The sequence below is a fragment of the Coffea arabica genome, chromosome 5e (genome assembly GCF_036785885.1).
Source record: "Coffea arabica cultivar ET-39 chromosome 5e, Coffea Arabica ET-39 HiFi, whole genome shotgun sequence".
Taxonomy (NCBI): domain Eukaryota; kingdom Viridiplantae; phylum Streptophyta; class Magnoliopsida; order Gentianales; family Rubiaceae; genus Coffea; species Coffea arabica.
Genome location: NC_092318.1, coordinates 30,253,373 through 30,397,551, shown reverse-complemented (window position 1 = coordinate 30,397,551; position 144,179 = coordinate 30,253,373).

Below are 144,179 nucleotides of genomic sequence, written 5' to 3'. Positions count from 1 at the left end.
GAGCATTCGACCAAGGGTCAAGTGAGCACACCTGGTGATACGCATGATCATTCACCCATTAAACCACCCACTAGGAAGAAAAACATGATCATTAAGGCTAAGGATGTTAGAAAGGTTATAAATTCTGATCAGCCTATACTTCTCATGATTTGCAAGCATGTGCTCTTAGATGTTGCTGAGCTCGATAAGGCATTGCCTTCGAGCATGGTTGCTCTTTTGCAGGAATTCGAGGATGTATTCCCTGATGAGATCCCTGATGGTTTACCACCCATTCGAGGGATTGAGCATCAAATAGACTGATTCCGGGAGCACCCCTACCCAACAAACCGGTTTACCGCATGGGTCCTGAGGAGACAAAAGAGCTTCAAAGGCAAGTTGATGGCCTCTTAGATAAGGGTTGGGTAAAACAGAGTTTAAATCCTTGTGTTGTGCCTATGATCCTTGCCCCCAAAAAGGATGGTACTTGGCGCATGTGCACTGACTGTAGGGCTGTAAATGCTATCACTGTCAAATATCATCATCCCATTCCTAGACTTGATGATATGGTTGATGAACTCGATGGTGCTATCATTTTCACCAAAATCGATTTAAGGAGTGGCTATCATCAAATTAGGATGAAAGAAGGCGATGAGTGGAAAATGGCGTTCAAAACCAAACATGGTCTCTATGAGTGGCTAGTCATGCCTTTTGAATTGACTAATGCCCCTAGTACCTTCATGCGACTAATGAACCATGTTTGGAGAAATTTTATTGGCAAATTCGTCATTGTTTACTTTGATGACATTCTGATATACAGCTGCAGTGAACATGAGTATTTGGAGCATGTGAGACTAGTTCTTGAGACACTTCGACAGGCGCGTCTATACGCTAACCAGAAGAAGTGCACCTTTTGTACTAATGAGCTTGTGTTTTTGGGAAGTTCGCAGGGCATCAAAGTGGACGAGTCCAAGATTGAGGCCATCAAGCAATGGCCAACTCCTATATCCGTCCCTGAGGTGCGCAGCTTTCTTGGGTTAGCAGGATTCCATCAGCGTTTTGTCAAAGACTTTAGCACCATTGCCGCCCCATTAACCGCCGTGACCAAGAAGAACGACAAATTCCATTGAGGGGAAGCCCAAGAACAAGCATTTCTTACCCTCAAAAGCAAACTCACACACACACCTGTTTTAGCATTACCCAACTTCAACAAAACTTTTGAAATCGAATGTGATGCTTCTGGTGTAGGCATTGGCACCGTCCAGATGCAAGACAAAAGGCCTTGTGCCTTCTTTAGCGAGAAACTGGGAGGAGCTGCCTTAAACTATCCCACGTACGACAAGGAGTTGTGCGTACTGGTGAGGGCCTTGGAGACCTGGCAACACTATCTTCGCCCTCGGGAGTTCGTGATACACACCGATCACGAGTCGTTGAAGTATCTCAAAGGGCAACCTAAGTTAAGTAAGCGACATGCCAAATGGGTGAGCTTCATTGACACCTTCTCCTATGTCATTAAGTACAAGACTGGCAAAACAAATGTGGAAGCCGATGCCTTATCGCGTAGACATTCTTTGCTTGTCTTTCTTGATGCTAAGTTGTTAGGCTTCGAAATGATTAAGGAACTCTACACACATGATCATGACTGACGGATTTCGATTCTATATGGATAAGCTATGTGTGCCTAATTCTTCCGTTCGTGATCTTTTGGTTAGGGAGACACATAGTAGTGGTCTCATGGGACACTTTGGCATTGTTAAGACTCTAGCCATGCTACAAGAGCACTTTTACTGGCCTCATATGCGTAGAGATGTTGAACGCATGGTTGGTAGATGTGTCACTTGTCATAAGGCGAAGTCTAAAACAAATCCATACGGCCTGTATACCCCATTACCTATCCCTCACTATCCTTGGGCAGACTTGTCTATGGACTTTGCCTTAGGACTGCCTAGATCACCAAGGTGTAATGACTCCATCTTCGTCGTGGTTGATCGATTCTCTAAGATGGCTCATTTTATCCCCTGCCATAAAACTGACGATGCATCACATATTGCTAATTTATTCTTCAAAGAAATTGTCCGTCTGCATGGCATGCCTAAGACCATTGTTAGTGCTAGAGATGTAAAGTTCTTGAGTTACTTTTGGAAGACTTTGTGGGCAAAACTGGGCACTAGATTGTTATTTTCCACCACCAGTCATCCACAAAGCGATGGACAAACTGAAGTTGTCAATCGCACACTTGGTACTCTACTTCGACCCTTGATTAAAAAGAATCTCAAATCTTGGGAAGAGTGTTTGCCCCACGTTGAATTTGCCTACAATCGCGTTCATAGTGCTACACACTACTCACCTTTTGAGATTGTTTATGGCCGTAACCCCTTGACCCCTCTTGATTTGGTACCCTTACCTTCCTCTGAGCACACAAGCTTAGATGGGAAAAAGAAGGCTGATTTTGTGCGCAGGTTACATGAAGCCGTTTGAGTAAACATTGAGAAGCGTACTCAGCAATACCTCCAGCAAGCCAACAAGCACCGTCGTAAGATGATTTTTGCGCCTGGAGATTGGGTTTGGCTACACTTGAGGAAAGAGCGATTCCCCAAGCAGCGTTAGAGCAAATTATCCCCAAGAGGTGATGGACCCTTCCGAGTGCTCCAACGAGTCAATGACAACGCCTACAAATTGGAGCTACCTGGGGAATACAATGTCAGCGCGACCTTCAATGTCGTGGACCTGAGCCCATTTCTTGACGAGGAGGACGCTGATTTGAGGGCAAATCCTTCTCAAGAGGAGGGGACTGATGTGTGCACGGATTTCAGCCCACGTAATGACCCAGTCCGAGTTCCCTTGGGCCCAGTCACACGTGCACGGGCCAAGCTATTCAAAGAATCCCTCCAAGCCCTTGTTCGCATTGTTCAAGACCAACATGGAGTCCATAGAGATATTGAAGGCTTGGAAAGAGACAATCCAGTTACCTACACCCTGATCCAAGCCCATGAAGAATCAAGTGGGCCTCCAAGAGAGTCGGCCGAGTAGGGCCTTAGTCCTTAGTACTTGTTAGATTGGATTAATTTGTCTTAGTAGATCATTGGGCCGGCCCATCTTGACCTCAAAGATGGCCGACCTTCCTTTCCTTGTTCCCTTAGGGGACTGATGTGTGCTGTCCGAAGTATTCTGACCGTGGAGTCTCCTTTCATTGTGCCAAATTTCTGGCCGTTTCGCACCACGTTGTTGCTTCCAAACTCTATCCGCAATGGTGTCGGTTGTTTTGGAACAAATCTGTCCATGCATGCATCGTTTGTTGCTTGACAACCTGACCGTGTTGTGTCCAAAGTCGTGTATTGTTGTTGTCTACAACCTGTCCGTGTTCAACAAGGAAACAAGGGGAAGTTCTAGTAGCCGCGGCTAGGGTTTTCCAAGTTGCGGCTAGGGCTTTCCAATTTACGGCTAGGGTTTCTTCTTGTTGTCAAATCTGTCCAAGTGTTAATTGTTTTATCCAAGTTGTTTGCGTAGCTTTCTAAACTGATTTTGTGGTTAACTTGTTGGTAACTTGCGAACCTTGAACGAAACCCGCAAGAGATCTTGGGTTTCTTCAGTTCTTGAAATTAATCTTGCAACTCTTGAAGTTCTTGAAAATTATCTTGGAAGTTCTTGTAAGAACTTGTGATTCTTGATCGTGGGTTGAGGGAAGATAGTGGACTGACCAGAGTTTGGTCTTGATTCATTCAGCCAAGTGTTTGTGCCGTTTGCTAAGAGAAAAAAAAAAGGGGGAAAAAAAACAGAAACGGAAAAAAAAAGGGAAGAAGGGCATTCGGGGTGGCACAAGAAGGAGCAAAGGGGAGTCGAATTTTATTGCTTAAACCAGCCTTACATCGTCTCTTGTTACCCAAAACAGAAAATTGCACAAGAAAGAACTCAAAAATTCTGACCTACCTCTTCTTAAAGTTCTTGATCACCTTGAACCTTGATCACTTGTACCACCTTTTGAGGTTCTTGAAAGTCTTGACCATCTTGTTTCTTGAAAACTTGCACCTCCCTTCGAATAAAAAGTTTCTTGTACGTTCTTGCATCCATACGGGGCTTTCTTGGTTTAGGACTAAACTTCTTGGGAGCTTCTTGAGCAGCCCGTTGGGGGGATCCTTGAGTGACATTGCTCACATTATCTTGGGAGGCCATTGTCTTGAAACAAGAACCAAGGCTGCCTTGCCTTGCAGGGAGAGGGGGGAGGAGCCGAATTGCTTTGTTCCTTGAAGTGTGAAGGGGGCCGAATTTCTTGGAGAAAGTTGCGGCTGTGAGAGAGAGTTTTATATGGTAGTAGCCGACTTTGGGGAACGATTTAAGGAGAAAAGATTCTGGAAATTTTCGGTTGAGGGAGGAAAGAAACCAAATTTGTTTTGGAGAGGAATTTGGAGGTTTTTTTAAAGTTGTTCAAAGGAAGGTTTTCTAAGAAGTTTCCAAAACCAACTTGTTTTCCAAAGTCGTTTAGGGAACTAAGTACACACTTGGATAACTCGTTGTCCCACTTGGACACTCTCCTATAATAACTCCTTGGTTTTAGGAAACCACTCCTACTTTCACTCCTACACTTCAGGGAACCACTCCTACACTTTAGGAAACTAGGGTTCTCTTCTTCTTTGTTCACATTAGGCGTTTTACCCTTGCTGTCCGCCACCATAATTCGTCCCAAACTACCCTTTTCTACGCCATTTTTTCCCTCCATCTCGTGTTGTAATACGTGATTACTCTTGTGAATAAGTGGTGACGAATCGTGGGACTTGAGCAACATTTCTCAACTACCTAATCCAACAGGTAAAGGTACTTGGTAAGTCTAAAAGAGTGTTTTGAGTGCTATACACGAGCGTGAGAGATACACTAAGAGAGTGAAGTGAGGACACATTGCACTATTTCTTCTTGTTACTAACCTTTTGTAGGGCATCAAGAGAGGCATGGAGCAACAACAACCACCCACTGACTACTCTTTGATGTTCACCGCCATGAAGAACGAGCTCAGGCGAGTTAGTGATTAACAAATGGAGGAGTTGCACACTCGCTTTGATGAACTCTCCAAGAGTCTCACACGAAGCTCTCGTTCTAGATCTCACAATCGGAGGAACCGAGACAACGGGGGAGCACATAGTGAAGACTACTCAGGAAGTGAGGATGATGAACGTGCCGAGAAGCCTAGAAGGGACACATCTCCGAACGCACTAAAAGGACTTAAGATTCAAGTACCCGCGTTCAAAGGCAAGAGTGACCCGGAAGCTTACTTGGAATGGGAAGGCCGCATCGAGATGGTCTTCGACTGCTACGATTATAGTGAGGAACAAAAGGTGAAAGTTGCCACCGTTGAGTTCACCGACTACGCCCTAGTCTGGTGGGACCAAGTGAGGACCCAAAGGAGGAGAATGGGAGAACCACGAGTCCGAACTTGGCGAGAACTCAAGGCCTTGATGCGTAAGAGATTCGTTCCAAGCTATTACAACCGCGATCTCCACGTAAAACTTCAAACCCTCACTCAAGGTAACATGAGTATGGAGGATTACTACAAGGAGATCGAGATGGCCATGATGAGGGCGAACCTTCAAGAAGATAATGAAGCAACCATGGCTAGGTTTAATAGAGGGCTCAACCCAGACCTTCAAGAAGCCTTGGAGCTCTAACATTATTTGGACATGCACGACTGTGACAGCCCCACTTTCCCCTAAGGTACCAAAGGGGTCAGCGGACTGCCTGACCAGCTCTCGTCAGGACTAACGAGGCAGTTAAATACGTTCTAAAACATTCCGGAAGTTAATAGCGCGCTCAATCTATTCAAAATTGCAAAATAGCAACACGAAAATCAAAACCGTCAATGAATAGTGGGTGCCATGTCATATAACTCAGGAAAACATTTCCTAACCAAATAGGTTACATAAACAGGGTTAAACAGTGTTATACACATACGTTTGTAATTTACAAAACAAAAGGAAGAGAATTAGATCAAAATACATTTAGGGTTTTCCAACTATCGAGGAGCTTTACAAAAATATATTAAAACTAGCTCAACTCGTGCTTCAAAACATCATAGTCCCCAAAAGTGGTTCCCTGTAAGGAAAACAAAATTTAATGGAGTGAGCTTTCGCCCAATGAGGTACCATCACCCAAGTAACAAAGTTCACATAAGCACAAAGCTATTCAATCCAAACACATCCAATAAGTGAGTCAATTCGCATCACGTTTCAATAAAGATATTTAAAAGGATACGGTCGGCTCTCAAGAGCCCTTATCCCTGCTTGCCGTACTTGATCTCGCCCCGTTGACCCTCCGTCAAAGCTTAAGGAGTAACCAATACCGTAGACTCCACTTTTACCGATTCCTTCCACCTCACATACCCCTACCGGGCCCGAACTCCAATCAGTTCAGAAATGGTAATACTCGAGTATACCGGAATCAAGAGTCTCATACCCAAGGATTCCACATAAACAGTCCCCATGGCTTGTCAATTTTCTCGACCAAGCCCTTGCCAGCTCGATTCAATTGACCACCAATAGGGTTGAGCTCAGTGATAACAGTAATGGTCGTTGGAGACTCGTCCAAACGACCCCAGTTCAAGTATGTTCAGGTAGAATTCAATTAATTCAGTAAACAGTCACATCAGCCATAGAGCGCGAGAGTGATAAAGAACACCCTCGCCTCAAACAATTTCATCCATATACATAAGCATTCAAGTCATAAATTTCAAGTACAACCAAGTCATGTAGCAACAATCACGTGAGTAGTACACTCACCAAGCAAACACAGAGTGAAATCACAAATTTCTGCCCAACGAGCGCTCCGCGCCACCGGCACGTCCTAAAACATACAATAAAACACAATGAGACTCGAATACGAGTCATAAACCGAATCTACATACTACTAGAGTAAGACCAAATAGAACGTATAAGTGCAAAATCAAGGTAAGACATGTGCGGAAATGAAGTTTAGGTTGGAAAACAAAAGGCAGATTTGACGTTGCTTAGCGGAACGAACACAACTGAAGCTACACTTAGTGGATTGAGGTTCAATTTACACCGTTTCAAAGCTAAGATAAAGGGCTACAACTTTGCTGAGACCACTCAGTCTAGTTCGTAGTGTAGCTAGGTCAAAATTTCAATATACCAAACCAGAATCGCACAAACAGGTTAGCTAACCGCATTCTGGTTAAACGACCCTATCTCAGGCTACCGAAGTCCAATTGGGGAGTTTCTAGGGCCGTTAGAAAGTTAAGACACAACACTACAACTTTCCTTTTTTGGCCAAAATCAAACTCAGTACGCATCAGGGTGAACGGTAGCGGTCAGTTTGGGTGAACTGCCAACCCTGACCGCCGAACTCCTACCTAGGGCAGTCTGGGTATTTTCATCTTTTCACAGGCTACCGAGCTCAGATTGGTATGAAATTTTACAGGCAACTATAAAACATTATTTCCTATAACTTTCATGTTTTAACCTAAGGCTAATTCGCCCTTCTTCCTATCCAAACAGTACCAGGCAGAACAAGGTTAATTGAAACCCTAATCTGGAATTTTCCGCACAAAGTGGAAATTTTCCGTAATTAGCAACAATTTACGCACTATAGCTTCATTCTAGACTATCCCAAGCCATCATCCATGGCCACACAATATTAAACATATAAAAATAGAAAAATCAAGAATAAATATAAAAATTCACCAATCTCTACCAAAAGTCACAAAATCTTACACAAAATCAACTCTATGACTAACACAAGTCATTAATTTCACATTATCCAAACCAAAGAAGGAATTCCTTAACTACTCACCTTGCAACCTCAAGAAAAGGCCCAAATTAGCACCACTTTCTTCCAAACCACTTCACAACCAACCTCACTACCACTAAACTAAGGGTTTTTATGGAGGAATTCCAAGTTTAATCGGTTGATTTGTTAGATTTGTGCAAGAAATGGAAGAAACAAGTTGAGAGCTTTCTTTTCCTTTCTTCTAGTGAGGGCGGCCAAGAAGCTTGCAAATGAGGATAATTTTGGGTCAATTTTTGATTAATTGGTAAAGTGATGAATAGTAGTCAAAGTCAAGATTAATCACAAGGTGACACTTGTCACCCTTATTTAATGCAAAGCTATCCTTTTGTCTCTCCCACACTAATCCATTTGGTAACCTCTAATTATCTCTTAACACATAGTAAATCAAATCCTGTATACAAAACTTAACCTAACTGGCCGAATTTTACCGAACTTTCCGCACTAGCGGGTCCCACGCCCGGTATTCACTCCTAAAATTTCATGAACCAACTTATACTAGAAAAATAATTGAAAAACCATATTTACTCATAAAATGATATAGAAAATTTTCCTAATAAAGAAGATATGAAAAGCGTGCAATTCAATAAAATAAAACCTAGAAAATAAGAAAATTTACGGGCTCTCACAACGACCTTCTTGAACTCGCTATTAAGGCCAAAAGGGGAAAGAAATTAAGACGAGGAGCACGTACTTTCCAATCTTCCAACTCGCCTTCATGGAGGGGCAACCAACCACGAAGAACGATCCACGAAGCTGGAAATTCGGCCACACCAACTTCGTCTAGCCGAACTCAAGGTAATGCTCCTAATCGAAATTCCTATTCTAACCCTAACAAGGTTGTCGATGCATCCAGGTCCCCCTCGAAGGCACCGCATGAGACTCCTAAGACTAGGAGTAGGGATATCAAGTGCTTCAAGTGCCAAGGGTTTGGACATATCCAATCCCAATGTCCAAACCAACGAGTCATGTTAATCACTCACAACGGTGAAATCGTGTCCGATGACGATGAATGTGAGGGAATGCCCGAGTTGCACACGAGTGATTACATAGAGGAGGACCCGGGTGAGGAAGAATGCTCTCCTACACACGGAGAAATAGGGTGCTTGGTGGCACGGCGAGTGCTAACCGCCCGAGTTAAGGAGGATGAGCAACTACAACGGGATAACTTATTTTATACCCGTTGTAAAGTAAGTGATAAGATCTGCAGTCTCATCATTGACGGCGGGAGTTGCACGAATGTGGCGAGCTTGCTCATGGTTGAGAGTCTAGGCCTCCCTACCACTAGACATCCACACCCCGTACCGCCTCCAATGGCTAAGTGAAGTAGGTGAGGTACGTGTCTACAAACAGGTACGTATTCCTTTCTCTATTGGCAATTACATAGATGAGGTTGTGTGTGATGTTGTGCCTATGCATGCGACACATGTCATCCTAGGGAGACCTTGGCAATTTGACAAATCCGTCACGTTTGATGAACGAGCAAATAAATACACTCTCTTGCACAATGGAAAACGCCTGGTTCTCACACCACTCACACCTGCCCAAGTGTATGTGGACCAACTTAAGTTACAAAGAGAGTGTGAACAAGACCGCCAAAAGAGGAAACAAAAGGCGGCCGATCCTGGCAAATGCTCCACTTCTACAAGTGAGCATTCGACCAAGGGTCAAGTGAGCACACCTGGTGATACGCATGATCATTCACCCATTAAACCACCCACTAGGAAGAAAAACATGATCATTAAGGCTAAGGATGTTAGAAAGGTTATAAATTCTGATCAGCCTATACTTCTCATGATTTGCAAGCATGTGCTCTTAGATGTTGCTGAGCTCGATAAGGCATTGCCTTCGAGCATGGTTGCTCTTTTGCAGGAATTCGAGGATGTATTCCCTGATGAGATCCCTGATGGTTTACCACCCATTCGAGGGATTGAGCATCAAATAGACTGATTCCGGGAGCACCCCTACCCAACAAACCGGTTTACCGCATGGGTCCTGAGGAGACAAAAGAGCTTCAAAGGCAAGTTGATGGCCTCTTAGATAAGGGTTGGGTAAAACAGAGTTTAAATCCTTGTGTTGTGCCTATGATCCTTGCCCCCAAAAAGGATGGTACTTGGCGCATGTGCACTGACTGTAGGGCTGTAAATGCTATCACTGTCAAATATCATCATCCCATTCCTAGACTTGATGATATGGTTGATGAACTCGATGGTGCTATCATTTTCACCAAAATCGATTTAAGGAGTGGCTATCATCAAATTAGGATGAAAGAAGGCGATGAGTGGAAAATGGCGTTCAAAACCAAACATGGTCTCTATGAGTGGCTAGTCATGCCTTTTGAATTGACTAATGCCCCTAGTACCTTCATGCGACTAATGAACCATGTTTGGAGAAATTTTATTGGCAAATTCGTCATTGTTTACTTTGATGACATTCTGATATACAGCTGCAGTGAACATGAGTATTTGGAGCATGTGAGACTAGTTCTTGAGACACTTCGACAGGCGCGTCTATACGCTAACCAGAAGAAGTGCACCTTTTGTACTAATGAGCTTGTGTTTTTGGGAAGTTCGCAGGGCATCAAAGTGGACGAGTCCAAGATTGAGGCCATCAAGCAATGGCCAACTCCTATATCCGTCCCTGAGGTGCGCAGCTTTCTTGGGTTAGCAGGATTCCATCAGCGTTTTGTCAAAGACTTTAGCACCATTGCCGCCCCATTAACCGCCGTGACCAAGAAGAACGACAAATTCCATTGAGGGGAAGCCCAAGAACAAGCATTTCTTACCCTCAAAAGCAAACTCACACACACACCTGTTTTAGCATTACCCAACTTCAACAAAACTTTTGAAATCGAATGTGATGCTTCTGGTGTAGGCATTGGCACCGTCCAGATGCAAGACAAAAGGCCTTGTGCCTTCTTTAGCGAGAAACTGGGAGGAGCTGCCTTAAACTATCCCACGTACGACAAGGAGTTGTGCGTACTGGTGAGGGCCTTGGAGACCTGGCAACACTATCTTCGCCCTCGGGAGTTCGTGATACACACCGATCACGAGTCGTTGAAGTATCTCAAAGGGCAACCTAAGTTAAGTAAGCGACATGCCAAATGGGTGAGCTTCATTGACACCTTCTCCTATGTCATTAAGTACAAGACTGGCAAAACAAATGTGGAAGCCGATGCCTTATCGCGTAGACATTCTTTGCTTGTCTTTCTTGATGCTAAGTTGTTAGGCTTCGAAATGATTAAGGAACTCTACACACATGATCATGACTGACGGATTTCGATTCTATATGGATAAGCTATGTGTGCCTAATTCTTCCGTTCGTGATCTTTTGGTTAGGGAGACACATAGTAGTGGTCTCATGGGACACTTTGGCATTGTTAAGACTCTAGCCATGCTACAAGAGCACTTTTACTGGCCTCATATGCGTAGAGATGTTGAACGCATGGTTGGTAGATGTGTCACTTGTCATAAGGCGAAGTCTAAAACAAATCCATACGGCCTGTATACCCCATTACCTATCCCTCACTATCCTTGGGCAGACTTGTCTATGGACTTTGCCTTAGGACTGCCTAGATCACCAAGGTGTAATGACTCCATCTTCGTCGTGGTTGATCGATTCTCTAAGATGGCTCATTTTATCCCCTGCCATAAAACTGACGATGCATCACATATTGCTAATTTATTCTTCAAAGAAATTGTCCGTCTGCATGGCATGCCTAAGACCATTGTTAGTGCTAGAGATGTAAAGTTCTTGAGTTACTTTTGGAAGACTTTGTGGGCAAAACTGGGCACTAGATTGTTATTTTCCACCACCAGTCATCCACAAAGCGATGGACAAACTGAAGTTGTCAATCGCACACTTGGTACTCTACTTCGACCCTTGATTAAAAAGAATCTCAAATCTTGGGAAGAGTGTTTGCCCCACGTTGAATTTGCCTACAATCGCGTTCATAGTGCTACACACTACTCACCTTTTGAGATTGTTTATGGCCGTAACCCCTTGACCCCTCTTGATTTGGTACCCTTACCTTCCTCTGAGCACACAAGCTTAGATGGGAAAAAGAAGGCTGATTTTGTGCGCAGGTTACATGAAGCCGTTTGAGTAAACATTGAGAAGCGTACTCAGCAATACCTCCAGCAAGCCAACAAGCACCGTCGTAAGATGATTTTTGCGCCTGGAGATTGGGTTTGGCTACACTTGAGGAAAGAGCGATTCCCCAAGCAGCGTTAGAGCAAATTATCCCCAAGAGGTGATGGACCCTTCCGAGTGCTCCAACGAGTCAATGACAACGCCTACAAATTGGAGCTACCTGGGGAATACAATGTCAGCGCGACCTTCAATGTCGTGGACCTGAGCCCATTTCTTGACGAGGAGGACGCTGATTTGAGGGCAAATCCTTCTCAAGAGGAGGGGACTGATGTGTGCACGGATTTCAGCCCACGTAATGACCCAGTCCGAGTTCCCTTGGGCCCAGTCACACGTGCACGGGCCAAGCTATTCAAAGAATCCCTCCAAGCCCTTGTTCGCATTGTTCAAGACCAACATGGAGTCCATAGAGATATTGAAGGCTTGGAAAGAGACAATCCAGTTACCTACACCCTGATCCAAGCCCATGAAGAATCAAGTGGGCCTCCAAGAGAGTCGGCCGAGTAGGGCCTTAGTCCTTAGTACTTGTTAGATTGGATTAATTTGTCTTAGTAGATCATTGGGCCGGCCCATCTTGACCTCAAAGATGGCCGACCTTCCTTTCCTTGTTCCCTTAGGGGACTGATGTGTGCTGTCCGAAGTATTCTGACCGTGGAGTCTCCTTTCATTGTGCCAAATTTCTGGCCGTTTCGCACCACGTTGTTGCTTCCAAACTCTATCCGCAATGGTGTCGGTTGTTTTGGAACAAATCTGTCCATGCATGCATCGTTTGTTGCTTGACAACCTGACCGTGTTGTGTCCAAAGTCGTGTATTGTTGTTGTCTACAACCTGTCCGTGTTCAACAAGGAAACAAGGGGAAGTTCTAGTAGCCGCGGCTAGGGTTTTCCAAGTTGCGGCTAGGGCTTTCCAATTTACGGCTAGGGTTTCTTCTTGTTGTCAAATCTGTCCAAGTGTTAATTGTTTTATCCAAGTTGTTTGCGTAGCTTTCTAAACTGATTTTGTGGTTAACTTGTTGGTAACTTGCGAACCTTGAACGAAACCCGCAAGAGATCTTGGGTTTCTTCAGTTCTTGAAATTAATCTTGCAACTCTTGAAGTTCTTGAAAATTATCTTGGAAGTTCTTGTAAGAACTTGTGATTCTTGATCGTGGGTTGAGGGAAGATAGTGGACTGACCAGAGTTTGGTCTTGATTCATTCAGCCAAGTGTTTGTGCCGTTTGCTAAGAGAAAAAAAAAAGGGGGAAAAAAAACAGAAACGGAAAAAAAAAGGGAAGAAGGGCATTCGGGGTGGCACAAGAAGGAGCAAAGGGGAGTCGAATTTTATTGCTTAAACCAGCCTTACATCGTCTCTTGTTACCCAAAACAGAAAATTGCACAAGAAAGAACTCAAAAATTCTGACCTACCTCTTCTTAAAGTTCTTGATCACCTTGAACCTTGATCACTTGTACCACCTTTTGAGGTTCTTGAAAGTCTTGACCATCTTGTTTCTTGAAAACTTGCACCTCCCTTCGAATAAAAAGTTTCTTGTACGTTCTTGCATCCATACGGGGCTTTCTTGGTTTAGGACTAAACTTCTTGGGAGCTTCTTGAGCAGCCCGTTGGGGGGATCCTTGAGTGACATTGCTCACATTATCTTGGGAGGCCATTGTCTTGAAACAAGAACCAAGGCTGCCTTGCCTTGCAGGGAGAGGGGGGAGGAGCCGAATTGCTTTGTTCCTTGAAGTGTGAAGGGGGCCGAATTTCTTGGAGAAAGTTGCGGCTGTGAGAGAGAGTTTTATATGGTAGTAGCCGACTTTGGGGAACGATTTAAGGAGAAAAGATTCTGGAAATTTTCGGTTGAGGGAGGAAAGAAACCAAATTTGTTTTGGAGAGGAATTTGGAGGTTTTTTTAAAGTTGTTCAAAGGAAGGTTTTCTAAGAAGTTTCCAAAACCAACTTGTTTTCCAAAGTCGTTTAGGGAACTAAGTACACACTTGGATAACTCGTTGTCCCACTTGGACACTCTCCTATAATAACTCCTTGGTTTTAGGAAACCACTCCTACTTTCACTCCTACACTTCAGGGAACCACTCCTACACTTTAGGAAACTAGGGTTCTCTTCTTCTTTGTTCACATTAGGCGTTTTACCCTTGCTGTCCGCCACCATAATTCGTCCCAAACTACCCTTTTCTACGCCATTTTTTCCCTCCATCTCGTGTTGTAATACGTGATTACTCTTGTGAATAAGTGGTGACGAATCGTGGGACTTGAGCAACATTTCTCAACTACCTAATCCAACAGGTAAAGGTACTTGGTAAGTCTAAAAGAGTGTTTTGAGTGCTATACACGAGCGTGAGAGATACACTAAGAGAGTGAAGTGAGGACACATTGCACTATTTCTTCTTGTTACTAACCTTTTGTAGGGCATCAAGAGAGGCATGGAGCAACAACAACCACCCACTGACTACTCTTTGATGTTCACCGCCATGAAGAACGAGCTCAGGCGAGTTAGTGATTAACAAATGGAGGAGTTGCACACTCGCTTTGATGAACTCTCCAAGAGTCTCACACGAAGCTCTCGTTCTAGATCTCACAATCGGAGGAACCGAGACAACGGGGGAGAACATAGTGAAGACTACTCAGGAAGTGAGGATGATGAACGTGCCGAGAAGCCTAGAAGGGACACATCTCCGAACGCACTAAAAGGACTTAAGATTCAAGTACCCGCGTTCAAAGGCAAGAGTGACCCGGAAGCTTACTTGGAATGGGAAGGCCGCATCGAGATGGTCTTCGACTGCTACGATTATAGTGAGGAACAAAAGGTGAAAGTTGCCACCGTTGAGTTCACCGACTACGCCCTAGTCTGGTGGGACCAAGTGAGGACCCAAAGGAGGAGAATGGGAGAACCACGAGTCCGAACTTGGCGAGAACTCAAGGCCTTGATGCGTAAGAGATTCGTTCCAAGCTATTACAACCGCGATCTCCACGTAAAACTTCAAACCCTCACTCAAGGTAACATGAGTATGGAGGATTACTACAAGGAGATCGAGATGGCCATGATGAGGGCGAACCTTCAAGAAGATAATGAAGCAACCATGGCTAGGTTTAATAGAGGGCTCAACCCAGACCTTCAAGAAGCCTTGGAGCTCTAACATTATTTGGACATGCACGACTGTGACAGCCCCACTTTCCCCTAAGGTACCAAAGGGGTCAGCGGACTGCCTGACCAGCTCTCGTCAGGACTAACGAGGCAGTTAAATACGTTCTAAAACATTCCGGAAGTTAATAGCGCGCTCAATCTATTCAAAATTGCAAAATAGCAACACGAAAATCAAAACCGTCAATGAATAGTGGGTGCCATGTCATATAACTCAGGAAAACATTTCCTAACCAAATAGGTTACATAAACAGGGTTAAACAGTGTTATACACATACGTTTGTAATTTACAAAACAAAAGGAAGAGAATTAGATCAAAATACATTTAGGGTTTTCCAACTATCGAGGAGCTTTACAAAAATATATTAAAACTAGCTCAACTCGTGCTTCAAAACATCATAGTCCCCAAAAGTGGTTCCCTGTAAGGAAAACAAAATTTAATGGAGTGAGCTTTCGCCCAATGAGGTACCATCACCCAAGTAACAAAGTTCACATAAGCACAAAGCTATTCAATCCAAACACATCCAATAAGTGAGTCAATTCGCATCACGTTTCAATAAAGATATTTAAAAGGATACGGTCGGCTCTCAAGAGCCCTTATCCCTGCTTGCCGTACTTGATCTCGCCCCGTTGACCCTCCGTCAAAGCTTAAGGAGTAACCAATACCGTAGACTCCACTTTTACCGATTCCTTCCACCTCACATACCCCTACCGGGCCCGAACTCCAATCAGTTCAGAAATGGTAATACTCGAGTATACCGGAATCAAGAGTCTCATACCCAAGGATTCCACATAAACAGTCCCCATGGCTTGTCAATTTTCTCGACCAAGCCCTTGCCAGCTCGATTCAATTGACCACCAATAGGGTTGAGCTCAGTGATAACAGTAATGGTCGTTGGAGACTCGTCCAAACGACCCCAGTTCAAGTATGTTCAGGTAGAATTCAATTAATTCAGTAAACAGTCACATCAGCCATAGAGCGCGAGAGTGATAAAGAACACCCTCGCCTCAAACAATTTCATCCATATACATAAGCATTCAAGTCATAAATTTCAAGTACAACCAAGTCATGTAGCAACAATCACGTGAGTAGTACACTCACCAAGCAAACACAGAGTGAAATCACAAATTTCTGCCCAACGAGCGCTCCGCGCCACCGGCACGTCCTAAAACATACAATAAAACACAATGAGACTCGAATACGAGTCATAAACCGAATCTACATACTACTAGAGTAAGACCAAATAGAACGTATAAGTGCAAAATCAAGGTAAGACATGTGCGGAAATGAAGTTTAGGTTGGAAAACAAAAGGCAGATTTGACGTTGCTTAGCGGAACGAACACAACTGAAGCTACACTTAGTGGATTGAGGTTCAATTTACACCGTTTCAAAGCTAAGATAAAGGGCTACAACTTTGCTGAGACCACTCAGTCTAGTTCGTAGTGTAGCTAGGTCAAAATTTCAATATACCAAACCAGAATCGCACAAACAGGTTAGCTAACCGCATTCTGGTTAAACGACCCTATCTCAGGCTACCGAAGTCCAATTGGGGAGTTTCTAGGGCCGTTAGAAAGTTAAGACACAACACTACAACTTTCCTTTTTTGGCCAAAATCAAACTCAGTACGCATCAGGGTGAACGGTAGCGGTCAGTTTGGGTGAACTGCCAACCCTGACCGCCGAACTCCTACCTAGGGCAGTCTGGGTATTTTCATCTTTTCACAGGCTACCGAGCTCAGATTGGTATGAAATTTTACAGGCAACTATAAAACATTATTTCCTATAACTTTCATGTTTTAACCTAAGGCTAATTCGCCCTTCTTCCTATCCAAACAGTACCAGGCAGAACAAGGTTAATTGAAACCCTAATCTGGAATTTTCCGCACAAAGTGGAAATTTTCCGTAATTAGCAACAATTTACGCACTATAGCTTCATTCTAGACTATCCCAAGCCATCATCCATGGCCACACAATATTAAACATATAAAAATAGAAAAATCAAGAATAAATATAAAAATTCACCAATCTCTACCAAAAGTCACAAAATCTTACACAAAATCAACTCTATGACTAACACAAGTCATTAATTTCACATTATCCAAACCAAAGAAGGAATTCCTTAACTACTCACCTTGCAACCTCAAGAAAAGGCCCAAATTAGCACCACTTTCTTCCAAACCACTTCACAACCAACCTCACTACCACTAAACTAAGGGTTTTTATGGAGGAATTCCAAGTTTAATCGGTTGATTTGTTAGATTTGTGCAAGAAATGGAAGAAACAAGTTGAGAGCTTTCTTTTCCTTTCTTCTAGTGAGGGCGGCCAAGAAGCTTGCAAATGAGGATAATTTTGGGTCAATTTTTGATTAATTGGTAAAGTGATGAATAGTAGTCAAAGTCAAGATTAATCACAAGGTGACACTTGTCACCCTTATTTAATGCAAAGCTATCCTTTTGTCTCTCCCACACTAATCCATTTGGTAACCTCTAATTATCTCTTAACACATAGTAAATCAAATCCTGTATACAAAACTTAACCTAACTGGCCGAATTTTACCGAACTTTCCGCACTAGCGGGTCCCACGCCCGGTATTCACTCCTAAAATTTCATGAACCAACTTATACTAGAAAAATAATTGAAAAACCATATTTACTCATAAAATGATATAGAAAATTTTCCTAATAAAGAAGATATGAAAAGCGTGCAATTCAATAAAATAAAACCTAGAAAATAAGAAAATTTACGGGCTCTCACAACGACCTTCTTGAACTCGCTATTAAGGCCAAAAGGGGAAAGAAATTAAGACGAGGAGCACGTACTTTCCAATCTTCCAACTCGCCTTCATGGAGGGGCAACCAACCACGAAGAACGATCCACGAAGCTGGAAATTCGGCCACACCAACTTCGTCTAGCCGAACTCAAGGTAATGCTCCTAATCGAAATTCCTATTCTAACCCTAACAAGGTTGTCGATGCATCCAGGTCCCCCTCGAAGGCACCGCATGAGACTCCTAAGACTAGGAGTAGGGATATCAAGTGCTTCAAGTGCCAAGGGTTTGGACATATCCAATCCCAATGTCCAAACCAACGAGTCATGTTAATCACTCACAACGGTGAAATCGTGTCCGATGACGATGAATGTGAGGGAATGCCCGAGTTGCACACGAGTGATTACATAGAGGAGGACCCGGGTGAGGAAGAATGCTCTCCTACACACGGAGAAATAGGGTGCTTGGTGGCACGGCGAGTGCTAACCGCCCGAGTTAAGGAGGATGAGCAACTACAACGGGATAACTTATTTTATACCCGTTGTAAAGTAAGTGATAAGATCTGCAGTCTCATCATTGACGGCGGGAGTTGCACGAATGTGGCGAGCTTGCTCATGGTTGAGAGTCTAGGCCTCCCTACCACTAGACATCCACACCCCGTACCGCCTCCAATGGCTAAGTGAAGTAGGTGAGGTACGTGTCTACAAACAGGTACGTATTCCTTTCTCTATTGGCAATTACATAGATGAGGTTGTGTGTGATGTTGTGCCTATGCATGCGACACATGTCATCCTAGGGAGACCTTGGCAATTTGACAAATCCGTCACGTTTGATGAACGAGCAAATAAATACACTCTCTTGCACAATGGAAAACGCCTGGTTCTCACACCACTCACACCTGCCCAAGTGTATGTGGACCAACTTAAGTTACAAAGAGAGTGTGAACAAGACCGCCAAAAGAGGAAACAAAAGGCGGCCGATCCTGGCAAATGCTCCACTTCTACAAGTGAGCATTCGACCAAGGGTCAAGTGAGCACACCTGGTGATACGCATGATCATTCACCCATTAAACCACCCACTAGGAAGAAAAACATGATCATTAAGGCTAAGGATGTTAGAAAGGTTATAAATTCTGATCAGCCTATACTTCTCATGATTTGCAAGCATGTGCTCTTAGATGTTGCTGAGCTCGATAAGGCATTGCCTTCGAGCATGGTTGCTCTTTTGCAGGAATTCGAGGATGTATTCCCTGATGAGATCCCTGATGGTTTACCACCCATTCGAGGGATTGAGCATCAAATAGACTGATTCCGGGAGCACCCCTACCCAACAAACCGGTTTACCGCATGGGTCCTGAGGAGACAAAAGAGCTTCAAAGGCAAGTTGATGGCCTCTTAGATAAGGGTTGGGTAAAACAGAGTTTAAATCCTTGTGTTGTGCCTATGATCCTTGCCCCCAAAAAGGATGGTACTTGGCGCATGTGCACTGACTGTAGGGCTGTAAATGCTATCACTGTCAAATATCATCATCCCATTCCTAGACTTGATGATATGGTTGATGAACTCGATGGTGCTATCATTTTCACCAAAATCGATTTAAGGAGTGGCTATCATCAAATTAGGATGAAAGAAGGCGATGAGTGGAAAATGGCGTTCAAAACCAAACATGGTCTCTATGAGTGGCTAGTCATGCCTTTTGAATTGACTAATGCCCCTAGTACCTTCATGCGACTAATGAACCATGTTTGGAGAAATTTTATTGGCAAATTCGTCATTGTTTACTTTGATGACATTCTGATATACAGCTGCAGTGAACATGAGTATTTGGAGCATGTGAGACTAGTTCTTGAGACACTTCGACAGGCGCGTCTATACGCTAACCAGAAGAAGTGCACCTTTTGTACTAATGAGCTTGTGTTTTTGGGAAGTTCGCAGGGCATCAAAGTGGACGAGTCCAAGATTGAGGCCATCAAGCAATGGCCAACTCCTATATCCGTCCCTGAGGTGCGCAGCTTTCTTGGGTTAGCAGGATTCCATCAGCGTTTTGTCAAAGACTTTAGCACCATTGCCGCCCCATTAACCGCCGTGACCAAGAAGAACGACAAATTCCATTGAGGGGAAGCCCAAGAACAAGCATTTCTTACCCTCAAAAGCAAACTCACACACACACCTGTTTTAGCATTACCCAACTTCAACAAAACTTTTGAAATCGAATGTGATGCTTCTGGTGTAGGCATTGGCACCGTCCAGATGCAAGACAAAAGGCCTTGTGCCTTCTTTAGCGAGAAACTGGGAGGAGCTGCCTTAAACTATCCCACGTACGACAAGGAGTTGTGCGTACTGGTGAGGGCCTTGGAGACCTGGCAACACTATCTTCGCCCTCGGGAGTTCGTGATACACACCGATCACGAGTCGTTGAAGTATCTCAAAGGGCAACCTAAGTTAAGTAAGCGACATGCCAAATGGGTGAGCTTCATTGACACCTTCTCCTATGTCATTAAGTACAAGACTGGCAAAACAAATGTGGAAGCCGATGCCTTATCGCGTAGACATTCTTTGCTTGTCTTTCTTGATGCTAAGTTGTTAGGCTTCGAAATGATTAAGGAACTCTACACACATGATCATGACTGACGGATTTCGATTCTATATGGATAAGCTATGTGTGCCTAATTCTTCCGTTCGTGATCTTTTGGTTAGGGAGACACATAGTAGTGGTCTCATGGGACACTTTGGCATTGTTAAGACTCTAGCCATGCTACAAGAGCACTTTTACTGGCCTCATATGCGTAGAGATGTTGAACGCATGGTTGGTAGATGTGTCACTTGTCATAAGGCGAAGTCTAAAACAAATCCATACGGCCTGTATACCCCATTACCTATCCCTCACTATCCTTGGGCAGACTTGTCTATGGACTTTGCCTTAGGACTGCCTAGATCACCAAGGTGTAATGACTCCATCTTCGTCGTGGTTGATCGATTCTCTAAGATGGCTCATTTTATCCCCTGCCATAAAACTGACGATGCATCACATATTGCTAATTTATTCTTCAAAGAAATTGTCCGTCTGCATGGCATGCCTAAGACCATTGTTAGTGCTAGAGATGTAAAGTTCTTGAGTTACTTTTGGAAGACTTTGTGGGCAAAACTGGGCACTAGATTGTTATTTTCCACCACCAGTCATCCACAAAGCGATGGACAAACTGAAGTTGTCAATCGCACACTTGGTACTCTACTTCGACCCTTGATTAAAAAGAATCTCAAATCTTGGGAAGAGTGTTTGCCCCACGTTGAATTTGCCTACAATCGCGTTCATAGTGCTACACACTACTCACCTTTTGAGATTGTTTATGGCCGTAACCCCTTGACCCCTCTTGATTTGGTACCCTTACCTTCCTCTGAGCACACAAGCTTAGATGGGAAAAAGAAGGCTGATTTTGTGCGCAGGTTACATGAAGCCGTTTGAGTAAACATTGAGAAGCGTACTCAGCAATACCTCCAGCAAGCCAACAAGCACCGTCGTAAGATGATTTTTGCGCCTGGAGATTGGGTTTGGCTACACTTGAGGAAAGAGCGATTCCCCAAGCAGCGTTAGAGCAAATTATCCCCAAGAGGTGATGGACCCTTCCGAGTGCTCCAACGAGTCAATGACAACGCCTACAAATTGGAGCTACCTGGGGAATACAATGTCAGCGCGACCTTCAATGTCGTGGACCTGAGCCCATTTCTTGACGAGGAGGACGCTGATTTGAGGGCAAATCCTTCTCAAGAGGAGGGGACTGATGTGTGCACGGATTTCAGCCCACGTAATGACCCAGTCCGAGTTCCCTTGGGCCCAGTCACACGTGCACGGGCCAAGCTATTCAAAGAATCCCTCCAAGCCCTTGTTCGCATTGTTCAAGACCAACATGGAGTCCATAGAGATATTGAAGGCTTGGAAAGAGACAATCCAGTTACCTACACCCTGATCCAAGCCCATGAAGAATCAAGTGGGCCTCCAAGAGAGTCGGCCGAGTAGGGCCTTAGTCCTTAGTACTTGTTAGATTGGATTAATTTGTCTTAGTAGATCATTGGGCCGGCCCATCTTGACCTCAAAGATGGCCGACCTTCCTTTCCTTGTTCCCTTAGGGGACTGATGTGTGCTGTCCGAAGTATTCTGACCGTGGAGTCTCCTTTCATTGTGCCAAATTTCTGGCCGTTTCGCACCACGTTGTTGCTTCCAAACTCTATCCGCAATGGTGTCGGTTGTTTTGGAACAAATCTGTCCATGCATGCATCGTTTGTTGCTTGACAACCTGACCGTGTTGTGTCCAAAGTCGTGTATTGTTGTTGTCTACAACCTGTCCGTGTTCAACAAGGAAACAAGGGGAAGTTCTAGTAGCCGCGGCTAGGGTTTTCCAAGTTGCGGCTAGGGCTTTCCAATTTACGGCTAGGGTTTCTTCTTGTTGTCAAATCTGTCCAAGTGTTAATTGTTTTATCCAAGTTGTTTGCGTAGCTTTCTAAACTGATTTTGTGGTTAACTTGTTGGTAACTTGCGAACCTTGAACGAAACCCGCAAGAGATCTTGGGTTTCTTCAGTTCTTGAAATTAATCTTGCAACTCTTGAAGTTCTTGAAAATTATCTTGGAAGTTCTTGTAAGAACTTGTGATTCTTGATCGTGGGTTGAGGGAAGATAGTGGACTGACCAGAGTTTGGTCTTGATTCATTCAGCCAAGTGTTTGTGCCGTTTGCTAAGAGAAAAAAAAAAGGGGAAAAAAAACAGAAACGGAAAAAAAAAGGGAAGAAGGGCATTCGGGGTGGCACAAGAAGGAGCAAAGGGGAGTCGAATTTTATTGCTTAAACCAGCCTTACATCGTCTCTTGTTACCCAAAACAGAAAATTGCACAAGAAAGAACTCAAAAATTCTGACCTACCTCTTCTTAAAGTTCTTGATCACCTTGAACCTTGATCACTTGTACCACCTTTTGAGGTTCTTGAAAGTCTTGACCATCTTGTTTCTTGAAAACTTGCACCTCCCTTCGAATAAAAAGTTTCTTGTACGTTCTTGCATCCATACGGGGCTTTCTTGGTTTAGGACTAAACTTCTTGGGAGCTTCTTGAGCAGCCCGTTGGGGGGATCCTTGAGTGACATTGCTCACATTATCTTGGGAGGCCATTGTCTTGAAACAAGAACCAAGGCTGCCTTGCCTTGCAGGGAGAGGGGGGAGGAGCCGAATTGCTTTGTTCCTTGAAGTGTGAAGGGGGCCGAATTTCTTGGAGAAAGTTGCGGCTGTGAGAGAGAGTTTTATATGGTAGTAGCCGACTTTGGGGAACGATTTAAGGAGAAAAGATTCTGGAAATTTTCGGTTGAGGGAGGAAAGAAACCAAATTTGTTTTGGAGAGGAATTTGGAGGTTTTTTTAAAGTTGTTCAAAGGAAGGTTTTCTAAGAAGTTTCCAAAACCAACTTGTTTTCCAAAGTCGTTTAGGGAACTAAGTACACACTTGGATAACTCGTTGTCCCACTTGGACACTCTCCTATAATAACTCCTTGGTTTTAGGAAACCACTCCTACTTTCACTCCTACACTTCAGGGAACCACTCCTACACTTTAGGAAACTAGGGTTCTCTTCTTCTTTGTTCACATTAGGCGTTTTACCCTTGCTGTCCGCCACCATAATTCGTCCCAAACTACCCTTTTCTACGCCATTTTTTCCCTCCATCTCGTGTTGTAATACGTGATTACTCTTGTGAATAAGTGGTGACGAATCGTGGGACTTGAGCAACATTTCTCAACTACCTAATCCAACAGGTAAAGGTACTTGGTAAGTCTAAAAGAGTGTTTTGAGTGCTATACACGAGCGTGAGAGATACACTAAGAGAGTGAAGTGAGGACACATTGCACTATTTCTTCTTGTTACTAACCTTTTGTAGGGCATCAAGAGAGGCATGGAGCAACAACAACCACCCACTGACTACTCTTTGATGTTCACCGCCATGAAGAACGAGCTCAGGCGAGTTAGTGATTAACAAATGGAGGAGTTGCACACTCGCTTTGATGAACTCTCCAAGAGTCTCACACGAAGCTCTCGTTCTAGATCTCACAATCGGAGGAACCGAGACAACGGGGGAGCACATAGTGAAGACTACTCAGGAAGTGAGGATGATGAACGTGCCGAGAAGCCTAGAAGGGACACATCTCCGAACGCACTAAAAGGACTTAAGATTCAAGTACCCGCGTTCAAAGGCAAGAGTGACCCGGAAGCTTACTTGGAATGGGAAGGCCGCATCGAGATGGTCTTCGACTGCTACGATTATAGTGAGGAACAAAAGGTGAAAGTTGCCACCGTTGAGTTCACCGACTACGCCCTAGTCTGGTGGGACCAAGTGAGGACCCAAAGGAGGAGAATGGGAGAACCACGAGTCCGAACTTGGCGAGAACTCAAGGCCTTGATGCGTAAGAGATTCGTTCCAAGCTATTACAACCGCGATCTCCACGTAAAACTTCAAACCCTCACTCAAGGTAACATGAGTATGGAGGATTACTACAAGGAGATCGAGATGGCCATGATGAGGGCGAACCTTCAAGAAGATAATGAAGCAACCATGGCTAGGTTTAATAGAGGGCTCAACCCAGACCTTCAAGAAGCCTTGGAGCTCTAACATTATTTGGACATGCACGACTGTGACAGCCCCACTTTCCCCTAAGGTACCAAAGGGGTCAGCGGACTGCCTGACCAGCTCTCGTCAGGACTAACGAGGCAGTTAAATACGTTCTAAAACATTCCGGAAGTTAATAGCGCGCTCAATCTATTCAAAATTGCAAAATAGCAACACGAAAATCAAAACCGTCAATGAATAGTGGGTGCCATGTCATATAACTCAGGAAAACATTTCCTAACCAAATAGGTTACATAAACAGGGTTAAACAGTGTTATACACATACGTTTGTAATTTACAAAACAAAAGGAAGAGAATTAGATCAAAATACATTTAGGGTTTTCCAACTATCGAGGAGCTTTACAAAAATATATTAAAACTAGCTCAACTCGTGCTTCAAAACATCATAGTCCCCAAAAGTGGTTCCCTGTAAGGAAAACAAAATTTAATGGAGTGAGCTTTCGCCCAATGAGGTACCATCACCCAAGTAACAAAGTTCACATAAGCACAAAGCTATTCAATCCAAACACATCCAATAAGTGAGTCAATTCGCATCACGTTTCAATAAAGATATTTAAAAGGATACGGTCGGCTCTCAAGAGCCCTTATCCCTGCTTGCCGTACTTGATCTCGCCCCGTTGACCCTCCGTCAAAGCTTAAGGAGTAACCAATACCGTAGACTCCACTTTTACCGATTCCTTCCACCTCACATACCCCTACCGGGCCCGAACTCCAATCAGTTCAGAAATGGTAATACTCGAGTATACCGGAATCAAGAGTCTCATACCCAAGGATTCCACATAAACAGTCCCCATGGCTTGTCAATTTTCTCGACCAAGCCCTTGCCAGCTCGATTCAATTGACCACCAATAGGGTTGAGCTCAGTGATAACAGTAATGGTCGTTGGAGACTCGTCCAAACGACCCCAGTTCAAGTATGTTCAGGTAGAATTCAATTAATGCAGTAAACAGTCACATCAGCCATAGAGCGCGAGAGTGATAAAGAACACCCTCGCCTCAAACAATTTCATCCATATACATAAGCATTCAAGTCATAAATTTCAAGTACAACCAAGTCATGTAGCAACAATCACGTGAGTAGTACACTCACCAAGCAAACACAGAGTGAAATCACAAATTTCTGCCCAACGAGCGCTCCGCGCCACCGGCACGTCCTAAAACATACAATAAAACACAATGAGACTCGAATACGAGTCATAAACCGAATCTACATACTACTAGAGTAAGACCAAATAGAACGTATAAGTGCAAAATCAAGGTAAGACATGTGCGGAAATGAAGTTTAGGTTGGAAAACAAAAGGCAGATTTGACGTTGCTTAGCGGAACGAACACAACTGAAGCTACACTTAGTGGATTGAGGTTCAATTTACACCGTTTCAAAGCTAAGATAAAGGGTTACAACTTTGCTGAGACCACTCAGTCTAGTTCGTAGTGTAGCTAGGTCAAAATTTCAATATACCAAACCAGAATCGCACAAACAGGTTAGCTAACCGCATTCTGGTTAAACGACCCTATCTCAGGCTACCGAAGTCCAATTGGGGAGTTTCTAGGGCCGTTAGAAAGTTAAGACACAACACTACAACTTTCCTTTTTTTGGCCAAAATCAAACTCAGTACGCATCAGGGTGAACGGTAGCGGTCAGTTTGGGTGAACTGCCAACCCTGACCGCCGAACTCCTACCTAGGGCAGTCTGGGTATTTTCATCTTTTGAGGATAATTTTGGGTCAATTTTTGATTAATTGGTAAAGTGATGAATAGTAGTCAAAGTCAAGATTAATCACAAGGTGACACTTGTCACCCTTATTTAATGCAAAGCTATCCTTTTGTCTCTCCCACACTAATCCATTTGGTAACCTCTAATTATCTCTTAACACATAGTAAATCAAATCCTGTATACAAAACTTAACCTAACTGGCCGAATTTTACCGAACTTTCCGCACTAGCGGGTCCCACGCCCGGTATTCACTCCTAAAATTTCATGAACCAACTTATACTAGAAAAATAATTGAAAAACCATATTTACTCATAAAATGATATAGAAAATTTTCCTAATAAAGAAGATATGAAAAGCGTGCAATTCAATAAAATAAAACCTAGAAAATAAGAAAATTTACGGGCTCTCACAACGAACTTCTTGAACTCGCTATTAAGGCCAAAAGGGGAAAGAAATTAAGACGAGGAGCACGCACTTTCCAATCTTCCAACTCGCCTTCATGGAGGGGCAACCAACCACGAAGAACGATCCACGAAGCTGGAAATTCGGCCACACCAACTTCGTCTAGCCGAACTCAAGGTAATGCTCCTAATCGAAATTCCTATTCTAACCCTAACAAGGTTGTCGATGCATCCAGGTCCCCCTCGAAGGCACCGCATGAGACTCCTAAGACTAGGAGTAGGGATATCAAGTGCTTCAAGTGCCAAGGGTTTGGACATATCCAATCCCAATGTCCAAACCAACGAGTCATGTTAATCACTCACAACGGTGAAATCGTGTCCGATGACGATGAATGTGAGGGAATGCCCGAGTTGCACACGAGTGATTACATAGAGGAGGACCCGGGTGAGGAAGAATGCTCTCCTACACACGGAGAAATAGGGTGCTTGGTGGCACGGCGAGTGCTAACCGCCCGAGTTAAGGAGGATGAGCAACTACAACGGGATAACTTATTTTATACCCGTTGTAAAGTAAGTGATAAGATCTGCAGTCTCATCATTGACGGCGGGAGTTGCACGAATGTGGCGAGCTTGCTCATGGTTGAGAGTCTAGGCCTCCCTACCACTAGACATCCTGATACGCTCCTCGATCAACACGTTTCGAGACACATAGCACGTTTGCCCAAGGATCTAGCGAGGCGGTCCAACGCTTGGATTGCGGAACCTAGAATCAAGCGGACGACACGATTTGATTAAAGGCGGTAGAACGACGACTCCAATGAAGGTGATTACTCCACGGGATAGGTCGGAAGAACAACCTAGGACGGGACGCAAGATTGCTCAAAACCCTTGTCAAAGCAAGTAAAGTGCTCGAACTCTCTTCTTAGAAGAAGGAACGAAAAACAAGTAATTTTATTGATAAAACGTCTCCCTTAAACCTTACAAAGCAAGCCTTTATATAGGCAAATACTAATGAAACCCTAAACCCTAATATCGAAAAGCTAGATGGTCGGCCACTCCTTGGACAAGGTGGGCCGATCCATGGACTCAATAAAGAAAGGCCTAGTGGTTCGGCCATCCTTAGACAAAGGTGGGCCGAATCCATGGCTAACAAAAGGACTAATCTAAACTTAAGACTCCTAACACGAGTCGAGCTCGCTATTAATCGAGCTCGAGTCGAGCTCGAGCCGGCTCGAGTCAAACTCGAGCTCGAGCTCGAGCTCAGAATATTAAGCTCGTTAGCTCGCGAGCCGGCTCGCGAGCTTGGGTATATATATATATTTTTTATTTTTATTTTTATTTAATAATAAAATTACGTATATTATATATATTTTTTTTTATTTTTTTATTTTCATAGTAAAATTACGTATATATCCTTAATATTTTATAATTTATTAAGAAAAAAATATTATTTTATTTATTTTTTTAAAAATAAAATAATTATTTTTTATTTTTTTTCGAGCTCGAGCTCGAGCTCGAGCTCGGCTCGACTTGATTCGAGTCGAGCTCGAGCTCGAAATTTGCCAGCTCGTCGAGCTCGAGCTCGAGCTCGAGCTTGGTAAAATTTAGTCGAGGCTCGGCTCGATTAGCTCAAAGCTCGACTCGGCTCGGCTCGTTTGCAGCCCTAGTGTTAGATCAATACACAGCTGGTCATAAGTAAGTGATATTAGTCCAAGACGACGACCATTAAATAAGAAGGAATACTTATTAGTATGTCCATCATATTTAACTTCTCGCCTTGACATCCATGCTTTGCCCAGCAACACGTGTGTCACTTGAATTGGGACTACATCACACAACACCTCATCTACATATTTGCCGATTTGGATAGGTACAAATGTGTGCTTAGTAACCCAAACATCACCATGAGGGCTCGTCAACTTGTACGGTTGAAGATGATCAATGGTTGGAAGATTTAATTTCTCAACCATGATAGCACTTGCAAGATTGACTTCACAACTCTCATCAATGGCCAAGCTACAAATTTTATCTTTGACACCGCAACGAGTATAAAACCAACCAAGCAACTGAGATTTGACGATGTCCAATTGCTCATCTACACCACGTAATGCCACTTCTTTGACTCCCTTAGGATCAGGAAGACAATGTTGTGGGCTAGCTTTTATGCGTCTTGTATTCGCCATGACGTATGAGGGAACCTGCAAAAAGTTAGCAACGAAACCGAAGATATTGCGTTTCACGCTCCCTTACGTGTATCCACTCGCACTCGTGTATATGGATGTCACTCTAATGGACTTACCAAATACCTTTACCTGTTGGGTTAGGTAGTTGAGAAAGGCCGCTCAAGTCCAATAATTGTCGCCAACTTTTTCCACAAGAGTAACCAAGAAGGTAAGACACAAATATGGGTGCAAAATGAAGTGGAAATGGACGACTTTGAAAGGCCAATAATGGCGGACAGAAATGGAAGTGCGCCAATGGGGACACAAAAGAAAGAAACCCTAGCTTCCTAAAATGTAGGAGTGGGTTCCTAGAATGTAGGAGAGTATTCCTAAAATGTAGGAGAGAATGTAGAAGAGTGTTCCTAAAATGTAGGACAGAATGTAGGAGAGAATGTAGGAGAAAATGTAGGAGAGTGTTCCTAAAATGTAGGAGAGAATGTAGGAGAGTGTTCCTAAAATTTAGGAGAGAATGTATGAAAGTATTCCTAAAATATAGGAGAGAATGTAGGAGAGTGCCCCAAAATATAGGAGAGAATATAGGAGAAAATGTAGGAGAGTGTTCCTAAAATGTAGGAGAGAATGTAGGAGAAAATGTAGGAGAGTGTTCCTAAAATTTAGGAGAGAATGTATGAAAGTATTCCTAAAATATAGGAGAGGATGTAGGAGAGTATTCCTAAAATGTAGGAGAGAATGTAGGAGAGTGGTCCTAAAATGTAGGAGAGAATATAGGAGAGTGTCCAAGTGAAAACAAAGAAACCCTAACACAAATGAAACCCTAGCCACACAAATGAAATCCTAGCCGCACAAAGGGAACCCTAGCCGCCACAAAGAAACCCTGGCCGCACAAATGAAATCCTAGCCGCACAAAGGGAACCCTAGCCGCCACAAAGAAACCCTAGCCGCCACAAGGAACCCTAGCCGCCACAAAGAAACCCTGGCCGTCGCCCTCTTGTTTTCTTGTTGCTTCGGTGATGACTAACGACTTGGACAGAATTTGGTAGCAATGTTGGAACACCAAAGACCAGAAATTTCGATGCAACAAACGACTCAATACCACAAAACAACTTGCGGACAGATTGGTCACAACAACTACGGACGAATGGATAGAAATTGGACTCACGAAGACCAACAAAATTCCGGGCAGATTTGACACAACAAAGAAACATGCACGGCAGAATTGAAGATGCAAGACACAACACAAAGGAGAAAACACACCAACAGATTTTGTGTTCGGATGAACAGTAACGTGAACAGTAGCGGTGAACAGTGTCGGATGAACAGTGTCGGATGAACAGTACGATGAACAGGCACAAACGGACAGATTTGGACTTGACTTCAACAACAAACAATGACCAGAATTTTTTTTCTTTTTGAAACAAGTGCAGCGGAAATAAGGAAAACTAAGACAAAAACTACGGATATAACGGAAGATACCTCCACCAAAGCTCTGAAGCCAACTGATACGCTCCTCGATCAACACGTTTCGAGACACATAGCACGTTTGCCCAAGGATCTAGCGAGGCGGTCCAACGCTTGGATTGCGGAACCTAGAATCAAGCGGACGACACGATTTGATTAAAGGCGGTAGAACGACGACTCCAATGAAGGTGATTACTCCACGGGATAGGTCGGAAGAACAACCTAGGACGGGACGCAAGATTGCTCAAAACCCTTGTCAAAGCAAGTAAAGTGCTCGAACTCTCTTCTTAGAAGAAGGAACGAAAAACAAGTAATTTTATTGATAAAACGTCTCCCTTAAACCTTACAAAGCAAGCCTTTATATAGGCAAATACTAATGAAACCCTAAACCCTAATATCGAAAAGCTAGATGGTCGGCCACTCCTTGGACAAGGTGGGCCGATCCATGGACTCAATAAAGAAAGGCCTAGTGGTTCGGCCATCCTTAGACAAAGGTGGGCCGAATCCATGGCTAACAAAAGGACTAATCTAAACTTAAGACTCCCATCCACACCCCGTACCGCCTCCAATGGCTAAGTGAAGTAGGTGAGGTACGTGTCTACAAACAGGTACGTATTCCTTTCTCTATTGGCAATTACATAGATGAGGTTGTGTGTGATGTTGTGCCTATGCATGCGACACATGTCATCCTAGGGAGACCTTGGCAATTTGACAAATCCGTCACGTTTGATGAACGAGCAAATAAATACACTCTCTTGCACAATGGAAAACGCCTGGTTCTCACACCACTCACACCTGCCCAAGTGTATGTGGACCAACTTAAGTTACAAAGAGAGTGTGAACAAGACCGCCAAAAGAGGAAACAAAAAGCGGCCGATCCTGGCAAATGCTCCACTTCTACAAGTGAGCATTCGACCAAGGGTCAAGTGAGCACACCTGGTGATACGCATGATCATTCACCCATTAAACCACCCACTAGGAAGAAAAACATGATCATTAAGGCTAAGGATGTTAGAAAGGTTATAAATTCTGATCAGCCTATACTTCTCATGATTTGCAAGCATGTGCTCTTAGATGTTGCTGAGCTCGATAAGGCATTGCCTTCGAGCATGGTTGCTCTTTTGCAGGAATTCGAGGATGTATTCCCTGATGAGATCCCTGATGGTTTACCACCCATTCGAGGGATTGAGCATCAAATAGACTGATTCCGGGAGCACCCCTACCCAACAAACCGGTTTACCGCATGGGTCCTGAGGAGACAAAAGAGCTTCAATGGCAAGTTGATGGCCTCTTAGATAAGGGTTGGGTAAAACAGAGTTTAAATCCTTGTGTTGTGCCTATGATACTTGCCCCCAAAAAGGATGGTACTTGGCGCATGTGCACTGACTGTAGGGCTGTAAATGCTATCACTGTCAAATATCATCATCCCATTCCTAGACTTGATGATATGGTTGATGAACTCGATGGTGCTATCATTTTCACCAAAATCGATTTAAGGAGTGGCTATCATCAAATTAGGATGAAAGAAGGCGATGAGTGGAAAACGGCGTTCAAAACCAAACATGGTCTCTATGAGTGGCTAGTCATGCCTTTTGAATTGACTAATGCCCCTAGTACCTTCATGCGACTAATGAACCATGTTTGGAGAAATTTTATTGGCAAATTCGTCATTGTTTACTTTGATGACATTCTGATATACAGCTGCAGTGAACATGAGTATTTGGAGCATGTGAAACTAGTTCTTGAGACACTTCGACAGGCGCGTCTATACGCTAACCAGAAGAAGTGCACCTTTTGTACTAATGAGCTTGTGTTTTTGGGAAGTTCGCAGGGCATCAAAGTGGACGAGTCCAAGATTGAGGCCATCAAGCAATGGCCAACTCCTATATCCGTCCCTGAGGTGCGCAGCTTTCTTGGGTTAGCAGGATTCGATCAGCGTTTTGTCAAAGACTTTAGCACCATTGCCGCCCCATTAACCGCCGTGACCAAGAAGAACGACAAATTCCATTGAGGGGAAGCCCAAGAACAAGCATTTCTTACCCTCAAAAGCAAACTCACACACACACCTGTTTTAGCATTACCCAACTTCAACAAAACTTTTGAAATCGAATGTGATGCTTCTGGTGTAGGCATTGGCACCGTCCAGATGCAAGACAAAAGGCCTTGTGCCTTCTTTAGCGAGAAACTGGGAGGAGCTGCCTTAAACTGTCCCACGTACGACAAGGAGTTGTGCGTACTGGTGAGGGCCTTGGAGACCTGGCAACACTATCTTCGCCCTCGGGAGTTCGTGATACACACCGATCATGAGTCGTTGAAGTATCTCAAAGGGCAACCTAAGTTAAGTAAGCGACATGCCAAATGGGTGAGCTTCATTGACACCTTCTCCTATGTCATTAAGTACAAGACTGGCAAAACAAATGTGGAAGCCGATGCCTTATCGCGTAGACATTCTTTGCTTGTCTTTCTTGATGCTAAGTTGTTAGGCTTCGAAATGATTAAGGAACTCTACACACATGATCATGACTGACGGATTTCGATTCTATATGGATAAGCTATGTGTGCCTAATTCTTCCGTTCGTGATCTTTTGGTTAGGGAGACACATAGTAGTGGTCTCATGGGACACTTTGGCATTGTTAAGACTCTAGCCATGCTACAAGAGCACTTTTACTGGCCTCATATGCGTAGAGATGTTGAACGCATAGTTGGTAGATGTGTCACTTGTCATAAGGCGAAGTCTAAAACAAATCCATACGGCCTGTATACCCCATTACCTATCCCTCACTATCCTTGGGCAGACTTGTCTATGGACTTTGCCTTAGGACTGCCTAGATCACCAAGGTGTAATGACTCCATCTTCGTCGTGGTTGATCGATTCTCTAAGATGGCTCATTTTATCCCCTGCCATAAAACTGACGATGCATCACATATTGCTAATTTATTCTTCAAAGAAATTGTCCGTCTGCATGGCATGCCTAAGACCATTGTTAGTGCTAGAGATGTAAAGTTCTTGAGTTACTTTTGGAAGACTTTGTGGGCAAAACTGGGCACTAGATTGTTATTTTCCACCACCAGTCATCCACAAAGCGATGGACAAACTGAAGTTGTCAATCGCACACTTGGTACTCTACTTCGACCCTTGATTAAAAAGAATCTCAAATCTTGGGAAGAGTGTTTGCCCCACGTTGAATTTGCCTACAATCGCGTTCATAGTGCTACACACTACTCACCTTTTGAGATTGTTTATGGCCGTAACCCCTTGACCCCTCTTGATTTGGTACCCTTACCTTCCTCTGAGCACACAAGCTTAGATGGGAAAAAGAAGGCTGATTTTGTGCGCAGGTTACATGAAGCCGTTTGAGTAAACATTGAGAAGCGTACTCAGCAATACCTCCAGCAAGCCAACAAGCACCGTCGTAAGATGATTTTTGCGCCTGGAGATTGGGTTTGGCTACACTTGAGGAAAGAGCGATTCCCCAAGCAGCGTTAGAGCAAATTATCCCCAAGAGGTGATGGACCCTTCCGAGTGCTCCAACGAGTCAATGACAACGCCTACAAATTGGAGCTACCAGGGGAATACAATGTCAGCGCGACCTTCAATGTCGTGGACCTGAGCCCATTTCTTGACGAGGAGGACGCTGATTTGAGGGCAAATCCTTCTCAAGAGGAGGGGACTGATGTGTGCGCGGATTTCAGCCCACGTAATGACCCAGTCCGAGTTCCCTTGGGCCCAGTCACACGTGCACGGGCCAAGCTATTCAAAGAATCCCTCCAAGCCCTTGTTCGCATTGTTCAAGACCAACATGGAGTCCATAGAGATATTGAAGGCTTGGAAAGAGACAATCCAGTTACCTACACCCTGATCCAAGCCCATGAAGAATCAAGTGGGCCTCCAAGAGAGTCGGCCGAGTAGGGCCTTAGTCCTTAGTACTTGTTAGATTGGATTAATTTGTCTTAGTAGATCATTGGGCCGGCCCATCTTGACCTCAAAGATGGCCGACCTTCCTTTCCTTGTTCCCTTAGGGGACTGATGTGTGCTGTCCGAAGTATTCTGACCGTGGAGTCTCCTTTCATTGTGCCAAATTTCTGGCCGTTTCGCACCACGTTGTTGCTTCCAAACTCTATCCGCAATGGTGTCGGTTGTTTTGGAACAAATCTGTCCATGCATGCATCGTTTGTTGCTTGACAACCTGACCGTGTTGTGTCCAAAGTCGTGTATTGTTGTTGTCTACAACCTGTCCGTGTTCAACAAGGAAACAAGGGGAAGTTCTAGTAGCCGCGGCTAGGGTTTTCCAAGTTGCGGCTAGGGCTTTCCAATTTACGGCTAGGGTTTCTTCTTGTTGTCAAATCTGTCCAAGTGTTAATTGTTTTATCCAAGTTGTTTGCGTAGCTTTCTAAACTGATTTTGTGGTTAACTTGTTGGTAACTTGCGAACCTTGAACGAAACCCGCAAGAGATCTTGGGTTTCTTCAGTTCTTGAAATTAATCTTGCAACTCTTGAAGTTCTTGAAAATTATCTTGGAAGTTCTTGTAAGAACTTGTGATTCTTGATCGTGGGTTGAGGGAAGATAGTGGACTGACCAGAGTTTGGTCTTGATTCATTCAGCCAAGTGTTTGTGCCGTTTGCTAAGAGAAAAAAAAAAGGGGGAAAAAAAACAGAAACGGAAAAAAAAAGGGAAGAAGGGCATTCGGGGTGGCACAAGAAGGAGCAAAGGGGAGTCGAATTTTATTGCTTAAACCAGCCTTACATCGTCTCTTGTTACCCAAAACAGAAAATTGCACAAGAAAGAACTCAAAAATTCTGACCTACCTCTTCTTAAAGTTCTTGATCACCTTGAACCTTGATCACTTGTACCACCTTTTGAGGTTCTTGAAAGTCTTGACCATCTTGTTTCTTGAAAACTTGCACCTCCCTTCGAATAAAAAGTTTCTTGTACGTTCTTGCATCCATACGGGGCTTTCTTGGTTTAGGACTAAACTTCTTGGGAGCTTCTTGAGCAGCCCGTTGGGGGGATCCTTGAGTGACATTGCTCACATTATCTTGGGAGGCCATTGTCTTGAAACAAGAACCAAGGCTGCCTTGCCTTGCAGGGAGAGGGGGGAGGAGCCGAATTGCTTTGTTCCTTGAAGTGTGAAGGGGGCCGAATTTCTTGGAGAAAGTTGCGGCTGTGAGAGAGAGTTTTATATGGTAGTAGCCGACTTTGGGGAACGATTTAAGGAGAAAAGATTCTGGAAATTTTCGGTTGAGGGAGGAAAGAAACCAAATTTGTTTTGGAGAGGAATTTGGAGGTTTTTTTAAAGTTGTTCAAAGGAAGGTTTTCTAAGAAGTTTCCAAAACCAACTTGTTTTCCAAAGTCGTTTAGGGAACTAAGTACACACTTGGATAACTCGTTGTCCCACTTGGACACTCTCCTATAATAACTCCTTGGTTTTAGGAAACCACTCCTACTTTCACTCCTACACTTCAGGGAACCACTCCTACACTTTAGGAAACTAGGGTTCTCTTCTTCTTTGTTCACATTAGGCGTTTTACCCTTGCTGTCCGCCACCATAATTCGTCCCAAACTACCCTTTTCTACGCCATTTTTTCCCTCCATCTCGTGTTGTAATACGTGATTACTCTTGTGAATAAGTGGTGACGAATCGTGGGACTTGAGCAACATTTCTCAACTACCTAATCCAACAGGTAAAGGTACTTGGTAAGTCTAAAAGAGTGTTTTGAGTGCTATACACGAGCGTGAGAGATACACTAAGAGAGTGAAGTGAGGACACATTGCACTATTTCTTCTTGTTACTAACCTTTTGTAGGGCATCAAGAGAGGCATGGAGCAACAACAACCACCCACTGACTACTCTTTGATGTTCACCGCCATGAAGAACGAGCTCAGGCGAGTTAGTGATTAACAAATGGAGGAGTTGCACACTCGCTTTGATGAACTCTCCAAGAGTCTCACACGAAGCTCTCGTTCTAGATCTCACAATCGGAGGAACCGAGACAACGGGGGAGCACATAGTGAAGACTACTCAGGAAGTGAGGATGATGAACGTGCCGAGAAGCCTAGAAGGGACACATCTCCGAACGCACTAAAAGGACTTAAGATTCAAGTACCCGCGTTCAAAGGCAAGAGTGACCCGGAAGCTTACTTGGAATGGGAAGGCCGCATCGAGATGGTCTTCGACTGCTACGATTATAGTGAGGAACAAAAGGTGAAAGTTGCCACCGTTGAGTTCACCGACTACGCCCTAGTCTGGTGGGACCAAGTGAGGACCCAAAGGAGGAGAATGGGAGAACCACGAGTCCGAACTTGGCGAGAACTCAAGGCCTTGATGCGTAAGAGATTCGTTCCAAGCTATTACAACCGCGATCTCCACGTAAAACTTCAAACCCTCACTCAAGGTAACATGAGTATGGAGGATTACTACAAGGAGATCGAGATGGCCATGATGAGGGCGAACCTTCAAGAAGATAATGAAGCAACCATGGCTAGGTTTAATAGAGGGCTCAACCCAGACCTTCAAGAAGCCTTGGAGCTCTAACATTATTTGGACATGCACGACTGTGACAGCCCCACTTTCCCCTAAGGTACCAAAGGGGTCAGCGGACTGCCTGACCAGCTCTCGTCAGGACTAACGAGGCAGTTAAATACGTTCTAAAACATTCCGGAAGTTAATAGCGCGCTCAATCTATTCAAAATTGCAAAATAGCAACACGAAAATCAAAACCGTCAATGAATAGTGGGTGCCATGTCATATAACTCAGGAAAACATTTCCTAACCAAATAGGTTACATAAACAGGGTTAAACAGTGTTATACACATACGTTTGTAATTTACAAAACAAAAGGAAGAGAATTAGATCAAAATACATTTAGGGTTTTCCAACTATCGAGGAGCTTTACAAAAATATATTAAAACTAGCTCAACTCGTGCTTCAAAACATCATAGTCCCCAAAAGTGGTTCCCTGTAAGGAAAACAAAATTTAATGGAGTGAGCTTTCGCCCAATGAGGTACCATCACCCAAGTAACAAAGTTCACATAAGCACAAAGCTATTCAATCCAAACACATCCAATAAGTGAGTCAATTCGCATCACGTTTCAATAAAGATATTTAAAAGGATACGGTTGGCTCTCAAGAGCCCTTATCCCTGCTTGCCGTACTTGATCTCGCCCCGTTGACCCTCCGTCAAAGCTTAAGGAGTAACCAATACCGTAGACTCCACTTTTACCGATTCCTTCCACCTCACATACCCCTACCGGGCCCGAACTCCAATCAGTTCAGAAATGGTAATACTCGAGTATACCGGAATCAAGAGTCTCATACCCAAGGATTCCACATAAACAGTCCCCATGGCTTGTCAATTTTCTCGACCAAGCCCTTGCCAGCTCGATTCAATTGACCACCAATAGGGTTGAGCTCAGTGATAACAGTAATGGTCGTTGGAGACTCGTCCAAACGACCCCAGTTCAAGTATGTTCAGGTAGAATTCAATTAATGCAGTAAACAGTCACATCAGTCATAGAGCGCGAGAGTGATAAAGAACACCCTCGCCTCAAACAATTTCATCCATATACATAAGCATTCAAGTCATAAATTTCAAGTACAACCAAGTCATGTAGCAACAATCACGTGAGTAGTACACTCACCAAGCAAACACAGAGTGAAATCACAAATTTCTGCCCAACGAGCGCTCCGCGCCACCGGCACGTCCTGAAACATACAATAAAACACAATGAGACTCGAATACGAGTCATAAACCGAATCTACATACTACTAGAGTAAGACCAAATAGAACGTATAAGTGCAAAATCAAGGTAAGACATGTGCGGAAATGAAGTTTAGGTTGGAAAACAAAAGGCAGATTTGACGTTGCTTAGCGGAACGAACACAACTGAAGCTACACTTAGTGGATTGAGGTTCAATTTACACCGTTTCAAAGCTAAGATAAAGGGTTACAACTTTGCTGAGACCACTCAGTCTAGTTCGTAGTGTAGCTAGGTCAAAATTTCAATATACCAAACCAGAATCGCACAAACAGGTTAGCTAACCGCATTCTGGTTAAACGACCCTATCTCAGGCTACCGAAGTCCAATTGGGGAGTTTCTAGGGCCGTTAGAAAGTTAAGACACAACACTACAACTTTCCTTTTTTTGGCCAAAATCAAACTCAGTACGCATCAGGGTGAACGGTAGCGGTCAGTTTGGGTGAACTGCCAACCCTGACCGCCGAACTCCTACCTAGGGCAGTCTGGGTATTTTCATCTTTTCACAGGCTCAGATTGGTATGAAATTTTACAGGCAACTATAAAACATTATTTCCTATAACTTTCATGTTTAAACCTAAGGCTAATTCGCCCTTCTTCCTATCCAAACAGTACCAGGCAGAACAAGGTTAATTGAAACCCTAATCTGGAATTTTCCGCACAAAGTGGAAATTTTCCGTAATTAGCAACAATTTACGCACTATAGCTTCATTCTAGACTATCCCAAGCCATCATCCATGGCCACACAATATTAAACATATAAAAATAGAAAAATCAAGAATAAATATAAAAATTCACCAATCTCTACCAAAAGTCACAAAATCTTACACAAAATCAACTCTATGACTAACACAAGTCATTAATTTCACATTATCCAAACCAAAGAAGGAATTCCTTAACTACTCACCTTGCAACCTCAAGAAAAGGCCCAAATTAGCACCACTTTCTTCCAAACCACTTCACAACCAACCTCACTACCACTAAACTAAGGGTTTTTATGGAGGAATTCCAAGTTTAATCGGTTGATTTGTGCAAGAAATGGAAGAAACAAGTTGAGAGCTTTCTTTTCCTTTCTTCTAGCGAGGGCGGCCAAGAAGCTTGCAAATGAGGATAATTTTGGGTCAATTTTTGATTAATTGGTAAAGTGATGAATAGTAGTCAAAGTCAAGATTAATCACAAGGTGACACTTGTCACCCTTATTTAATGCAAAGCTATCCTTTTGTCTCTCCCACACTAATCCATTTGGTAACCTCTAATTATCTCTTAACACATAGTAAATCAAATCCTGTATACAAAACTTAACCTAACTGGCCGAATTTTACCGAACTTTCCGCACTAGCGGGTCCCACGCCCGGTATTCACTCCTAAAATTTCATGAACCAACTTATACTAGAAAAATAATTGAAAAACCATATTTACTCATAAAATGATATAGAAAATTTTCCTAATAAAGAAGATATGAAAAGCGTGCAATTCAATAAAATAAAACCTAGAAAATAAGAAAATTTACGGGCTCTCACAACGACCTTCTTGAACTCGCTATTAAGGCCAAAAGGGGAAAGAAATTAAGACGAGGAGCACGTACTTTCCAATCTTCCAACTCGCCTTCATGGAGGGGCAACCAACCACGAAGAACGATCCACGAAGCTGGAAATTCGGCCACACCAACTTCGTCTAGCCGAACTCAAGGTAATGCTCCTAATCGAAATTCCTATTCTAACCCTAACAAGGTTGTCGATGCATCCAGGTCCCCCTCGAAGGCACCGCATGAGACTCCTAAGACTAGGAGTAGGGATATCAAGTGCTTCAAGTGCCAAGGGTTTGGACATATCCAATCCCAATGTCCAAACCAACGAGTCATGTTAATCACTCACAACGGTGAAATCGTGTCCGATGACGATGAATGTGAGGGAATGCCCGAGTTGCACACGAGTGATTACATAGAGGAGGACCCGGGTGAGGAAGAATGCTCTCCTACACACGGAGAAATAGGGTGCTTGGTGGCACGGCGAGTGCTAACCGCCCGAGTTAAGGAGGATGAGCAACTACAACGGGATAACTTATTTTATACCCGTTGTAAAGTAAGTGATAAGATCTGCAGTCTCATCATTGACGGCGGGAGTTGCACGAATGTGGCGAGCTTGCTCATGGTTGAGAGTCTAGGCCTCCCTACCACTAGACATCCACACCCCGTACCGCCTCCAATGGCTAAGTGAAGTAGGTGAGGTACGTGTCTACAAACAGGTACGTATTCCTTTCTCTATTGGCAATTACATAGATGAGGTTGTGTGTGATGTTGTGCCTATGCATGCGACACATGTCATCCTAGGGAGACCTTGGCAATTTGACAAATCCGTCACGTTTGATGAACGAGCAAATAAATACACTCTCTTGCACAATGGAAAACGCCTGGTTCTCACACCACTCACACCTGCCCAAGTGTATGTGGACCAACTTAAGTTACAAAGAGAGTGTGAACAAGACCGCCAAAAGAGGAAACAAAAGGCGGCCGATCCTGGCAAATGCTCCACTTCTACAAGTGAGCATTCGACCAAGGGTCAAGTGAGCACACCTGGTGATACGCATGATCATTCACCCATTAAACCACCCACTAGGAAGAAAAACATGATCATTAAGGCTAAGGATGTTAGAAAGGTTATAAATTCTGATCAGCCTATACTTCTCATGATTTGCAAGCATGTGCTCTTAGATGTTGCTGAGCTCGATAAGGCATTGCCTTCGAGCATGGTTGCTCTTTTGCAGGAATTCGAGGATGTATTCCCTGATGAGATCCCTGATGGTTTACCACCCATTCGAGGGATTGAGCATCAAATAGACTGATTCCGGGAGCACCCCTACCCAGCAAACCGGTTTACCGCATGGGTCCTGAGGAGACAAAAGAGCTTCAAAGGCAAGTTGATGGCCTCTTAGATAAGGGTTGGGTAAAACAGAGTTTAAATCCTTGTGTTGTGCCTATGATACTTGCCCCCAAAAAGGATGGTACTTGGCGCATGTGCACTGACTGTAGGGCTGTAAATGCTATCACTGTCAAATATCATCATCCCATTCCTAGACTTGATGATATGGTTGATGAACTCGATGGTGCTATCATTTTCACCAAAATCGATTTAAGGAGTGGCTATCATCAAATTAGGATGAAAGAAGGCGATGAGTGGAAAACGGCGTTCAAAACCAAACATGGTCTCTATGAGTGGCTAGTCATGCCTTTTGAATTGACTAATGCCCCTAGTACCTTCATGCGACTAATGAACCATGTTTGGAGAAATTTTATTGGCAAATTCGTCATTGTTTACTTTGATGACATTCTGATATACAGCTGCAGTGAACATGAGTATTTGGAGCATGTGAGACTAGTTCTTGAGACACTTCGACAGGCGCGTCTATACGCTAACCAGAAGAAGTGCACCTTTTGTACTAATGAGCTTGTGTTTTTGGGAAGTTCGCAGGGCATCAAAGTGGACGAGTCCAAGATTGAGGCCATCAAGCAATGGCCAACTCCTATATCCGTCCCTGAGGTGCGCAGCTTTCTTGGGTTAGCAGGATTCGATCAGCGTTTTGTCAAAGACTTTAGCACCATTGCCGCCCCATTAACCGCCGTGACCAAGAAGAACGACAAATTCCATTGAGGGGAAGCCCAAGAACAAGCATTTCTTACCCTCAAAAGCAAACTCACACACACCTGTTTTAGCATTACCCAACTTCAACAAAACTTTTGAAATCGAATGTGATGCTTCTGGTGTAGGCATTGGCACCGTCCAGATGCAAGACAAAAGGCCTTGTGCCTTCTTTAGCGAGAAACTGGGAGGAGCTGCCTTAAACTATCCCACGTACGACAAGGAGTTGTGCGTACTGGTGAGGGCCTTGGAGACCTGGCAACACTATCTTCGCCCTCGGGAGTTCGTGATACACACCGATCACGAGTCGTTGAAGTATCTCAAAGGGCAACCTAAGTTAAGTAAGCGACATGCCAAATGGGTGAGCTTCATTGACACCTTCTCCTATGTCATTAAGTACAAGACTGGCAAAACAAATGTGGAAGCCGATGCCTTATCGCGTAGACATTCTTTGCTTGTCTTTCTTGATGCTAAGTTGTTAGGCTTCGAAATGATTAAGGAACTCTACACACATGATCATGACTGACGGATTTCGATTCTATATGGATAAGCTATGTGTGCCTAATTCTTCCGTTCGTGATCTTTTGGTTAGGGAGACACATAGTAGTGGTCTCATGGGACACTTTGGCATTGTTAAGACTCTAGCCATGCTACAAGAGCACTTTTACTGGCCTCATATGCGTAGAGATGTTGAACGCATGGTTGGTAGATGTGTCACTTGTCATAAGGCGAAGTCTAAAACAAATCCATACGGCCTGTATACCCCATTACCTATCCCTCACTATCCTTGGGCAGACTTGTCTATGGACTTTGCCTTAGGACTGCCTAGATCACCAAGGTGTAATGACTCCATCTTCGTCGTGGTTGATCGATTCTCTAAGATGGCTCATTTTATCCCCTGCCATAAAACTGACGATGCATCACATATTGCTAATTTATTCTTCAAAGAAATTGTCCGTCTGCATGGCATGCCTAAGACCATTGTTAGTGCTAGAGATGTAAAGTTCTTGAGTTACTTTTGGAAGACTTTGTGGGCAAAACTGGGCACTAGATTGTTATTTTCCACCACCAGTCATCCACAAAGCGATGGACAAACTGAAGTTGTCAATCGCACACTTGGTACTCTACTTCGACCCTTGATTAAAAAGAATCTCAAATCTTGGGAAGAGTGTTTGCCCCACGTTGAATTTGCCTACAATCGCGTTCATAGTGCTACACACTACTCACCTTTTGAGATTGTTTATGGCCGTAACCCCTTGACCCCTCTTGATTTGGTACCCTTACCTTCCTCTGAGCACACAAGCTTAGATGGGAAAAAGAAGGCTGATTTTGTGCGCAGGTTACATGAAGCCGTTTGAGTAAACATTGAGAAGCGTACTCAGCAATACCTCCAGCAAGCCAACAAGCACCGTCGTAAGATGATTTTTGCGCCTGGAGATTGGGTTTGGCTACACTTGAGGAAAGAGCGATTCCCCAAGCAGCGTTAGAGCAAATTATCCCCAAGAGGTGATGGACCCTTCCGAGTGCTCCAACGAGTCAATGACAACGCCTACAAATTGGAGCTACCTGGGGAATACAATGTCAGCGCGACCTTCAATGTCGTGGACCTGAGCCCATTTCTTGACGAGGAGGACGCTGATTTGAGGGCAAATCCTTCTCAAGAGGAGGGGACTGATGTGTGCGCGGATTTCAGCCCACGTAATGACCCAGTCCGAGTTCCATTGGGCCCTGTCACACGTGCACGGGCCAAGCTATTCAAAGAATCCCTCCAAGCCCTTGTTCGCATTGTTCAAGACCAACATGGAGTCCATAGAGATATTGAAGGCTTGGAAAGAGACAATCCAGTTACCTACACCCTGATCCAAGCCCATGAAGAATCAAGTGGGCCTCCAAGAGAGTCGGCCGAGTAGGGCCTTAGTCCTTAGTACTTGTTAGATTGGATTAATTTGTCTTAGTAGATCATTGGGCCGGCCCATCTTGACCTCAAAGATGGCCGACCTTCCTTTCCTTGTTCCCTTAGGGGACTGATGTGTGCTGTCCGAAGTATTCTGACCGTGGAGTCTCCTTTCATTGTGCCAAATTTCTGGCCGTTTCGCACCACGTTGTTGCTTCCAAACTCTATCCGCAATGGTGTCGGTTGTTTTGGAACAAATCTGTCCATGCATGCATCGTTTGTTGCTTGACAACCTGACCGTGTTGTGTCCAAAGTCGTGTATTGTTGTTGTCTACAACCTGTCCGTGTTCAACAAGGAAACAAGGGGAAGTTCTAGTAGCCGCGGCTAGGGTTTTCCAAGTTGCGGCTAGGGCTTTCCAATTTACGGCTAGGGTTTCTTCTTGTTGTCAAATCTGTCCAAGTGTTAATTGTTTTATCCAAGTTGTTTGCGTAGCTTTCTAAACTGATTTTGTGGTTAACTTGTTGGTAACTTGCGAACCTTGAACGAAACCCGCAAGAGATCTTGGGTTTCTTCAGTTCTTGAAATTAATCTTGCAACTCTTGAAGTTCTTGAAAATTATCTTGGAAGTTCTTGTAAGAACTTGTGATTCTTGATCGTGGGTTGAGGGAAGATAGTGGACTGACCAGAGTTTGGTCTTGATTCATTCAGCCAAGTGTTTGTGCCGTTTGCTAAGAGAAAAAAAAAAGGGGAAAAAAAAACAGAAACGGAAAAAAAAGGGAAGAAGGGCATTCGGGGTGGCACAAGAAGGAGCAAAGGGGAGTCGAATTTTATTGCTTAAACCAGCCTTACATCGTCTCTTGTTACCCAAAACAGAAAATTGCACAAGAAAGAACTCAAAAATTCTGACCTACCTCTTCTTAAAGTTCTTGATCACCTTGAACCTTGATCACTTGTACCACCTTTTGAGGTTCTTGAAAGTCTTGACCATCTTGTTTCTTGAAAACTTGCACCTCCCTTCGAATAAAAAGTTTCTTGTACGTTCTTGCATCCATACGGGGCTTTCTTGGTTTAGGACTAAACTTCTTGGGAGCTTCTTGAGCAGCCCGTTGGGGGGATCCTTGAGTGACATTGCTCACATTATCTTGGGAGGCCATTGTCTTGAAACAAGAACCAAGGCTGCCTTGCCTTGCAGGGAGAGGGGGGAGGAGCCGAATTGCTTTGTTCCTTGAAGTGTGAAGGGGGCCGAATTTCTTGGAGAAAGTTGCGGCTGTGAGAGAGAGTTTTATATGGTAGTAGCCGACTTTGGGGAACGATTTAAGGTGAAAGGATTCTGGAAATTTTCGGTTGAGGGAGGAAAGAAACCAAATTTGTTTTGGAGAGGAATTTGGAGGTTTTTTTAAAGTTGTTCAAAGGAAGGTTTTCTAAGAAGTTTCCAAAACCAACTTGTTTTCCAAAGTCGTTTAGGGAACTAAGTACACACTTGGATAACTCGTTGTCCCACTTGGACACTCTCCTATAATAACTCCTTGGTTTTAGGAAACCACTCCTACTTTCACTCCTTTCAGGGAACCACTCCTACACTTTAGGAAACTAGGTTCTCTTCTTCTTTGTTCACATTAGGCGTTTTACCCTTGCTGTCCGCCACCATAATTCGTCCCAAACTACCCTTTTCTACGCCATTTTTTCCCTCCATCTCGTGTTGTAATACGTGATTACTCTTGTGAATAAGTGGTGACGAATCGTGGGACTTGAGCAACATTTCTCAACTACCTAATCCAACAGGTAAAGGTACTTGGTAAGTCTAAAAGAGTGTTTTGAGTGCTATACACGAGCGTGAGAGATACACTAAGAGAGTGAAGTGAGGACACATTGCACTATTTCTTCTTGTTACTAACCTTTTGTAGGGCATCAAGAGAGGCATGGAGCAACAACAACCACCCACTGACTACTCTTTGATGTTCACCGCCATGAAGAACGAGCTCAGGCGAGTTAGTGATTAACAAATGGAGGAGTTGCACACTCGCTTTGATGAACTCTCCAAGAGTCTCACACGAAGCTCTCGTTCTAGATCTCACAATCGGAGGAACCGAGACAACGGGGGAGCACATAGTGAAGACTACTCAGGAAGTGAGGATGATGAACGTGCCGAGAAGCCTAGAAGGGACACATCTCCGAACGCACTAAAAGGACTTAAGATTCAAGTACCCGCGTTCAAAGGCAAGAGTGACCCGGAAGCTTACTTGGAATGGGAAGGCCGCATCGAGATGGTCTTCGACTGCTACGATTATAGTGAGGAACAAAAGGTGAAAGTTGCCACCGTTGAGTTCACCGACTACGCCCTAGTCTGGTGGGACCAAGTGAGGACCCAAAGGAGGAGAATGGGAGAACCACGAGTCCGAACTTGGCGAGAACTCAAGGCCTTGATGCGTAAGAGATTCGTTCCAAGCTATTACAACCGCGATCTCCACGTAAAACTTCAAACCCTCACTCAAGGTAACATGAGTATGGAGGATTACTACAAGGAGATCGAGATGGCCATGATGAGGGCGAACCTTCAAGAAGATAATGAAGCAACCATGGCTAGGTTTAATAGAGGGCTCAACCCAGACCTTCAAGAAGCCTTGGAGCTCTAACATTATTTGGACATGCACGACTGTGACAGCCCCACTTTCCCCTAAGGTACCAAAGGGGTCAGCGGACTGCCTGACCAGCTCTCGTCAGGACTAACGAGGCAGTTAAATACGTTCTAAAACATTCCGGAAGTTAATAGCGCGCTCAATCTATTCAAAATTGCAAAATAGCAACACGAAAATCAAAACCGTCAATGAATAGTGGGTGCCATGTCATATAACTCAGGAAAACATTTCCTAACCAAATAGGTTACATAAACAGGGTTAAACAGTGTTATACACATACGTTTGTAATTTACAAAACAAAAGGAAGAGAATTAGATCAAAATACATTTAGGGTTTTCCAACTATCGAGGAGCTTTACAAAAATATATTAAAACTAGCTCAACTCGTGCTTCAAAACATCATAGTCCCCAAAAGTGGTTCCCTGTAAGGAAAACAAAATTTAATGGAGTGAGCTTTCGCCCAATGAGGTACCATCACCCAAGTAACAAAGTTCACATAAGCACAAAGCTATTCAATCCAAACACATCCAATAAGTGAGTCAATTCGCATCACGTTTCAATAAAGATATTTAAAAGGATACGGTTGGCTCTCAAGAGCCCTTATCCCTGCTTGCCGTACTTGATCTCGCCCCGTTGACCCTCCGTCAAAGCTTAAGGAGTAACCAATACCGTAGACTCCACTTTTACCGATTCCTTCCACCTCACATACCCCTACCGGGCCCGAACTCCAATCAGTTCAGAAATGGTAATACTCGAGTATACCGGAATCAAGAGTCTCATACCCAAGGATTCCACATAAACAGTCCCCATGGCTTGTCAATTTTCTCGACCAAGCCCTTGCCAGCTCGATTCAATTGACCACCAATAGGGTTGAGCTCAGTGATAACAGTAATGGTCGTTGGAGACTCGTCCAAACGACCCCAGTTCAAGTATGTTCAGGTAGAATTCAATTAATGCAGTAAACAGTCACATCAGTCATAGAGCGCGAGAGTGATAAAGAACACCCTCGCCTCAAACAATTTCATCCATATACATAAGCATTCAAGTCATAAATTTCAAGTACAACCAAGTCATGTAGCAACAATCACGTGAGTAGTACACTCACCAAGCAAACACAGAGTGAAATCACAAATTTCTGCCCAACGAGCGCTCCGCGCCACCGGCACGTCCTGAAACATACAATAAAACACAATGAGACTCGAATACGAGTCATAAACCGAATCTACATACTACTAGAGTAAGACCAAATAGAACGTATAAGTGCAAAATCAAGGTAAGACATGTGCGGAAATGAAGTTTAGGTTGGAAAACAAAAGGCAGATTTGACGTTGCTTAGCGGAACGAACACAACTGAAGCTACACTTAGTGGATTGAGGTTCAATTTACACCGTTTCAAAGCTAAGATAAAGGGTTACAACTTTGCTGAGACCACTCAGTCTAGTTCGTAGTGTAGCTAGGTCAAAATTTCAATATACCAAACCAGAATCGCACAAACAGGTTAGCTAACCGCATTCTGGTTAAACGACCCTATCTCAGGCTACCGAAGTCCAATTGGGGAGTTTCTAGGGCCGTTAGAAAGTTAAGACACAACACTACAACTTTCCTTTTTTTGGCCAAAATCAAACTCAGTACGCATCAGGGTGAACGGTAGCGGTCAGTTTGGGTGAACTGCCAACCCTGACCGCCGAACTCCTACCTAGGGCAGTCTGGGTATTTTCATCTTTTCACAGGCTCAGATTGGTATGAAATTTTACAGGCAACTATAAAACATTATTTCCTATAACTTTCATGTTTAAACCTAAGGCTAATTCGCCCTTCTTCCTATCCAAACAGTACCAGGCAGAACAAGGTTAATTGAAACCCTAATCTGGAATTTTCCGCACAAAGTGGAAATTTTCCGTAATTAGCAACAATTTACGCACTATAGCTTCATTCTAGACTATCCCAAGCCATCATCCATGGCCACACAATATTAAACATATAAAAATAGAAAAATCAAGAATAAATATAAAAATTCACCAATCTCTACCAAAAGTCACAAAATCTTACACAAAATCAACTCTATGACTAACACAAGTCATTAATTTCACATTATCCAAACCAAAGAAGGAATTCCTTAACTACTCACCTTGCAACCTCAAGAAAAGGCCCAAATTAGCACCACTTTCTTCCAAACCACTTCACAACCAACCTCACTACCACTAAACTAAGGGTTTTTATGGAGGAATTCCAAGTTTAATCGGTTGATTTGTGCAAGAAATGGAAGAAACAAGTTGAGAGCTTTCTTTTCCTTTCTTCTAGCGAGGGCGGCCAAGAAGCTTGCAAATGAGGATAATTTTGGGTCAATTTTTGATTAATTGGTAAAGTGATGAATAGTAGTCAAAGTCAAGATTAATCACAAGGTGACACTTGTCACCCTTATTTAATGCAAAGCTATCCTTTTGTCTCTCCCACACTAATCCATTTGGTAACCTCTAATTATCTCTTAACACATAGTAAATCAAATCCTGTATACAAAACTTAACCTAACTGGCCGAATTTTACCGAACTTTCCGCACTAGCGGGTCCCACGCCCGGTATTCACTCCTAAAATTTCATGAACCAACTTATACTAGAAAAATAATTGAAAAACCATATTTACTCATAAAATGATATAGAAAATTTTCCTAATAAAGAAGATATGAAAAGCGTGCAATTCAATAAAATAAAACCTAGAAAATAAGAAAATTTACGGGCTCTCACAACGACCTTCTTGAACTCGCTATTAAGGCCAAAAGGGGAAAGAAATTAAGACGAGGAGCACGTACTTTCCAATCTTCCAACTCGCCTTCATGGAGGGGCAACCAACCACGAAGAACGATCCACGAAGCTGGAAATTCGGCCACACCAACTTCGTCTAGCCGAACTCAAGGTAATGCTCCTAATCGAAATTCCTATTCTAACCCTAACAAGGTTGTCGATGCATCCAGGTCCCCCTCGAAGGCACCGCATGAGACTCCTAAGACTAGGAGTAGGGATATCAAGTGCTTCAAGTGCCAAGGGTTTGGACATATCCAATCCCAATGTCCAAACCAACGAGTCATGTTAATCACTCACAACGGTGAAATCGTGTCCGATGACGATGAATGTGAGGGAATGCCCGAGTTGCACACGAGTGATTACATAGAGGAGGACCCGGGTGAGGAAGAATGCTCTCCTACACACGGAGAAATAGGGTGCTTGGTGGCACGGGAGTGCTAACCGCCCGAGTTAAGGAGGATGAGCAACTACAACGGGATAACTTATTTTATACCCGTTGTAAAGTAAGTGATAAGATCTGCAGTCTCATCATTGACGGCGGGAGTTGCACGAATGTGGCGAGCTTGCTCATGGTTGAGAGTCTAGGCCTCCCTACCACTAGACATCCACACCCCTTACCGCCTCCAATGGCTAAGTGAAGTAGGTGAGGTACGTGTCTACAAACAGGTACGTATTCCTTTCTCTATTGGCAATTATATAGATGAGGTTGTGTGTGATGTTGTGCCTATGCATGCGACACATGTCATCCTAGGGAGACCTTGGCAATTTGACAAATCCGTCACGTTTGATGAACGAGCAAATAAATACACTCTCTTGCACAATGGAAAACGCCTGGTTCTCACACCACTCACACCTGCCCAAGTGTATGTGGACCAACTTAAGTTACAAAGAGAGTGTGAACAAGACCGCCAAAAGAGGAAACAAAAGGCGGCCGATCCTGGCAAATGCTCCACTTCTACAAGTGAGCATTCGACCAAGGGTCAAGTGAGCACACCTGGTGATACGCATGATCATTCACCCATTAAACCACCCACTAGGAAGAAAAACATGATCATTAAGGCTAAGGATGTTAGAAAGGTTTTAAATTCTGATCAACCTATACTTCTCATGATTTGCAAGCATGTGCTCTTAGATGTTGCTGAGCTCGATAAGGCATTGCCTTCGAGCATGGTTGCTCTTTTGCAGGAATTCGAGGATGTATTCCCTGATGAGATCCCTGATGGTTTACCACCCATTCGAGGGATTGAGCATCAAATAGACTGATTCCGGGAGCACCCCTACCCAACAAACCGGTTTACCGCATGGGTCCTGAGGAGACAAAAGAGCTTCAAAGGCAAGTTGATGGCCTCTTAGATAAGGGTTGGGTAAAACAGAGTTTAAATCCTTGTGTTGTGCCTATGATACTTGGCCCCAAAAAGGATGGTACTTGGCGCATGTGCACTGACTGTAGGGCTGTAAATGCTATCACTGTCAAATATCATCATCCCATTCCTAGACTTGATGATATGGTTGATGAACTCGATGGTGCTATCATTTTCACCAAAATCGATTTAAGCAGTGGCTATCATCAAATTAGGATGAAAGAAGGCGATGAGTGGAAAACGGCGTTCAAAACCAAACATGGTCTCTATGAGTGGCTAGTCATGCCTTTTGAATTGACTAATGCCCCTAGTACCTTCATGCGACTAATGAACCATGTTTGGAGAAATTTTATTGGCAAATTCGTCATTGTTTACTTTGATGACATTCTGATATACAGCTGCAGTGAACATGAGTATTTGGAGCATGTGAGACTAGTTCTTGAGACACTTCGACAGGCGCGTCTATACGCTAACCAGAAGAAGTGCACCTTTTGTACTAATGAGCTTGTGTTTTTGGGAAGTTCGCAGGGCATCAAAGTGGACGAGTCCAAGATTGAGGCCATCAAGCAATGGCCAACTCCTATATCCGTCCCTGAGGTGCGCAGCTTTCTTGGGTTAGCAGGATTCGATCAGCGTTTTGTCAAAGACTTTAGCACCATTGCCGCCCCATTAACCGCCGTGACCAAGAAGAACGACAAATTCCATTGAGGGGAAGCCCAAGAACAAGCATTTCTTACCCTCAAAAGCAAACTCACACACACCTGTTTTAGCATTACCCAACTTCAACAAAACTTTTGAAATCGAATGTGATGCTTCTGGTGTAGGCATTGGCACCGTCCAGATGCAAGACAAAAGGCCTTGTGCCTTCTTTAGCGAGAAACTGGGAGGAGCTGCCTTAAACTATCCCACGTACGACAAGGAGTTGTGCGTACTGGTGAGGGCCTTGGAGACCTGGCAACACTATCTTCGCCCTCGGGAGTTCGTGATACACACCGATCACGAGTCGTTGAAGTATCTCAAAGGGCAACCTAAGTTAAGTAAGCGACATGCCAAATGGGTGAGCTTCATTGACACCTTCTCCTATGTCATTAAGTACAAGACTGGCAAAACAAATGTGGAAGCCGATGCCTTATCGCGTAGACATTCTTTGCTTGTCTTTCTTGATGCTAAGTTGTTAGGCTTCGAAATGATTAAGGAACTCTACACACATGATCATGACTGACGGATTTCGATTCTATATGGATAAGCTATGTGTGCCTAATTCTTCCGTTCGTGATCTTTTGGTTAGGGAGACACATAGTAGTGGTCTCATGGGACACTTTGGCATTGTTAAGACTCTAGCCATGCTACAAGAGCACTTTTACTGGCCTCATATGCGTAGAGATGTTGAACGCATGGTTGGTAGATGTGTCACTTGTCATAAGGCGAAGTCTAAAACAAATCCATACGGCCTGTATACCCCATTACCTATCCCTCACTATCCTTGGGCAGACTTGTCTATGGACTTTGCCTTAGGACTGCCTAGATCACCAAGGTGTAATGACTCCATCTTCGTCGTGGTTGATCGATTCTCTAAGATGGCTCATTTTATCCCCTGCCATAAAACTGACGATGCATCACATATTGCTAATTTATTCTTCAAAGAAATTGTCCGTCTGCATGGCATGCCTAAGACCATTGTTAGTGCTAGAGATGTAAAGTTCTTGAGTTACTTTTGGAAGACTTTGTGGGCAAAACTGGGCACTAGATTGTTATTTTCCACCACCAGTCATCCACAAAGCGATGGACAAACTGAAGTTGTCAATCGCACACTTGGTACTCTACTTCGACCCTTGATTAAAAAGAATCTCAAATCTTGGGAAGAGTGTTTGCCCCACGTTGAATTTGCCTACAATCGCGTTCATAGTGCTACACACTACTCACCTTTTGAGATTGTTTATGGCCGTAACCCCTTGACCCCTCTTGATTTGGTACCCTTACCTTCCTCTGAGCACACAAGCTTAGATGGGAAAAAGAAGGCTGATTTTGTGCGCAGGTTACATGAAGCCGTTTGAGTAAACATTGAGAAGCGTACTCAGCAATACCTCCAGCAAGCCAACAAGCACCGTCGTAAGATGATTTTTGCGCCTGGAGATTGGGTTTGGCTACACTTGAGGAAAGAGCGATTCCCCAAGCAGCGTTAGAGCAAATTATCCCCAAGAGGTGATGGACCCTTCCGAGTGCTCCAACGAGTCAATGACAACGCCTACAAATTGGAGCTACCTGGGGAATACAATGTCAGCGCGACCTTCAATGTCGTGGACCTGAGCCCATTTCTTGACGAGGAGGACGCTGATTTGAGGGCAAATCCTTCTCAAGAGGAGGGGACTGATGTGTGCGCGGATTTCAGCCCACGTAATGACCCAGTCCGAGTTCCATTGGGCCCTGTCACACGTGCACGGGCCAAGCTATTCAAAGAATCCCTCCAAGCCCTTGTTCGCATTGTTCAAGACCAACATGGAGTCCATAGAGATATTGAAGGCTTGGAAAGAGACAATCCAGTTACCTACACCCTGATCCAAGCCCATGAAGAATCAAGTGGGCCTCCAAGAGAGTCGGCCGAGTAGGGCCTTAGTCCTTAGTACTTGTTAGATTGGATTAATTTGTCTTAGTAGATCATTGGGCCGGCCCATCTTGACCTCAAAGATGGCCGACCTTCCTTTCCTTGTTCCCTTAGGGGACTGATGTGTGCTGTCCGAAGTATTCTGACCGTGGAGTCTCCTTTCATTGTGCCAAATTTCTGGCCGTTTCGCACCACGTTGTTGCTTCCAAACTCTATCCGCAATGGTGTCGGTTGTTTTGGAACAAATCTGTCCATGCATGCATCGTTTGTTGCTTGACAACCTGACCGTGTTGTGTCCAAAGTCGTGTATTGTTGTTGTCTACAACCTGTCCGTGTTCAACAAGGAAACAAGGGGAAGTTCTAGTAGCCGCGGCTAGGGTTTTCCAAGTTGCGGCTAGGGCTTTCCAATTTACGGCTAGGGTTTCTTCTTGTTGTCAAATCTGTCCAAGTGTTAATTGTTTTATCCAAGTTGTTTGCGTAGCTTTCTAAACTGATTTTGTGGTTAACTTGTTGGTAACTTGCGAACCTTGAACGAAACCCGCAAGAGATCTTGGGTTTCTTCAGTTCTTGAAATTAATCTTGCAACTCTTGAAGTTCTTGAAAATTATCTTGGAAGTTCTTGTAAGAACTTGTGATTCTTGATCGTGGGTTGAGGGAAGATAGTGGACTGACCAGAGTTTGGTCTTGATTCATTCAGCCAAGTGTTTGTGCCGTTTGCTAAGAGAAAAAAAAAAGGGGAAAAAAAAACAGAAACGGAAAAAAAAGGGAAGAAGGGCATTCGGGGTGGCACAAGAAGGAGCAAAGGGGAGTCGAATTTTATTGCTTAAACCAGCCTTACATCGTCTCTTGTTACCCAAAACAGAAAATTGCACAAGAAAGAACTCAAAAATTCTGACCTACCTCTTCTTAAAGTTCTTGATCACCTTGAACCTTGATCACTTGTACCACCTTTTGAGGTTCTTGAAAGTCTTGACCATCTTGTTTCTTGAAAACTTGCACCTCCCTTCGAATAAAAAGTTTCTTGTACGTTCTTGCATCCATACGGGGCTTTCTTGGTTTAGGACTAAACTTCTTGGGAGCTTCTTGAGCAGCCCGTTGGGGGGATCCTTGAGTGACATTGCTCACATTATCTTGGGAGGCCATTGTCTTGAAACAAGAACCAAGGCTGCCTTGCCTTGCAGGGAGAGGGGGGAGGAGCCGAATTGCTTTGTTCCTTGAAGTGTGAAGGGGGCCGAATTTCTTGGAGAAAGTTGCGGCTGTGAGAGAGAGTTTTATATGGTAGTAGCCGACTTTGGGGAACGATTTAAGGTGAAAGGATTCTGGAAATTTTCGGTTGAGGGAGGAAAGAAACCAAATTTGTTTTGGAGAGGAATTTGGAGGTTTTTTTAAAGTTGTTCAAAGGAAGGTTTTCTAAGAAGTTTCCAAAACCAACTTGTTTTCCAAAGTCGTTTAGGGAACTAAGTACACACTTGGATAACTCGTTGTCCCACTTGGACACTCTCCTATAATAACTCCTTGGTTTTAGGAAACCACTCCTACTTTCACTCCTACACTTCAGGGAACCACTCCTACACTTTAGGAAACTAGGTTCTCTTCTTCTTTGTTCACATTAGGCGTTTTACCCTTGCTGTCCGCCACCATAATTCGTCCCAAACTACCCTTTTCTACGCCATTTTTTCCCTCCATCTCGTGTTGTAATACGTGATTACTCTTGTGAATAAGTGGTGACGAATCGTGGGACTTGAGCAACATTTCTCAACTACCTAATCCAACAGGTAAAGGTACTTGGTAAGTCTAAAAGAGTGTTTTGAGTGCTATACACGAGCGTGAGAGATACACTAAGAGAGTGAAGTGAGGACACATTGCACTATTTCTTCTTGTTACTAACCTTTTGTAGGGCATCAAGAGAGGCATGGAGCAACAACAACCACCCACTGACTACTCTTTGATGTTCACCGCCATGAAGAACGAGCTCAGGCGAGTTAGTGATTAACAAATGGAGGAGTTGCACACTCGCTTTGATGAACTCTCCAAGAGTCTCACACGAAGCTCTCGTTCTAGATCTCACAATCGGAGGAACCGAGACAACGGGGGAGCACATAGTGAAGACTACTCAGGAAGTGAGGATGATGAACGTGCCGAGAAGCCTAGAAGGGACACATCTCCGAACGCACTAAAAGGACTTAAGATTCAAGTACCCGCGTTCAAAGGCAAGAGTGACCCGGAAGCTTACTTGGAATGGGAAGGCCGCATCGAGATGGTCTTCGACTGCTACGATTATAGTGAGGAACAAAAGGTGAAAGTTGCAACCGTTGAGTTCACCGACTACGCCCTAGTCTGGTGGGACCAAGTGAGGACCCAAAGGAGGAGAATGGGAGAACCACGAGTCCGAACTTGGCGAGAACTCAAGGCCTTGATGCGTAAGAGATTCGTTCCAAGCTATTACAACCGCGATCTCCACGTAAAACTTCAAACCCTCACTCAAGGTAACATGAGTATGGAGGATTACTACAAGGAGATCGAGATGGCCATGATGAGGGCGAACCTTCAAGAAGATAATGAAGCAACCATGGCTAGGTTTAATAGAGGGCTCAACCCAGACCTTCAAGAAGCCTTGGAGCTCTAACATTATTTGGACATGCACGACTGTGACAGCCCCACTTTCCCCTAAGGTACCAAAGGGGTCAGCGGACTGCCTGACCAGCTCTCGTCAGGACTAACGAGGCAGTTAAATACGTTCTAAAACATTCCGGAAGTTAATAGCGCGCTCAATCTATTCAAAATTGCAAAATAGCAACACGAAAATCAAAACCGTCAATGAATAGTGGGTGCCATGTCATATAACTCAGGAAAACATTTCCTAACCAAATAGGTTACATAAACAGGGTTAAACAGTGTTATACACATACGTTTGTAATTTACAAAACAAAAGGAAGAGAATTAGATCAAAATACATTTAGGGTTTTCCAACTATCGAGGAGCTTTACAAAAATATATTAAAACTAGCTCAACTCGTGCTTCAAAACATCATAGTCCCCAAAAGTGGTTCCCTGTAAGGAAAACAAAATTTAATGGAGTGAGCTTTCGCCCAATGAGGTACCATCACCCAAGTAACAAAGTTCACATAAGCACAAAGCTATTCAATCCAAACACATCCAATAAGTGAGTCAATTCGCATCACGTTTCAATAAAGATATTTAAAAGGATACGGTCGGCTCTCAAGAGCCCTTATCCCTGCTTGCCGTACTTGATCTCGCCCCGTTGACCCTCCGTCAAAGCTTAAGGAGTAACCAATACCGTAGACTCCACTTTTACCGATTCCTTCCACCTCACATACCCCTACCGGGCCCGAACTCCAATCAGTTCAGAAATGGTAATACTCGAGTATACCGGAATCAAGAGTCTCATACCCAAGGATTCCACATAAACAGTCCCCATGGCTTGTCAATTTTCTCGACCAAGCCCTTGCCAGCTCGATTCAATTGACCACCAATAGGGTTGAGCTCAGTGATAACAGTAATGGTCGTTGGAGACTCGTCCAAACGACCCCAGTTCAAGTATGTTCAGGTAGAATTCAATTAATGCAGTAAACAGTCACATCAGTCATAGAGCGCGAGAGTGATAAAGAACACCCTCGCCTCAAACAATTTCATCCATATACATAAGCATTCAAGTCATAAATTTCAAGTACAACCAAGTCATGTAGCAACAATCACGTGAGTAGTACACTCACCAAGCAAACACAGAGTGAAATCACAAATTTCTGCCCAACGAGCGCTCCGCGCCACCGGCACGTCCTGAAACATACAATAAAACACAATGAGACTCGAATACGAGTCATAAACCGAATCTACATACTACTAGAGTAAGACCAAATAGAACGTATAAGTGCAAAATCAAGGTAAGACATGTGCGGAAATGAAGTTTAGGTTGGAAAACAAAAGGCAGATTTGACGTTGCTTAGCGGAACGAACACAACTGAAGCTACACTTAGTGGATTGAGGTTCAATTTACACCGTTTCAAAGCTAAGATAAAGGGTTACAACTTTGCTGAGACCACTCAGTCTAGTTCGTAGTGTAGCTAGGTCAAAATTTCAATATACCAAACCAGAATCGCACAAACAGGTTAGCTAACCGCATTCTGGTTAAACGACCCTATCTCAGGCTACCGAAGTCCAATTGGGGAGTTTCTAGGGCCGTTAGAAAGTTAAGACACAACACTACAACTTTCCTTTTTTTGGCCAAAATCAAACTCAGTACGCATCAGGGTGAACGGTAGCGGTCAGTTTGGGTGAACTGCCAACCCTGACCGCCGAACTCCTACCTAGGGCAGTCTGGGTATTTTCATCTTTTCACAGGCTCAGATTGGTATGAAATTTTACAGGCAACTATAAAACATTATTTCCTATAACTTTCATGTTTAAACCTAAGGCTAATTCGCCCTTCTTCCTATCCAAACAGTACCAGGCAGAACAAGGTTAATTGAAACCCTAATCTGGAATTTTCCGCACAAAGTGGAAATTTTCCGTAATTAGCAACAATTTACGCACTATAGCTTCATTCTAGACTATCCCAAGCCATCATCCATGGCCACACAATATTAAACATATAAAAATAGAAAAATCAAGAATAAATATAAAAATTCACCAATCTCTACCAAAAGTCACAAAATCTTACACAAAATCAACTCTATGACTAACACAAGTCATTAATTTCACATTATCCAAACCAAAGAAGGAATTCCTTAACTACTCACCTTGCAACCTCAAGAAAAGGCCCAAATTAGCACCACTTTCTTCCAAACCACTTCACAACCAACCTCACTACCACTAAACTAAGGGTTTTTATGGAGGAATTCCAAGTTTAATCGGTTGATTTGTGCAAGAAATGGAAGAAACAAGTTGAGAGCTTTCTTTTCCTTTCTTCTAGCGAGGGCGGCCAAGAAGCTTGCAAATGAGGATAATTTTGGGTCAATTTTTGATTAATTGGTAAAGTGATGAATAGTAGTCAAAGTCAAGATTAATCACAAGGTGACACTTGTCACCCTTATTTAATGCAAAGCTATCCTTTTGTCTCTCCCACACTAATCCATTTGGTAACCTCTAATTATCTCTTAACACATAGTAAATCAAATCCTGTATACAAAACTTAACCTAACTGGCCGAATTTTACCGAACTTTCCGCACTAGCGGGTCCCACGCCCGGTATTCACTCCTAAAATTTCATGAACCAACTTATACTAGAAAAATAATTGAAAAACCATATTTACTCATAAAATGATATAGAAAATTTTCCTAATAAAGAAGATATGAAAAGTGTGCAATTCAATAAAATAAAACCTAGAAAATAAGAAAATTTACGGGCTCTCACAACGACCTTCTTGAACTCGCTATTAAGGCCAAAAGGGGAAAGAAATTAAGACGAGGAGCACGTACTTTCCAATCTTCCAACTCGCCTTCATGGAGGGGCAACCAACCACGAAGAACGATCCACGAAGCTGGAAATTCGGCCACACCAACTTCGTCTAGCCGAACTCAAGGTAATGCTCCTAATCGAAATTCCTATTCTAACCCTAACAAGGTTGTCGATGCATCCAGGTCCCCCTCGAAGGCACCGCATGAGACTCCTAAGACTAGGAGTAGGGATATCAAGTGCTTCAAGTGCCAAGGGTTTGGACATATCCAATCCCAATGTCCAAACCAACGAGTCATGTTAATCACTCACAACGGTGAAATCGTGTCCGATGACGATGAATGTGAGGGAATGCCCGAGTTGCACACGAGTGATTACATAGAGGAGGACCCGGGTGAGGAAGAATGCTCTCCTACACACGGAGAAATAGGGTGCTTGGTGGCACGGGAGTGCTAACCGCCCGAGTTAAGGAGGATGAGCAACTACAACGGGATAACTTATTTTATACCCGTTGTAAAGTAAGTGATAAGATCTGCAGTCTCATCATTGACGGCGGGAGTTGCACGAATGTGGCGAGCTTGCTCATGGTTGAGAGTCTAGGCCTCCCTACCACTAGACATCCACACCCCTTACCGCCTCCAATGGCTAAGTGAAGTAGGTGAGGTACGTGTCTACAAACAGGTACGTATTCCTTTCTCTATTGGCAATTATATAGATGAGGTTGTGTGTGATGTTGTGCCTATGCATGCGACACATGTCATCCTAGGGAGACCTTGGCAATTTGACAAATCCGTCACGTTTGATGAACGAGCAAATAAATACACTCTCTTGCACAATGGAAAACGCCTGGTTCTCACACCACTCACACCTGCCCAAGTGTATGTGGACCAACTTAAGTTACAAAGAGAGTGTGAACAAGACCGCCAAAAGAGGAAACAAAAGGCGGCCGATCCTGGCAAATGCTCCACTTCTACAAGTGAGCATTCGACCAAGGGTCAAGTGAGCACACCTGGTGATACGCATGATCATTCACCCATTAAACCACCCACTAGGAAGAAAAACATGATCATTAAGGCTAAGGATGTTAGAAAGGTTTTAAATTCTGATCAACCTATACTTCTCATGATTTGCAAGCATGTGCTCTTAGATGTTGCTGAGCTCGATAAGGCATTGCCTTCGAGCATGGTTGCTCTTTTGCAGGAATTCGAGGATGTATTCCCTGATGAGATCCCTGATGGTTTACCACCCATTCGAGGGATTGAGCATCAAATAGACTGATTCCGGGAGCACCCCTACCCAACAAACCGGTTTACCGCATGGGTCCTGAGGAGACAAAAGAGCTTCAAAGGCAAGTTGATGGCCTCTTAGATAAGGGTTGGGTAAAACAGAGTTTAAATCCTTGTGTTGTGCCTATGATACTTGGCCCCAAAAAGGATGGTACTTGGCGCATGTGCACTGACTGTAGGGCTGTAAATGCTATCACTGTCAAATATCATCATCCCATTCCTAGACTTGATGATATGGTTGATGAACTCGATGGTGCTATCATTTTCACCAAAATCGATTTAAGCAGTGGCTATCATCAAATTAGGATGAAAGAAGGCGATGAGTGGAAAACGGCGTTCAAAACCAAACATGGTCTCTATGAGTGGCTAGTCATGCCTTTTGAATTGACTAATGCCCCTAGTACCTTCATGCGACTAATGAACCATGTTTGGAGAAATTTTATTGGCAAATTCGTCATTGTTTACTTTGATGACATTCTGATATACAGCTGCAGTGAACATGAGTATTTGGAGCATGTGAGACTAGTTCTTGAGACACTTCGACAGGCGCGTCTATACGCTAACCAGAAGAAGTGCACCTTTTGTACTAATGAGCTTGTGTTTTTGGGAAGTTCGCAGGGCATCAAAGTGGACGAGTCCAAGATTGAGGCCATCAAGCAATGGCCAACTCCTATATCCGTCCCTGAGGTGCGCAGCTTTCTTGGGTTAGCAGGATTCGATCAGCGTTTTGTCAAAGACTTTAGCACCATTGCCGCCCCATTAACCGCCGTGACCAAGAAGAACGACAAATTCCATTGAGGGGAAGCCCAAGAACAAGCATTTCTTACCCTCAAAAGCAAACTCACACACACCTGTTTTAGCATTACCCAACTTCAACAAAACTTTTGAAATCGAATGTGATGCTTCTGGTGTAGGCATTGGCACCGTCCAGATGCAAGACAAAAGGCCTTGTGCCTTCTTTAGCGAGAAACTGGGAGGAGCTGCCTTAAACTATCCCACGTACGACAAGGAGTTGTGCGTACTGGTGAGGGCCTTGGAGACCTGGCAACACTATCTTCGCCCTCGGGAGTTCGTGATACACACCGATCACGAGTCGTTGAAGTATCTCAAAGGGCAACCTAAGTTAAGTAAGCGACATGCCAAATGGGTGAGCTTCATTGACACCTTCTCCTATGTCATTAAGTACAAGACTGGCAAAACAAATGTGGAAGCCGATGCCTTATCGCGTAGACATTCTTTGCTTGTCTTTCTTGATGCTAAGTTGTTAGGCTTCGAAATGATTAAGGAACTCTACACACATGATCATGACTGACGGATTTCGATTCTATATGGATAAGCTATGTGTGCCTAATTCTTCCGTTCGTGATCTTTTGGTTAGGGAGACACATAGTAGTGGTCTCATGGGACACTTTGGCATTGTTAAGACTCTAGCCATGCTACAAGAGCACTTTTACTGGCCTCATATGCGTAGAGATGTTGAACGCATGGTTGGTAGATGTGTCACTTGTCATAAGGCGAAGTCTAAAACAAATCCATACGGCCTGTATACCCCATTACCTATCCCTCACTATCCTTGGGCAGACTTGTCTATGGACTTTGCCTTAGGACTGCCTAGATCACCAAGGTGTAATGACTCCATCTTCGTCGTGGTTGATCGATTCTCTAAGATGGCTCATTTTATCCCCTGCCATAAAACTGACGATGCATCACATATTGCTAATTTATTCTTCAAAGAAATTGTCCGTCTGCATGGCATGCCTAAGACCATTGTTAGTGCTAGAGATGTAAAGTTCTTGAGTTACTTTTGGAAGACTTTGTGGGCAAAACTGGGCACTAGATTGTTATTTTCCACCACCAGTCATCCACAAAGCGATGGACAAACTGAAGTTGTCAATCGCACACTTGGTACTCTACTTCGACCCTTGATTAAAAAGAATCTCAAATCTTGGGAAGAGTGTTTGCCCCACGTTGAATTTGCCTACAATCGCGTTCATAGTGCTACACACTACTCACCTTTTGAGATTGTTTATGGCCGTAACCCCTTGACCCCTCTTGATTTGGTACCCTTACCTTCCTCTGAGCACACAAGCTTAGATGGGAAAAAGAAGGCTGATTTTGTGCGCAGGTTACATGAAGCCGTTTGAGTAAACATTGAGAAGCGTACTCAGCAATACCTCCAGCAAGCCAACAAGCACCGTCGTAAGATGATTTTTGCGCCTGGAGATTGGGTTTGGCTACACTTGAGGAAAGAGCGATTCCCCAAGCAGCGTTAGAGCAAATTATCCCCAAGAGGTGATGGACCCTTCCGAGTGCTCCAACGAGTCAATGACAACGCCTACAAATTGGAGCTACCTGGGGAATACAATGTCAGCGCGACCTTCAATGTCGTGGACCTGAGCCCATTTCTTGACGAGGAGGACGCTGATTTGAGGGCAAATCCTTCTCAAGAGGAGGGGACTGATGTGTGCGCGGATTTCAGCCCACGTAATGACCCAGTCCGAGTTCCATTGGGCCCTGTCACACGTGCACGGGCCAAGCTATTCAAAGAATCCCTCCAAGCCCTTGTTCGCATTGTTCAAGACCAACATGGAGTCCATAGAGATATTGAAGGCTTGGAAAGAGACAATCCAGTTACCTACACCCTGATCCAAGCCCATGAAGAATCAAGTGGGCCTCCAAGAGAGTCGGCCGAGTAGGGCCTTAGTCCTTAGTACTTGTTAGATTGGATTAATTTGTCTTAGTAGATCATTGGGCCGGCCCATCTTGACCTCAAAGATGGCCGACCTTCCTTTCCTTGTTCCCTTAGGGGACTGATGTGTGCTGTCCGAAGTATTCTGACCGTGGAGTCTCCTTTCATTGTGCCAAATTTCTGGCCGTTTCGCACCACGTTGTTGCTTCCAAACTCTATCCGCAATGGTGTCGGTTGTTTTGGAACAAATCTGTCCATGCATGCATCGTTTGTTGCTTGACAACCTGACCGTGTTGTGTCCAAAGTCGTGTATTGTTGTTGTCTACAACCTGTCCGTGTTCAACAAGGAAACAAGGGGAAGTTCTAGTAGCCGCGGCTAGGGTTTTCCAAGTTGCGGCTAGGGCTTTCCAATTTACGGCTAGGGTTTCTTCTTGTTGTCAAATCTGTCCAAGTGTTAATTGTTTTATCCAAGTTGTTTGCGTAGCTTTCTAAACTGATTTTGTGGTTAACTTGTTGGTAACTTGCGAACCTTGAACGAAACCCGCAAGAGATCTTGGGTTTCTTCAGTTCTTGAAATTAATCTTGCAACTCTTGAAGTTCTTGAAAATTATCTTGGAAGTTCTTGTAAGAACTTGTGATTCTTGATCGTGGGTTGAGGGAAGATAGTGGACTGACCAGAGTTTGGTCTTGATTCATTCAGCCAAGTGTTTGTGCCGTTTGCTAAGAGAAAAAAAAAAGGGGAAAAAAAAACAGAAACGGAAAAAAAAGGGAAGAAGGGCATTCGGGGTGGCACAAGAAGGAGCAAAGGGGAGTCGAATTTTATTGCTTAAACCAGCCTTACATCGTCTCTTGTTACCCAAAACAGAAAATTGCACAAGAAAGAACTCAAAAATTCTGACCTACCTCTTCTTAAAGTTCTTGATCACCTTGAACCTTGATCACTTGTACCACCTTTTGAGGTTCTTGAAAGTCTTGACCATCTTGTTTCTTGAAAACTTGCACCTCCCTTCGAATAAAAAGTTTCTTGTACGTTCTTGCATCCATACGGGGCTTTCTTGGTTTAGGACTAAACTTCTTGGGAGCTTCTTGAGCAGCCCGTTGGGGGGATCCTTGAGTGACATTGCTCACATTATCTTGGGAGGCCATTGTCTTGAAACAAGAACCAAGGCTGCCTTGCCTTGCAGGGAGAGGGGGGAGGAGCCGAATTGCTTTGTTCCTTGAAGTGTGAAGGGGGCCGAATTTCTTGGAGAAAGTTGCGGCTGTGAGAGAGAGTTTTATATGGTAGTAGCCGACTTTGGGGAACGATTTAAGGTGAAAGGATTCTGGAAATTTTCGGTTGAGGGAGGAAAGAAACCAAATTTGTTTTGGAGAGGAATTTGGAGGTTTTTTTAAAGTTGTTCAAAGGAAGGTTTTCTAAGAAGTTTCCAAAACCAACTTGTTTTCCAAAGTCGTTTAGGGAACTAAGTACACACTTGGATAACTCGTTGTCCCACTTGGACACTCTCCTATAATAACTCCTTGGTTTTAGGAAACCACTCCTACTTTCACTCCTACACTTCAGGGAACCACTCCTACACTTTAGGAAACTAGGTTCTCTTCTTCTTTGTTCACATTAGGCGTTTTACCCTTGCTGTCCGCCACCATAATTCGTCCCAAACTACCCTTTTCTACGCCATTTTTTCCCTCCATCTCGTGTTGTAATACGTGATTACTCTTGTGAATAAGTGGTGACGAATCGTGGGACTTGAGCAACATTTCTCAACTACCTAATCCAACAGGTAAAGGTACTTGGTAAGTCTAAAAGAGTGTTTTGAGTGCTATACACGAGCGTGAGAGATACACTAAGAGAGTGAAGTGAGGACACATTGCACTATTTCTTCTTGTTACTAACCTTTTGTAGGGCATCAAGAGAGGCATGGAGCAACAACAACCACCCACTGACTACTCTTTGATGTTCACCGCCATGAAGAACGAGCTCAGGCGAGTTAGTGATTAACAAATGGAGGAGTTGCACACTCGCTTTGATGAACTCTCCAAGAGTCTCACACGAAGCTCTCGTTCTAGATCTCACAATCGGAGGAACCGAGACAACGGGGGAGCACATAGTGAAGACTACTCAGGAAGTGAGGATGATGAACGTGCCGAGAAGCCTAGAAGGGACACATCTCCGAACGCACTAAAAGGACTTAAGATTCAAGTACCCGCGTTCAAAGGCAAGAGTGACCCGGAAGCTTACTTGGAATGGGAAGGCCGCATCGAGATGGTCTTCGACTGCTACGATTATAGTGAGGAACAAAAGGTGAAAGTTGCCACCGTTGAGTTCACCGACTACGCCCTAGTCTGGTGGGACCAAGTGAGGACCCAAAGGAGGAGAATGGGAGAACCACGAGTCCGAACTTGGCGAGAACTCAAGGCCTTGATGCGTAAGAGATTCGTTCCAAGCTATTACAACCGCGATCTCCACGTAAAACTTCAAACCCTCACTCAAGGTAACATGAGTATGGAGGATTACTACAAGGAGATCGAGATGGCCATGATGAGGGCGAACCTTCAAGAAGATAATGAAGCAACCATGGCTAGGTTTAATAGAGGGCTCAACCCAGACCTTCAAGAAGCCTTGGAGCTCTAACATTATTTGGACATGCACGACTGTGACAGCCCCACTTTCCCCTAAGGTACCAAAGGGGTCAGCGGACTGCCTGACCAGCTCTCGTCAGGACTAACGAGGCAGTTAAATACGTTCTAAAACATTCCGGAAGTTAATAGCGCGCTCAATCTATTCAAAATTGCAAAATAGCAACACGAAAATCAAAACCGTCAATGAATAGTGGGTGCCATGTCATATAACTCAGGAAAACATTTCCTAACCAAATAGGTTACATAAACAGGGTTAAACAGTGTTATACACATACGTTTGTAATTTACAAAACAAAAGGAAGAGAATTAGATCAAAATACATTTAGGGTTTTCCAACTATCGAGGAGCTTTACAAAAATATATTAAAACTAGCTCAACTCGTGCTTCAAAACATCATAGTCCCCAAAAGTGGTTCCCTGTAAGGAAAACAAAATTTAATGGAGTGAGCTTTCGCCCAATGAGGTACCATCACCCAAGTAACAAAGTTCACATAAGCACAAAGCTATTCAATCCAAACACATCCAATAAGTGAGTCAATTCGCATCACGTTTCAATAAAGATATTTAAAAGGATACGGTCGGCTCTCAAGAGCCCTTATCCCTGCTTGCCGTACTTGATCTCGCCCCGTTGACCCTCCGTCAAAGCTTAAGGAGTAACCAATACCGTAGACTCCACTTTTACCGATTCCTTCCACCTCACATACCCCTACCGGGCCCGAACTCCAATCAGTTCAGAAATGGTAATACTCGAGTATACCGGAATCAAGAGTCTCATACCCAAGGATTCCACATAAACAGTCCCCATGGCTTGTCAATTTTCTCGACCAAGCCCTTGCCAGCTCGATTCAATTGACCACCAATAGGGTTGAGCTCAGTGATAACAGTAATGGTCGTTGGAGACTCGTCCAAACGACCCCAGTTCAAGTATGTTCAGGTAGAATTCAATTAATGCAGTAAACAGTCACATCAGTCATAGAGCGCGAGAGTGATAAAGAACACCCTCGCCTCAAACAATTTCATCCATATACATAAGCATTCAAGTCATAAATTTCAAGTACAACCAAGTCATGTAGCAACAATCACGTGAGTAGTACACTCACCAAGCAAACACAGAGTGAAATCACAAATTTCTGCCCAACGAGCGCTCCGCGCCACCGGCACGTCCTGAAACATACAATAAAACACAATGAGACTCGAATACGAGTCATAAACCGAATCTACATACTACTAGAGTAAGACCAAATAGAACGTATAAGTGCAAAATCAAGGTAAGACATGTGCGGAAATGAAGTTTAGGTTGGAAAACAAAAGGCAGATTTGACGTTGCTTAGCGGAACGAACACAACTGAAGCTACACTTAGTGGATTGAGGTTCAATTTACACCGTTTCAAAGCTAAGATAAAGGGTTACAACTTTGCTGAGACCACTCAGTCTAGTTCGTAGTGTAGCTAGGTCAAAATTTCAATATACCAAACCAGAATCGCACAAACAGGTTAGCTAACCGCATTCTGGTTAAACGACCCTATCTCAGGCTACCGAAGTCCAATTGGGGAGTTTCTAGGGCCGTTAGAAAGTTAAGACACAACACTACAACTTTCCTTTTTTTGGCCAAAATCAAACTCAGTACGCATCAGGGTGAACGGTAGCGGTCAGTTTGGGTGAACTGCCAACCCTGACCGCCGAACTCCTACCTAGGGCAGTCTGGGTATTTTCATCTTTTCACAGGCTCAGATTGGTATGAAATTTTACAGGCAACTATAAAACATTATTTCCTATAACTTTCATGTTTAAACCTAAGGCTAATTCGCCCTTCTTCCTATCCAAACAGTACCAGGCAGAACAAGGTTAATTGAAACCCTAATCTGGAATTTTCCGCACAAAGTGGAAATTTTCCGTAATTAGCAACAATTTACGCACTATAGCTTCATTCTAGACTATCCCAAGCCATCATCCATGGCCACACAATATTAAACATATAAAAATAGAAAAATCAAGAATAAATATAAAAATTCACCAATCTCTACCAAAAGTCACAAAATCTTACACAAAATCAACTCTATGACTAACACAAGTCATTAATTTCACATTATCCAAACCAAAGAAGGAATTCCTTAACTACTCACCTTGCAACCTCAAGAAAAGGCCCAAATTAGCACCACTTTCTTCCAAACCACTTCACAACCAACCTCACTACCACTAAACTAAGGGTTTTTATGGAGGAATTCCAAGTTTAATCGGTTGATTTGTTAGATTTGTGCAAGAAATGGAAGAAACAAGTTGAGAGCTTTCTTTTCCTTTCTTCTAGTGAGGGCGGCCAAGAAGCTTGCAAATGAGGATAATTTTGGGTCAATTTTTGATTAATTGGTAAAGTGATGAATAGTAGTCAAAGTCAAGATTAATCACAAGGTGACACTTGTCACCCTTATTTAATGCAAAGCTATCCTTTTGTCTCTCCCACACTAATCCATTTGGTAACCTCTAATTATCTCTTAACACATAGTAAATCAAATCCTGTATACAAAACTTAACCTAACTGGCCGAATTTTACCGAACTTTCCGCACTAGCGGGTCCCACGCCCGGTATTCACTCCTAAAATTTCATGAACCAACTTATACTAGAAAAATAATTGAAAAACCATATTTACTCATAAAATGATATAGAAAATTTTCCTAATAAAGAAGATATGAAAAGCGTGCAATTCAATAAAATAAAACCTAGAAAATAAGAAAATTTACGGGCTCTCACAACGACCTTCTTGAACTCGCTATTAAGGCCAAAAGGGGAAAGAAATTAAGACGAGGAGCACGTACTTTCCAATCTTCCAACTCGCCTTCATGGAGGGGCAACCAACCACGAAGAACGATCCACGAAGCTGGAAATTCGGCCACACCAACTTCGTCTAGCCGAACTCAAGGTAATGCTCCTAATCGAAATTCCTATTCTAACCCTAACAAGGTTGTCGATGCATCCAGGTCCCCCTCGAAGGCACCGCATGAGACTCCTAAGACTAGGAGTAGGGATATCAAGTGCTTCAAGTGCCAAGGGTTTGGACATATCCAATCCCAATGTCCAAACCAACGAGTCATGTTAATCACTCACAACGGTGAAATCGTGTCCGATGACGATGAATGTGAGGGAATGCCCGAGTTGCACACGAGTGATTACATAGAGGAGGACCCGGGTGAGGAAGAATGCTCTCCTACACACGGAGAAATAGGGTGCTTGGTGGCACGGCGAGTGCTAACCGCCCGAGTTAAGGAGGATGAGCAACTACAACGGGATAACTTATTTTATACCCGTTGTAAAGTAAGTGATAAGATCTGCAGTCTCATCATTGACGGCGGGAGTTGCACGAATGTGGCGAGCTTGCTCATGGTTGAGAGTCTAGGCCTCCCTACCACTAGACATCCACACCCCGTACCGCCTCCAATGGCTAAGTGAAGTAGGTGAGGTACGTGTCTACAAACAGGTACGTATTCCTTTCTCTATTGGCAATTACATAGATGAGGTTGTGTGTGATGTTGTGCCTATGCATGCGACACATGTCATCCTAGGGAGACCTTGGCAATTTGACAAATCCGTCACGTTTGATGAACGAGCAAATAAATACACTCTCTTGCACAATGGAAAACGCCTGGTTCTCACACCACTCACACCTGCCCAAGTGTATGTGGACCAACTTAAGTTACAAAGAGAGTGTGAACAAGACCGCCAAAAGAGGAAACAAAAGGCGGCCGATCCTGGCAAATGCTCCACTTCTACAAGTGAGCATTCGACCAAGGGTCAAGTGAGCACACCTGGTGATACGCATGATCATTCACCCATTAAACCACCCACTAGGAAGAAAAACATGATCATTAAGGCTAAGGATGTTAGAAAGGTTATAAATTCTGATCAGCCTATACTTCTCATGATTTGCAAGCATGTGCTCTTAGATGTTGCTGAGCTCGATAAGGCATTGCCTTCGAGCATGGTTGCTCTTTTGCAGGAATTCGAGGATGTATTCCCTGATGAGATCCCTGATGGTTTACCACCCATTCGAGGGATTGAGCATCAAATAGACTGATTCCGGGAGCACCCCTACCCAACAAACCGGTTTACCGCATGGGTCCTGAGGAGACAAAAGAGCTTCAAAGGCAAGTTGATGGCCTCTTAGATAAGGGTTGGGTAAAACAGAGTTTAAATCCTTGTGTTGTGCCTATGATCCTTGCCCCCAAAAAGGATGGTACTTGGCGCATGTGCACTGACTGTAGGGCTGTAAATGCTATCACTGTCAAATATCATCATCCCATTCCTAGACTTGATGATATGGTTGATGAACTCGATGGTGCTATCATTTTCACCAAAATCGATTTAAGGAGTGGCTATCATCAAATTAGGATGAAAGAAGGCGATGAGTGGAAAATGGCGTTCAAAACCAAACATGGTCTCTATGAGTGGCTAGTCATGCCTTTTGAATTGACTAATGCCCCTAGTACCTTCATGCGACTAATGAACCATGTTTGAAGAAATTTTATTGGCAAATTCGTCATTGTTTACTTTGATGACATTCTGATATACAGCTACAGTGAACATGAGTGTTTGGAGCATGTGAGACTAGTTCTTGAGACACTTCGACAGGCGTGTCTATACGCTAACCAGAAGAAGTGCACCTTTTGTACTAATGAGCTTGTGTTTTTTGGAAGTTCGCAGGGCATCAAAGTGGACGAGTCCAAGATTGAGGCCATCAAGCAATGGCCAACTCCTATATCCGTCCCTGAGGTGCGCAGCTTTCTTGGGTTAGCAGGATTCCATCAGCGTTTTGTCAAAGACTTTAGCACCATTGCCGCCCCATTAACCGCCGTGACCAAGAAGAACGACAAATTCCATTGAGGGGAAGCCCAAGAACAAGCATTTCTTACCCTCAAAAGCAAACTCACACACACACCTGTTTTAGCATTACCCAACTTCAACAAAACTTTTGAAATCGAATGTGATGCTTCTGGTGTAGGCATTGGCACCGTCCAGATGCAAGACAAAAGGCCTTGTGCCTTCTTTAGCGAGAAACTGGGAGGAGCTGCCTTAAACTATCCCACGTACGACAAGGAGTTGTGCGTACTGGTGAGGGCCTTGGAGACCTGGCAACACTATCTTCGCCCTCGGGAGTTCGTGATACACACCGATCACGAGTCGTTGAAGTATCTCAAAGGGCAACCTAAGTTAAGTAAGCGACATGCCAAATGGGTGAGCTTCATTGACACCTTCTCCTATGTCATTAAGTACAAGACTGGCAAAACAAATGTGGAAGCCGATGCCTTATCGCGTAGACATTCTTTGCTTGTCTTTCTTGATGCTAAGTTGTTAGGCTTCGAAATGATTAAGGAACTCTACACACATGATCATGACTGACGGATTTCGATTCTATATGGATAAGCTATGTGTGCCTAATTCTTCCGTTCGTGATCTTTTGGTTAGGGAGACACATAGTAGTGGTCTCATGGGACACTTTGGCATTGTTAAGACTCTAGCCATGCTACAAGAGCACTTTTACTGGCCTCATATGCGTAGAGATGTTGAACGCATGGTTGGTAGATGTGTCACTTGTCATAAGGCGAAGTCTAAAACAAATCCATACGGCCTGTATACCCCATTACCTATCCCTCACTATCCTTGGGCAGACTTGTCTATGGACTTTGCCTTAGGACTGCCTAGATCACCAAGGTGTAATGACTCCATCTTCGTCGTGGTTGATCGATTCTCTAAGATGGCTCATTTTATCCCCTGCCATAAAACTGACGATGCATCACATATTGCTAATTTATTCTTCAAAGAAATTGTCCGTCTGCATGGCATGCCTAAGACCATTGTTAGTGCTAGAGATGTAAAGTTCTTGAGTTACTTTTGGAAGACTTTGTGGGCAAAACTGGGCACTAGATTGTTATTTTCCACCACCAGTCATCCACAAAGCGATGGACAAACTGAAGTTGTCAATCGCACACTTGGTACTCTACTTCGACCCTTGATTAAAAAGAATCTCAAATCTTGGGAAGAGTGTTTGCCCCACGTTGAATTTGCCTACAATCGCGTTCATAGTGCTACACACTACTCACCTTTTGAGATTGTTTATGGCCGTAACCCCTTGACCCCTCTTGATTTGGTACCCTTACCTTCCTCTGAGCACACAAGCTTAGATGGGAAAAAGAAGGCTGATTTTGTGCGCAGGTTACATGAAGCCGTTTGAGTAAACATTGAGAAGCGTACTCAGCAATACCTCCAGCAAGCCAACAAGCACCGTCGTAAGATGATTTTTGCGCCTGGAGATTGGGTTTGGCTACACTTGAGGAAAGAGCGATTCCCCAAGCAGCGTTAGAGCAAATTATCCCCAAGAGGTGATGGACCCTTCCGAGTGCTCCAACGAGTCAATGACAACGCCTACAAATTGGAGCTACCTGGGGAATACAATGTCAGCGCGACCTTCAATGTCGTGGACCTGAGCCCATTTCTTGACGAGGAGGACGCTGATTTGAGGGCAAATCCTTCTCAAGAGGAGGGGACTGATGTGTGCACGGATTTCAGCCCACGTAATGACCCAGTCCGAGTTCCCTTGGGCCCAGTCACACGTGCACGGGCCAAGCTATTCAAAGAATCCCTCCAAGCCCTTGTTCGCATTGTTCAAGACCAACATGGAGTCCATAGAGATATTGAAGGCTTGGAAAGAGACAATCCAGTTACCTACACCCTGATCCAAGCCCATGAAGAATCAAGTGGGCCTCCAAGAGAGTCGGCCGAGTAGGGCCTTAGTCCTTAGTACTTGTTAGATTGGATTAATTTGTCTTAGTAGATCATTGGGCCGGCCCATCTTGACCTCAAAGATGGCCGACCTTCCTTTCCTTGTTCCCTTAGGGGACTGATGTGTGCTGTCCGAAGTATTCTGACCGTGGAGTCTCCTTTCATTGTGCCAAATTTCTGGCCGTTTCGCACCACGTTGTTGCTTCCAAACTCTATCCGCAATGGTGTCGGTTGTTTTGGAACAAATCTGTCCATGCATGCATCGTTTGTTGCTTGACAACCTGACCGTGTTGTGTCCAAAGTCGTGTATTGTTGTTGTCTACAACCTGTCCGTGTTCAACAAGGAAACAAGGGGAAGTTCTAGTAGCCGCGGCTAGGGTTTTCCAAGTTGCGGCTAGGGCTTTCCAATTTACGGCTAGGGTTTCTTCTTGTTGTCAAATCTGTCCAAGTGTTAATTGTTTTATCCAAGTTGTTTGCGTAGCTTTCTAAACTGATTTTGTGGTTAACTTGTTGGTAACTTGCGAACCTTGAACGAAACCCGCAAGAGATCTTGGGTTTCTTCAGTTCTTGAAATTAATCTTGCAACTCTTGAAGTTCTTGAAAATTATCTTGGAAGTTCTTGTAAGAACTTGTGATTCTTGATCGTGGGTTGAGGGAAGATAGTGGACTGACCAGAGTTTGGTCTTGATTCATTCAGCCAAGTGTTTGTGCCGTTTGCTAAGAGAAAAAAAAAAGGGGGAAAAAAAACAGAAACGGAAAAAAAAAGGGAAGAAGGGCATTCGGGGTGGCACAAGAAGGAGCAAAGGGGAGTCGAATTTTATTGCTTAAACCAGCCTTACATCGTCTCTTGTTACCCAAAACAGAAAATTGCACAAGAAAGAACTCAAAAATTCTGACCTACCTCTTCTTAAAGTTCTTGATCACCTTGAACCTTGATCACTTGTACCACCTTTTGAGGTTCTTGAAAGTCTTGACCATCTTGTTTCTTGAAAACTTGCACCTCCCTTCGAATAAAAAGTTTCTTGTACGTTCTTGCATCCATACGGGGCTTTCTTGGTTTAGGACTAAACTTCTTGGGAGCTTCTTGAGCAGCCCGTTGGGGGGATCCTTGAGTGACATTGCTCACATTATCTTGGGAGGCCATTGTCTTGAAACAAGAACCAAGGCTGCCTTGCCTTGCAGGGAGAGGGGGGAGGAGCCGAATTGCTTTGTTCCTTGAAGTGTGAAGGGGGCCGAATTTCTTGGAGAAAGTTGCGGCTGTGAGAGAGAGTTTTATATGGTAGTAGCCGACTTTGGGGAACGATTTAAGGAGAAAAGATTCTGGAAATTTTCGGTTGAGGGAGGAAAGAAACCAAATTTGTTTTGGAGAGGAATTTGGAGGTTTTTTTAAAGTTGTTCAAAGGAAGGTTTTCTAAGAAGTTTCCAAAACCAACTTGTTTTCCAAAGTCGTTTAGGGAACTAAGTACACACTTGGATAACTCGTTGTCCCACTTGGACACTCTCCTATAATAACTCCTTGGTTTTAGGAAACCACTCCTACTTTCACTCCTACACTTCAGGGAACCACTCCTACACTTTAGGAAACTAGGGTTCTCTTCTTCTTTGTTCACATTAGGCGTTTTACCCTTGCTGTCCGCCACCATAATTCGTCCCAAACTACCCTTTTCTACGCCATTTTTTCCCTCCATCTCGTGTTGTAATACGTGATTACTCTTGTGAATAAGTGGTGACGAATCGTGGGACTTGAGCAACATTTCTCAACTACCTAATCCAACAGGTAAAGGTACTTGGTAAGTCTAAAAGAGTGTTTTGAGTGCTATACACGAGCGTGAGAGATACACTAAGAGAGTGAAGTGAGGACACATTGCACTATTTCTTCTTGTTACTAACCTTTTGTAGGGCATCAAGAGAGGCATGGAGCAACAACAACCACCCACTGACTACTCTTTGATGTTCACCGCCATGAAGAACGAGCTCAGGCGAGTTAGTGATTAACAAATGGAGGAGTTGCACACTCGCTTTGATGAACTCTCCAAGAGTCTCACACGAAGCTCTCGTTCTAGATCTCACAATCGGAGGAACCGAGACAACGGGGGAGCACATAGTGAAGACTACTCAGGAAGTGAGGATGATGAACGTGCCGAGAAGCCTAGAAGGGACACATCTCCGAACGCACTAAAAGGACTTAAGATTCAAGTACCCGCGTTCAAAGGCAAGAGTGACCCGGAAGCTTACTTGGAATGGGAAGGCCGCATCGAGATGGTCTTCGACTGCTACGATTATAGTGAGGAACAAAAGGTGAAAGTTGCCACCGTTGAGTTCACCGACTACGCCCTAGTCTGGTGGGACCAAGTGAGGACCCAAAGGAGGAGAATGGGAGAACCACGAGTCCGAACTTGGCGAGAACTCAAGGCCTTGATGCGTAAGAGATTCGTTCCAAGCTATTACAACCGCGATCTCCACGTAAAACTTCAAACCCTCACTCAAGGTAACATGAGTATGGAGGATTACTACAAGGAGATCGAGATGGCCATGATGAGGGCGAACCTTCAAGAAGATAATGAAGCAACCATGGCTAGGTTTAATAGAGGGCTCAACCCAGACCTTCAAGAAGCCTTGGAGCTCTAACATTATTTGGACATGCACGACTGTGACAGCCCCACTTTCCCCTAAGGTACCAAAGGGGTCAGCGGACTGCCTGACCAGCTCTCGTCAGGACTAACGAGGCAGTTAAATACGTTCTAAAACATTCCGGAAGTTAATAGCGCGCTCAATCTATTCAAAATTGCAAAATAGCAACACGAAAATCAAAACCGTCAATGAATAGTGGGTGCCATGTCATATAACTCAGGAAAACATTTCCTAACCAAATAGGTTACATAAACAGGGTTAAACAGTGTTATACACATACGTTTGTAATTTACAAAACAAAAGGAAGAGAATTAGATCAAAATACATTTAGGGTTTTCCAACTATCGAGGAGCTTTACAAAAATATATTAAAACTAGCTCAACTCGTGCTTCAAAACATCATAGTCCCCAAAAGTGGTTCCCTGTAAGGAAAACAAAATTTAATGGAGTGAGCTTTCGCCCAATGAGGTACCATCACCCAAGTAACAAAGTTCACATAAGCACAAAGCTATTCAATCCAAACACATCCAATAAGTGAGTCAATTCGCATCACGTTTCAATAAAGATATTTAAAAGGATACGGTCGGCTCTCAAGAGCCCTTATCCCTGCTTGCCGTACTTGATCTCGCCCCGTTGACCCTCCGTCAAAGCTTAAGGAGTAACCAATACCGTAGACTCCACTTTTACCGATTCCTTCCACCTCACATACCCCTACCGGGCCCGAACTCCAATCAGTTCAGAAATGGTAATACTCGAGTATACCGGAATCAAGAGTCTCATACCCAAGGATTCCACATAAACAGTCCCCATGGCTTGTCAATTTTCTCGACCAAGCCCTTGCCAGCTCGATTCAATTGACCACCAATAGGGTTGAGCTCAGTGATAACAGTAATGGTCGTTGGAGACTCGTCCAAACGACCCCAGTTCAAGTATGTTCAGGTAGAATTCAATTAATGCAGTAAACAGTCACATCAGTCATAGAGCGCGAGAGTGATAAAGAACACCCTCGCCTCAAACAATTTCATCCATATACATAAGCATTCAAGTCATAAATTTCAAGTACAACCAAGTCATGTAGCAACAATCACGTGAGTAGTACACTCACCAAGCAAACACAGAGTGAAATCACAAATTTCTGCCCAACGAGCGCTCCGCGCCACCGGCACGTCCTGAAACATACAATAAAACACAATGAGACTCGAATACGAGTCATAAACCGAATCTACATACTACTAGAGTAAGACCAAATAGAACGTATAAGTGCAAAATCAAGGTAAGACATGTGCGGAAATGAAGTTTAGGTTGGAAAACAAAAGGCAGATTTGACGTTGCTTAGCGGAACGAACACAACTGAAGCTACACTTAGTGGATTGAGGTTCAATTTACACCGTTTCAAAGCTAAGATAAAGGGTTACAACTTTGCTGAGACCACTCAGTCTAGTTCGTAGTGTAGCTAGGTCAAAATTTCAATATACCAAACCAGAATCGCACAAACAGGTTAGCTAACCGCATTCTGGTTAAACGACCCTATCTCAGGCTACCGAAGTCCAATTGGGGAGTTTCTAGGGCCGTTAGAAAGTTAAGACACAACACTACAACTTTCCTTTTTTTGGCCAAAATCAAACTCAGTACGCATCAGGGTGAACGGTAGCGGTCAGTTTGGGTGAACTGCCAACCCTGACCGCCGAACTCCTACCTAGGGCAGTCTGGGTATTTTCATCTTTTCACAGGCTCAGATTGGTATGAAATTTTACAGGCAACTATAAAACATTATTTCCTATAACTTTCATGTTTAAACCTAAGGCTAATTCGCCCTTCTTCCTATCCAAACAGTACCAGGCAGAACAAGGTTAATTGAAACCCTAATCTGGAATTTTCCGCACAAAGTGGAAATTTTCCGTAATTAGCAACAATTTACGCACTATAGCTTCATTCTAGACTATCCCAAGCCATCATCCATGGCCACACAATATTAAACATATAAAAATAGAAAAATCAAGAATAAATATAAAAATTCACCAATCTCTACCAAAAGTCACAAAATCTTACACAAAATCAACTCTATGACTAACACAAGTCATTAATTTCACATTATCCAAACCAAAGAAGGAATTCCTTAACTACTCACCTTGCAACCTCAAGAAAAGGCCCAAATTAGCACCACTTTCTTCCAAACCACTTCACAACCAACCTCACTACCACTAAACTAAGGGTTTTTATGGAGGAATTCCAAGTTTAATCGGTTGATTTGTGCAAGAAATGGAAGAAACAAGTTGAGAGCTTTCTTTTCCTTTCTTCTAGCGAGGGCGGCCAAGAAGCTTGCAAATGAGGATAATTTTGGGTCAATTTTTGATTAATTGGTAAAGTGATGAATAGTAGTCAAAGTCAAGATTAATCACAAGGTGACACTTGTCACCCTTATTTAATGCAAAGCTATCCTTTTGTCTCTCCCACACTAATCCATTTGGTAACCTCTAATTATCTCTTAACACATAGTAAATCAAATCCTGTATACAAAACTTAACCTAACTGGCCGAATTTTACCGAACTTTCCGCACTAGCGGGTCCCACGCCCGGTATTCACTCCTAAAATTTCATGAACCAACTTATACTAGAAAAATAATTGAAAAACCATATTTACTCATAAAATGATATAGAAAATTTTCCTAATAAAGAAGATATGAAAAGCGTGCAATTCAATAAAATAAAACCTAGAAAATAAGAAAATTTACGGGCTCTCACAACGACCTTCTTGAACTCGCTATTAAGGCCAAAAGGGGAAAGAAATTAAGACGAGGAGCACGTACTTTCCAATCTTCCAACTCGCCTTCATGGAGGGGCAACCAACCACGAAGAACGATCCACGAAGCTGGAAATTCGGCCACACCAACTTCGTCTAGCCGAACTCAAGGTAATGCTCCTAATCGAAATTCCTATTCTAACCCTAACAAGGTTGTCGATGCATCCAGGTCCCCCTCGAAGGCACCGCATGAGACTCCTAAGACTAGGAGTAGGGATATCAAGTGCTTCAAGTGCCAAGGGTTTGGACATATCCAATCCCAATGTCCAAACCAACGAGTCATGTTAATCACTCACAACGGTGAAATCGTGTCCGATGACGATGAATGTGAGGGAATGCCCGAGTTGCACACGAGTGATTACATAGAGGAGGACCCGGGTGAGGAAGAATGCTCTCCTACACACGGAGAAATAGGGTGCTTGGTGGCACGGCGAGTGCTAACCGCCCGAGTTAAGGAGGATGAGCAACTACAACGGGATAACTTATTTTATACCCGTTGTAAAGTAAGTGATAAGATCTGCAGTCTCATCATTGACGGCGGGAGTTGCACGAATGTGGCGAGCTTGCTCATGGTTGAGAGTCTAGGCCTCCCTACCACTAGACATCCACACCCCGTACCGCCTCCAATGGCTAAGTGAAGTAGGTGAGGTACGTGTCTACAAACAGGTACGTATTCCTTTCTCTATTGGCAATTACATAGATGAGGTTGTGTGTGATGTTGTGCCTATGCATGCGACACATGTCATCCTAGGGAGACCTTGGCAATTTGACAAATCCGTCACGTTTGATGAACGAGCAAATAAATACACTCTCTTGCACAATGGAAAACGCCTGGTTCTCACACCACTCACACCTGCCCAAGTGTATGTGGACCAACTTAAGTTACAAAGAGAGTGTGAACAAGACCGCCAAAAGAGGAAACAAAAGGCGGCCGATCCTGGCAAATGCTCCACTTCTACAAGTGAGCATTCGACCAAGGGTCAAGTGAGCACACCTGGTGATACGCATGATCATTCACCCATTAAACCACCCACTAGGAAGAAAAACATGATCATTAAGGCTAAGGATGTTAGAAAGGTTATAAATTCTGATCAGCCTATACTTCTCATGATTTGCAAGCATGTGCTCTTAGATGTTGCTGAGCTCGATAAGGCATTGCCTTCGAGCATGGTTGCTCTTTTGCAGGAATTCGAGGATGTATTCCCTGATGAGATCCCTGATGGTTTACCACCCATTCGAGGGATTGAGCATCAAATAGACTGATTCCGGGAGCACCCCTACCCAACAAACCGGTTTACCGCATGGGTCCTGAGGAGACAAAAGAGCTTCAAAGGCAAGTTGATGGCCTCTTAGATAAGGGTTGGGTAAAACAGAGTTTAAATCCTTGTGTTGTGCCTATGATACTTGCCCCCAAAAAGGATGGTACTTGGCGCATGTGCACTGACTGTAGGGCTGTAAATGCTATCACTGTCAAATATCATCATCCCATTCCTAGACTTGATGATATGGTTGATGAACTCGATGGTGCTATCATTTTCACCAAAATCGATTTAAGGAGTGGCTATCATCAAATTAGGATGAAAGAAGGCGATGAGTGGAAAACGGCGTTCAAAACCAAACATGGTCTCTATGAGTGGCTAGTCATGCCTTTTGAATTGACTAATGCCCCTAGTACCTTCATGCGACTAATGAACCATGTTTGGAGAAATTTTATTGGCAAATTCGTCATTGTTTACTTTGATGACATTCTGATATACAGCTGCAGTGAACATGAGTATTTGGAGCATGTGAGACTAGTTCTTGAGACACTTCGACAGGCGCGTCTATACGCTAACCAGAAGAAGTGCACCTTTTGTACTAATGAGCTTGTGTTTTTGGGAAGTTCGCAGGGCATCAAAGTGGACGAGTCCAAGATTGAGGCCATCAAGCAATGGCCAACTCCTATATCCGTCCCTGAGGTGCGCAGCTTTCTTGGGTTAGCAGGATTCGATCAGCGTTTTGTCAAAGACTTTAGCACCATTGCCGCCCCATTAACCGCCGTGACCAAGAAGAACGACAAATTCCATTGAGGGGAAGCCCAAGAACAAGCATTTCTTACCCTCAAAAGCAAACTCACACACACCTGTTTTAGCATTACCCAACTTCAACAAAACTTTTGAAATCGAATGTGATGCTTCTGGTGTAGGCATTGGCACCGTCCAGATGCAAGACAAAAGGCCTTGTGCCTTCTTTAGCGAGAAACTGGGAGGAGCTGCCTTAAACTATCCCACGTACGACAAGGAGTTGTGCGTACTGGTGAGGGCCTTGGAGACCTGGCAACACTATCTTCGCCCTCGGGAGTTCGTGATACACACCGATCACGAGTCGTTGAAGTATCTCAAAGGGCAACCTAAGTTAAGTAAGCGACATGCCAAATGGGTGAGCTTCATTGACACCTTCTCCTATGTCATTAAGTACAAGACTGGCAAAACAAATGTGGAAGCCGATGCCTTATCGCGTAGACATTCTTTGCTTGTCTTTCTTGATGCTAAGTTGTTAGGCTTCGAAATGATTAAGGAACTCTACACACATGATCATGACTGACGGATTTCGATTCTATATGGATAAGCTATGTGTGCCTAATTCTTCCGTTCGTGATCTTTTGGTTAGGGAGACACATAGTAGTGGTCTCATGGGACACTTTGGCATTGTTAAGACTCTAGCCATGCTACAAGAGCACTTTTACTGGCCTCATATGCGTAGAGATGTTGAACGCATGGTTGGTAGATGTGTCACTTGTCATAAGGCGAAGTCTAAAACAAATCCATACGGCCTGTATACCCCATTACCTATCCCTCACTATCCTTGGGCAGACTTGTCTATGGACTTTGCCTTAGGACTGCCTAGATCACCAAGGTGTAATGACTCCATCTTCGTCGTGGTTGATCGATTCTCTAAGATGGCTCATTTTATCCCCTGCCATAAAACTGACGATGCATCACATATTGCTAATTTATTCTTCAAAGAAATTGTCCGTCTGCATGGCATGCCTAAGACCATTGTTAGTGCTAGAGATGTAAAGTTCTTGAGTTACTTTTGGAAGACTTTGTGGGCAAAACTGGGCACTAGATTGTTATTTTCCACCACCAGTCATCCACAAAGCGATGGACAAACTGAAGTTGTCAATCGCACACTTGGTACTCTACTTCGACCCTTGATTAAAAAGAATCTCAAATCTTGGGAAGAGTGTTTGCCCCACGTTGAATTTGCCTACAATCGCGTTCATAGTGCTACACACTACTCACCTTTTGAGATTGTTTATGGCCGTAACCCCTTGACCCCTCTTGATTTGGTACCCTTACCTTCCTCTGAGCACACAAGCTTAGATGGGAAAAAGAAGGCTGATTTTGTGCGCAGGTTACATGAAGCCGTTTGAGTAAACATTGAGAAGCGTACTCAGCAATACCTCCAGCAAGCCAACAAGCACCGTCGTAAGATGATTTTTGCGCCTGGAGATTGGGTTTGGCTACACTTGAGGAAAGAGCGATTCCCCAAGCAGCGTTAGAGCAAATTATCCCCAAGAGGTGATGGACCCTTCCGAGTGCTCCAACGAGTCAATGACAACGCCTACAAATTGGAGCTACCTGGGGAATACAATGTCAGCGCGACCTTCAATGTCGTGGACCTGAGCCCATTTCTTGACGAGGAGGACGCTGATTTGAGGGCAAATCCTTCTCAAGAGGAGGGGACTGATGTGTGCGCGGATTTCAGCCCACGTAATGACCCAGTCCGAGTTCCATTGGGCCCTGTCACACGTGCACGGGCCAAGCTATTCAAAGAATCCCTCCAAGCCCTTGTTCGCATTGTTCAAGACCAACATGGAGTCCATAGAGATATTGAAGGCTTGGAAAGAGACAATCCAGTTACCTACACCCTGATCCAAGCCCATGAAGAATCAAGTGGGCCTCCAAGAGAGTCGGCCGAGTAGGGCCTTAGTCCTTAGTACTTGTTAGATTGGATTAATTTGTCTTAGTAGATCATTGGGCCGGCCCATCTTGACCTCAAAGATGGCCGACCTTCCTTTCCTTGTTCCCTTAGGGGACTGATGTGTGCTGTCCGAAGTATTCTGACCGTGGAGTCTCCTTTCATTGTGCCAAATTTCTGGCCGTTTCGCACCACGTTGTTGCTTCCAAACTCTATCCGCAATGGTGTCGGTTGTTTTGGAACAAATCTGTCCATGCATGCATCGTTTGTTGCTTGACAACCTGACCGTGTTGTGTCCAAAGTCGTGTATTGTTGTTGTCTACAACCTGTCCGTGTTCAACAAGGAAACAAGGGGAAGTTCTAGTAGCCGCGGCTAGGGTTTTCCAAGTTGCGGCTAGGGCTTTCCAATTTACGGCTAGGGTTTCTTCTTGTTGTCAAATCTGTCCAAGTGTTAATTGTTTTATCCAAGTTGTTTGCGTAGCTTTCTAAACTGATTTTGTGGTTAACTTGTTGGTAACTTGCGAACCTTGAACGAAACCCGCAAGAGATCTTGGGTTTCTTCAGTTCTTGAAATTAATCTTGCAACTCTTGAAGTTCTTGAAAATTATCTTGGAAGTTCTTGTAAGAACTTGTGATTCTTGATCGTGGGTTGAGGGAAGATAGTGGACTGACCAGAGTTTGGTCTTGATTCATTCAGCCAAGTGTTTGTGCCGTTTGCTAAGAGAAAAAAAAAAGGGGAAAAAAAAACAGAAACGGAAAAAAAAGGGAAGAAGGGCATTCGGGGTGGCACAAGAAGGAGCAAAGGGGAGTCGAATTTTATTGCTTAAACCAGCCTTACATCGTCTCTTGTTACCCAAAACAGAAAATTGCACAAGAAAGAACTCAAAAATTCTGACCTACCTCTTCTTAAAGTTCTTGATCACCTTGAACCTTGATCACTTGTACCACCTTTTGAGGTTCTTGAAAGTCTTGACCATCTTGTTTCTTGAAAACTTGCACCTCCCTTCGAATAAAATGTTTCTTGTACGTTCTTGCATCCATACGGGGCTTTCTTGGTTTAGGACTAAACTTCTTGGGAGCTTCTTGAGCAGCCCGTTGGGGGGATCCTTGAGTGACATTGCTCACATTATCTTGGGAGGCCATTGTCTTGAAACAAGAACCAAGGCTGCCTTGCCTTGCAGGGAGAGGGGGGAGGAGCCGAATTGCTTTGTTCCTTGAAGTGTGAAGGGGGCCGAATTTCTTGGAGAAAGTTGCGGCTGTGAGAGAGAGTTTTATATGGTAGTAGCCGACTTTGGGGAACGATTTAAGGTGAAAGGATTCTGGAAATTTTCGGTTGAGGGAGGAAAGAAACCAAATTTGTTTTGGAGAGGAATTTGGAGGTTTTTTTAAAGTTGTTCAAAGGAAGGTTTTCTAAGAAGTTTCCAAAACCAACTTGTTTTCCAAAGTCGTTTAGGGAACTAAGTACACACTTGGATAACTCGTTGTCCCACTTGGACACTCTCCTATAATAACTCCTTGGTTTTAGGAAACCACTCCTACTTTCACTCCTACACTTCAGGGAACCACTCCTACACTTTAGGAAACTAGGTTCTCTTCTTCTTTGTTCACATTAGGCGTTTTACCCTTGCTGTCCGCCACCATAATTCGTCCCAAACTACCCTTTTCTACGCCATTTTTTCCCTCCATCTCGTGTTGTAATACGTGATTACTCTTGTGAATAAGTGGTGACGAATCGTGGGACTTGAGCAACATTTCTCAACTACCTAATCCAACAGGTAAAGGTACTTGGTAAGTCTAAAAGAGTGTTTTGAGTGCTATACACGAGCGTGAGAGATACACTAAGAGAGTGAAGTGAGGACACATTGCACTATTTCTTCTTGTTACTAACCTTTTGTAGGGCATCAAGAGAGGCATGGAGCAACAACAACCACCCACTGACTACTCTTTGATGTTCACCGCCATGAAGAACGAGCTCAGGCGAGTTAGTGATTAACAAATGGAGGAGTTGCACACTCGCTTTGATGAACTCTCCAAGAGTCTCACACGAAGCTCTCGTTCTAGATCTCACAATCGGAGGAACCGAGACAACGGGGGAGCACATAGTGAAGACTACTCAGGAAGTGAGGATGATGAACGTGCCGAGAAGCCTAGAAGGGACACATCTCCGAACGCACTAAAAGGACTTAAGATTCAAGTACCCGCGTTCAAAGGCAAGAGTGACCCGGAAGCTTACTTGGAATGGGAAGGCCGCATCGAGATGGTCTTCGACTGCTACGATTATAGTGAGGAACAAAAGGTGAAAGTTGCCACCGTTGAGTTCACCGACTACGCCCTAGTCTGGTGGGACCAAGTGAGGACCCAAAGGAGGAGAATGGGAGAACCACGAGTCCGAACTTGGCGAGAACTCAAGGCCTTGATGCGTAAGAGATTCGTTCCAAGCTATTACAACCGCGATCTCCACGTAAAACTTCAAACCCTCACTCAAGGTAACATGAGTATGGAGGATTACTACAAGGAGATCGAGATGGCCATGATGAGGGCGAACCTTCAAGAAGATAATGAAGCAACCATGGCTAGGTTTAATAGAGGGCTCAACCCAGACCTTCAAGAAGCCTTGGAGCTCTAACATTATTTGGACATGCACGACTGTGACAGCCCCATTTTCCCCTAAGGTACCAAAGGGGTCAGCGGACTGCCTGACCAGATCTCGTCAGGACTAACGAGGCAGTTAAATACGTTCTAAAACATTCCGGAAGTTAATAGCGCGCTCAATCTATTCAAAATTCCAAAATAGCAACACGAAAATCAAAACCGTCAATGAATAGTGGGTGCCATGTCATATAACTCAGGAAAACATTTCCTAACCAAATAGGTTACATAAACAGGGTTAAACAGTGTTATACACATACGTTTGTAATTTACAAAACAAAAGGAAGAGAATTAGATCAAAATACATTTAGGGTTTTCCAACTATCGAGGAGCTTTACAAAAATATATTAAAACTAGCTCAACTCGTGCTTCAAAACATCATAGTCCCCAAAAGTGGTTCCCTGTAAGGAAAACAAAATTTAATGGAGTGAGCTTTCGCCCAATGAGGTACCATCACCCAAGTAACAAAGTTCACATAAGCACAAAGCTATTCAATCCAAACACATCCAATAAGTGAGTCAATTCGCATCACGTTTCAATAAAGATATTTAAAAGGATACGGTCGGCTCTCAAGCGCCCTTATCCCTGCTTGCCGTACTTGATCTCGCCCCGTTGACCCTCCGTCAAAGCTTAAGGAGTAACCAATACCGTAGACTCCACTTTTACCGATTCCTTCCACCTCACATACCCCTACCGGGCCCGAACTCCAATCAGTTCAGAAATGGTAATACTCGAGTATACCGGAATCAAGAGTCTCATACCCAAGGATTCCACATAAACAGTCCCCATGACTTGTCAATTTTCTCGACCAAGCCCTTGCCAGCTCGATTCAATTGACCACCAATAGGGTTGAGCTCAGTGATAACAGTAATGGTCGTTGGAGACTCGTCCAAACGACCCCAGTTCAAGTATGTTCAGGTAGAATTCAATTAATTCAGTAAACAGTCACATCAGCCATAGAGCGCGAGAGTGATAAAGAACACCCTCGCCTCAAACAATTTCATCCATATATATAAGCATTCAAGTCATAAATTTCAAGTACAACCAAGTCATGTAGCAACAATCACGTGAGTAGTACACTCACCAAGCAAACACAGAGTGAAATCATAAATTTCTGCCCAACGAGCGCTCCGCGCCACCGGCACGTCCTAAAACATACAATAAAACACAATGAGACTCGAATACGAGTCATAAACCGAATCTACATACTACTAGAGTAAGACCAAATAGAACGTATAAGTGCAAAATCAAGGTAAGACATGTGCGGAAATGAAGTTTAGGTTGGAAAACAAAAGGCAGATTTGACGTTGCTTAGCGGAACGAACACAACTGAAGCTACACTTAGTGGATTGAGGTTCAATTTACACCGTTTCAAAGCTAAGATAAAGGGCTACAACTTTGCTGAGACCACTCAGTCTAGTTCGTAGTGTAGCTAGGTCAAAATTTCAATATACCAAACCAGAATCGCACAAACAGGTTAGCTAACCGCATTCTGGTTAAACGACCCTATCTCAGGCTACCGAAGTCCAATTGGGGAGTTTCTAGGGCCGTTAGAAAGTTAAGACACAACACTACAACTTTCCTTTTTTGGCCAAAATCAAACTCAGTACGCATCAGGGTGAACGGTAGCGGTCAGTTTGGGTGAACTGCCAACCCTGACCGCCGAACTCCTACCTAGGGCAGTCTGGGTATTTTCATCTTTTCACAGGCTACCGAGCTCAGATTGGTATGAAATTTTACAGGCAACTATAAAACATTATTTCCTATAACTTTCATGTTTTAACCTAAGGCTAATTCGCCCTTCTTCCTATCCAAACAGTACCAGGCAGAACAAGGTTAATTGAAACCCTAATCTGGAATTTTCCGCACAAAGTGGAAATTTTCCGTAATTAGCAACAATTTACGCACTATAGCTTCATTCTAGACTATCCCAAGCCATCATCCATGGCCACACAATATTAAACATATCAAAATAGAAAAATCAAGAATAAATATAAAAATTCACCAATCTCTACCAAAAGTCACAAAATCTTACACAAAATCAACTCTATGACTAACACAAGTCATTAATTTCACATTATCCAAACCAAAGAAGGAATTCCTTAACTACTCACCTTGCAACCTCAAGAAAAGGCCCAAATTAGCACCACTTTCTTCCAAACCACTTCACAACCAACCCCACTACCACTAAACTAAGGGTTTTTATGGAGGAATTCCAAGTTTAATCGGTTGATTTGTTAGATTTGTGCAAGAAATGGAAGAAACAAGTTGAGAGCTTTCTTTTCCTTTCTTCTAGTGAGGGCGGCCAAGAAGCTTGCAAATGAGGATAATTTTGGGTCAATTTTTGATTAATTGGTAAAGTGATGAATAGTAGTCAAAGTCAAGATTAATCACAAGGTGACACTTGTCACCCTTATTTAATGCAAAGCTATCCTTTTGTCTCTCCCACACTAATCCATTTGGTAACCTCTAATTATCTCTTAACACTTAGTAAATCAAATCCTGTATACAAAACTTAACCTAACTGGCCGAATTTTACCGAACTTTCCGCACTAGCGGGTCCCACGCCCGGTATTCACTCCTAAAATTTCATGAACCAACTTACACTAGAAAAATAATTGAAAAACCATATTTACTCATAAAATGATATAGAAAATTTTCCTAATAAAGAAGATATGAAAAGCGTGCAATTCAATAAAATAAAACCTAGAAAATAAGAAAATTTACGGGCTCTCACAACGACCTTCTTGAACTCGCTATTAAGGCCAAAAGGGGAAAGAAATTAAGACGAGGAGCACGTACTTTCCAATCTTCCAACTCGCCTTCATGGAGGGGCAACCAACCACGAAGAACGATCCACGAAGCTGGAAATTCGGCCACACCAACTTCGTCTAGCCGAACTCAAGGTAATGCTCCTAATCGAAATTCCTATTCTAACCCTAACAAGGTTGTCGATGCATCCAGGTCCCCCTCGAAGGCACCGCATGAGACTCCTAAGACTAGGAGTAGGGATATCAAGTGCTTCAAGTGCCAAGGGTTTGGACATATCCAATCCCAATGTCCAAACCAACGAGTCATGTTAATCACTCACAACGGTGAAATCGTGTCCGATGACGATGAATGTGAGGGAATGCCCGAGTTGCACACGAGTGATTACATAGAGGAGGACCCGGGTGAGGAAGAATGCTCTCCTACACACGGAGAAATAGGGTGCTTGGTGGCACGGCGAGTGCTAACCGCCCGAGTTAAGGAGGATGAGCAACTACAACGGGATAACTTATTTTATACCCGTTGTAAAGTAAGTGATAAGATCTGCAGTCTCATCATTGACGGCGGGAGTTGCACGAATGTGGTGAGCTTGCTCATGGTTGAGAGTCTAGGCCTCCCTACCACTAGACATCCACACCCCGTACCGCCTCCAATGGCTAAGTGAAGTAGGTGAGGTACGTGTCTACAAACAGGTACGTATTCCTTTCTCTATTGGCAATTACATAGATGAGGTTGTGTGTGATGTTGTGCCTATGCATGCGACACATGTCATCCTAGGGAGACCTTGGCAATTTGACAAATCCGTCACGTTTGATGAACGAGCAAATAAATACACTCTCTTGCACAATGGAAAACGCCTGGTTCTCACACCACTCACACCTGCCCAAGTGTATGTGGACCAACTTAAGTTACAAAGAGAGTGTGAACAAGACCGCCAAAAGAGGAAACAAAAGGCGGCCGATCCTGGCAAATGCTCCACTTCTACAAGTGAGCATTCGACCAAGGGTCAAGTGAGCACACCTGGTGATACGCATGATCATTCACCCATTAAACCACCCACTAGGAAGAAAAACATGATCATTAAGGCTAAGGATGTTAGAAAGGTTATAAATTCTGATCAGCCTATACTTCTCATGATTTGCAAGCATGTGCTCTTAGATGTTGCTGAGCTCGATAAGGCATTGCCTTCGAGCATGGTTGCTCTTTTGCAGGAATTCGAGGATGTATTCCCTGATGAGATCCCTGATGGTTTACCACCCATTCGAGGGATTGAGCATCAAATAGACTGATTCCGGGAGCACCCCTACCCAACAAACCGGTTTACCGCATGGGTCCTGAGGAGACAAAAGAGCTTCAAAGGCAAGTTGATGGCCTCTTAGATAAGGGTTGGGTAAAACACCCCAAAAAGGATGGTACTTGGCGCATGTGCACTGACTGTAGGGCTGTAAATGCTATCACTGTCAAATATCATCATCCCATTCCTAGACTTGATGATATGGTTGATGAACTCGATGGTACTATCATTTTCACCAAAATCGATTTAAGGAGTGGCTATCATCAAATTAGGATGAAAGAAGGCGATGAGTGGAAAATGGCGTTCAAAACCAAACATGGTCTCTATGAGTGGCTAGTCATGCCTTTTGAATTGACTAATGCCCCTAGTACCTTCATGCGACTAATGAACCATGTTTGGAGAAATTTTATTGGCAAATTCGTCATTGTTTACTTTGATGACATTCTGATATACAGCTGCAGTGAACATGAGTGTTTGGAGCATGTGAGACTAGTTCTTGAGACACTTCGACAGGCGTGTCTATACGCTAACCAGAAGAAGTGCACCTTTTGTACTAATGAGCTTGTGTTTTTTGGAAGTTCGCAGGGCATCAAAGTGGACGAGTCCAAGATTGAGGCCATCAAGCAATGGCCAACTCCTATATCTGTCCCTGAGGTGCGCAGCTTTCTTGGGTTAGCAGGATTCCATCAGCGTTTTGTCAAAGACTTTAGCACCATTGCCGCCCCATTAACCGCCGTGACCAAGAAGAACGACAAATTCCATTGAGGGGAAGCCCAAGAACAAGCATTTCTTACCCTCAAAAGCAAACTCACACACACACCTGTTTTAGCATTACCCAACTTCAACAAAACTTTTGAAATCGAATGTGATGCTTCTGGTGTAGGCATTGGCACCGTCCAGATGCAAGACAAAAGGCCTTGTGCCTTCTTTAGCGAGAAACTGGGAGGAGCTGCCTTAAACTATCCCACGTACGACAAGGAGTTGTGCGTACTGGTGAGGGCCTTGGAGACCTGGCAACACTATCTTCGCCCTCGGGAGTTCGTGATACACACCGATCACGAGTCGTTGAAGTATCTCAAAGGGCAACCTAAGTTAAGTAAGCGACATGCCAAATGGGTGAGCTTCATTGACACCTTCTCCTATGTCATTAAGTACAAGACTGGCAAAACAAATGTGGAAGCCGATGCCTTATCGCGTAGACATTCTTTGCTTGTCTTTCTTGATGCTAAGTTGTTAGGCTTCGAAATGATTAAGGAACTCTACACACATGATCATGACTGACGGATTTCGATTCTATATGGATAAGCTATGTGTGCCTAATTCTTCCGTTCGTGATCTTTTGGTTAGGGAGACACATAGTAGTGGTCTCATGGGACACTTTGGCATTGTTAAGACTCTAGCCATGCTACAAGAGCACTTTTACTGGCCTCATATGCGTAGAGATGTTGAACGCATGGTTGGTAGATGTGTCACTTGTCATAAGGCGAAGTCTAAAACAAATCCATACGGCCTGTATACCCCATTACCTATCCCTCACTATCCTTGGGCAGACTTGTCTATGGACTTTGCCTTAGGACTGCCTAGATCACCAAGGTGTAATGACTCCATCTTCGTCGTGGTTGATCGATTCTCTAAGATGGCTCATTTTATCCCCTGCCATAAAACTGACGATGCATCACATATTGCTAATTTATTCTTCAAAGAAATTGTCCGTCTGCATGGCATGCCTAAGACCATTGTTAGTGCTAGAGATGTAAAGTTCTTGAGTTACTTTTGGAAGACTTTGTGGGCAAAACTGGGCACTAGATTGTTATTTTCCACCACCAGTCATCCACAAAGCGATGGACAAACTGAAGTTGTCAATCGCACACTTGGTACTCTACTTCGACCCTTGATTAAAAAGAATCTCAAATCTTGGGAAGAGTGTTTGCCCCACGTTGAATTTGCCTACAATCGCGTTCATAGTGCTACACACTACTCACCTTTTGAGATTGTTTATGGCCGTAACCCCTTGACCCCTCTTGATTTGGTACCCTTACCTTCCTCTGAGCACACAAGCTTAGATGGGAAAAAGAAGGCTGATTTTGTGCGCAGGTTACATGAAGCCGTTTGAGTAAACATTGAGAAGCGTACTCAGCAATACCTCCAGCAAGCCAACAAGCACCGTCGTAAGATGATTTTTGCGCCTGGAGATTGGGTTTGGCTACACTTGAGGAAAGAGCGATTCCCCAAGCAACGTTAGAGCAAATTATCCCCAAGAGGTGATGGACCCTTCCGAGTGCTCCAACGAGTCAATGACAACGCCTACAAATTGGAGCTACCTGGGGAATACAATGTCAGCGCGACCTTCAATGTCGTGGACCTGAGCCCATTTCTTGACGAGGAGGACGCTGATTTGAGGGCAAATCCTTCTCAAGAGGAGGGGACTGATGTGTGCACGGATTTCAGCCCACGTAATGACCCAGTCCGAGTTCCCTTGGGCCCAGTCACACGTGCACGGGCCAAGCTATTCAAAGAATCCCTCCAAGCCCTTGTTCGCATTGTTCAAGACCAACATGGAGTCCATAGAGATATTGAAGGCTTGGAAAGAGACAATCCAGTTACCTACACCCTGATCCAAACCCATGAAGAATCAAGTGGGCCTCCAAGAGAGTCGGCCGAGTAGGGCCTTAGTCCTTAGTACTTGTTAGATTGGATTAATTTGTCTTAGTAGATCATTGGGCCGGCCCATCTTGACCTCAAAGATGGCCGACCTTCCTTTCCTTGTTCCCTTAGGGGACTGATGTGTGCTGTCCGAAGTATTCTGACCGTGGAGTCTCCTTTCATTGTGCCAAATTTCTGGCCGTTTCGCACCACGTTGTTGCTTCCAAACTCTATCCGCAATGGTGTCGGTTGTTTTGGAACAAATCTGTCCATGCATGCATCGTTTGTTGCTTGACAACCTGACCGTGTTGTGTCCAAAGTCGTGTATTGTTGTTGTCTACAACCTGTCCGTGTTCAACAAGGAAACAAGGGGAAGTTCTAGTAGCCGCGGCTAGGGTTTTCCAAGTTGCGGCTAGGGCTTTCCAATTTACGGCTAGGGTTTCTTCTTGTTGTCAAATCTGTCCAAGTGTTAATTGTTTTATCCAAGTTGTTTGCGTAGCTTTCTAAACTGATTTTGTGGTTAACTTGTTGGTAACTTGCGAACCTTGAACGAAACCCGCAAGAGATCTTGGGTTTCTTCAGTTCTTGAAATTAATCTTGCAACTCTTGAAGTTCTTGAAAATTATCTTGGAAGTTCTTGTAAGAACTTGTGATTCTTGATCGTGGGTTGAGGGAAGATAGTGGACTGACCAGAGTTTGGTCTTGATTCATTCAGCCAAGTGTTTGTGCCGTTTGCTAAGAGAAAAAAAAAAGGGGGAAAAAAAATAGAAACGGAAAAAAAAAGGGAAGAAGGGCATTCGGGGTGGCACAAGAAGGAGCAAAGGGGAGTCGAATTTTATTGCTTAAACCAGCCTTACATCGTCTCTTGTTACCCAAAACAGAAAATTGCACAAGAAAGAACTCAAAAATTCTGACCTACCTCTTCTTAAAGTTCTTGATCACCTTGAACCTTGATCACTTGTACCACCTTTTGAGGTTCTTGAAAGTCTTGACCATCTTGTTTCTTGAAAACTTGCACCTCCCTTCGAATAAAAAGTTTCTTGTACGTTCTTGCATCCATACGGGGCTTTCTTGGTTTAGGACTAAACTTCTTGGGAGCTTCTTGAGCAGCCCGTTGGGGGGATCCTTGAGTGACATTGCTCACATTATCTTGGGAGGCCATTGTCTTGAAACAAGAACCAAGGCTGCCTTGCCTTGCAGGGAGAGGGGGGAGGAGCCGAATTGCTTTGTTCCTTGAAGTGTGAAGGGGGCCGAATTTCTTGGAGAAAGTTGCGGCTGTGAGAGAGAGTTTTATATGGTAGTAGCCGACTTTGGGGAACGATTTAAGGAGAAAAGATTCTGGAAATTTTCGGTTGAGGGAGGAAAGAAACCAAATTTGTTTTGGAGAGGAATTTGGAGGTTTTTTTAAAGTTGTTCAAAGGAAGGTTTTATAAGAAGTTTCCAAAACCAACTTGTTTTCCAAAGTCGTTTAGGGAACTAAGTACACACTTGGATAACTCGTTGTCCCACTTGGACACTCTCCTATAATAACTCCTTGGTTTTAGGAAACCACTCCTACTTTCACTCCTACACTTCAGGGAACCACTCCTACACTTTAGGAAACTAGGGTTCTCTTCTTCTTTGTTCACATTAGGCGTTTTACCCTTGCTGTCCGCCACCATAATTCGTCCCAAACTACCCTTTTCTACGCCATTTTTTCCCTCCATCTCGTGTTGTAATACGTGATTACTCTTGTGAATAAGTGGTGACGAATCGTGGGACTTGAGCAACATTTCTCAACTACCTAATCCAACAGGTAAAGGTACTTGGTAAGTCTAAAAGAGTGTTTTGAGTGCTATACACGAGCGTGAGAGATACACTAAGAGAGTGAAGTGAGGACACATTGCACTATTTCTTCTTGTTACTAACCTTTTGTAGGGCATCAAGAGAGGCATGGAGCAACAACAACCACCCACTGACTACTCTTTGATGTTCACCGCCATGAAGAACGAGCTCAGGCGAGTTAGTGATTAACAAATGGAGGAGTTTCACACTCGCTTTGATGAACTCTCCAAGTGTCTCACACGAAGCTCTCGTTCTAGATCTCACAATCGGAGGAACCGAGACAACGGGGGAGAACATAGTGAAGACTACTCAGGAAGTGAGGATGATGAACGTGCCGAGAAGCCTAGAAGGGACACATCTACGAACGCACTAAAAGGACTTAAGATTCAAGTACCCGCGTTCAAAGGCAAGAGTGACCCGGAAGCTTACTTGGAATGGGAAGGCCGCATCGAGATGGTCTTCGACTGCTACGATTATAGTGAGGAACAAAAGGTGAAAGTTGCCACCGTTGAGTTCACCGACTACGCCCTAGTCTGGTGGGACCAAGTGAGGACCCAAAGGAGGAGAATGGGAGAACCACGAGTCCGAACTTGGCGAGAACTCAAGGCCTTGATGCGTAAGAGATTCGTTCCAAGCTATTACAACCGCGATCTCCACGTAAAACTTCAAACCCTCACTCAAGGTAACATGAGTATGGAGGATTACTACAAGGAGATCGAGATGGCCATGATGAGGGCGAACCTTCAAGAAGATAATGAAGCAACCATGGCTAGGTTTAATAGAGGGCTCAACCCAGACCTTCAAGAAGCCTTGGAGCTCTAACATTATTTGGACATGCACGACTGTGACAGCCCCATTTTCCCCTAAGGTACCAAAGGGGTCAGCGGACTGCCTGACCAGATCTCGTCAGGACTAACGAGGCAGTTAAATACGTTCTAAAACATTCCGGAAGTTAATAGCGCGCTCAATCTATTCAAAATTCCAAAATAGCAACACGAAAATCAAAACCGTCAATGAATAGTGGGTGCCATGTCATATAACTCAGGAAAACATTTCCTAACCAAATAGGTTACATAAACAGGGTTAAACAGTGTTATACACATACGTTTGTAATTTACAAAACAAAAGGAAGAGAATTAGATCAAAATACATTTAGGGTTTTCCAACTATCGAGGAGCTTTACAAAAATATATTAAAACTAGCTCAACTCGTGCTTCAAAACATCATAGTCCCCAAAAGTGGTTCCCTGTAAGGAAAACAAAATTTAATGGAGTGAGCTTTCGCCCAATGAGGTACCATCACCCAAGTAACAAAGTTCACATAAGCACAAAGCTATTCAATCCAAACACATCCAATAAGTGAGTCAATTCGCATCACGTTTCAATAAAGATATTTAAAAGGATACGGTCGGCTCTCAAGCGCCCTTATCCCTGCTTGCCGTACTTGATCTCGCCCCGTTGACCCTCCGTCAAAGCTTAAGGAGTAACCAATACCGTAGACTCCACTTTTACCGATTCCTTCCACCTCACATACCCCTACCGGGCCCGAACTCCAATCAGTTCAGAAATGGTAATACTCGAGTATACCGGAATCAAGAGTCTCATACCCAAGGATTCCACATAAACAGTCCCCATGACTTGTCAATTTTCTCGACCAAGCCCTTGCCAGCTCGATTCAATTGACCACCAATAGGGTTGAGCTCAGTGATAACAGTAATGGTCGTTGGAGACTCGTCCAAACGACCCCAGTTCAAGTATGTTCAGGTAGAATTCAATTAATTCAGTAAACAGTCACATCAGCCATAGAGCGCGAGAGTGATAAAGAACACCCTCGCCTCAAACAATTTCATCCATATATATAAGCATTCAAGTCATAAATTTCAAGTACAACCAAGTCATGTAGCAACAATCACGTGAGTAGTACACTCACCAAGCAAACACAGAGTGAAATCATAAATTTCTGCCCAACGAGCGCTCCGCGCCACCGGCACGTCCTAAAACATACAATAAAACACAATGAGACTCGAATACGAGTCATAAACCGAATCTACATACTACTAGAGTAAGACCAAATAGAACGTATAAGTGCAAAATCAAGGTAAGACATGTGCGGAAATGAAGTTTAGGTTGGAAAACAAAAGGCAGATTTGACGTTGCTTAGCGGAACGAACACAACTGAAGCTACACTTAGTGGATTGAGGTTCAATTTACACCGTTTCAAAGCTAAGATAAAGGGCTACAACTTTGCTGAGACCACTCAGTCTAGTTCGTAGTGTAGCTAGGTCAAAATTTCAATATACCAAACCAGAATCGCACAAACAGGTTAGCTAACCGCATTCTGGTTAAACGACCCTATCTCAGGCTACCGAAGTCCAATTGGGGAGTTTCTAGGGCCGTTAGAAAGTTAAGACACAAAACTACAACTTTCCTTTTTTGGCCAAAATCAAACTCAGTACGCATCAGGGTGAACGGTAGCGGTCAGTTTGGGTGAACTGCCAACCCTGACCGCCGAACTCCTACCTAGGGCAGTCTGGGTATTTTCATCTTTTCACAGGCTACCGAGCTCAGATTGGTATGAAATTTTACAGGCAACTATAAAACATTATTTCCTATAACTTTCATGTTTTAACCTAAGGCTAATTCGCCCTTCTTCCTATCCAAACAGTACCAGGCAGAACAAGGTTAATTGAAACCCTAATCTGGAATTTTCCGCACAAAGTGGAAATTTTCCGTAATTAGCAACAATTTACGCACTATAGCTTCATTCTAGACTATCCCAAGCCATCATCCATGGCCACACAATATTAAACATATCAAAATAGAAAAATCAAGAATAAATATAAAAATTCACCAATCTCTACCAAAAGTCACAAAATCTTACACAAAATCAACTCTATGACTAACACAAGTCATTAATTTCACATTATCCAAACCAAAGAAGGAATTCCTTAACTACTCACCTTGCAACCTCAAGAAAAGGCCCAAATTAGCACCACTTTCTTCCAAACCACTTCACAACCAACCCCACTACCACTAAACTAAGGGTTTTTATGGAGGAATTCCAAGTTTAATCGGTTGATTTGTTAGATTTGTGCAAGAAATGGAAGAAACAAGTTGAGAGCTTTCTTTTCCTTTCTTCTAGTGAGGGCGGCCAAGAAGCTTGCAAATGAGGATAATTTTGGGTCAATTTTTGATTAATTGGTAAAGTGATGAATAGTAGTCAAAGTCAAGATTAATCACAAGGTGACACTTGTCACCCTTATTTAATGCAAAGCTATCCTTTTGTCTCTCCCACACTAATCCATTTGGTAACCTCTAATTATCTCTTAACACTTAGTAAATCAAATCCTGTATACAAAACTTAACCTAACTGGCCGAATTTTACCGAACTTTCCGCACTAGCGGGTCCCACGCCCGGTATTCACTCCTAAAATTTCATGAACCAACTTACACTAGAAAAATAATTGAAAAACCATATTTACTCATAAAATGATATAGAAAATTTTCCTAATAAAGAAGATATGAAAAGCGTGCAATTCAATAAAATAAAACCTAGAAAATAAGAAAATTTACGGGCTCTCACAACGACCTTCTTGAACTCGCTATTAAGGCCAAAAGGGGAAAGAAATTAAGACGAGGAGCACGTACTTTCCAATCTTCCAACTCGCCTTCATGGAGGGGCAACCAACCACGAAGAACGATCCACGAAGCTGGAAATTCGGCCACACCAACTTCGTCTAGCCGAACTCAAGGTAATGCTCCTAATCGAAATTCCTATTCTAACCCTAACAAGGTTGTCGATGCATCCAGGTCCCCCTCGAAGGCACCGCATGAGACTCCTAAGACTAGGAGTAGGGATATCAAGTGCTTCAAGTGCCAAGGGTTTGGACATATCCAATCCCAATGTCCAAACCAACGAGTCATGTTAATCACTCACAACGGTGAAATCGTGTCCGATGACGATGAATGTGAGGGAATGCCCGAGTTGCACACGAGTGATTACATAGAGGAGGACCCGGGTGAGGAAGAATGCTCTCCTACACACGGAGAAATAGGGTGCTTGGTGGCACGGCGAGTGCTAACCGCCCGAGTTAAGGAGGATGAGCAACTACAACGGGATAACTTATTTTATACCCGTTGTAAAGTAAGTGATAAGATCTGCAGTCTCATCATTGACGGCGGGAGTTGCACGAATGTGGTGAGCTTGCTCATGGTTGAGAGTCTAGGCCTCCCTACCACTAGACATCCACACCCCGTACCGCCTCCAATGGCTAAGTGAAGTAGGTGAGGTACGTGTCTACAAACAGGTACGTATTCCTTTCTCTATTGGCAATTACATAGATGAGGTTGTGTGTGATGTTGTGCCTATGCATGCGACACATGTCATCCTAGGGAGACCTTGGCAATTTGACAAATCCGTCACGTTTGATGAACGAGCAAATAAATACACTCTCTTGCACAATGGAAAACGCCTGGTTCTCACACCACTCACACCTGCCCAAGTGTATGTGGACCAACTTAAGTTACAAAGAGAGTGTGAACAAGACCGCCAAAAGAGGAAACAAAAGGCGGCCGATCCTGGCAAATGCTCCACTTCTACAAGTGAGCATTCGACCAAGGGTCAAGTGAGCACACCTGGTGATACGCATGATCATTCACCCATTAAACCACCCACTAGGAAGAAAAACATGATCATTAAGGCTAAGGATGTTAGAAAGGTTATAAATTCTGATCAGCCTATACTTCTCATGATTTGCAAGCATGTGCTCTTAGATGTTGCTGAGCTCGATAAGGCATTGCCTTCGAGCATGGTTGCTCTTTTGCAGGAATTCGAGGATGTATTCCCTGATGAGATCCCTGATGGTTTACCACCCATTCGAGGGATTGAGCATCAAATAGACTGATTCCGGGAGCACCCCTACCCAACAAACCGGTTTACCGCATGGGTCCTGAGGAGACAAAAGAGCTTCAAAGGCAAGTTGATGGCCTCTTAGATAAGGGTTGGGTAAAACACCCCAAAAAGGATGGTACTTGGCGCATGTGCACTGACTGTAGGGCTGTAAATGCTATCACTGTCAAATATCATCATCCCATTCCTAGACTTGATGATATGGTTGATGAACTCGATGGTACTATCATTTTCACCAAAATCGATTTAAGGAGTGGCTATCATCAAATTAGGATGAAAGAAGGCGATGAGTGGAAAATGGCGTTCAAAACCAAACATGGTCTCTATGAGTGGCTAGTCATGCCTTTTGAATTGACTAATGCCCCTAGTACCTTCATGCGACTAATGAACCATGTTTGGAGAAATTTTATTGGCAAATTCGTCATTGTTTACTTTGATGACATTCTGATATACAGCTGCAGTGAACATGAGTGTTTGGAGCATGTGAGACTAGTTCTTGAGACACTTCGACAGGCGTGTCTATACGCTAACCAGAAGAAGTGCACCTTTTGTACTAATGAGCTTGTGTTTTTTGGAAGTTCGCAGGGCATCAAAGTGGACGAGTCCAAGATTGAGGCCATCAAGCAATGGCCAACTCCTATATCTGTCCCTGAGGTGCGCAGCTTTCTTGGGTTAGCAGGATTCCATCAGCGTTTTGTCAAAGACTTTAGCACCATTGCCGCCCCATTAACCGCCGTGACCAAGAAGAACGACAAATTCCATTGAGGGGAAGCCCAAGAACAAGCATTTCTTACCCTCAAAAGCAAACTCACACACACACCTGTTTTAGCATTACCCAACTTCAACAAAACTTTTGAAATCGAATGTGATGCTTCTGGTGTAGGCATTGGCACCGTCCAGATGCAAGACAAAAGGCCTTGTGCCTTCTTTAGCGAGAAACTGGGAGGAGCTGCCTTAAACTATCCCACGTACGACAAGGAGTTGTGCGTACTGGTGAGGGCCTTGGAGACCTGGCAACACTATCTTCGCCCTCGGGAGTTCGTGATACACACCGATCACGAGTCGTTGAAGTATCTCAAAGGGCAACCTAAGTTAAGTAAGCGACATGCCAAATGGGTGAGCTTCATTGACACCTTCTCCTATGTCATTAAGTACAAGACTGGCAAAACAAATGTGGAAGCCGATGCCTTATCGCGTAGACATTCTTTGCTTGTCTTTCTTGATGCTAAGTTGTTAGGCTTCGAAATGATTAAGGAACTCTACACACATGATCATGACTGACGGATTTCGATTCTATATGGATAAGCTATGTGTGCCTAATTCTTCCGTTCGTGATCTTTTGGTTAGGGAGACACATAGTAGTGGTCTCATGGGACACTTTGGCATTGTTAAGACTCTAGCCATGCTACAAGAGCACTTTTACTGGCCTCATATGCGTAGAGATGTTGAACGCATGGTTGGTAGATGTGTCACTTGTCATAAGGCGAAGTCTAAAACAAATCCATACGGCCTGTATACCCCATTACCTATCCCTCACTATCCTTGGGCAGACTTGTCTATGGACTTTGCCTTAGGACTGCCTAGATCACCAAGGTGTAATGACTCCATCTTCGTCGTGGTTGATCGATTCTCTAAGATGGCTCATTTTATCCCCTGCCATAAAACTGACGATGCATCACATATTGCTAATTTATTCTTCAAAGAAATTGTCCGTCTGCATGGCATGCCTAAGACCATTGTTAGTGCTAGAGATGTAAAGTTCTTGAGTTACTTTTGGAAGACTTTGTGGGCAAAACTGGGCACTAGATTGTTATTTTCCACCACCAGTCATCCACAAAGCGATGGACAAACTGAAGTTGTCAATCGCACACTTGGTACTCTACTTCGACCCTTGATTAAAAAGAATCTCAAATCTTGGGAAGAGTGTTTGCCCCACGTTGAATTTGCCTACAATCGCGTTCATAGTGCTACACACTACTCACCTTTTGAGATTGTTTATGGCCGTAACCCCTTGACCCCTCTTGATTTGGTACCCTTACCTTCCTCTGAGCACACAAGCTTAGATGGGAAAAAGAAGGCTGATTTTGTGCGCAGGTTACATGAAGCCGTTTGAGTAAACATTGAGAAGCGTACTCAGCAATACCTCCAGCAAGCCAACAAGCACCGTCGTAAGATGATTTTTGCGCCTGGAGATTGGGTTTGGCTACACTTGAGGAAAGAGCGATTCCCCAAGCAACGTTAGAGCAAATTATCCCCAAGAGGTGATGGACCCTTCCGAGTGCTCCAACGAGTCAATGACAACGCCTACAAATTGGAGCTACCTGGGGAATACAATGTCAGCGCGACCTTCAATGTCGTGGACCTGAGCCCATTTCTTGACGAGGAGGACGCTGATTTGAGGGCAAATCCTTCTCAAGAGGAGGGGACTGATGTGTGCACGGATTTCAGCCCACGTAATGACCCAGTCCGAGTTCCCTTGGGCCCAGTCACACGTGCACGGGCCAAGCTATTCAAAGAATCCCTCCAAGCCCTTGTTCGCATTGTTCAAGACCAACATGGAGTCCATAGAGATATTGAAGGCTTGGAAAGAGACAATCCAGTTACCTACACCCTGATCCAAGCCCATGAAGAATCAAGTGGGCCTCCAAGAGAGTCGGCCGAGTAGGGCCTTAGTCCTTAGTACTTGTTAGATTGGATTAATTTGTCTTAGTAGATCATTGGGCCGGCCCATCTTGACCTCAAAGATGGCCGACCTTCCTTTCCTTGTTCCCTTAGGGGACTGATGTGTGCTGTCCGAAGTATTCTGACCGTGGAGTCTCCTTTCATTGTGCCAAATTTCTGGCCGTTTCGCACCACGTTGTTGCTTCCAAACTCTATCCGCAATGGTGTCGGTTGTTTTGGAACAAATCTGTCCATGCATGCATCGTTTGTTGCTTGACAACCTGACCGTGTTGTGTCCAAAGTCGTGTATTGTTGTTGTCTACAACCTGTCCGTGTTCAACAAGGAAACAAGGGGAAGTTCTAGTAGCCGCGGCTAGGGTTTTCCAAGTTGCGGCTAGGGCTTTCCAATTTACGGCTAGGGTTTCTTCTTGTTGTCAAATCTGTCCAAGTGTTAATTGTTTTATCCAAGTTGTTTGCGTAGCTTTCTAAACTGATTTTGTGGTTAACTTGTTGGTAACTTGCGAACCTTGAACGAAACCCGCAAGAGATCTTGGGTTTCTTCAGTTCTTGAAATTAATCTTGCAACTCTTGAAGTTCTTGAAAATTATCTTGGAAGTTCTTGTAAGAACTTGTGATTCTTGATCGTGGGTTGAGGGAAGATAGTGGACTGACCAGAGTTTGGTCTTGATTCATTCAGCCAAGTGTTTGTGCCGTTTGCTAAGAGAAAAAAAAAAGGGGGAAAAAAAATAGAAACGGAAAAAAAAAGGGAAGAAGGGCATTCGGGGTGGCACAAGAAGGAGCAAAGGGGAGTCGAATTTTATTGCTTAAACCAGCCTTACATCGTCTCTTGTTACCCAAAACAGAAAATTGCACAAGAAAGAACTCAAAAATTCTGACCTACCTCTTCTTAAAGTTCTTGATCACCTTGAACCTTGATCACTTGTACCACCTTTTGAGGTTCTTGAAAGTCTTGACCATCTTGTTTCTTGAAAACTTGCACCTCCCTTCGAATAAAAAGTTTCTTGTACGTTCTTGCATCCATACGGGGCTTTCTTGGTTTAGGACTAAACTTCTTGGGAGCTTCTTGAGCAGCCCGTTGGGGGGATCCTTGAGTGACATTGCTCACATTATCTTGGGAGGCCATTGTCTTGAAACAAGAACCAAGGCTGCCTTGCCTTGCAGGGAGAGGGGGGAGGAGCCGAATTGCTTTGTTCCTTGAAGTGTGAAGGGGGCCGAATTTCTTGGAGAAAGTTGCGGCTGTGAGAGAGAGTTTTATATGGTAGTAGCCGACTTTGGGGAACGATTTAAGGAGAAAAGATTCTGGAAATTTTCGGTTGAGGGAGGAAAGAAACCAAATTTGTTTTGGAGAGGAATTTGGAGGTTTTTTTAAAGTTGTTCAAAGGAAGGTTTTATAAGAAGTTTCCAAAACCAACTTGTTTTCCAAAGTCGTTTAGGGAACTAAGTACACACTTGGATAACTCGTTGTCCCACTTGGACACTCTCCTATAATAACTCCTTGGTTTTAGGAAACCACTCCTACTTTCACTCCTACACTTCAGGGAACCACTCCTACACTTTAGGAAACTAGGGTTCTCTTCTTCTTTGTTCACATTAGGCGTTTTACCCTTGCTGTCCGCCACCATAATTCGTCCCAAACTACCCTTTTCTACGCCATTTTTTCCCTCCATCTCGTGTTGTAATACGTGATTACTCTTGTGAATAAGTGGTGACGAATCGTGGGACTTGAGCAACATTTCTCAACTACCTAATCCAACAGGTAAAGGTACTTGGTAAGTCTAAAAGAGTGTTTTGAGTGCTATACACGAGCGTGAGAGATACACTAAGAGAGTGAAGTGAGGACACATTGCACTATTTCTTCTTGTTACTAACCTTTTGTAGGGCATCAAGAGAGGCATGGAGCAACAACAACCACCCACTGACTACTCTTTGATGTTCACCGCCATGAAGAACGAGCTCAGGCGAGTTAGTGATTAACAAATGGAGGAGTTTCACACTCGCTTTGATGAACTCTCCAAGTGTCTCACACGAAGCTCTCGTTCTAGATCTCACAATCGGAGGAACCGAGACAACGGGGGAGAACATAGTGAAGACTACTCAGGAAGTGAGGATGATGAACGTGCCGAGAAGCCTAGAAGGGACACATCTACGAACGCACTAAAAGGACTTAAGATTCAAGTACCCGCGTTCAAAGGCAAGAGTGACCCGGAAGCTTACTTGGAATGGGAAGGCCGCATCGAGATGGTCTTCGACTGCTACGATTATAGTGAGGAACAAAAGGTGAAAGTTGCCACCGTTGAGTTCACCGACTACGCCCTAGTCTGGTGGGACCAAGTGAGGACCCAAAGGAGGAGAATGGGAGAACCACGAGTCCGAACTTGGCGAGAACTCAAGGCCTTGATGCGTAAGAGATTCGTTCCAAGCTATTACAACCGCGATCTCCACGTAAAACTTCAAACCCTCACTCAAGGTAACATGAGTATGGAGGATTACTACAAGGAGATCGAGATGGCCATGATGAGGGCGAACCTTCAAGAAGATAATGAAGCAACCATGGCTAGGTTTAATAGAGGGCTCAACCCAGACCTTCAAGAAGCCTTGGAGCTCTAACATTATTTGGACATGCACGACTGTGACAGCCCCATTTTCCCCTAAGGTACCAAAGGGGTCAGCGGACTGCCTGACCAGATCTCGTCAGGACTAACGAGGCAGTTAAATACGTTCTAAAACATTCCGGAAGTTAATAGCGCGCTCAATCTATTCAAAATTCCAAAATAGCAACACGAAAATCAAAACCGTCAATGAATAGTGGGTGCCATGTCATATAACTCAGGAAAACATTTCCTAACCAAATAGGTTACATAAACAGGGTTAAACAGTGTTATACACATACGTTTGTAATTTACAAAACAAAAGGAAGAGAATTAGATCAAAATACATTTAGGGTTTTCCAACTATCGAGGAGCTTTACAAAAATATATTAAAACTAGCTCAACTCGTGCTTCAAAACATCATAGTCCCCAAAAGTGGTTCCCTGTAAGGAAAACAAAATTTAATGGAGTGAGCTTTCGCCCAATGAGGTACCATCACCCAAGTAACAAAGTTCACATAAGCACAAAGCTATTCAATCCAAACACATCCAATAAGTGAGTCAATTCGCATCACGTTTCAATAAAGATATTTAAAAGGATACGGTCGGCTCTCAAGCGCCCTTATCCCTGCTTGCCGTACTTGATCTCGCCCCGTTGACCCTCCGTCAAAGCTTAAGGAGTAACCAATACCGTAGACTCCACTTTTACCGATTCCTTCCACCTCACATACCCCTACCGGGCCCGAACTCCAATCAGTTCAGAAATGGTAATACTCGAGTATACCGGAATCAAGAGTCTCATACCCAAGGATTCCACATAAACAGTCCCCATGACTTGTCAATTTTCTCGACCAAGCCCTTGCCAGCTCGATTCAATTGACCACCAATAGGGTTGAGCTCAGTGATAACAGTAATGGTCGTTGGAGACTCGTCCAAACGACCCCAGTTCAAGTATGTTCAGGTAGAATTCAATTAATTCAGTAAACAGTCACATCAGCCATAGAGCGCGAGAGTGATAAAGAACACCCTCGCCTCAAACAATTTCATCCATATATATAAGCATTCAAGTCATAAATTTCAAGTACAACCAAGTCATGTAGCAACAATCACGTGAGTAGTACACTCACCAAGCAAACACAGAGTGAAATCATAAATTTCTGCCCAACGAGCGCTCCGCGCCACCGGCACGTCCTAAAACATACAATAAAACACAATGAGACTCGAATACGAGTCATAAACCGAATCTACATACTACTAGAGTAAGACCAAATAGAACGTATAAGTGCAAAATCAAGGTAAGACATGTGCGGAAATGAAGTTTAGGTTGGAAAACAAAAGGCAGATTTGACGTTGCTTAGCGGAACGAACACAACTGAAGCTACACTTAGTGGATTGAGGTTCAATTTACACCGTTTCAAAGCTAAGATAAAGGGCTACAACTTTGCTGAGACCACTCAGTCTAGTTCGTAGTGTAGCTAGGTCAAAATTTCAATATACCAAACCAGAATCGCACAAACAGGTTAGCTAACCGCATTCTGGTTAAACGACCCTATCTCAGGCTACCGAAGTCCAATTGGGGAGTTTCTAGGGCCGTTAGAAAGTTAAGACACAAAACTACAACTTTCCTTTTTTGGCCAAAATCAAACTCAGTACGCATCAGGGTGAACGGTAGCGGTCAGTTTGGGTGAACTGCCAACCCTGACCGCCGAACTCCTACCTAGGGCAGTCTGGGTATTTTCATCTTTTCACAGGCTACCGAGCTCAGATTGGTATGAAATTTTACAGGCAACTATAAAACATTATTTCCTATAACTTTCATGTTTTAACCTAAGGCTAATTCGCCCTTCTTCCTATCCAAACAGTACCAGGCAGAACAAGGTTAATTGAAACCCTAATCTGGAATTTTCCGCACAAAGTGGAAATTTTCCGTAATTAGCAACAATTTACGCACTATAGCTTCATTCTAGACTATCCCAAGCCATCATCCATGGCCACACAATATTAAACATATCAAAATAGAAAAATCAAGAATAAATATAAAAATTCACCAATCTCTACCAAAAGTCACAAAATCTTACACAAAATCAACTCTATGACTAACACAAGTCATTAATTTCACATTATCCAAACCAAAGAAGGAATTCCTTAACTACTCACCTTGCAACCTCAAGAAAAGGCCCAAATTAGCACCACTTTCTTCCAAACCACTTCACAACCAACCCCACTACCACTAAACTAAGGGTTTTTATGGAGGAATTCCAAGTTTAATCGGTTGATTTGTTAGATTTGTGCAAGAAATGGAAGAAACAAGTTGAGAGCTTTCTTTTCCTTTCTTCTAGTGAGGGCGGCCAAGAAGCTTGCAAATGAGGATAATTTTGGGTCAATTTTTGATTAATTGGTAAAGTGATGAATAGTAGTCAAAGTCAAGATTAATCACAAGGTGACACTTGTCACCCTTATTTAATGCAAAGCTATCCTTTTGTCTCTCCCACACTAATCCATTTGGTAACCTCTAATTATCTCTTAACACTTAGTAAATCAAATCCTGTATACAAAACTTAACCTAACTGGCCGAATTTTACCGAACTTTCCGCACTAGCGGGTCCCACGCCCGGTATTCACTCCTAAAATTTCATGAACCAACTTACACTAGAAAAATAATTGAAAAACCATATTTACTCATAAAATGATATAGAAAATTTTCCTAATAAAGAAGATATGAAAAGCGTGCAATTCAATAAAATAAAACCTAGAAAATAAGAAAATTTACGGGCTCTCACAACGACCTTCTTGAACTCGCTATTAAGGCCAAAAGGGGAAAGAAATTAAGACGAGGAGCACGTACTTTCCAATCTTCCAACTCGCCTTCATGGAGGGGCAACCAACCACGAAGAACGATCCACGAAGCTGGAAATTCGGCCACACCAACTTCGTCTAGCCGAACTCAAGGTAATGCTCCTAATCGAAATTCCTATTCTAACCCTAACAAGGTTGTCGATGCATCCAGGTCCCCCTCGAAGGCACCGCATGAGACTCCTAAGACTAGGAGTAGGGATATCAAGTGCTTCAAGTGCCAAGGGTTTGGACATATCCAATCCCAATGTCCAAACCAACGAGTCATGTTAATCACTCACAACGGTGAAATCGTGTCCGATGACGATGAATGTGAGGGAATGCCCGAGTTGCACACGAGTGATTACATAGAGGAGGACCCGGGTGAGGAAGAATGCTCTCCTACACACGGAGAAATAGGGTGCTTGGTGGCACGGCGAGTGCTAACCGCCCGAGTTAAGGAGGATGAGCAACTACAACGGGATAACTTATTTTATACCCGTTGTAAAGTAAGTGATAAGATCTGCAGTCTCATCATTGACGGCGGGAGTTGCACGAATGTGGTGAGCTTGCTCATGGTTGAGAGTCTAGGCCTCCCTACCACTAGACATCCACACCCCGTACCGCCTCCAATGGCTAAGTGAAGTAGGTGAGGTACGTGTCTACAAACAGGTACGTATTCCTTTCTCTATTGGCAATTACATAGATGAGGTTGTGTGTGATGTTGTGCCTATGCATGCGACACATGTCATCCTAGGGAGACCTTGGCAATTTGACAAATCCGTCACGTTTGATGAACGAGCAAATAAATACACTCTCTTGCACAATGGAAAACGCCTGGTTCTCACACCACTCACACCTGCCCAAGTGTATGTGGACCAACTTAAGTTACAAAGAGAGTGTGAACAAGACCGCCAAAAGAGGAAACAAAAGGCGGCCGATCCTGGCAAATGCTCCACTTCTACAAGTGAGCATTCGACCAAGGGTCAAGTGAGCACACCTGGTGATACGCATGATCATTCACCCATTAAACCACCCACTAGGAAGAAAAACATGATCATTAAGGCTAAGGATGTTAGAAAGGTTATAAATTCTGATCAGCCTATACTTCTCATGATTTGCAAGCATGTGCTCTTAGATGTTGCTGAGCTCGATAAGGCATTGCCTTCGAGCATGGTTGCTCTTTTGCAGGAATTCGAGGATGTATTCCCTGATGAGATCCCTGATGGTTTACCACCCATTCGAGGGATTGAGCATCAAATAGACTGATTCCGGGAGCACCCCTACCCAACAAACCGGTTTACCGCATGGGTCCTGAGGAGACAAAAGAGCTTCAAAGGCAAGTTGATGGCCTCTTAGATAAGGGTTGGGTAAAACACCCCAAAAAGGATGGTACTTGGCGCATGTGCACTGACTGTAGGGCTGTAAATGCTATCACTGTCAAATATCATCATCCCATTCCTAGACTTGATGATATGGTTGATGAACTCGATGGTACTATCATTTTCACCAAAATCGATTTAAGGAGTGGCTATCATCAAATTAGGATGAAAGAAGGCGATGAGTGGAAAATGGCGTTCAAAACCAAACATGGTCTCTATGAGTGGCTAGTCATGCCTTTTGAATTGACTAATGCCCCTAGTACCTTCATGCGACTAATGAACCATGTTTGGAGAAATTTTATTGGCAAATTCGTCATTGTTTACTTTGATGACATTCTGATATACAGCTGCAGTGAACATGAGTGTTTGGAGCATGTGAGACTAGTTCTTGAGACACTTCGACAGGCGTGTCTATACGCTAACCAGAAGAAGTGCACCTTTTGTACTAATGAGCTTGTGTTTTTTGGAAGTTCGCAGGGCATCAAAGTGGACGAGTCCAAGATTGAGGCCATCAAGCAATGGCCAACTCCTATATCTGTCCCTGAGGTGCGCAGCTTTCTTGGGTTAGCAGGATTCCATCAGCGTTTTGTCAAAGACTTTAGCACCATTGCCGCCCCATTAACCGCCGTGACCAAGAAGAACGACAAATTCCATTGAGGGGAAGCCCAAGAACAAGCATTTCTTACCCTCAAAAGCAAACTCACACACACACCTGTTTTAGCATTACCCAACTTCAACAAAACTTTTGAAATCGAATGTGATGCTTCTGGTGTAGGCATTGGCACCGTCCAGATGCAAGACAAAAGGCCTTGTGCCTTCTTTAGCGAGAAACTGGGAGGAGCTGCCTTAAACTATCCCACGTACGACAAGGAGTTGTGCGTACTGGTGAGGGCCTTGGAGACCTGGCAACACTATCTTCGCCCTCGGGAGTTCGTGATACACACCGATCACGAGTCGTTGAAGTATCTCAAAGGGCAACCTAAGTTAAGTAAGCGACATGCCAAATGGGTGAGCTTCATTGACACCTTCTCCTATGTCATTAAGTACAAGACTGGCAAAACAAATGTGGAAGCCGATGCCTTATCGCGTAGACATTCTTTGCTTGTCTTTCTTGATGCTAAGTTGTTAGGCTTCGAAATGATTAAGGAACTCTACACACATGATCATGACTGACGGATTTCGATTCTATATGGATAAGCTATGTGTGCCTAATTCTTCCGTTCGTGATCTTTTGGTTAGGGAGACACATAGTAGTGGTCTCATGGGACACTTTGGCATTGTTAAGACTCTAGCCATGCTACAAGAGCACTTTTACTGGCCTCATATGCGTAGAGATGTTGAACGCATGGTTGGTAGATGTGTCACTTGTCATAAGGCGAAGTCTAAAACAAATCCATACGGCCTGTATACCCCATTACCTATCCCTCACTATCCTTGGGCAGACTTGTCTATGGACTTTGCCTTAGGACTGCCTAGATCACCAAGGTGTAATGACTCCATCTTCGTCGTGGTTGATCGATTCTCTAAGATGGCTCATTTTATCCCCTGCCATAAAACTGACGATGCATCACATATTGCTAATTTATTCTTCAAAGAAATTGTCCGTCTGCATGGCATGCCTAAGACCATTGTTAGTGCTAGAGATGTAAAGTTCTTGAGTTACTTTTGGAAGACTTTGTGGGCAAAACTGGGCACTAGATTGTTATTTTCCACCACCAGTCATCCACAAAGCGATGGACAAACTGAAGTTGTCAATCGCACACTTGGTACTCTACTTCGACCCTTGATTAAAAAGAATCTCAAATCTTGGGAAGAGTGTTTGCCCCACGTTGAATTTGCCTACAATCGCGTTCATAGTGCTACACACTACTCACCTTTTGAGATTGTTTATGGCCGTAACCCCTTGACCCCTCTTGATTTGGTACCCTTACCTTCCTCTGAGCACACAAGCTTAGATGGGAAAAAGAAGGCTGATTTTGTGCGCAGGTTACATGAAGCCGTTTGAGTAAACATTGAGAAGCGTACTCAGCAATACCTCCAGCAAGCCAACAAGCACCGTCGTAAGATGATTTTTGCGCCTGGAGATTGGGTTTGGCTACACTTGAGGAAAGAGCGATTCCCCAAGCAACGTTAGAGCAAATTATCCCCAAGAGGTGATGGACCCTTCCGAGTGCTCCAACGAGTCAATGACAACGCCTACAAATTGGAGCTACCTGGGGAATACAATGTCAGCGCGACCTTCAATGTCGTGGACCTGAGCCCATTTCTTGACGAGGAGGACGCTGATTTGAGGGCAAATCCTTCTCAAGAGGAGGGGACTGATGTGTGCACGGATTTCAGCCCACGTAATGACCCAGTCCGAGTTCCCTTGGGCCCAGTCACACGTGCACGGGCCAAGCTATTCAAAGAATCCCTCCAAGCCCTTGTTCGCATTGTTCAAGACCAACATGGAGTCCATAGAGATATTGAAGGCTTGGAAAGAGACAATCCAGTTACCTACACCCTGATCCAAGCCCATGAAGAATCAAGTGGGCCTCCAAGAGAGTCGGCCGAGTAGGGCCTTAGTCCTTAGTACTTGTTAGATTGGATTAATTTGTCTTAGTAGATCATTGGGCCGGCCCATCTTGACCTCAAAGATGGCCGACCTTCCTTTCCTTGTTCCCTTAGGGGACTGATGTGTGCTGTCCGAAGTATTCTGACCGTGGAGTCTCCTTTCATTGTGCCAAATTTCTGGCCGTTTCGCACCACGTTGTTGCTTCCAAACTCTATCCGCAATGGTGTCGGTTGTTTTGGAACAAATCTGTCCATGCATGCATCGTTTGTTGCTTGACAACCTGACCGTGTTGTGTCCAAAGTCGTGTATTGTTGTTGTCTACAACCTGTCCGTGTTCAACAAGGAAACAAGGGGAAGTTCTAGTAGCCGCGGCTAGGGTTTTCCAAGTTGCGGCTAGGGCTTTCCAATTTACGGCTAGGGTTTCTTCTTGTTGTCAAATCTGTCCAAGTGTTAATTGTTTTATCCAAGTTGTTTGCGTAGCTTTCTAAACTGATTTTGTGGTTAACTTGTTGGTAACTTGCGAACCTTGAACGAAACCCGCAAGAGATCTTGGGTTTCTTCAGTTCTTGAAATTAATCTTGCAACTCTTGAAGTTCTTGAAAATTATCTTGGAAGTTCTTGTAAGAACTTGTGATTCTTGATCGTGGGTTGAGGGAAGATAGTGGACTGACCAGAGTTTGGTCTTGATTCATTCAGCCAAGTGTTTGTGCCGTTTGCTAAGAGAAAAAAAAAAGGGGGAAAAAAAATAGAAACGGAAAAAAAAAGGGAAGAAGGGCATTCGGGGTGGCACAAGAAGGAGCAAAGGGGAGTCGAATTTTATTGCTTAAACCAGCCTTACATCGTCTCTTGTTACCCAAAACAGAAAATTGCACAAGAAAGAACTCAAAAATTCTGACCTACCTCTTCTTAAAGTTCTTGATCACCTTGAACCTTGATCACTTGTACCACCTTTTGAGGTTCTTGAAAGTCTTGACCATCTTGTTTCTTGAAAACTTGCACCTCCCTTCGAATAAAAAGTTTCTTGTACGTTCTTGCATCCATACGGGGCTTTCTTGGTTTAGGACTAAACTTCTTGGGAGCTTCTTGAGCAGCCCGTTGGGGGGATCCTTGAGTGACATTGCTCACATTATCTTGGGAGGCCATTGTCTTGAAACAAGAACCAAGGCTGCCTTGCCTTGCAGGGAGAGGGGGGAGGAGCCGAATTGCTTTGTTCCTTGAAGTGTGAAGGGGGCCGAATTTCTTGGAGAAAGTTGCGGCTGTGAGAGAGAGTTTTATATGGTAGTAGCCGACTTTGGGGAACGATTTAAGGAGAAAAGATTCTGGAAATTTTCGGTTGAGGGAGGAAAGAAACCAAATTTGTTTTGGAGAGGAATTTGGAGGTTTTTTTAAAGTTGTTCAAAGGAAGGTTTTATAAGAAGTTTCCAAAACCAACTTGTTTTCCAAAGTCGTTTAGGGAACTAAGTACACACTTGGATAACTCGTTGTCCCACTTGGACACTCTCCTATAATAACTCCTTGGTTTTAGGAAACCACTCCTACTTTCACTCCTACACTTCAGGGAACCACTCCTACACTTTAGGAAACTAGGGTTCTCTTCTTCTTTGTTCACATTAGGCGTTTTACCCTTGCTGTCCGCCACCATAATTCGTCCCAAACTACCCTTTTCTACGCCATTTTTTCCCTCCATCTCGTGTTGTAATACGTGATTACTCTTGTGAATAAGTGGTGACGAATCGTGGGACTTGAGCAACATTTCTCAACTACCTAATCCAACAGGTAAAGGTACTTGGTAAGTCTAAAAGAGTGTTTTGAGTGCTATACACGAGCGTGAGAGATACACTAAGAGAGTGAAGTGAGGACACATTGCACTATTTCTTCTTGTTACTAACCTTTTGTAGGGCATCAAGAGAGGCATGGAGCAACAACAACCACCCACTGACTACTCTTTGATGTTCACCGCCATGAAGAACGAGCTCAGGCGAGTTAGTGATTAACAAATGGAGGAGTTTCACACTCGCTTTGATGAACTCTCCAAGTGTCTCACACGAAGCTCTCGTTCTAGATCTCACAATCGGAGGAACCGAGACAACGGGGGAGAACATAGTGAAGACTACTCAGGAAGTGAGGATGATGAACGTGCCGAGAAGCCTAGAAGGGACACATCTACGAACGCACTAAAAGGACTTAAGATTCAAGTACCCGCGTTCAAAGGCAAGAGTGACCCGGAAGCTTACTTGGAATGGGAAGGCCGCATCGAGATGGTCTTCGACTGCTACGATTATAGTGAGGAACAAAAGGTGAAAGTTGCCACCGTTGAGTTCACCGACTACGCCCTAGTCTGGTGGGACCAAGTGAGGACCCAAAGGAGGAGAATGGGAGAACCACGAGTCCGAACTTGGCGAGAACTCAAGGCCTTGATGCGTAAGAGATTCGTTCCAAGCTATTACAACCGCGATCTCCACGTAAAACTTCAAACCCTCACTCAAGGTAACATGAGTATGGAGGATTACTACAAGGAGATCGAGATGGCCATGATGAGGGCGAACCTTCAAGAAGATAATGAAGCAACCATGGCTAGGTTTAATAGAGGGCTCAACCCAGACCTTCAAGAAGCCTTGGAGCTCTAACATTATTTGGACATGCACGACTGTGACAGCCCCATTTTCCCCTAAGGTACCAAAGGGGTCAGCGGACTGCCTGACCAGATCTCGTCAGGACTAACGAGGCAGTTAAATACGTTCTAAAACATTCCGGAAGTTAATAGCGCGCTCAATCTATTCAAAATTCCAAAATAGCAACACGAAAATCAAAACCGTCAATGAATAGTGGGTGCCATGTCATATAACTCAGGAAAACATTTCCTAACCAAATAGGTTACATAAACAGGGTTAAACAGTGTTATACACATACGTTTGTAATTTACAAAACAAAAGGAAGAGAATTAGATCAAAATACATTTAGGGTTTTCCAACTATCGAGGAGCTTTACAAAAATATATTAAAACTAGCTCAACTCGTGCTTCAAAACATCATAGTCCCCAAAAGTGGTTCCCTGTAAGGAAAACAAAATTTAATGGAGTGAGCTTTCGCCCAATGAGGTACCATCACCCAAGTAACAAAGTTCACATAAGCACAAAGCTATTCAATCCAAACACATCCAATAAGTGAGTCAATTCGCATCACGTTTCAATAAAGATATTTAAAAGGATACGGTCGGCTCTCAAGCGCCCTTATCCCTGCTTGCCGTACTTGATCTCGCCCCGTTGACCCTCCGTCAAAGCTTAAGGAGTAACCAATACCGTAGACTCCACTTTTACCGATTCCTTCCACCTCACATACCCCTACCGGGCCCGAACTCCAATCAGTTCAGAAATGGTAATACTCGAGTATACCGGAATCAAGAGTCTCATACCCAAGGATTCCACATAAACAGTCCCCATGACTTGTCAATTTTCTCGACCAAGCCCTTGCCAGCTCGATTCAATTGACCACCAATAGGGTTGAGCTCAGTGATAACAGTAATGGTCGTTGGAGACTCGTCCAAACGACCCCAGTTCAAGTATGTTCAGGTAGAATTCAATTAATTCAGTAAACAGTCACATCAGCCATAGAGCGCGAGAGTGATAAAGAACACCCTCGCCTCAAACAATTTCATCCATATATATAAGCATTCAAGTCATAAATTTCAAGTACAACCAAGTCATGTAGCAACAATCACGTGAGTAGTACACTCACCAAGCAAACACAGAGTGAAATCATAAATTTCTGCCCAACGAGCGCTCCGCGCCACCGGCACGTCCTAAAACATACAATAAAACACAATGAGACTCGAATACGAGTCATAAACCGAATCTACATACTACTAGAGTAAGACCAAATAGAACGTATAAGTGCAAAATCAAGGTAAGACATGTGCGGAAATGAAGTTTAGGTTGGAAAACAAAAGGCAGATTTGACGTTGCTTAGCGGAACGAACACAACTGAAGCTACACTTAGTGGATTGAGGTTCAATTTACACCGTTTCAAAGCTAAGATAAAGGGCTACAACTTTGCTGAGACCACTCAGTCTAGTTCGTAGTGTAGCTAGGTCAAAATTTCAATATACCAAACCAGAATCGCACAAACAGGTTAGCTAACCGCATTCTGGTTAAACGACCCTATCTCAGGCTACCGAAGTCCAATTGGGGAGTTTCTAGGGCCGTTAGAAAGTTAAGACACAAAACTACAACTTTCCTTTTTTGGCCAAAATCAAACTCAGTACGCATCAGGGTGAACGGTAGCGGTCAGTTTGGGTGAACTGCCAACCCTGACCGCCGAACTCCTACCTAGGGCAGTCTGGGTATTTTCATCTTTTCACAGGCTACCGAGCTCAGATTGGTATGAAATTTTACAGGCAACTATAAAACATTATTTCCTATAACTTTCATGTTTTAACCTAAGGCTAATTCGCCCTTCTTCCTATCCAAACAGTACCAGGCAGAACAAGGTTAATTGAAACCCTAATCTGGAATTTTCCGCACAAAGTGGAAATTTTCCGTAATTAGCAACAATTTACGCACTATAGCTTCATTCTAGACTATCCCAAGCCATCATCCATGGCCACACAATATTAAACATATCAAAATAGAAAAATCAAGAATAAATATAAAAATTCACCAATCTCTACCAAAAGTCACAAAATCTTACACAAAATCAACTCTATGACTAACACAAGTCATTAATTTCACATTATCCAAACCAAAGAAGGAATTCCTTAACTACTCACCTTGCAACCTCAAGAAAAGGCCCAAATTAGCACCACTTTCTTCCAAACCACTTCACAACCAACCCCACTACCACTAAACTAAGGGTTTTTATGGAGGAATTCCAAGTTTAATCGGTTGATTTGTTAGATTTGTGCAAGAAATGGAAGAAACAAGTTGAGAGCTTTCTTTTCCTTTCTTCTAGTGAGGGCGGCCAAGAAGCTTGCAAATGAGGATAATTTTGGGTCAATTTTTGATTAATTGGTAAAGTGATGAATAGTAGTCAAAGTCAAGATTAATCACAAGGTGACACTTGTCACCCTTATTTAATGCAAAGCTATCCTTTTGTCTCTCCCACACTAATCCATTTGGTAACCTCTAATTATCTCTTAACACTTAGTAAATCAAATCCTGTATACAAAACTTAACCTAACTGGCCGAATTTTACCGAACTTTCCGCACTAGCGGGTCCCACGCCCGGTATTCACTCCTAAAATTTCATGAACCAACTTACACTAGAAAAATAATTGAAAAACCATATTTACTCATAAAATGATATAGAAAATTTTCCTAATAAAGAAGATATGAAAAGCGTGCAATTCAATAAAATAAAACCTAGAAAATAAGAAAATTTACGGGCTCTCACAACGACCTTCTTGAACTCGCTATTAAGGCCAAAAGGGGAAAGAAATTAAGACGAGGAGCACGTACTTTCCAATCTTCCAACTCGCCTTCATGGAGGGGCAACCAACCACGAAGAACGATCCACGAAGCTGGAAATTCGGCCACACCAACTTCGTCTAGCCGAACTCAAGGTAATGCTCCTAATCGAAATTCCTATTCTAACCCTAACAAGGTTGTCGATGCATCCAGGTCCCCCTCGAAGGCACCGCATGAGACTCCTAAGACTAGGAGTAGGGATATCAAGTGCTTCAAGTGCCAAGGGTTTGGACATATCCAATCCCAATGTCCAAACCAACGAGTCATGTTAATCACTCACAACGGTGAAATCGTGTCCGATGACGATGAATGTGAGGGAATGCCCGAGTTGCACACGAGTGATTACATAGAGGAGGACCCGGGTGAGGAAGAATGCTCTCCTACACACGGAGAAATAGGGTGCTTGGTGGCACGGCGAGTGCTAACCGCCCGAGTTAAGGAGGATGAGCAACTACAACGGGATAACTTATTTTATACCCGTTGTAAAGTAAGTGATAAGATCTGCAGTCTCATCATTGACGGCGGGAGTTGCACGAATGTGGTGAGCTTGCTCATGGTTGAGAGTCTAGGCCTCCCTACCACTAGACATCCACACCCCGTACCGCCTCCAATGGCTAAGTGAAGTAGGTGAGGTACGTGTCTACAAACAGGTACGTATTCCTTTCTCTATTGGCAATTACATAGATGAGGTTGTGTGTGATGTTGTGCCTATGCATGCGACACATGTCATCCTAGGGAGACCTTGGCAATTTGACAAATCCGTCACGTTTGATGAACGAGCAAATAAATACACTCTCTTGCACAATGGAAAACGCCTGGTTCTCACACCACTCACACCTGCCCAAGTGTATGTGGACCAACTTAAGTTACAAAGAGAGTGTGAACAAGACCGCCAAAAGAGGAAACAAAAGGCGGCCGATCCTGGCAAATGCTCCACTTCTACAAGTGAGCATTCGACCAAGGGTCAAGTGAGCACACCTGGTGATACGCATGATCATTCACCCATTAAACCACCCACTAGGAAGAAAAACATGATCATTAAGGCTAAGGATGTTAGAAAGGTTATAAATTCTGATCAGCCTATACTTCTCATGATTTGCAAGCATGTGCTCTTAGATGTTGCTGAGCTCGATAAGGCATTGCCTTCGAGCATGGTTGCTCTTTTGCAGGAATTCGAGGATGTATTCCCTGATGAGATCCCTGATGGTTTACCACCCATTCGAGGGATTGAGCATCAAATAGACTGATTCCGGGAGCACCCCTACCCAACAAACCGGTTTACCGCATGGGTCCTGAGGAGACAAAAGAGCTTCAAAGGCAAGTTGATGGCCTCTTAGATAAGGGTTGGGTAAAACACCCCAAAAAGGATGGTACTTGGCGCATGTGCACTGACTGTAGGGCTGTAAATGCTATCACTGTCAAATATCATCATCCCATTCCTAGACTTGATGATATGGTTGATGAACTCGATGGTACTATCATTTTCACCAAAATCGATTTAAGGAGTGGCTATCATCAAATTAGGATGAAAGAAGGCGATGAGTGGAAAATGGCGTTCAAAACCAAACATGGTCTCTATGAGTGGCTAGTCATGCCTTTTGAATTGACTAATGCCCCTAGTACCTTCATGCGACTAATGAACCATGTTTGGAGAAATTTTATTGGCAAATTCGTCATTGTTTACTTTGATGACATTCTGATATACAGCTGCAGTGAACATGAGTGTTTGGAGCATGTGAGACTAGTTCTTGAGACACTTCGACAGGCGTGTCTATACGCTAACCAGAAGAAGTGCACCTTTTGTACTAATGAGCTTGTGTTTTTTGGAAGTTCGCAGGGCATCAAAGTGGACGAGTCCAAGATTGAGGCCATCAAGCAATGGCCAACTCCTATATCTGTCCCTGAGGTGCGCAGCTTTCTTGGGTTAGCAGGATTCCATCAGCGTTTTGTCAAAGACTTTAGCACCATTGCCGCCCCATTAACCGCCGTGACCAAGAAGAACGACAAATTCCATTGAGGGGAAGCCCAAGAACAAGCATTTCTTACCCTCAAAAGCAAACTCACACACACACCTGTTTTAGCATTACCCAACTTCAACAAAACTTTTGAAATCGAATGTGATGCTTCTGGTGTAGGCATTGGCACCGTCCAGATGCAAGACAAAAGGCCTTGTGCCTTCTTTAGCGAGAAACTGGGAGGAGCTGCCTTAAACTATCCCACGTACGACAAGGAGTTGTGCGTACTGGTGAGGGCCTTGGAGACCTGGCAACACTATCTTCGCCCTCGGGAGTTCGTGATACACACCGATCACGAGTCGTTGAAGTATCTCAAAGGGCAACCTAAGTTAAGTAAGCGACATGCCAAATGGGTGAGCTTCATTGACACCTTCTCCTATGTCATTAAGTACAAGACTGGCAAAACAAATGTGGAAGCCGATGCCTTATCGCGTAGACATTCTTTGCTTGTCTTTCTTGATGCTAAGTTGTTAGGCTTCGAAATGATTAAGGAACTCTACACACATGATCATGACTGACGGATTTCGATTCTATATGGATAAGCTATGTGTGCCTAATTCTTCCGTTCGTGATCTTTTGGTTAGGGAGACACATAGTAGTGGTCTCATGGGACACTTTGGCATTGTTAAGACTCTAGCCATGCTACAAGAGCACTTTTACTGGCCTCATATGCGTAGAGATGTTGAACGCATGGTTGGTAGATGTGTCACTTGTCATAAGGCGAAGTCTAAAACAAATCCATACGGCCTGTATACCCCATTACCTATCCCTCACTATCCTTGGGCAGACTTGTCTATGGACTTTGCCTTAGGACTGCCTAGATCACCAAGGTGTAATGACTCCATCTTCGTCGTGGTTGATCGATTCTCTAAGATGGCTCATTTTATCCCCTGCCATAAAACTGACGATGCATCACATATTGCTAATTTATTCTTCAAAGAAATTGTCCGTCTGCATGGCATGCCTAAGACCATTGTTAGTGCTAGAGATGTAAAGTTCTTGAGTTACTTTTGGAAGACTTTGTGGGCAAAACTGGGCACTAGATTGTTATTTTCCACCACCAGTCATCCACAAAGCGATGGACAAACTGAAGTTGTCAATCGCACACTTGGTACTCTACTTCGACCCTTGATTAAAAAGAATCTCAAATCTTGGGAAGAGTGTTTGCCCCACGTTGAATTTGCCTACAATCGCGTTCATAGTGCTACACACTACTCACCTTTTGAGATTGTTTATGGCCGTAACCCCTTGACCCCTCTTGATTTGGTACCCTTACCTTCCTCTGAGCACACAAGCTTAGATGGGAAAAAGAAGGCTGATTTTGTGCGCAGGTTACATGAAGCCGTTTGAGTAAACATTGAGAAGCGTACTCAGCAATACCTCCAGCAAGCCAACAAGCACCGTCGTAAGATGATTTTTGCGCCTGGAGATTGGGTTTGGCTACACTTGAGGAAAGAGCGATTCCCCAAGCAACGTTAGAGCAAATTATCCCCAAGAGGTGATGGACCCTTCCGAGTGCTCCAACGAGTCAATGACAACGCCTACAAATTGGAGCTACCTGGGGAATACAATGTCAGCGCGACCTTCAATGTCGTGGACCTGAGCCCATTTCTTGACGAGGAGGACGCTGATTTGAGGGCAAATCCTTCTCAAGAGGAGGGGACTGATGTGTGCACGGATTTCAGCCCACGTAATGACCCAGTCCGAGTTCCCTTGGGCCCAGTCACACGTGCACGGGCCAAGCTATTCAAAGAATCCCTCCAAGCCCTTGTTCGCATTGTTCAAGACCAACATGGAGTCCATAGAGATATTGAAGGCTTGGAAAGAGACAATCCAGTTACCTACACCCTGATCCAAGCCCATGAAGAATCAAGTGGGCCTCCAAGAGAGTCGGCCGAGTAGGGCCTTAGTCCTTAGTACTTGTTAGATTGGATTAATTTGTCTTAGTAGATCATTGGGCCGGCCCATCTTGACCTCAAAGATGGCCGACCTTCCTTTCCTTGTTCCCTTAGGGGACTGATGTGTGCTGTCCGAAGTATTCTGACCGTGGAGTCTCCTTTCATTGTGCCAAATTTCTGGCCGTTTCGCACCACGTTGTTGCTTCCAAACTCTATCCGCAATGGTGTCGGTTGTTTTGGAACAAATCTGTCCATGCATGCATCGTTTGTTGCTTGACAACCTGACCGTGTTGTGTCCAAAGTCGTGTATTGTTGTTGTCTACAACCTGTCCGTGTTCAACAAGGAAACAAGGGGAAGTTCTAGTAGCCGCGGCTAGGGTTTTCCAAGTTGCGGCTAGGGCTTTCCAATTTACGGCTAGGGTTTCTTCTTGTTGTCAAATCTGTCCAAGTGTTAATTGTTTTATCCAAGTTGTTTGCGTAGCTTTCTAAACTGATTTTGTGGTTAACTTGTTGGTAACTTGCGAACCTTGAACGAAACCCGCAAGAGATCTTGGGTTTCTTCAGTTCTTGAAATTAATCTTGCAACTCTTGAAGTTCTTGAAAATTATCTTGGAAGTTCTTGTAAGAACTTGTGATTCTTGATCGTGGGTTGAGGGAAGATAGTGGACTGACCAGAGTTTGGTCTTGATTCATTCAGCCAAGTGTTTGTGCCGTTTGCTAAGAGAAAAAAAAAAGGGGGAAAAAAAATAGAAACGGAAAAAAAAAGGGAAGAAGGGCATTCGGGGTGGCACAAGAAGGAGCAAAGGGGAGTCGAATTTTATTGCTTAAACCAGCCTTACATCGTCTCTTGTTACCCAAAACAGAAAATTGCACAAGAAAGAACTCAAAAATTCTGACCTACCTCTTCTTAAAGTTCTTGATCACCTTGAACCTTGATCACTTGTACCACCTTTTGAGGTTCTTGAAAGTCTTGACCATCTTGTTTCTTGAAAACTTGCACCTCCCTTCGAATAAAAAGTTTCTTGTACGTTCTTGCATCCATACGGGGCTTTCTTGGTTTAGGACTAAACTTCTTGGGAGCTTCTTGAGCAGCCCGTTGGGGGGATCCTTGAGTGACATTGCTCACATTATCTTGGGAGGCCATTGTCTTGAAACAAGAACCAAGGCTGCCTTGCCTTGCAGGGAGAGGGGGGAGGAGCCGAATTGCTTTGTTCCTTGAAGTGTGAAGGGGGCCGAATTTCTTGGAGAAAGTTGCGGCTGTGAGAGAGAGTTTTATATGGTAGTAGCCGACTTTGGGGAACGATTTAAGGAGAAAAGATTCTGGAAATTTTCGGTTGAGGGAGGAAAGAAACCAAATTTGTTTTGGAGAGGAATTTGGAGGTTTTTTTAAAGTTGTTCAAAGGAAGGTTTTATAAGAAGTTTCCAAAACCAACTTGTTTTCCAAAGTCGTTTAGGGAACTAAGTACACACTTGGATAACTCGTTGTCCCACTTGGACACTCTCCTATAATAACTCCTTGGTTTTAGGAAACCACTCCTACTTTCACTCCTACACTTCAGGGAACCACTCCTACACTTTAGGAAACTAGGGTTCTCTTCTTCTTTGTTCACATTAGGCGTTTTACCCTTGCTGTCCGCCACCATAATTCGTCCCAAACTACCCTTTTCTACGCCATTTTTTCCCTCCATCTCGTGTTGTAATACGTGATTACTCTTGTGAATAAGTGGTGACGAATCGTGGGACTTGAGCAACATTTCTCAACTACCTAATCCAACAGGTAAAGGTACTTGGTAAGTCTAAAAGAGTGTTTTGAGTGCTATACACGAGCGTGAGAGATACACTAAGAGAGTGAAGTGAGGACACATTGCACTATTTCTTCTTGTTACTAACCTTTTGTAGGGCATCAAGAGAGGCATGGAGCAACAACAACCACCCACTGACTACTCTTTGATGTTCACCGCCATGAAGAACGAGCTCAGGCGAGTTAGTGATTAACAAATGGAGGAGTTTCACACTCGCTTTGATGAACTCTCCAAGTGTCTCACACGAAGCTCTCGTTCTAGATCTCACAATCGGAGGAACCGAGACAACGGGGGAGAACATAGTGAAGACTACTCAGGAAGTGAGGATGATGAACGTGCCGAGAAGCCTAGAAGGGACACATCTACGAACGCACTAAAAGGACTTAAGATTCAAGTACCCGCGTTCAAAGGCAAGAGTGACCCGGAAGCTTACTTGGAATGGGAAGGCCGCATCGAGATGGTCTTCGACTGCTACGATTATAGTGAGGAACAAAAGGTGAAAGTTGCCACCGTTGAGTTCACCGACTACGCCCTAGTCTGGTGGGACCAAGTGAGGACCCAAAGGAGGAGAATGGGAGAACCACGAGTCCGAACTTGGCGAGAACTCAAGGCCTTGATGCGTAAGAGATTCGTTCCAAGCTATTACAACCGCGATCTCCACGTAAAACTTCAAACCCTCACTCAAGGTAACATGAGTATGGAGGATTACTACAAGGAGATCGAGATGGCCATGATGAGGGCGAACCTTCAAGAAGATAATGAAGCAACCATGGCTAGGTTTAATAGAGGGCTCAACCCAGACCTTCAAGAAGCCTTGGAGCTCTAACATTATTTGGACATGCACGACTGTGACAGCCCCATTTTCCCCTAAGGTACCAAAGGGGTCAGCGGACTGCCTGACCAGATCTCGTCAGGACTAACGAGGCAGTTAAATACGTTCTAAAACATTCCGGAAGTTAATAGCGCGCTCAATCTATTCAAAATTCCAAAATAGCAACACGAAAATCAAAACCGTCAATGAATAGTGGGTGCCATGTCATATAACTCAGGAAAACATTTCCTAACCAAATAGGTTACATAAACAGGGTTAAACAGTGTTATACACATACGTTTGTAATTTACAAAACAAAAGGAAGAGAATTAGATCAAAATACATTTAGGGTTTTCCAACTATCGAGGAGCTTTACAAAAATATATTAAAACTAGCTCAACTCGTGCTTCAAAACATCATAGTCCCCAAAAGTGGTTCCCTGTAAGGAAAACAAAATTTAATGGAGTGAGCTTTCGCCCAATGAGGTACCATCACCCAAGTAACAAAGTTCACATAAGCACAAAGCTATTCAATCCAAACACATCCAATAAGTGAGTCAATTCGCATCACGTTTCAATAAAGATATTTAAAAGGATACGGTCGGCTCTCAAGCGCCCTTATCCCTGCTTGCCGTACTTGATCTCGCCCCGTTGACCCTCCGTCAAAGCTTAAGGAGTAACCAATACCGTAGACTCCACTTTTACCGATTCCTTCCACCTCACATACCCCTACCGGGCCCGAACTCCAATCAGTTCAGAAATGGTAATACTCGAGTATACCGGAATCAAGAGTCTCATACCCAAGGATTCCACATAAACAGTCCCCATGACTTGTCAATTTTCTCGACCAAGCCCTTGCCAGCTCGATTCAATTGACCACCAATAGGGTTGAGCTCAGTGATAACAGTAATGGTCGTTGGAGACTCGTCCAAACGACCCCAGTTCAAGTATGTTCAGGTAGAATTCAATTAATTCAGTAAACAGTCACATCAGCCATAGAGCGCGAGAGTGATAAAGAACACCCTCGCCTCAAACAATTTCATCCATATATATAAGCATTCAAGTCATAAATTTCAAGTACAACCAAGTCATGTAGCAACAATCACGTGAGTAGTACACTCACCAAGCAAACACAGAGTGAAATCATAAATTTCTGCCCAACGAGCGCTCCGCGCCACCGGCACGTCCTAAAACATACAATAAAACACAATGAGACTCGAATACGAGTCATAAACCGAATCTACATACTACTAGAGTAAGACCAAATAGAACGTATAAGTGCAAAATCAAGGTAAGACATGTGCGGAAATGAAGTTTAGGTTGGAAAACAAAAGGCAGATTTGACGTTGCTTAGCGGAACGAACACAACTGAAGCTACACTTAGTGGATTGAGGTTCAATTTACACCGTTTCAAAGCTAAGATAAAGGGCTACAACTTTGCTGAGACCACTCAGTCTAGTTCGTAGTGTAGCTAGGTCAAAATTTCAATATACCAAACCAGAATCGCACAAACAGGTTAGCTAACCGCATTCTGGTTAAACGACCCTATCTCAGGCTACCGAAGTCCAATTGGGGAGTTTCTAGGGCCGTTAGAAAGTTAAGACACAAAACTACAACTTTCCTTTTTTGGCCAAAATCAAACTCAGTACGCATCAGGGTGAACGGTAGCGGTCAGTTTGGGTGAACTGCCAACCCTGACCGCCGAACTCCTACCTAGGGCAGTCTGGGTATTTTCATCTTTTCACAGGCTACCGAGCTCAGATTGGTATGAAATTTTACAGGCAACTATAAAACATTATTTCCTATAACTTTCATGTTTTAACCTAAGGCTAATTCGCCCTTCTTCCTATCCAAACAGTACCAGGCAGAACAAGGTTAATTGAAACCCTAATCTGGAATTTTCCGCACAAAGTGGAAATTTTCCGTAATTAGCAACAATTTACGCACTATAGCTTCATTCTAGACTATCCCAAGCCATCATCCATGGCCACACAATATTAAACATATCAAAATAGAAAAATCAAGAATAAATATAAAAATTCACCAATCTCTACCAAAAGTCACAAAATCTTACACAAAATCAACTCTATGACTAACACAAGTCATTAATTTCACATTATCCAAACCAAAGAAGGAATTCCTTAACTACTCACCTTGCAACCTCAAGAAAAGGCCCAAATTAGCACCACTTTCTTCCAAACCACTTCACAACCAACCCCACTACCACTAAACTAAGGGTTTTTATGGAGGAATTCCAAGTTTAATCGGTTGATTTGTTAGATTTGTGCAAGAAATGGAAGAAACAAGTTGAGAGCTTTCTTTTCCTTTCTTCTAGTGAGGGCGGCCAAGAAGCTTGCAAATGAGGATAATTTTGGGTCAATTTTTGATTAATTGGTAAAGTGATGAATAGTAGTCAAAGTCAAGATTAATCACAAGGTGACACTTGTCACCCTTATTTAATGCAAAGCTATCCTTTTGTCTCTCCCACACTAATCCATTTGGTAACCTCTAATTATCTCTTAACACTTAGTAAATCAAATCCTGTATACAAAACTTAACCTAACTGGCCGAATTTTACCGAACTTTCCGCACTAGCGGGTCCCACGCCCGGTATTCACTCCTAAAATTTCATGAACCAACTTACACTAGAAAAATAATTGAAAAACCATATTTACTCATAAAATGATATAGAAAATTTTCCTAATAAAGAAGATATGAAAAGCGTGCAATTCAATAAAATAAAACCTAGAAAATAAGAAAATTTACGGGCTCTCACAACGACCTTCTTGAACTCGCTATTAAGGCCAAAAGGGGAAAGAAATTAAGACGAGGAGCACGTACTTTCCAATCTTCCAACTCGCCTTCATGGAGGGGCAACCAACCACGAAGAACGATCCACGAAGCTGGAAATTCGGCCACACCAACTTCGTCTAGCCGAACTCAAGGTAATGCTCCTAATCGAAATTCCTATTCTAACCCTAACAAGGTTGTCGATGCATCCAGGTCCCCCTCGAAGGCACCGCATGAGACTCCTAAGACTAGGAGTAGGGATATCAAGTGCTTCAAGTGCCAAGGGTTTGGACATATCCAATCCCAATGTCCAAACCAACGAGTCATGTTAATCACTCACAACGGTGAAATCGTGTCCGATGACGATGAATGTGAGGGAATGCCCGAGTTGCACACGAGTGATTACATAGAGGAGGACCCGGGTGAGGAAGAATGCTCTCCTACACACGGAGAAATAGGGTGCTTGGTGGCACGGCGAGTGCTAACCGCCCGAGTTAAGGAGGATGAGCAACTACAACGGGATAACTTATTTTATACCCGTTGTAAAGTAAGTGATAAGATCTGCAGTCTCATCATTGACGGCGGGAGTTGCACGAATGTGGTGAGCTTGCTCATGGTTGAGAGTCTAGGCCTCCCTACCACTAGACATCCACACCCCGTACCGCCTCCAATGGCTAAGTGAAGTAGGTGAGGTACGTGTCTACAAACAGGTACGTATTCCTTTCTCTATTGGCAATTACATAGATGAGGTTGTGTGTGATGTTGTGCCTATGCATGCGACACATGTCATCCTAGGGAGACCTTGGCAATTTGACAAATCCGTCACGTTTGATGAACGAGCAAATAAATACACTCTCTTGCACAATGGAAAACGCCTGGTTCTCACACCACTCACACCTGCCCAAGTGTATGTGGACCAACTTAAGTTACAAAGAGAGTGTGAACAAGACCGCCAAAAGAGGAAACAAAAGGCGGCCGATCCTGGCAAATGCTCCACTTCTACAAGTGAGCATTCGACCAAGGGTCAAGTGAGCACACCTGGTGATACGCATGATCATTCACCCATTAAACCACCCACTAGGAAGAAAAACATGATCATTAAGGCTAAGGATGTTAGAAAGGTTATAAATTCTGATCAGCCTATACTTCTCATGATTTGCAAGCATGTGCTCTTAGATGTTGCTGAGCTCGATAAGGCATTGCCTTCGAGCATGGTTGCTCTTTTGCAGGAATTCGAGGATGTATTCCCTGATGAGATCCCTGATGGTTTACCACCCATTCGAGGGATTGAGCATCAAATAGACTGATTCCGGGAGCACCCCTACCCAACAAACCGGTTTACCGCATGGGTCCTGAGGAGACAAAAGAGCTTCAAAGGCAAGTTGATGGCCTCTTAGATAAGGGTTGGGTAAAACACCCCAAAAAGGATGGTACTTGGCGCATGTGCACTGACTGTAGGGCTGTAAATGCTATCACTGTCAAATATCATCATCCCATTCCTAGACTTGATGATATGGTTGATGAACTCGATGGTACTATCATTTTCACCAAAATCGATTTAAGGAGTGGCTATCATCAAATTAGGATGAAAGAAGGCGATGAGTGGAAAATGGCGTTCAAAACCAAACATGGTCTCTATGAGTGGCTAGTCATGCCTTTTGAATTGACTAATGCCCCTAGTACCTTCATGCGACTAATGAACCATGTTTGGAGAAATTTTATTGGCAAATTCGTCATTGTTTACTTTGATGACATTCTGATATACAGCTGCAGTGAACATGAGTGTTTGGAGCATGTGAGACTAGTTCTTGAGACACTTCGACAGGCGTGTCTATACGCTAACCAGAAGAAGTGCACCTTTTGTACTAATGAGCTTGTGTTTTTTGGAAGTTCGCAGGGCATCAAAGTGGACGAGTCCAAGATTGAGGCCATCAAGCAATGGCCAACTCCTATATCTGTCCCTGAGGTGCGCAGCTTTCTTGGGTTAGCAGGATTCCATCAGCGTTTTGTCAAAGACTTTAGCACCATTGCCGCCCCATTAACCGCCGTGACCAAGAAGAACGACAAATTCCATTGAGGGGAAGCCCAAGAACAAGCATTTCTTACCCTCAAAAGCAAACTCACACACACACCTGTTTTAGCATTACCCAACTTCAACAAAACTTTTGAAATCGAATGTGATGCTTCTGGTGTAGGCATTGGCACCGTCCAGATGCAAGACAAAAGGCCTTGTGCCTTCTTTAGCGAGAAACTGGGAGGAGCTGCCTTAAACTATCCCACGTACGACAAGGAGTTGTGCGTACTGGTGAGGGCCTTGGAGACCTGGCAACACTATCTTCGCCCTCGGGAGTTCGTGATACACACCGATCACGAGTCGTTGAAGTATCTCAAAGGGCAACCTAAGTTAAGTAAGCGACATGCCAAATGGGTGAGCTTCATTGACACCTTCTCCTATGTCATTAAGTACAAGACTGGCAAAACAAATGTGGAAGCCGATGCCTTATCGCGTAGACATTCTTTGCTTGTCTTTCTTGATGCTAAGTTGTTAGGCTTCGAAATGATTAAGGAACTCTACACACATGATCATGACTGACGGATTTCGATTCTATATGGATAAGCTATGTGTGCCTAATTCTTCCGTTCGTGATCTTTTGGTTAGGGAGACACATAGTAGTGGTCTCATGGGACACTTTGGCATTGTTAAGACTCTAGCCATGCTACAAGAGCACTTTTACTGGCCTCATATGCGTAGAGATGTTGAACGCATGGTTGGTAGATGTGTCACTTGTCATAAGGCGAAGTCTAAAACAAATCCATACGGCCTGTATACCCCATTACCTATCCCTCACTATCCTTGGGCAGACTTGTCTATGGACTTTGCCTTAGGACTGCCTAGATCACCAAGGTGTAATGACTCCATCTTCGTCGTGGTTGATCGATTCTCTAAGATGGCTCATTTTATCCCCTGCCATAAAACTGACGATGCATCACATATTGCTAATTTATTCTTCAAAGAAATTGTCCGTCTGCATGGCATGCCTAAGACCATTGTTAGTGCTAGAGATGTAAAGTTCTTGAGTTACTTTTGGAAGACTTTGTGGGCAAAACTGGGCACTAGATTGTTATTTTCCACCACCAGTCATCCACAAAGCGATGGACAAACTGAAGTTGTCAATCGCACACTTGGTACTCTACTTCGACCCTTGATTAAAAAGAATCTCAAATCTTGGGAAGAGTGTTTGCCCCACGTTGAATTTGCCTACAATCGCGTTCATAGTGCTACACACTACTCACCTTTTGAGATTGTTTATGGCCGTAACCCCTTGACCCCTCTTGATTTGGTACCCTTACCTTCCTCTGAGCACACAAGCTTAGATGGGAAAAAGAAGGCTGATTTTGTGCGCAGGTTACATGAAGCCGTTTGAGTAAACATTGAGAAGCGTACTCAGCAATACCTCCAGCAAGCCAACAAGCACCGTCGTAAGATGATTTTTGCGCCTGGAGATTGGGTTTGGCTACACTTGAGGAAAGAGCGATTCCCCAAGCAACGTTAGAGCAAATTATCCCCAAGAGGTGATGGACCCTTCCGAGTGCTCCAACGAGTCAATGACAACGCCTACAAATTGGAGCTACCTGGGGAATACAATGTCAGCGCGACCTTCAATGTCGTGGACCTGAGCCCATTTCTTGACGAGGAGGACGCTGATTTGAGGGCAAATCCTTCTCAAGAGGAGGGGACTGATGTGTGCACGGATTTCAGCCCACGTAATGACCCAGTCCGAGTTCCCTTGGGCCCAGTCACACGTGCACGGGCCAAGCTATTCAAAGAATCCCTCCAAGCCCTTGTTCGCATTGTTCAAGACCAACATGGAGTCCATAGAGATATTGAAGGCTTGGAAAGAGACAATCCAGTTACCTACACCCTGATCCAAGCCCATGAAGAATCAAGTGGGCCTCCAAGAGAGTCGGCCGAGTAGGGCCTTAGTCCTTAGTACTTGTTAGATTGGATTAATTTGTCTTAGTAGATCATTGGGCCGGCCCATCTTGACCTCAAAGATGGCCGACCTTCCTTTCCTTGTTCCCTTAGGGGACTGATGTGTGCTGTCCGAAGTATTCTGACCGTGGAGTCTCCTTTCATTGTGCCAAATTTCTGGCCGTTTCGCACCACGTTGTTGCTTCCAAACTCTATCCGCAATGGTGTCGGTTGTTTTGGAACAAATCTGTCCATGCATGCATCGTTTGTTGCTTGACAACCTGACCGTGTTGTGTCCAAAGTCGTGTATTGTTGTTGTCTACAACCTGTCCGTGTTCAACAAGGAAACAAGGGGAAGTTCTAGTAGCCGCGGCTAGGGTTTTCCAAGTTGCGGCTAGGGCTTTCCAATTTACGGCTAGGGTTTCTTCTTGTTGTCAAATCTGTCCAAGTGTTAATTGTTTTATCCAAGTTGTTTGCGTAGCTTTCTAAACTGATTTTGTGGTTAACTTGTTGGTAACTTGCGAACCTTGAACGAAACCCGCAAGAGATCTTGGGTTTCTTCAGTTCTTGAAATTAATCTTGCAACTCTTGAAGTTCTTGAAAATTATCTTGGAAGTTCTTGTAAGAACTTGTGATTCTTGATCGTGGGTTGAGGGAAGATAGTGGACTGACCAGAGTTTGGTCTTGATTCATTCAGCCAAGTGTTTGTGCCGTTTGCTAAGAGAAAAAAAAAAGGGGGAAAAAAAATAGAAACGGAAAAAAAAAGGGAAGAAGGGCATTCGGGGTGGCACAAGAAGGAGCAAAGGGGAGTCGAATTTTATTGCTTAAACCAGCCTTACATCGTCTCTTGTTACCCAAAACAGAAAATTGCACAAGAAAGAACTCAAAAATTCTGACCTACCTCTTCTTAAAGTTCTTGATCACCTTGAACCTTGATCACTTGTACCACCTTTTGAGGTTCTTGAAAGTCTTGACCATCTTGTTTCTTGAAAACTTGCACCTCCCTTCGAATAAAAAGTTTCTTGTACGTTCTTGCATCCATACGGGGCTTTCTTGGTTTAGGACTAAACTTCTTGGGAGCTTCTTGAGCAGCCCGTTGGGGGGATCCTTGAGTGACATTGCTCACATTATCTTGGGAGGCCATTGTCTTGAAACAAGAACCAAGGCTGCCTTGCCTTGCAGGGAGAGGGGGGAGGAGCCGAATTGCTTTGTTCCTTGAAGTGTGAAGGGGGCCGAATTTCTTGGAGAAAGTTGCGGCTGTGAGAGAGAGTTTTATATGGTAGTAGCCGACTTTGGGGAACGATTTAAGGAGAAAAGATTCTGGAAATTTTCGGTTGAGGGAGGAAAGAAACCAAATTTGTTTTGGAGAGGAATTTGGAGGTTTTTTTAAAGTTGTTCAAAGGAAGGTTTTATAAGAAGTTTCCAAAACCAACTTGTTTTCCAAAGTCGTTTAGGGAACTAAGTACACACTTGGATAACTCGTTGTCCCACTTGGACACTCTCCTATAATAACTCCTTGGTTTTAGGAAACCACTCCTACTTTCACTCCTACACTTCAGGGAACCACTCCTACACTTTAGGAAACTAGGGTTCTCTTCTTCTTTGTTCACATTAGGCGTTTTACCCTTGCTGTCCGCCACCATAATTCGTCCCAAACTACCCTTTTCTACGCCATTTTTTCCCTCCATCTCGTGTTGTAATACGTGATTACTCTTGTGAATAAGTGGTGACGAATCGTGGGACTTGAGCAACATTTCTCAACTACCTAATCCAACAGGTAAAGGTACTTGGTAAGTCTAAAAGAGTGTTTTGAGTGCTATACACGAGCGTGAGAGATACACTAAGAGAGTGAAGTGAGGACACATTGCACTATTTCTTCTTGTTACTAACCTTTTGTAGGGCATCAAGAGAGGCATGGAGCAACAACAACCACCCACTGACTACTCTTTGATGTTCACCGCCATGAAGAACGAGCTCAGGCGAGTTAGTGATTAACAAATGGAGGAGTTTCACACTCGCTTTGATGAACTCTCCAAGTGTCTCACACGAAGCTCTCGTTCTAGATCTCACAATCGGAGGAACCGAGACAACGGGGGAGAACATAGTGAAGACTACTCAGGAAGTGAGGATGATGAACGTGCCGAGAAGCCTAGAAGGGACACATCTACGAACGCACTAAAAGGACTTAAGATTCAAGTACCCGCGTTCAAAGGCAAGAGTGACCCGGAAGCTTACTTGGAATGGGAAGGCCGCATCGAGATGGTCTTCGACTGCTACGATTATAGTGAGGAACAAAAGGTGAAAGTTGCCACCGTTGAGTTCACCGACTACGCCCTAGTCTGGTGGGACCAAGTGAGGACCCAAAGGAGGAGAATGGGAGAACCACGAGTCCGAACTTGGCGAGAACTCAAGGCCTTGATGCGTAAGAGATTCGTTCCAAGCTATTACAACCGCGATCTCCACGTAAAACTTCAAACCCTCACTCAAGGTAACATGAGTATGGAGGATTACTACAAGGAGATCGAGATGGCCATGATGAGGGCGAACCTTCAAGAAGATAATGAAGCAACCATGGCTAGGTTTAATAGAGGGCTCAACCCAGACCTTCAAGAAGCCTTGGAGCTCTAACATTATTTGGACATGCACGACTGTGACAGCCCCATTTTCCCCTAAGGTACCAAAGGGGTCAGCGGACTGCCTGACCAGATCTCGTCAGGACTAACGAGGCAGTTAAATACGTTCTAAAACATTCCGGAAGTTAATAGCGCGCTCAATCTATTCAAAATTCCAAAATAGCAACACGAAAATCAAAACCGTCAATGAATAGTGGGTGCCATGTCATATAACTCAGGAAAACATTTCCTAACCAAATAGGTTACATAAACAGGGTTAAACAGTGTTATACACATACGTTTGTAATTTACAAAACAAAAGGAAGAGAATTAGATCAAAATACATTTAGGGTTTTCCAACTATCGAGGAGCTTTACAAAAATATATTAAAACTAGCTCAACTCGTGCTTCAAAACATCATAGTCCCCAAAAGTGGTTCCCTGTAAGGAAAACAAAATTTAATGGAGTGAGCTTTCGCCCAATGAGGTACCATCACCCAAGTAACAAAGTTCACATAAGCACAAAGCTATTCAATCCAAACACATCCAATAAGTGAGTCAATTCGCATCACGTTTCAATAAAGATATTTAAAAGGATACGGTCGGCTCTCAAGCGCCCTTATCCCTGCTTGCCGTACTTGATCTCGCCCCGTTGACCCTCCGTCAAAGCTTAAGGAGTAACCAATACCGTAGACTCCACTTTTACCGATTCCTTCCACCTCACATACCCCTACCGGGCCCGAACTCCAATCAGTTCAGAAATGGTAATACTCGAGTATACCGGAATCAAGAGTCTCATACCCAAGGATTCCACATAAACAGTCCCCATGACTTGTCAATTTTCTCGACCAAGCCCTTGCCAGCTCGATTCAATTGACCACCAATAGGGTTGAGCTCAGTGATAACAGTAATGGTCGTTGGAGACTCGTCCAAACGACCCCAGTTCAAGTATGTTCAGGTAGAATTCAATTAATTCAGTAAACAGTCACATCAGCCATAGAGCGCGAGAGTGATAAAGAACACCCTCGCCTCAAACAATTTCATCCATATATATAAGCATTCAAGTCATAAATTTCAAGTACAACCAAGTCATGTAGCAACAATCACGTGAGTAGTACACTCACCAAGCAAACACAGAGTGAAATCATAAATTTCTGCCCAACGAGCGCTCCGCGCCACCGGCACGTCCTAAAACATACAATAAAACACAATGAGACTCGAATACGAGTCATAAACCGAATCTACATACTACTAGAGTAAGACCAAATAGAACGTATAAGTGCAAAATCAAGGTAAGACATGTGCGGAAATGAAGTTTAGGTTGGAAAACAAAAGGCAGATTTGACGTTGCTTAGCGGAACGAACACAACTGAAGCTACACTTAGTGGATTGAGGTTCAATTTACACCGTTTCAAAGCTAAGATAAAGGGCTACAACTTTGCTGAGACCACTCAGTCTAGTTCGTAGTGTAGCTAGGTCAAAATTTCAATATACCAAACCAGAATCGCACAAACAGGTTAGCTAACCGCATTCTGGTTAAACGACCCTATCTCAGGCTACCGAAGTCCAATTGGGGAGTTTCTAGGGCCGTTAGAAAGTTAAGACACAAAACTACAACTTTCCTTTTTTGGCCAAAATCAAACTCAGTACGCATCAGGGTGAACGGTAGCGGTCAGTTTGGGTGAACTGCCAACCCTGACCGCCGAACTCCTACCTAGGGCAGTCTGGGTATTTTCATCTTTTCACAGGCTACCGAGCTCAGATTGGTATGAAATTTTACAGGCAACTATAAAACATTATTTCCTATAACTTTCATGTTTTAACCTAAGGCTAATTCGCCCTTCTTCCTATCCAAACAGTACCAGGCAGAACAAGGTTAATTGAAACCCTAATCTGGAATTTTCCGCACAAAGTGGAAATTTTCCGTAATTAGCAACCTATCCCAAGCCATCATCCATGGCCACACAATATTAAACATATCAAAATAGAAAAATCAAGAATAAATATAAAAATTCACCAATCTCTACCAAAAGTCACAAAATCTTACACAAAATCAACTCTATGACTAACACAAGTCATTAATTTCACATTATCCAAACCAAAGAAGGAATTCCTTAACTACTCACCTTGCAACCTCAAGAAAAGGCCCAAATTAGCACCACTTTCTTCCAAACCACTTCACAACCAACCCCACTACCACTAAACTAAGGGTTTTTATGGAGGAATTCCAAGTTTAATCGGTTGATTTGTTAGATTTGTGCAAGAAATGGAAGAAACAAGTTGAGAGCTTTCTTTTCCTTTCTTCTAGTGAGGGCGGCCAAGAAGCTTGCAAATGAGGATAATTTTGGGTCAATTTTTGATTAATTGGTAAAGTGATGAATAGTAGTCAAAGTCAAGATTAATCACAAGGTGACACTTGTCACCCTTATTTAATGCAAAGCTATCCTTTTGTCTCTCCCACACTAATCCATTTGGTAACCTCTAATTATCTCTTAACACTTAGTAAATCAAATCCTGTATACAAAACTTAACCTAACTGGCCGAATTTTACCGAACTTTCCGCACTAGCGGGTCCCACGCCCGGTATTCACTCCTAAAATTTCATGAACCAACTTACACTAGAAAAATAATTGAAAAACCATATTTACTCATAAAATGATATAGAAAATTTTCCTAATAAAGAAGATATGAAAAGCGTGCAATTCAATAAAATAAAACCTAGAAAATAAGAAAATTTACGGGCTCTCACAACGACCTTCTTGAACTCGCTATTAAGGCCAAAAGGGGAAAGAAATTAAGACGAGGAGCACGTACTTTCCAATCTTCCAACTCGCCTTCATGGAGGGGCAACCAACCACGAAGAACGATCCACGAAGCTGGAAATTCGGCCACACCAACTTCGTCTAGCCGAACTCAAGGTAATGCTCCTAATCGAAATTCCTATTCTAACCCTAACAAGGTTGTCGATGCATCCAGGTCCCCCTCGAAGGCACCGCATGAGACTCCTAAGACTAGGAGTAGGGATATCAAGTGCTTCAAGTGCCAAGGGTTTGGACATATCCAATCCCAATGTCCAAACCAACGAGTCATGTTAATCACTCACAACGGTGAAATCGTGTCCGATGACGATGAATGTGAGGGAATGCCCGAGTTGCACACGAGTGATTACATAGAGGAGGACCCGGGTGAGGAAGAATGCTCTCCTACACACGGAGAAATAGGGTGCTTGGTGGCACGGCGAGTGCTAACCGCCCGAGTTAAGGAGGATGAGCAACTACAACGGGATAACTTATTTTATACCCGTTGTAAAGTAAGTGATAAGATCTGCAGTCTCATCATTGACGGCGGGAGTTGCACGAATGTGGTGAGCTTGCTCATGGTTGAGAGTCTAGGCCTCCCTACCACTAGACATCCACACCCCGTACCGCCTCCAATGGCTAAGTGAAGTAGGTGAGGTACGTGTCTACAAACAGGTACGTATTCCTTTCTCTATTGGCAATTACATAGATGAGGTTGTGTGTGATGTTGTGCCTATGCATGCGACACATGTCATCCTAGGGAGACCTTGGCAATTTGACAAATCCGTCACGTTTGATGAACGAGCAAATAAATACACTCTCTTGCACAATGGAAAACGCCTGGTTCTCACACCACTCACACCTGCCCAAGTGTATGTGGACCAACTTAAGTTACAAAGAGAGTGTGAACAAGACCGCCAAAAGAGGAAACAAAAGGCGGCCGATCCTGGCAAATGCTCCACTTCTACAAGTGAGCATTCGACCAAGGGTCAAGTGAGCACACCTGGTGATACGCATGATCATTCACCCATTAAACCACCCACTAGGAAGAAAAACATGATCATTAAGGCTAAGGATGTTAGAAAGGTTATAAATTCTGATCAGCCTATACTTCTCATGATTTGCAAGCATGTGCTCTTAGATGTTGCTGAGCTCGATAAGGCATTGCCTTCGAGCATGGTTGCTCTTTTGCAGGAATTCGAGGATGTATTCCCTGATGAGATCCCTGATGGTTTACCACCCATTCGAGGGATTGAGCATCAAATAGACTGATTCCGGGAGCACCCCTACCCAACAAACCGGTTTACCGCATGGGTCCTGAGGAGACAAAAGAGCTTCAAAGGCAAGTTGATGGCCTCTTAGATAAGGGTTGGGTAAAACACCCCAAAAAGGATGGTACTTGGCGCATGTGCACTGACTGTAGGGCTGTAAATGCTATCACTGTCAAATATCATCATCCCATTCCTAGACTTGATGATATGGTTGATGAACTCGATGGTACTATCATTTTCACCAAAATCGATTTAAGGAGTGGCTATCATCAAATTAGGATGAAAGAAGGCGATGAGTGGAAAATGGCGTTCAAAACCAAACATGGTCTCTATGAGTGGCTAGTCATGCCTTTTGAATTGACTAATGCCCCTAGTACCTTCATGCGACTAATGAACCATGTTTGGAGAAATTTTATTGGCAAATTCGTCATTGTTTACTTTGATGACATTCTGATATACAGCTGCAGTGAACATGAGTGTTTGGAGCATGTGAGACTAGTTCTTGAGACACTTCGACAGGCGTGTCTATACGCTAACCAGAAGAAGTGCACCTTTTGTACTAATGAGCTTGTGTTTTTTGGAAGTTCGCAGGGCATCAAAGTGGACGAGTCCAAGATTGAGGCCATCAAGCAATGGCCAACTCCTATATCTGTCCCTGAGGTGCGCAGCTTTCTTGGGTTAGCAGGATTCCATCAGCGTTTTGTCAAAGACTTTAGCACCATTGCCGCCCCATTAACCGCCGTGACCAAGAAGAACGACAAATTCCATTGAGGGGAAGCCCAAGAACAAGCATTTCTTACCCTCAAAAGCAAACTCACACACACACCTGTTTTAGCATTACCCAACTTCAACAAAACTTTTGAAATCGAATGTGATGCTTCTGGTGTAGGCATTGGCACCGTCCAGATGCAAGACAAAAGGCCTTGTGCCTTCTTTAGCGAGAAACTGGGAGGAGCTGCCTTAAACTATCCCACGTACGACAAGGAGTTGTGCGTACTGGTGAGGGCCTTGGAGACCTGGCAACACTATCTTCGCCCTCGGGAGTTCGTGATACACACCGATCACGAGTCGTTGAAGTATCTCAAAGGGCAACCTAAGTTAAGTAAGCGACATGCCAAATGGGTGAGCTTCATTGACACCTTCTCCTATGTCATTAAGTACAAGACTGGCAAAACAAATGTGGAAGCCGATGCCTTATCGCGTAGACATTCTTTGCTTGTCTTTCTTGATGCTAAGTTGTTAGGCTTCGAAATGATTAAGGAACTCTACACACATGATCATGACTGACGGATTTCGATTCTATATGGATAAGCTATGTGTGCCTAATTCTTCCGTTCGTGATCTTTTGGTTAGGGAGACACATAGTAGTGGTCTCATGGGACACTTTGGCATTGTTAAGACTCTAGCCATGCTACAAGAGCACTTTTACTGGCCTCATATGCGTAGAGATGTTGAACGCATGGTTGGTAGATGTGTCACTTGTCATAAGGCGAAGTCTAAAACAAATCCATACGGCCTGTATACCCCATTACCTATCCCTCACTATCCTTGGGCAGACTTGTCTATGGACTTTGCCTTAGGACTGCCTAGATCACCAAGGTGTAATGACTCCATCTTCGTCGTGGTTGATCGATTCTCTAAGATGGCTCATTTTATCCCCTGCCATAAAACTGACGATGCATCACATATTGCTAATTTATTCTTCAAAGAAATTGTCCGTCTGCATGGCATGCCTAAGACCATTGTTAGTGCTAGAGATGTAAAGTTCTTGAGTTACTTTTGGAAGACTTTGTGGGCAAAACTGGGCACTAGATTGTTATTTTCCACCACCAGTCATCCACAAAGCGATGGACAAACTGAAGTTGTCAATCGCACACTTGGTACTCTACTTCGACCCTTGATTAAAAAGAATCTCAAATCTTGGGAAGAGTGTTTGCCCCACGTTGAATTTGCCTACAATCGCGTTCATAGTGCTACACACTACTCACCTTTTGAGATTGTTTATGGCCGTAACCCCTTGACCCCTCTTGATTTGGTACCCTTACCTTCCTCTGAGCACACAAGCTTAGATGGGAAAAAGAAGGCTGATTTTGTGCGCAGGTTACATGAAGCCGTTTGAGTAAACATTGAGAAGCGTACTCAGCAATACCTCCAGCAAGCCAACAAGCACCGTCGTAAGATGATTTTTGCGCCTGGAGATTGGGTTTGGCTACACTTGAGGAAAGAGCGATTCCCCAAGCAACGTTAGAGCAAATTATCCCCAAGAGGTGATGGACCCTTCCGAGTGCTCCAACGAGTCAATGACAACGCCTACAAATTGGAGCTACCTGGGGAATACAATGTCAGCGCGACCTTCAATGTCGTGGACCTGAGCCCATTTCTTGACGAGGAGGACGCTGATTTGAGGGCAAATCCTTCTCAAGAGGAGGGGACTGATGTGTGCACGGATTTCAGCCCACGTAATGACCCAGTCCGAGTTCCCTTGGGCCCAGTCACACGTGCACGGGCCAAGCTATTCAAAGAATCCCTCCAAGCCCTTGTTCGCATTGTTCAAGACCAACATGGAGTCCATAGAGATATTGAAGGCTTGGAAAGAGACAATCCAGTTACCTACACCCTGATCCAAGCCCATGAAGAATCAAGTGGGCCTCCAAGAGAGTCGGCCGAGTAGGGCCTTAGTCCTTAGTACTTGTTAGATTGGATTAATTTGTCTTAGTAGATCATTGGGCCGGCCCATCTTGACCTCAAAGATGGCCGACCTTCCTTTCCTTGTTCCCTTAGGGGACTGATGTGTGCTGTCCGAAGTATTCTGACCGTGGAGTCTCCTTTCATTGTGCCAAATTTCTGGCCGTTTCGCACCACGTTGTTGCTTCCAAACTCTATCCGCAATGGTGTCGGTTGTTTTGGAACAAATCTGTCCATGCATGCATCGTTTGTTGCTTGACAACCTGACCGTGTTGTGTCCAAAGTCGTGTATTGTTGTTGTCTACAACCTGTCCGTGTTCAACAAGGAAACAAGGGGAAGTTCTAGTAGCCGCGGCTAGGGTTTTCCAAGTTGCGGCTAGGGCTTTCCAATTTACGGCTAGGGTTTCTTCTTGTTGTCAAATCTGTCCAAGTGTTAATTGTTTTATCCAAGTTGTTTGCGTAGCTTTCTAAACTGATTTTGTGGTTAACTTGTTGGTAACTTGCGAACCTTGAACGAAACCCGCAAGAGATCTTGGGTTTCTTCAGTTCTTGAAATTAATCTTGCAACTCTTGAAGTTCTTGAAAATTATCTTGGAAGTTCTTGTAAGAACTTGTGATTCTTGATCGTGGGTTGAGGGAAGATAGTGGACTGACCAGAGTTTGGTCTTGATTCATTCAGCCAAGTGTTTGTGCCGTTTGCTAAGAGAAAAAAAAAAGGGGGAAAAAAAATAGAAACGGAAAAAAAAAGGGAAGAAGGGCATTCGGGGTGGCACAAGAAGGAGCAAAGGGGAGTCGAATTTTATTGCTTAAACCAGCCTTACATCGTCTCTTGTTACCCAAAACAGAAAATTGCACAAGAAAGAACTCAAAAATTCTGACCTACCTCTTCTTAAAGTTCTTGATCACCTTGAACCTTGATCACTTGTACCACCTTTTGAGGTTCTTGAAAGTCTTGACCATCTTGTTTCTTGAAAACTTGCACCTCCCTTCGAATAAAAAGTTTCTTGTACGTTCTTGCATCCATACGGGGCTTTCTTGGTTTAGGACTAAACTTCTTGGGAGCTTCTTGAGCAGCCCGTTGGGGGGATCCTTGAGTGACATTGCTCACATTATCTTGGGAGGCCATTGTCTTGAAACAAGAACCAAGGCTGCCTTGCCTTGCAGGGAGAGGGGGGAGGAGCCGAATTGCTTTGTTCCTTGAAGTGTGAAGGGGGCCGAATTTCTTGGAGAAAGTTGCGGCTGTGAGAGAGAGTTTTATATGGTAGTAGCCGACTTTGGGGAACGATTTAAGGAGAAAAGATTCTGGAAATTTTCGGTTGAGGGAGGAAAGAAACCAAATTTGTTTTGGAGAGGAATTTGGAGGTTTTTTTAAAGTTGTTCAAAGGAAGGTTTTATAAGAAGTTTCCAAAACCAACTTGTTTTCCAAAGTCGTTTAGGGAACTAAGTACACACTTGGATAACTCGTTGTCCCACTTGGACACTCTCCTATAATAACTCCTTGGTTTTAGGAAACCACTCCTACTTTCACTCCTACACTTCAGGGAACCACTCCTACACTTTAGGAAACTAGGGTTCTCTTCTTCTTTGTTCACATTAGGCGTTTTACCCTTGCTGTCCGCCACCATAATTCGTCCCAAACTACCCTTTTCTACGCCATTTTTTCCCTCCATCTCGTGTTGTAATACGTGATTACTCTTGTGAATAAGTGGTGACGAATCGTGGGACTTGAGCAACATTTCTCAACTACCTAATCCAACAGGTAAAGGTACTTGGTAAGTCTAAAAGAGTGTTTTGAGTGCTATACACGAGCGTGAGAGATACACTAAGAGAGTGAAGTGAGGACACATTGCACTATTTCTTCTTGTTACTAACCTTTTGTAGGGCATCAAGAGAGGCATGGAGCAACAACAACCACCCACTGACTACTCTTTGATGTTCACCGCCATGAAGAACGAGCTCAGGCGAGTTAGTGATTAACAAATGGAGGAGTTTCACACTCGCTTTGATGAACTCTCCAAGTGTCTCACACGAAGCTCTCGTTCTAGATCTCACAATCGGAGGAACCGAGACAACGGGGGAGAACATAGTGAAGACTACTCAGGAAGTGAGGATGATGAACGTGCCGAGAAGCCTAGAAGGGACACATCTACGAACGCACTAAAAGGACTTAAGATTCAAGTACCCGCGTTCAAAGGCAAGAGTGACCCGGAAGCTTACTTGGAATGGGAAGGCCGCATCGAGATGGTCTTCGACTGCTACGATTATAGTGAGGAACAAAAGGTGAAAGTTGCCACCGTTGAGTTCACCGACTACGCCCTAGTCTGGTGGGACCAAGTGAGGACCCAAAGGAGGAGAATGGGAGAACCACGAGTCCGAACTTGGCGAGAACTCAAGGCCTTGATGCGTAAGAGATTCGTTCCAAGCTATTACAACCGCGATCTCCACGTAAAACTTCAAACCCTCACTCAAGGTAACATGAGTATGGAGGATTACTACAAGGAGATCGAGATGGCCATGATGAGGGCGAACCTTCAAGAAGATAATGAAGCAACCATGGCTAGGTTTAATAGAGGGCTCAACCCAGACCTTCAAGAAGCCTTGGAGCTCTAACATTATTTGGACATGCACGACTGTGACAGCCCCATTTTCCCCTAAGGTACCAAAGGGGTCAGCGGACTGCCTGACCAGATCTCGTCAGGACTAACGAGGCAGTTAAATACGTTCTAAAACATTCCGGAAGTTAATAGCGCGCTCAATCTATTCAAAATTCCAAAATAGCAACACGAAAATCAAAACCGTCAATGAATAGTGGGTGCCATGTCATATAACTCAGGAAAACATTTCCTAACCAAATAGGTTACATAAACAGGGTTAAACAGTGTTATACACATACGTTTGTAATTTACAAAACAAAAGGAAGAGAATTAGATCAAAATACATTTAGGGTTTTCCAACTATCGAGGAGCTTTACAAAAATATATTAAAACTAGCTCAACTCGTGCTTCAAAACATCATAGTCCCCAAAAGTGGTTCCCTGTAAGGAAAACAAAATTTAATGGAGTGAGCTTTCGCCCAATGAGGTACCATCACCCAAGTAACAAAGTTCACATAAGCACAAAGCTATTCAATCCAAACACATCCAATAAGTGAGTCAATTCGCATCACGTTTCAATAAAGATATTTAAAAGGATACGGTCGGCTCTCAAGCGCCCTTATCCCTGCTTGCCGTACTTGATCTCGCCCCGTTGACCCTCCGTCAAAGCTTAAGGAGTAACCAATACCGTAGACTCCACTTTTACCGATTCCTTCCACCTCACATACCCCTACCGGGCCCGAACTCCAATCAGTTCAGAAATGGTAATACTCGAGTATACCGGAATCAAGAGTCTCATACCCAAGGATTCCACATAAACAGTCCCCATGACTTGTCAATTTTCTCGACCAAGCCCTTGCCAGCTCGATTCAATTGACCACCAATAGGGTTGAGCTCAGTGATAACAGTAATGGTCGTTGGAGACTCGTCCAAACGACCCCAGTTCAAGTATGTTCAGGTAGAATTCAATTAATTCAGTAAACAGTCACATCAGCCATAGAGCGCGAGAGTGATAAAGAACACCCTCGCCTCAAACAATTTCATCCATATATATAAGCATTCAAGTCATAAATTTCAAGTACAACCAAGTCATGTAGCAACAATCACGTGAGTAGTACACTCACCAAGCAAACACAGAGTGAAATCATAAATTTCTGCCCAACGAGCGCTCCGCGCCACCGGCACGTCCTAAAACATACAATAAAACACAATGAGACTCGAATACGAGTCATAAACCGAATCTACATACTACTAGAGTAAGACCAAATAGAACGTATAAGTGCAAAATCAAGGTAAGACATGTGCGGAAATGAAGTTTAGGTTGGAAAACAAAAGGCAGATTTGACGTTGCTTAGCGGAACGAACACAACTGAAGCTACACTTAGTGGATTGAGGTTCAATTTACACCGTTTCAAAGCTAAGATAAAGGGCTACAACTTTGCTGAGACCACTCAGTCTAGTTCGTAGTGTAGCTAGGTCAAAATTTCAATATACCAAACCAGAATCGCACAAACAGGTTAGCTAACCGCATTCTGGTTAAACGACCCTATCTCAGGCTACCGAAGTCCAATTGGGGAGTTTCTAGGGCCGTTAGAAAGTTAAGACACAACACTACAACTTTCCTTTTTTGGCCAAAATCAAACTCAGTACGCATCAGGGTGAACGGTAGCGGTCAGTTTGGGTGAACTGCCAACCCTGACCGCCGAACTCCTACCTAGGGCAGTCTGGGTATTTTCATCTTTTCACAGGCTACCGAGCTCAGATTGGTATGAAATTTTACAGGCAACTATAAAACATTATTTCCTATAACTTTCATGTTTTAACCTAAGGCTAATTCGCCCTTCTTCCTATCCAAACAGTACCAGGCAGAACAAGGTTAATTGAAACCCTAATCTGGAATTTTCCGCACAAAGTGGAAATTTTCCGTAATTAGCAACAATTTACGCACTATAGCTTCATTCTAGACTATCCCAAGCCATCATCCATGGCCACACAATATTAAACATATCAAAATAGAAAAATCAAGAATAAATATAAAAATTCACCAATCTCTACCAAAAGTCACAAAATCTTACACAAAATCAACTCTATGACTAACACAAGTCATTAATTTCACATTATCCAAACCAAAGAAGGAATTCCTTAACTACTCACCTTGCAACCTCAAGAAAAGGCCCAAATTAGCACCACTTTCTTCCAAACCACTTCACAACCAACCCCACTACCACTAAACTAAGGGTTTTTATGGAGGAATTCCAAGTTTAATCGGTTGATTTGTTAGATTTGTGCAAGAAATGGAAGAAACAAGTTGAGAGCTTTCTTTTCCTTTCTTCTAGTGAGGGCGGCCAAGAAGCTTGCAAATGAGGATAATTTTGGGTCAATTTTTGATTAATTGGTAAAGTGATGAATAGTAGTCAAAGTCAAGATTAATCACAAGGTGACACTTGTCACCCTTATTTAATGCAAAGCTATCCTTTTGTCTCTCCCACACTAATCCATTTGGTAACCTCTAATTATCTCTTAACACTTAGTAAATCAAATCCTGTATACAAAACTTAACCTAACTGGCCGAATTTTACCGAACTTTCCGCACTAGCGGGTCCCACGCCCGGTATTCACTCCTAAAATTTCATGAACCAACTTACACTAGAAAAATAATTGAAAAACCATATTTACTCATAAAATGATATAGAAAATTTTCCTAATAAAGAAGATATGAAAAGCGTGCAATTCAATAAAATAAAACCTAGAAAATAAGAAAATTTACGGGCTCTCACAACGACCTTCTTGAACTCGCTATTAAGGCCAAAAGGGGAAAGAAATTAAGACGAGGAGCACGTACTTTCCAATCTTCCAACTCGCCTTCATGGAGGGGCAACCAACCACGAAGAACGATCCACGAAGCTGGAAATTCGGCCACACCAACTTCGTCTAGCCGAACTCAAGGTAATGCTCCTAATCGAAATTCCTATTCTAACCCTAACAAGGTTGTCGATGCATCCAGGTCCCCCTCGAAGGCACCGCATGAGACTCCTAAGACTAGGAGTAGGGATATCAAGTGCTTCAAGTGCCAAGGGTTTGGACATATCCAATCCCAATGTCCAAACCAACGAGTCATGTTAATCACTCACAACGGTGAAATCGTGTCCGATGACGATGAATGTGAGGGAATGCCCGAGTTGCACACGAGTGATTACATAGAGGAGGACCCGGGTGAGGAAGAATGCTCTCCTACACACGGAGAAATAGGGTGCTTGGTGGCACGGCGAGTGCTAACCGCCCGAGTTAAGGAGGATGAGCAACTACAACGGGATAACTTATTTTATACCCGTTGTAAAGTAAGTGATAAGATCTGCAGTCTCATCATTGACGGCGGGAGTTGCACGAATGTGGCGAGCTTGCTCATGGTTGAGAGTCTAGGCCTCCCTACCACTAGACATCCACACCCCGTACCGCCTCCAATGGCTAAGTGAAGTAGGTGAGGTACGTGTCTACAAACAGGTACGTATTCCTTTCTCTATTGGCAATTACATAGATGAGGTTGTGTGTGATGTTGTGCCTATGCATGCGACACATGTCATCCTAGGGAGACCTTGGCAATTTGACAAATCCGTCACGTTTGATGAACGAGCAAATAAATACACTCTCTTGCACAATGGAAAACGCCTGGTTCTCACACCACTCACACCTGCCCAAGTGTATGTGGACCAACTTAAGTTACAAAGAGAGTGTGAACAAGACCGCCAAAAGAGGAAACAAAAGGCGGCCGATCCTGGCAAATGCTCCACTTCTACAAGTGAGCATTCGACCAAGGGTCAAGTGAGCACACCTGGTGATACGCATGATCATTCACCCATTAAACCACCCACTAGGAAGAAAAACATGATCATTAAGGCTAAGGATGTTAGAAAGGTTATAAATTCTGATCAGCCTATACTTCTCATGATTTGCAAGCATGTGCTCTTAGATGTTGCTGAGCTCGATAAGGCATTGCCTTCGAGCATGGTTGCTCTTTTGCAGGAATTCGAGGATGTATTCCCTGATGAGATCCCTGATGGTTTACCACCCATTCGAGGGATTGAGCATCAAATAGACTGATTCCGGGAGCACCCCTACCCAACAAACCGGTTTACCGCATGGGTCCTGAGGAGACAAAAGAGCTTCAAAGGCAAGTTGATGGCCTCTTAGATAAGGGTTGGGTAAAACAGAGTTTAAATCCTTGTGTTGTGCCTATGATCCTTGCCCCCAAAAA